Here is a 144,179-nt window from a genome sequence, read left to right as displayed (position 1 = left end):
TGTAGTTGTGCCCATTAACTACAACTTTCTTTCCTGGGAACTGGAAGTAAACTGGCAGCCCATCACTACAAAGATATAAGGTAATATAGAACACCTCAAAAGGTGTCAAAATGTTACAAAAACACAAAACATAAATGTTGGAAATGTGATACACATGTGAGGACCTTTTTACCACATGTGGTGGTCTTGTAAAACTGCAAAACATTTTTGGAGAAATATACAAGAAAATATGCAGAAAATCCTGGAGATAAGAATCCAAATAAAACCTGAATACTTCCTTCCAGGCATGACAGATATGGAATTAGACAAAAAAAAAAACCCCCACACAAATTGTTTAACTATTTTGTTATGGCTGCCGGAGTAAATTATGTGAGAAACTGGAAATGCAAAGAAACTCCAACAATAGATGAATGGCTACTGAGAATAGCTGATTTAATGAATATGGACATTTTGACACAATTATTAACTAATCAACAAGGCAGAGCTAAAAAAACAACAACAGACTGGTCACTTTTTAAAGAATTTTTGAAATGAGAAAAAAGGAAAATGACAATATAAATTAAAAGAAAAAGATATGGAAAGACTGTTCGTACTTGGATGTAAGAATAAATGAGAGAAGAAATACTCAAAGTAACAAAATTTCATGAAACACATTATTGGAAGTCAACAAAACCCCATTCCCTTCCTTCCTCCTCCATTCCACCCTAAACTTCCCTAAATGGTAGTTCCTATCACTAGTTCCCATCATTAACTCTTTCCCTTCCACTTATCCCCCCTAACCATATTACCCCTATTTTATATTATTGTAGAAATTTTTATTTCAATAAAATTATTTTTTTTAAAAAGATATAAGGTAATGGATCAGTGGTTCTCAACATGTGGGTCTCCAGATGTTCTGGCCTTCACCTCCCAAAAATCCTAACAGCTGGTAAACTGGCTGGGATTTCTGGGAGTTGTAGGCCAAAACACCTGGAGACCCACAGGTTGAAAACCACTGTAATAGATGCTTCCAAACAGACTTTATTTTAATTGTTCAGCTGTGCTGATGTTTCTAGCAGCAATATATCAGCAACAAGCAGCAGCAGCATGATATTTGTAAGGAGGAATGGCCCATGAAAATCATGATTACAACCCAAGATTCCCCCAATGTATTGAAAATATCCACATTGTGCCATCACACAGAATGGCAATGTTGCACAACAATGGACAACTGAGATATGTGATGTGCAATCAAAATGCTTAACGCACAATTATAATGCACAACATCGATCCAAGTCCAATTGTGCTTCCACAGCTATCAGCAGAATACATTCCTTGTGAATAATTCAACCTACATACATAGAGTAACTTTTAATGCATATTTCCAAAACAGGACACTAGCCACAGATGATAAAGCCTAGCATAACAAAGCCATGATGTCAAGTATCAACACACTCGGCAGACTACAGCAAATGAATTTCAAGTGTATATTCTTCAGTTGTGCCTTCTTGAGAAAATAAAGAAATGCACAAAGGTTAGTCCTTGGAAACATGGTCTCTTTTGCCAGTCTTAATCTGTTATATGTTTAATGTATGATGTCTCTTGTATAGAATACTTAGAAGCATTAGTCACACAGAGGATACTTTGAAATAAATATAAAATATTGAATCCTAAATATTGGACTTACCTAGTTTGTGGGTCAGCCTATTAGAAGGTAACCTCATTTTCTATTTTCTCCTTATTAAATTGCTCATTCATACAGTCCATCCACTGTTATTTATGTATAATAAATAACTGCAAAAAAACAAGAAAAGAAACACCAACTGTCTCTCATTCCCTCCAGAAGTCAGCAATATGTTAATTGGACAGCTATTCACTTACTAAATTGTAGACCTGGCACAACACTCACACATGTAGATTTATACTTTGCAAACTTAGGCTGCATTTTTGTTTACTTCTTTATGTGCAAACAGCAAAAACTGGGAATATGCAAAAGTAGATGCCAGATTCCTGGGGGAAGAGGGAGAAATGTTATGGTCAATAAGCTCCAAAAAGAAATTGAGTTTAAGGTGCAACCTTTCTGTTGTTACAGCTCAAGAATGGAGAAACGTCAACAGGGATTTAAAATAGCTCGAAAATATCCTTTTATCTAGCTATGCCAAGGTGGACAGCAATGCTGGCTCTGGTGTTGATGGGTTTTTTTAAAAAAAGAGGAAAAACTCTTCAGTTAAAAGGTTTATGGCTTGACCTTTCCCTAAATAAAAATCCTTTTATTCTTGCGAAATGTCTTGGACTGAAGTCAAGAGCTGGAGTAAGGTGCTTGTTATATTTGGCCTATTGTCCAAATTGAATAAAGCACTAAAAACTTCAGATGCTTTGAAAAATAGATCTTGTCACTCAATGAATGGAGTTGGGATGTCATAGAGATTTCAGTGAACTAATGGCCTGGGAATCTAAAGAACTGTTTTGGAGAAAACTGTCCACATTCTTTCTTTTTACATAATTTATTTACTTATTAATAGCCACAACCTTAATAATAGCCAGAAACAGAATAGAGTTCTTTCTCCTACCCGATATATAAACCCTACTTGCCTAGTTTCCAGCAGACCTCACAACCTCTGAGGATGCCTGCCATAGATGTGGGCAAAACATCAGGAGAGAATGCTTCTGAAACATGGCCATACAGCCCGAAAAACTCACAGCAACCCAGCCTGAACCTTGTTGGTGTTTTACACATTTGTAAGTACCACAATAGATATGGTAGAACATCTTGATCCAATGAATCATACCTGCAGGTTAAGACTTACCACAACCACCACCACCACCACCGAGAGAGACCTCTGAAATCTGTGTAAATTTAATTATGCTCTATCATGGTTGGTTGTAACTCTTCCCCCCTCCGGCTATATTTTAATTCTGTTTATTTTAGTCACTGTCTTTGTATCCTTTTGGGTTTGCAATTGCTTTTACATATTTATTGTGTAGCTGTTCTGTTGCATCTTTACATCTTTCCTTGTTATTTTGTAGTAGTAGCATTGTTCTCTTTTTAAAGTGTGACACCTAAAGAATGCATTATATAAATGTCTTATAACAAATAAGTAAACAAATGTTTACATGAGAGTTTAAGCTTAAGACAATGTATGTGTGAGAGGGGACTCTGAATAACAGCAAACTCTGGTCTTTCTTGGTTTTTGGTTATTTTTATGCTTTAGACTTCCACTCCCAGAATCCCTTCCCATTGAGCAAACTGAAAACTTCTGGAAGCTGATGTCAAAACTCGTGAAAGTTGAGACCCACTACTCAATACAACTGATAATTATTCCAGTGAGGATGATTGTAGTGATGCTGATGCTGGGGACTACTATTTAGTTATTTGTCATGTGCCACATGTTACCTTGCATTAATATTAAACAGTATACATACTTGAACTGTACCTTTTCAATCTGTAGGTATGAGGCCACTTAGAACAGTGTTCCATAGCAGGGTTTCCCAAATTTTGGCCTGCAAGATGTTTTGGACTTCAGCTCCCAGAATTATTGACTCTACGGTTTCTGGGAGTTGAAGTCCAAAACATCTGGCGAACCAAAGTATAAGAAACACTGTTCTATAGAGTCAATCTCAGTCTAGAATAATACATACAACTTCATTGTTGACTTCTGAACATCACCCTATTCGGGAGGTGGGGGGAATCAACAATACAAAACTGCAATCCAGGAAGAAGCTACAACAAGACGGATCAAAAACCAACATGACAGAAGTAGCTGCCAGTTATAGCCAGCAGTTGAGGCAACTCAGATTTATTTATAACTTATTTACAGTATTTATATTCCGCCCTTCTCACACCAAAGGGGACTCAGGGCAGATCACAATGTACATATACATGGCAAACATTCAATGCCATGTACGACACACAGAGACAGAGACACAGAGGCTATTTAACATTCCAGTTTATGGCTTCCTAAGGGTATGCTCGATCCTGGCCACGGGGGGAGCTGCTGATACATCATCCACTGTGACACTGAGTCATTGATGGAGTACTTCCTCATCTTCTGCACACTGCTGGAGATTTTAATATCGTAAATTAGTTAAATTAGCCTCCCCGCATAAACGGTACCTAAATTCCTACTTGACAGATTCAACTGTCTTTCGGCTACATAGGTCAACGGAAAACTGGACTATTAATGGTCAGAAGATTACCCTGACCCAGGCTGGCTTTGAACTCATGACCTCTCGGTCAGTGGTGATTTATTGCACCTGGCTACTAACCAGCTGTGCCACAGCTCAGTCCAGATCCATCATCAATAAGCTACAAGTAGTTCTGGAGAATATAACCTTTTACTGGCTCTAGATGGCAAGTTCTCACTCCCAGCTTAAACAAGTACTCATCTATGATGGGATACATACTGTCGCAACCCTGCACAGCATCTCTCAGTATAAACAGCCACTCACTATTCTCATCGTCAGTCAGTCCAGGATCCAAGCCAATGTAGATTCAAACAACAATTATACCTCCATATCTGCATTACAGATAGTAAATAATAATGTTACACAAAATGACACTGAAGTATCTATCTTTTTATCTTTCAATATGGTATATGTTTTTCTATGTCAGAAATGGCTTCTTTTACTCGGTATTAAATAGGACAGTCTCGACTCTAGAGTATAAACAGACACAAACATGACATTAGAAATGGCTGTACCCCCCAAAAAGTGTTTCAATCTTCTTGAACATGTAATATTTAACTTATAAGTGAAGGTTTGTTTAACAAAACAAAACAAAAATGAAGTAAAATTTCAAATTAGGATATATTCTCAGAAGCCAGTCTGTAGTGGAGGTATAAACTGAGAAAATGATTCATATATTAGCAGACAAACCCACACAATTGTGCATATAAAAAAAGAAATTTCTGCAAATAGGGATTTTTCTTAAACAAATTTGTTGCTTTCAGATGTCAATACCAACAGACCTTTTAAAACACTACAACCAACTACCTGAAAGACCTGCATTATCACACATAACTCTTTAAAGATTTGTGGTCAAGATCACAATTTGGATCTTTCTGAACCCCATGACACTTTATTTGGCTCCCACACTTGTGTAATTAACTATGCTTTCAAAACTTTGGCTTTAATATCACTCTGTCAAGATATCTAAAGAAGTGAATTGATATTCTTGAAAGCTGATGCTAAAATAGATTATTTAATCTTAGAAGTGTTTCTAGGTCCTTCTCCCCCCCCCCCCCAATTGTTAAATTGTGACAGTCTTATAGCTATTTCTTTGAAGATTAGTTTTGGCTTTAAATTAAGCTGAGCTTGGAAAGCTCTTTTTGTACTATATTTTTAAAGGGTTTTAAAGATGAAGGATTTTAAAAATCAGTTTAGGGGGTGCTGTGGTTTTTAACTTTGATTTTGTTTTAATGGTTTTTAACTGGGAATTTTTAAATACTGTTTATATTTAAACCTGTTTTAATGTTTGCATATGTATATATTTTAAATTGTTATGCTGCTGCTTTTATATTAAGCCTCCTTGAGTCCTCTTCAGGAGAGAAAAGGTGGGGTACAAATATAATAATAATAATAATAATAATAATAATAATAATAATAATAATAATAATAATAATAATAAACTGGTGGGATCACAAACCTGCAAAGGTAATGGAAAATGAGCACACAAAAATACTGTGGGACTTTCGTATCCAGATTGACAAAGTTTTGGAACACAACACACTAGATCTCACGGTTGTGGAAAAGAAAAATGTTTGGATTATTGATGTCGCCATACCAGGTGACAGTCGCATTGATGAAAAACAACAGGAAAAACTCAGGACCTCAAAATCAAACTGCAAAGGCTCTGGCATAAACCAGTACAGGTGGTCCCGGTGGTAATTGGTGCACTGGGTGCCATGCCAAAAGATCTCAGCCGGTATTTGGAAACAATAAACATTGACAAAATTACGATCTGTCAAATGCAAAAGGCCACCTTACTGGGATATGTGCTCATCATATGAAAATACATCATACAGTCCTAAACACTTAGAAAGTGTTCGACTTGTGATTCTGTGATACAAAATCCAGCATATATATCCAGCATATATATATATTCCAGAATTCTCATAAGTGGCTATACTATCTGGAGTATTTTAGGAGCTGTAGTTCCCAAAAGTAACTGTTTGATCTGAGCCTAAAGGCGGGAAGAAACCATGAGAAAAGTATTGCCCTCTGGGATCTGTCCAGGGTACTGAAGAGTCCATATCTCTTTTCTTTTCTTCCCACTTTCCAGGTTTTAAAAATCTAGGCATGGATACATTTACTAATTGCATAAGACCTGCTTTTATTCTCAACTCTAGACCTGTCACCAGATTTACTGTTTCACGCCTTTATAATAGACTTCTTCTTGCTAACACTATTGTTTTTCTCTGGAAAGAGTCTAGCTTCTCCTTTTCAATTCCTTAGGTATGTATTTCCTTTGAGCATACCACATCTCAAACCTTGAGGAGACGGGTAAGAAATAAAATATTAAAGAGCTGCCAAGCAACCCACAAAACTATTTTTAAACATCCTCCATGTCCCTAAGGAGATATTTTTCTAACTTATAGCAACTCTACAGTGGACCTTTCACAGTGTTTTCAGGAGCTGTGACTGTGTGACCTATGATGTACACACACAGAGACTATATATAGGGGCATAGGCTGTATAATCCTCTACTCTCCATGTTTTAAATTTGAGAAAATCATTTTTTTTCACAATGGAAATCAAACAGAAGTTGACTTCATGGTTTGAATGCCTCTACTGGGATTAAAGGAACCCTGGTGGCGAAGTGTGTTAAAGCACTGAGCTGCTGAACTTGCAGCCTGAATGGTCCCAGGTTCAAATCCTGGGAACAGAGTGAGTGCCCGCTGTTGGCTCCAGCTTCTGCCAACCTAGCAGTTCGAAAACATGCCAATGTGAGTAGATCAATAGGTACCACTCCAGCGGGAAGGTAACGGCGTTCCATGCAGTCATGCCGGCCACATGACCTTGGAGGTGTCTATGGACAATGCCGGCTCTTCGGTTTAGAAATGGAGATGAGCACCAACCCCCAGAGTCAGACATGACTGGACTTAACATCAGGGGAAACCTTTACCTTTACTGGGATTAAAACAGCCCAGGGAGGGTCTGAAATGTTGCAAAACAGCCCCCAATGATAAAAATGGGGGAAGATAAAAAGGCAAATATCATCCTATGGCATTTGTGTGTTTCAGTAGGACTGTGGCCCTCCAAAGTTTCATGACAAGATGATGGCAGTTGCTTATCCCTGCCTTAGGAAGTCATTCCCAACCTTGCCTCAAGACATCTAGTCAAGGAAAGTTGGATCCACATGATTTGTTGTATGACATGTCTCCCAGGAAAATACCATAACAAAGAAGCAAAAAGCCATCAAAGAGAAAACCCTCACTGTTTTGAAGTGTGACCTTGCTGGCTGGTTGGATCCCTCTGGGAGCTGTGATCCAAACAAGGAACTTTCCCAAACTCTGAGAATGGTCTCTCCCAAGGAGTGACTCCCAAGACTAGAATGCATGTTGAGTAGAAAGTAAAGTTCCTTTGGTACTTCTTTGCACCTTATGTTTTTTACAGTATCCAAGATCTGCAAACTGAAAGAGAGAACCCATGATTTCCTCCCACCTTATTCAACACTTTAGCTTCTCCTTCCATAACTCCCCAGGCCTTTATATAGCTGTCTCTGTCTCACCTATGTCACTTGCTTCTTCTCAGCCTCCCAAATGGTGAGGAGAAAATATGATTCAGATTATAAATACAAAATCATGCTATTCCTATGAACAGGGAAAATAGAAACATAAGCAATGGAGTAACATGATACATTTTCTCTGATGTGGGAGATGTGATGGCACATTCAATAAACAGAATGACTAATATATTTCTTTTTCTTCCAGAGGGGAAAGGGATTCAGCCCTTATGGTAAATGCCTTTCAAAGTTGTGGGGTGGGCTCTCCCAGAAGAGAATGGAAAAGGGTGGATGATTATTTTGGCAATACATCATCCCATTCACACTAACCCACAAACCCCCATAGATGTCTAAACTTTTGTCAGAGTACAAGGCACTTGCTCCTTGCTTTGTCATTTAGGAACTGAATTCAATGGGTGTATATCCTTGAAATAACAACATGATTCAGGGTTTAGGCAACAATCACATACATGTTTAAGTTATCTTAGTTAACTGAATTAAACTTACTTTCAAGAACAGATTAATTGATTTCTCTAACTCTTTATCAATCTATCAGGGGGTGGGATACAATCAACAAGAATAGTTTAAAAACAGTTCAATAAAACAAACATTCAGAATAAAAACCCAGAATCCAATTTCTTGAGATAAGTCCCAGCTGTTTACATAGTTTTTATTGATTTAGATTTTAAATTGTCAAACTTGTTTTGTTTTAAACCACCAGAGATTTTCTGATAAGGACCACATATATTGACATTATAAATGCTTAAATAAATAATGTCTAGACATACTTCTTATTCTTAATGAATATCAGAAGCAAATGCCTTTTTTAGAAGTATGGTAACTTTCAAGTTTTGGACATATCATTAAAAGACGGGAATCCAGTTTGCTTGCTGGTTTGTTTGATATCCCAGCTGTCTCCCAATATGGGACCCAAGGCATCTCACAATATGGGTTAAAACAAATTTCATTTAAAACAATGGATAATACAACTATAGATAAAGGTAAAGGTTTTCCCCTGACATTAAAGCTAGTGGTGTCCTACTCTGGAGGTTGATGCTCATCTCCACTTCTAAGCTGAAGAACCAGTGTTGTCCTTAGACACCTCCAAGGTGATGTGTCCAGCATGACTGCATGGAGCTCAGTTACCTTCCCACCAGAGCAGTACCTATTGATCTACTCACATTTGCATGTATTTGAACTGCTAGGTTGGCAAAAGCTGGGGCTAACAGCAGGAGCTCACCCCACTCCCCACATTCGAACTGCCAACCTTTCAGTCAACAAGTTGAGCAGCTCAATGGTTTAATCCACTGCACCATTGGGGGCTCCAATACAACTATAGAAATAACAATATCATAGAATGCTAACATTGTAGATCTAATTCTATGTGGATTCTGCAACAAGACATGGGGATACCACCATCTTGGGAAAACATGACTGTTGTAGTCCCTGAAGCTGAAAGTTAATGGTCAATGAGATTTGCCTACATGTACTCAACAAATGTCTCAATGAATCAATGAATCTCGTTTAGCTGGGACTAACCAGTAGGATGGCAGTCAATGGATGGAGTCATGAAACCACATTTTCTCAGCAATTTGGGGATGATAAATAAGGCTACTGTTATAGAAATCTCCAAAACAGGATACTTAACTGAGCAGTTAGCTCACAGCAAGCAGAAGATGTAGTGTTGTGGCTGTAAAAGAATTCTTGAGCTTAGGAAGCAAAGATGCAGAGTTCAATCCTTAAAGTTTCAAAAGGTTTATTTAAAAATATATAAAAACTACATTTCTTGATAGAAAAGATTGGGTCTAAGCTTCTCTCTAACTTCATTACTCCTAAGGTTCAAACAAAACCGCATGTGTAGTCATCTCAAGTGTTTGCATGCTTCAGATGCTGATATATATTCTGCTTCAGTCAAAGATGCTGCAACGATCTTTTGCTTTTGAATTGTCCAAACTATCAATCCATTTCCATAGAAAAATAAATAACTACTAGTTGATTTTCGGTCAGTAATGTCATTAGCCCAATCAGCATCCACATATCCTTTCAGTATGGGATTACTGGTTGCTTGCAATCTAAGTTTGAGGTTCATTGTTCTGTTCAAGTATCTTGCCAGTCTTTTGATTGCAATTAAGTCATATTTGGTTGGTTCATTAGTCTTACTGCATAATATTCCAACTGCTGCTGAAATGTCTGGGCTGCTAATTCAACTTATGTACAAAAGCTTTCCAATAGCTTCTCTGTACTGCTTTATGTGGGAAGGCTAATTTATCTAATCTACAACACCGTAAAACCTTCCAACAGCATGCGGAAGAATGAGGAAGTACTCCATCAAGGACTTGGTGTCACAAGTGGACGGTGAAGTGGCAGCTCCCCCTGTGGTTGGAATCAAACAACCCTCATGAAGCCAAAAGCTGGAAAATGTTAAATTGCCTCTGCGTCTCTCTATATATGTCATATGTCTAATGGCATTGAATGTTTGCCATGTATATGTGCCTTGTGATCCACCCTGAGTCCCCTTTGGGGTGAAAAGGGCGGAATATAAAAACTGCAAATAAATACACAAATAAATCTTGTGGTTTTGAAAGTCACTACTAAAAGAAATCAGTCTTAAAGGTACTTCTAAATTCCTCCTCCTCCCTGTGATAGACTATCATAGCTGTCTCTTCGAAATCAATATACAGGTTGAATTCAGTATTAGGATGAATAATTCATCCTTCAGAAAGCCCTTCATTGTTAACATCTTTCACCCACATGAAGTTTTCAGTTCATGATCACTAGTCTCACACCTGTACATGAAATAATACATTTGAATAGGTGTGAGAAATAATATCTAGGGGTGATTTATTTAGATCCAGACTATGACTCCATATGTGGAGGATACCAGTGGTCTCTGCCAAATTCTGACAAAGTCCATCACCAAAGATTCTGCAGCAAACTGAATAGACATGCAGTAAATGGAGAAGTCTGTTAACTTATTAAAGAACAGAGAATGGAAATAGATAACTATCACAATGTGGAGAAATAAATGATGGCATCTTCCAAAGTTTGTACTGGAAGCAATACTCATACAACAATTTAGAATTTGATTTCACCTATTTCCACTTAGCCTTTTATTATGATTATCCAGTAATTTTAGTCAAAAGAGAATGAGTAGTCCTGCCCTAGTTAAGCAATAGGATCATTATGTTTTTGTGCTAACATTTCTCTTTCTCTCACTTGATCTCTGTTAAATCTGTGCCATGGAAAATATATCTGTGCTTATTTGCAAAGGCCATCTTTATTCTGTCCAAGACAGTAGAAATGCACAGACGAGTGCACATATATTTTATTTCAGAAATCTGAATCCAATGAAATAGATCAAGGCCGTAAAAGGCTATATAAAACTTTTCTTCCAGTTTGCCCCAAAGGTGTAGCTGGGTTCCTTTAACTTCTTTTTAAAGTTAAATAAAGCATTTCTCCACATAGAGTGGAGTTAAACTATTTAGTAGGGAGCTTAAAGAGCTGGATATGTTTAGTCTGCAGATGAAAAAGTTAGAGGAGACCTGATAGCCATGTATAAATATGTGAAAGGATGTCATAAGGAAAAGGGAGTAGGCTTGTTTTCTGCTGCCCTGGAGACAATGGATCTCATTATACTGATGTATACCCCCCCTCACTTTTGTCCCGTTTTGCCAGCAATCACAGGCAAAACGAAAGGTGCTCTTGGCGAGCTGCCCGTCCTCCTTCCTTCCCCTATCACATGTGGGCCTCGGGGTAAGATCCATCGATGCTCTGCCCCTTCTCCTATCAGACAGAAGATAGTGTGGCAAGGCGCGTTGCCGCACTGCCCTTTTACCCATCAGATGGGGAGAAAAGCCCAAAAACCAATGGAGTAACCAAAAAAAAATGGATCACAAACCATGGTTGGCAAGGAAATCTTTTGCAACGTTTCCTCATCATCGATGGGGCAAGGCCATGGTCTGCATCATATGATGACATTCGTAAGGATCTGTGTCCAAAGAGGAGTCAGGGGCCACACATACACGCCCCGGTATGATGAGGTGGGTTCAGATTACAGGAAAAGAGATTCCACTTGAACATGAGAAATAACTTCCTGACCATAAGAGCTGTTCAACAGTAGAACTCACTGTCTCGGATAATATTATTATAATATTATAACTGTTGCTATTTATACTTCTGGGGCCCCGGTGGCACAGTGTGTTAAAGCGCTGAGCTGCTGAACTTGCAGACCAAAAGGTCCCAAGTTCAAATCCCGGGAGCTGAATGAGCGCCCGCTGTTAGCTCCAGCTCCTGCCAACCTAGCAGTTCGAAAACATGCAAATGTAAGTAGATCAATAGGTACCACTCCAGTGGGAAGGTAACGGCACTCCATGCAGTCATGCCGGCCACATGACCTTGGAGGTGTCTATGGACAACGCCGGCTCTTCGGCTTAGAAATGGAGATGAGCACCAACCCCCAGAGTTGGTCACGACTGGACTTAACGTCAGGGGAAACCTTTACCTTTATTTATACTTATAATTAGCTATTAATAGTAAGAGGGATCTTGCTTCCCGCCCAGAACTTGGATTCAAGGTAGCTTACAAAAATTAGAGGGGGAACTAATGATGGTGATGATGATGAGGATGACAACTGTTACTATTCGTCTTACATCTTCATCATCATCACCACCACAAACATTTTCCCCAGAAATAGACAAAAATTAAAACGGATATCATCTTCTTCCTCCTCATCACAATCCTCCTCATCTTCCCTTTTCCTTAGCAGTGGAATTCAAAGTGGTTCACTAAATTTTAAATAGGTACGGATAAAAGCACTCATAGCTTGTATTTATACTGTAGAATTAATGCAGTTTGACACCACTGCAATGGTCATGGCCCAATGCTATGAAACGATGGGAGTTGGAGTTCAAAAATATCTTTAGCCTTGGTGTCCAAAGAGTGCTGGTTCTTTACAAAACTATAAATCCCAGTATTCTATATGATTTAGTCATAGCAATTTAAGTGGTATGAAATGGCATTATTTCTACAGGGTAGATGCACCCATAGTTACAGGAAACAGCTAAAATACAGAAATGTATTGAGAGTCATTGCAATAAGGAATCAACGCAGACACTATTTTCCCCCCAGAAAAGTCAAATTTTCTGTCTCCTTCACATGTGTTCACACAGATACACACACAATGTCATTTCTTACTCTTCAACATTTAGAATGTTGATGTGATTTTGTCTCCTGCCACTCCTTGGAGGAAGGAGGCCATTTACATTGGCATCTTTGCTAACAAGGAGTTCAAAGTAGAGAATCTGCAGTGAGAAATTCTACAGCTCCAATACCTAAAAATCTATACTATAGCTAGATTATCCTAAAGTGCATGATTATTTTAGAACAGTCAGTAGAGCTAGTATAGTCCCTAAGGCAGCTAGGTTTCAATCCATTAAGAACCATGTGGACTGGGATGGTGCCAGGATTATTTTTAGGTATCAGTATCTACATCCCAGATGGCTGTTTCAAGGCTGAACTCATTGCTAAAAGCTACTTTTACCCAGACCATTTAATCAGCAAAAATGGGTCCAAGAGGATGGCTTGATAATCTGTACTTGGAGGATGATAGACATTGGTGTCAGGAGGTTTTTGTTAAGGACGTAGAACAGAGAAAGTGAGTGTGGAATAATGGTTTGAGTATGGGATAACAACTCTGGAGACCATGGTTAGAATTCCTTCTGGTTCATGAAAACCCACTGGGTAAGTTTGGGCAAGTCATGCTTTCTCAGAAAGAGACAAAGACAACCCCCTTCTGAACAAATGTTGCCAAGAAACCCCTGTGATAAACTTGCCTGAAGGTCACCATAAGTTGGAAATGACTCAAAGCCAAATAATAACAATGTAGGCCATGTGCAAAATATAGGGCAGAAAATGCCTGGATGCTCAGGGCTATTTTTGTGCCCCACAGGGATAAAAAGTATTTGAAGAAAAAATACTAAAGTATATCCAATTGCCTTTGGGGGGCATTACTGTGCTTTTCTTTTTTTTTTTAAAGAGGTCCAAATTGGCCTGTAGAAAGAAAATATGAACATGGCAAAATGTTCCTGCAAACACCCCCTGGAAGGTGTCTGGGGCTTGCGATACCTTTATACACTCATTCATAAGTCTACAAATTTTAGCCAGAAAATCAACCCTCCAAAATCTAGGTCTATTTATCTATATGTCAGTGTGAGTATATACCTTAACATAGTGGTTCTCAACCTTCCTAATACTATAACCCCTTAATTCAGTTCCTCATGTTGTGGTGCTACCATTATGAATCGTAATGTAAATATCTGATACACAGGATGTATTTTCATTCACTGGATGGAGATTCTAACCCAACATGATGGTAATGAGAGTTCCTGCATCCAGAGAATCCTGTGACCCCCACTGATGATAGCTCTGAGCCAAACTGGTCACACAGACCCAACATGGCCAAATGTGAACACAGGCAGGGTTTGGGGTGATTGAACAAGGCATATGAGAGTTGTGGTTCACTCGCATCCAAAGAACACTGAACCCAGCTGATGTCAGATCTGAACCAAACTTGGCAGACAGACCCAACATGGCTACCTTTGAATACTGGCAGGGTTTATGGAGGATTGGCCCTTGATTTTAGGAATTGTAGTTCACCCACATCCTTTTCCATTTTCTAATGGGAGCATTAATTTTAAAAAAAAACCCCAAAAGACTGACTTTTTTCTAATAAATAGCATTACAAATTACCTAAGCTGCTTCCATTCCCTTCTCTGAGTAAAGTAACAAAAGACAGGGGCTAAGGTCCTAATCACTTGGAGGTCCTTAAGCCAGGGGACAATGAGGGAATCCATCTGGCAGCGGGGCAAATCCACCGGACAGTGGGAGAAACCTTCCTCAAGCACCCTGCATCACCGCCTTCCCCATCACACAGCAGAAATTGTGACTACCCGGCTTTCCCCAATACTGTTCCTGGCTTAAGTAATGAGAACATGACAATGTTCTCAGAGCTCCATCTTATGATGCTTCCAGGATGGAGCCCCACCAGAAGTAGCCCTGCATCATGTGGTGGGCTCCAGCAGGCTCCATCTTGGAAGTATCATAGGATGGAACAAAATCTCCATGTCATAAAACCATCCTGAGAGAACCTAAAGAAGCACTGACCCTTCCATGCTCTCCCTCATAGCAGTTTAATGAATTGTACCCTTCAAGTTTGGCTGTTAGTTGAGAGATCTTCAGTGCAACCCAGTAATCACATCTGTATTCCTGGCACACAGAAAACATTTCAGTACAAAAGACATAGGCAAGCCCCCTTTTTAAGCAGCCAAGAAACAGCTCACTGCCATTATTAAACAAGAAGAAAACACTGAAAGATTTCAGCCTATGGAGCATCCCCAAAATATGACTGCTCTTGGGTTCATGTCTTCATTGTCATGTATTCACCCTTCTCCGCCTCAGCCAGACCCAGCATTTTCAAAAGGCCTTTAAAAAATGTGTGGGCTTGATTCCATGTCTTCCATTTCAAGACAGATCAGTGGTGCATAACATTTCTGCTTCCTTCTGTCTTTGAGTGAAAGGTCTAAGTGTCCCAGCTGCCAAGAAAGACTTCACAGTAGGAGGGCAGAATATCCAAAAGATTGTGCTTAATACTGGCAATTTTCTCCCTGCATCCTCATTCTCAACTCTGCTTCTGATTAAGCTTTGGCATATATATTCATTTCATGTATTTGTATGTGAACATGTATAATTTGAAAGGATCAAGTATTAAAATCAAGACAGAAACACTGAGTAGGCAATGAGAGGATCACACAAGATTTTTGGAGAATATTTCATATTTGAGTCTTCTATCATTCTAAATGCAGAAATGCATGCCTTACTTATGTGAACCCATATTCTAGAGCAGCGTTTCTCAACCTGGGGGTCGGGACCCCTGGGGGGGGGGTCACAAGGGGAGTAGAGGGGTCGCCAAAGACCATCAGAAAACACTATTGTTTGGGTTTACAGTGCTCTCCAGATGTGGGTGAACTACATCTCCCCTAAATTACTGTCAATTCCTCCCAAATCCCTCCAGTATTTTCTGTTGGGTTTGGATGGGAACATTTTAATAAATGTGGGAAGTTTGGGCCAATTCTGTCGTTGATGTGGTTCAGAATGCTCTTTGATTGTAGGTGAACTATAAATCCCAGCAACTACAATTCCCAAATGTCAAGGTCTATTTTCCCCAAACTCCACCAGTGTTAAAATTTGGGCATATTGAGTACAGTAGAGTCTCACTTATCAAAGCTAAACGGGCCGGCAGAAGCTTGGATAAGCGAATATCTTGGATAATAAGGAGGGTTTAAGGAAAAGCCTATTAAACATCAAATTAGGTTATGATTTTACAAATTAAGCACCAAAACATCGTGTTATACAACAAATTTGACAGAAAAAGTAGTTCAATATGCAGTAATGTTATGTTGTAATTACTGTATTTATGAATTTAGCACCAAAATATCACGATATATTGAAAATATTGACTACGAAAATGGCTTGAATAATCCAGAAACTTGGATAAGTGAGGTTTGGATAAGTGAGACTCTACCGTACTTGTGCCAAGTTTGGTCCAGATCCATCATTGTTTGAGTCCACAGTGCTCTCTGGATGTAGGTGAACTACAACTCCAAAACTCAAGGTCAATGCTCATCAAACACTTCCAGTATTTTCTGTTAGTCATGGGAGTTCTGTGTCCCATGTTTGGTTCAATTCCATCATTGGTGGAGTTCATAATGTTCTTTGATTGTAGCTGAACTATAAATCCCAGCAACTACAATTCCCAAACAACAAAATCAATACCCCCAACCCCACCAGTATTCAAATTTGGGCACATCAGGTATTTGTGCCAAATTTGATTCAGTGAATGAAAATACATCCTGCATATCAAGTATTTACATTTCGATTCATAACAATAGCAAAATTACAGTCATGAGGTAGCAACAAAAATAATTTTATGGTTGGGGGTCACCACAACAAGAGGAACTGTATTAAGGGTTGTGGAATTTGAAAGGTTGAGAACCACTGTTCTAGAGGGTATCTCAAAACCTGGCAGACCTGAGGTCAGTTTAAAGGGGAGTTTGCATCCATCTTAGTATCATTCTACAGTGAATGAGGTGGAGGTATAATTTTATAAATAAATACAACAATATAAAAGCATGAATATGGCAAAACAATTGTTCTATTATTCTCCCAATATTTCTGGTTGTCATTTACCATGACATGGGTTGACTCCATTTTAAACACTTATCAAGTGGCCCTAGGTTAAAAATGGAAACCAAGGGGATATTTTCTGCCCCTAGACCTAGCAAACGTTGAAAGGCTGAGGAGTCTACCATACAGCTATCTGCCTGATGGTGAGTTCTCCCATACAGATGATCTTTCACCTTTTCCACATCCCCAATAATTCCACTAATGTTCATTCAAACCATTGAATTTAGAAATCATTTATGGAAACCCTTCTACAAACATTTCCCATAACTTGCCAAGAAGTTGGGGAACGGGACAGTGGGTGATCACACCTCAACACACTGAAATAGAGTAATATTTCTTCCCTCTTCCTGGCTGTTAATATTACCAGCAATAGATTTAACTGTAGTCTTGGCTTAGCCATAACTCTATAAGCTATTTTAACAACCTCTGCGTATTCTGCAGCAAATTTAAATTGACAAGGAAAGCTGGCTATTATTGGGCAAAGATTCTCCCAAATAGATACAAGCCTAATCTCTTTTCTCTAAAATGGCCCTCTTGTAATCAGTCCAAAGAGCTTCCCAGCCAATTACTGTTAATGCAACTTGTGATTTCCAACCACTTCCTTCCTCAGGCACAAAATTCTTCATTCTTCTTCTTTAAACACTGGCACAAAATGTTTGATGTCTGTTGCCCTTATGTCTCTGATTCAGGCTGGATTTTTTTGTGCAGAAGAAGTTAATGCTGGAGGACATGTCTGATCTAGCTAATCTCTTGGTAACAAAGCCATTGAAGTTAGAAGAAATAGAAAGCTTACTGTGGCAAATATACACCCTACATCGTATCCCTAAGGGTGCTTCTAGGCACCCCCAAAATCCATGCCAAAGGAAGTTAAAAATTGCCACTTTGGCACAGATTCCCATCTCCAATCCCCGAAAAAATCCTGGGCTTTCCGGTGTGTGTGTGGCTACATTACAATCGGGATGACATGCAGCCACCCCAAAGGCCCCCCCCCCCCAAATTTACTCATAAAAATAAAATAACTCCCCCCAGGCTCCTGGTGCTTAATTTCCTCTCCAGAAGACTGGGGGGGAGTTATGATGCCACCACCACCAAATGTGCACCTTTGCATGACTGTATATCCCTGCAATTCTTCAAAACATGTGCTTTCCTTCTCTTCCCTTTGTGTGGATTGCTCCAGCGCATGTGCACTTTTTAAAAGCTCAAAACAGTTGATCAGCTGATCAGGCTGCCAAAATATGGAGCCACAGACACCCAGGTGGTTCAAGGGAAACACAATGGGAAAGCAATTAGAAGTCACTGCAAGCATTCATTTATTTAGATCTTTATGATAAACAGAGCTTCAATTAACATTGAAGAGATAAGAAATCTGCTTGTGTGTATATTAATATATTGCATGTGTGCATATGAGATCCAGCTCATTGCGGAGAGAATTTTTAAAAACTTCAATCAGATATCCCTTGTCCGCTCTCCATCTTGATCCACTACAAAGGAAGGCTGAGAGGATAGTGAGGGATCAGTTTTCAGAATTTACAGATCTATGTGTGAACCTGCTATCAGGTCCTGGGATTATTTTGCCTCACTTTTAAAACATTTTGGCAGTGTCTGGAAGTGCCTTGGGTTCATTATTTGTTGTTTACTTAGAGTATATATATCTCTCTTCATCCACAAAGGCTCTCAAGGTGGCTTACAAATAGTTAATTTGAGAGTTTTCTGCCTTCAGAAGTATAATCTGAATGATTTACAATACGCAAGGAAAAATGAATGGCAGTAAGGAAGGGAATTAAGTCCACCAGATACTGCTAGTTCTTCTGTCCCTCCAAGACCAAGGCAGTGGAAGGTGGAATTGTTTGGAGGGCTTTTCATTGGGTCCCAGGCATAGTAGAGCTGTGCCTTTTTCTTCTATTCTCTTCTCTCTCCAAGGCCAGGGCAGTGACATTTGTAATGGATGAAGGATCTTTCATCAGCTGGTAGTGCTGTGTCTCCATTTTCTTCTTTCCATATGTGGCCAGGGCAATGACAGTAGAGTTAAACAACAACAACATCAAAAGGGAGGGCCTTTCATCTACATCCAGTCCTGGGCATGATGGAACTGTGCCTGCATCTTCAAAATGTCTAGTTTGACTCACCAATGTAGAAAACCCAACTTTAGCTGCTGCTATATCCAGTGAATGGCTACCTTAAGTGCAGAAGTGCAACAGGAGCAGCATCTCAGTTCCACTACAAATTCTGAAAAGTGCAACGTTACACGCATTAATGGAAGATTAAGGTCCCACTGAACTGTATAGACTTCCTTCTGAGCTTCAGCATGTAGGAATGCCCAGAAAGCTGTTTTCCAAACTAATTGTTGGGTCCTCAGACTGCTTGCTGTCTGCTATGAAAGATGTAACAAGGGTCACTTTAACTTTCAAGGCTTGTCTACCCTGTAAAATTAATATAATTTGACATCATTTTAACTGCCATGGCTCAATGCCATGGAATCATGTGAATTATAGTTTTACAAGGTCTTTAGTCTTTTCTGCCCAAGAGTGCTAGTGCATCACTAAATTACAAATCCCATAATTTCATAGCATAGAGTGATGGTAGTTAAATTCAATTGTATTAATTCTACAGAGTGGATGCTGTTTCCGATCCAGTAAAAAAGAGAGCCAAGGTCTCTGCTTTCTTTTGAAAATCCATACATTAAATTTGTGTTAATTCTTAATTTAAACGCATCTTTATATATTTTTAACTCACAAATTGCTTAAACTGTGTGCCAGTCAGAAACTCAAGTGTTGTGTACATTAGGTATCATAATAGAGTCAGAACACCTGCTGTGGAGTGTGAAGATCATTTGACAGGCTATTACTAAATTTATTTCGCCCTGACACAAAATGTCAGATTTGCTTGGCTGCATTTTCCATCATTTTTCCTTTAAAAAAAACCCACTCTAAAAGTTTCAGATAAGTTATGATTGAGATATAAATATATATATCTGTTGCTGAAGTTCATCAGAAGCTGTAGTTTTCCATTGTGAAGAAAAGTATAAAATGTTTGGATTTAGTTTGTTTCTGGAATACAGAGGTTTTATTATGAAACTGACATAATTCTACACCAGAACTGCAGTGTTGTTGAATAATAATTCCTAGCACTCCTCATCATTATATATTTGGTGGTTTACTTTAAAAACCTTAATTTTCTATGAGAGTGGGATTGCTATTGTTAGAGTCTCCCAAGTTAGACCGGTTTATACTGAGGAGTCAATCTAATTTTGTGAAACTGCTTCTGGGGAACAACAGTAGTGTTTTTGAGGGGGGTGACCATGATGGAGGATCTCTCAAAGACCATGGTATTGGCTCTTTAGCTAACTATTGTTAGTTTGGTGCAGATGGAGACCATTGATAAACTACTACTGAATGTATTTTACTATGAAAACCTTATCATGAAATAAACTGTGATGGACCAAGAAGTAGTGCCAGAAGATGAGACTCGAGAGTTGAAGGACTCTCATCTATTTATTTGGAAACAGCAGAGGACAATTAGGAATGACACTGTGTGCAATGATGTAATTGAACTAAAACCAAAAGGACATTCACCTGCTGATATAGTTCAAGGTGAAAGTAAACTCCGAAGCTGAACCAGTCACAGAGTTGGAAGAGGGCACAGTCCCTACCTCTGCCGTGTATAAGAATACTCTTGTGAAGCACCCTTGGCAGATGGCCATCCAGTCTCTGTTCAAAAATCTCTAGAAGAGAGTCCTTCCTCTAGAGCAGAGCTTTCCAAACTGTGTGTTGTGACATGTTAATGTGTTAAGTGCAGTGTGTAGGTGTGTAGCACAAATGTAATGAAAAACCATTGGGTCTGTGTAAGGTAAGCAGTACCACTGAAGCATGGATCTTTTTTCCTGTTCTTAATTGAGATTTCAGTATTTTCCTCTGAATGCATAGGATATCCTTCACGTATTTCTCAATCTTGTGGGTGCTTTTCACCAACTGTTCCAGTATTTTTGTGTGATCCCGGATCCATTCATTTTTCACTTCTGCAGCAGCTGGTGTCTTGGTCATGGCCTGACTGGAATGGGAAAAAGACAAACAAGATCATTGTATTAACTTAAGGAAAAAATAAATAAATAGAGGTTTATCAAAATGGCCATTTTGTTTTACTCTCCCTGTCTTTGTCTCTCTTAACAGAAGCTTGATGTGTCAAGCATAGAAAGTCAGCATAGAAAGCACAGACTAAAGTGACATTTTCTCAAAGTGTCAGTCTGTTGTTAAATACAGGGAGGAGACCTGTAAAAAGTGCTGTAACCTTTTTGTAAGGTTCTTCTTGCAGGAGTAGAGAACAATGCAAATACGTTTTCATTAGAAATATGCAAATAAAATAAAATATGTGAGACACTCAAATGGATGGACCATACCATTCATGTATAATGCATACATATAAATCTTACCTTAATGTTTTTCATGTGTTTCTGTAAAATGTAGAGTCTAGATATGCCAATCACTGTGACGAGTAGCACCGCACCACAAATAAACATCTCTAGGGTCCTTTCTGTAATGTCTAAGCCAAAAATACTAGTACAGACATTAGATGAATCTTCCTTCCATAGTTGCTCTCGTTCCTCTGATGACAAATCCAAGCCAGTTGTTGCCCAGGCTGGTTTTTCATGACCGAGAATGTTCTCCAGGAAGACTACAGTCCCCAAGAGAAGCACATAAGAGCAGCCTCCAAGAAACATCCTGACGATATGGTAGTTAACCAGAAGTATTTCTGTTAGAGAAGCTTCAATACGAGAACATCAGGCATGGAGAAATTCTATGAGGTCATAAAGGTCTCCTGATCTTTATAAGAAGTCTATGATGTCACGAATACATCAAGGGAGCAGCCCAAGAGAGAGAGAGAGAGATGAAATTCTTGCACATATTTACATATTGCTACTCATAAATGACAGACAGTTTGGGAAAGTATGTTGATATCTTACAAGTCATGTTTTTTTTAAGCTTTCATGAGATATCATATTTTGTGCTTCTATAGTAAAGGTAAAGGTAAAGGTTTTCCCCTGACATTAAGTCTAGTTGTGTGTGATTCTGGGGGTTGGTGCTCATCTCCATTTCTAAGCCGAAGAGCCGGCGTTGTCCGTAGACATATCCAAGGTCATGTGACTGCATGGAGCACCATTGCTTTCCCGCCGGAGCGGTACCTATTGATTTACTCACATTTACATGTTTTTGAACTGCTAGGTTGGCAGAAGCTGGGGCTAACAGCGGGAGCTCACCCCACTCCCCAGATTCATACTGCCATAAGGGATTGATTAATCACCAATTGGCTAATCACACTGAGCTACTGTGTTATGAAATGTTGCATGTCTAAATGATGCATGAAATATTTGGAAATATCTGATTTAGAAGATATGAATAATAATAATAACCACAATCATAATAATAATAACAACTCTATTTTTATATCTCGCCTCTATCTCCCCGAAGGGACTCAGGGCAGCTTACATGGGGCCAAGCAAGTGTTACAGACATAGGAATAAAACGCATCAGTATAAAAACAGGTCAACAAACATAATAAAATCATATTAAAATAAAATATGGTTTGATTAAAAAAAACCTGAGAAAATTCATAAAAATGAACTGGGCCGGAGAAAGTGCATACAGTGAGGAATGTAAACTAGAGAAACTAGTAAACTAGTAAGTAACCCAGGACTGTTATTATTGGTAAGGGGCTTGGGATGAGGTAAACATAGGACCTATTTCCAAGTGAAGGAGTAGAATAAAGTGCAACAGATATGTTATTGATCACCAGGACGAACTAGCATGAGGGCAAGGATCACTCACCAAAGGCCTGTTAGAAGAACCAAATTTCAGCCAGCTTTTCAAACTGCTCCTGGTGATCTCTCCTTGCCCAACTCCCCCTACTCCAAAATTAGCAGCCCCTTCCTTCTAAGAAAACCCAGTAAATCCTTATTTAGGGCCCTTCCACATAGCTATATCACCCAGAATATCAAGGCAGATGATCCACAATATCTGCTTTGAACTGGATTATCTGAGCCGACACTGCCATATAATCCAGTTCAATGTGGATTTTATACAGCTGTGTGGAAAGGGCCTTAGAGAATGAAAACTGTATACTTGGGGACAGGCCATGAGATCTGGCAACGCTAGTTTTCACCTTCAGCATGCAGCAGGCTGTCTGATTTGGTAGCTTTAGGGTGGTATGGAGTTTTAGGCCCTACACTGCCCTATATCTCAAGATCTGCTATGAACTGGATTATATGAGTCTCCACTGCCAAATAATCTGGGCTAAAGAGATAATCTGGGATCGGATCCTGGGATATAGGACCAGTGTAGAAGGGGCCTCAGTCTTGTCATTCCTATGACCTCTTTTGTACCATTTTATAAACTTTCCTTTCTTAGTTTTCCCATATACCTCACAACCTCTGAGGATGCCTGCCATAGATGTGGGCGAAACGTCAGGAGAGAAAACTTCTGGAACATGGCCATACAGCCCGGAAAACATACAACAACACCACTTTCAAGATAACTTCATCACCTTCAAGAATTGGCATATTTTGTCTGGTTCTGCCCCTTGAGTTTTAGGAATAGCCCGAAGTACAGAAATGTAATTGTTAAAGTTACAGCTGTCAAGCCTGGTGTCCCCCATTCTGTATCTTTGCATTTCATTTTTTCTGCCTAAGTGGAGTATCTTGCATTTGTCCCTGATGAACTTCATTTTGTTAGTTTGTTAGATAATCCCAAATTATCTTCTTATCCCAGATTATCTGGCAGTGTAGACTCATATAATTCAACCCAAAGCAAATAATCTGGGATCAGATCATGAGATAAAGGGCAGTGTAGATCCAGCTTTTGTCTGCAGCCCTTTAAGATGAGCTGCACTCTGCATAGCTCCTTTAGATTGGTCAGGTTTTTAGCACCTTTCTTTTTCCTTTAAGAAACAGCTGATATTGAACACAGATATTTCTTTTGGAGTTCTACTGCTATCTTTTTCTGTCTTAATAAAGAAAAAAATGTATTTATTCCTTGATTTGCTATTCATTTTTGGAGCTACTCTTGTTATTTGTCGATTTTTAAAACCTTTAGCCTGAAAGATTCTGCAGAGAGTTAGTGCCTGGAGAAATCTTTTCCCCAAACCAGTAAATCCTGAACTTGAGGTCAAAAAACTGCTAGTGAAGATGCTTAGTGGATCTATCATGGAAATGAGTCTCCATTCCACACACTGGAGAGCCACAACTGAGAAAGGTCTGCTAGCCACATGCCATATCATCTTAGCATGGTAACTACAAAAAACTTTCTGAGGATAACCTTAATAATTGTACAGACAGGGAAACAAATTACTCCTTCTGATAAACCAGTCCCAAGCAATTAGTTGTTTCATAATATCAGTTCTCCATGTGTCATAAAAATGTAAAATCAATTAAAGTATAGAATCTAAAAAACTGGAAGGGACCACAAGGACCATCTAATACAATCCCCTGCTGTGTAGGAATGCAACTAAAATAATTGATAGCAACAGTATGAATCAGATTTCTACATTTAAAAGCCAGCATCATCACTGGGGCCCCTGGTGGCACAGTGCGTTAAAGCACTGAGCTGCTGAACTTGTGGACCAAAAGGTGCCAGGTTCAAATCCCGGGAACGGAATGAGCACCCGCTGTTAGCTCCAGCTCCTGCCAACCTAGCAGTTCGAAAACATGCAAATGTGAGTAGATCAATAGGTACCGCTTACCTTAGAGATATCTACGGACAACGCTGGCTCTTCAGCTCAGAAATGGAGATGAGCACCAACCCCCAGAGTCGGTCACAACTGGACATAACATCAGGGGAAAACCTTTACCTTTACCTTATCATAACACAAAAAGTGAGGGCAAAGAAATAGTTGTCTTGCTAAACAACTTTATGAATTACCATCTTTCCCTACATCAGTGTAAACACCCAAATATCATTAACTCTCTTGTGGATCTGCCACAAGTCATTGTTTTTGGCTGGGCACAAATGCCAGGAAATATTAGGATAGACTCTAATACAAGGGTAAAAATCAAGTGCCCCTCTGGATATTGTTATGCTGCAACTTTCATCAGTCCTAGTCAGTCAGTGGTAAAGAAAGCTGGAAGTTGCATTCTAACGCAATCACACCACCATTGGACTATAACTGCTGCTGCTACCTCAGGCACTGCGGCTTAAGAGGAGAGAAGATTTAGATAACACAACTCTTACATCTGTACATCAGTGGAGATGGCAGGGAAAGTTTAATTAGGTCAGAGAATGCCAAGGGAATGAAATTCTTGCACAAATTAATGTCTTTCTGGATGGTATCTTGTAAATGGCAAGGCATTTATGAAGGGCACTGCACTGAGACAAATGGCTTTATTTTGCATTGTACCCAGTAGCTGGCACTGCTGGAAATGCCACCATATGGCTAAGGAGAGTTGATGTTGAAAAAAGGCTACAGGTATATTAAGGTTATGTAACTTTATACATACTTAGCATGTCTCTAGCTCCTCTCTCTTGGAATAAAATTATGATCCAACTAAATGGTAGTTCCACACAATCAATAATGTGATGGGTTTCAAATTATAGGCCAAGCATGGAGGTCAGAAAAGGTACTTTGGAAGACTATGTCTTCCAGAAACCCAGTAGTCAAGATGGTTCTAAGGGTTTCTATGGGATGTCAAAAGATCTTCTTGCAGGCTTCTGCTTTGCAAACTCACTTGTAGTATTCACAGTTGAATAGTGCTAAGGGACGTTGTCGCACATATGGAGCTAACACCTGGAGGACAACTCTCTTTCCTCTCAAGTCTTGACCAGATTGCATGAGTAACCCCTAATTCCCTCAGAACAATCATGGGACTCCTTCAAAGTAAGGTAAGGGCAGATGCTGGGAATCATCTGGATAAACAATTTTTGGACTATGCAGTAAATTAAGAATACAGTCTCATTAGAAATAATACCGTCAACCCTTACTTAAATTGAATAATGTGTTTTTTGGTTGATTTTAAGATAAAATGAGAGCATTGACCCTAAATAAGGCAATACAATACAATAGCATGCCTAGGATAGGGGTTAGATGTGGTGAACCTGAGTTCTGGAACTCCCTCTTTTGATAAGGCCATTTGTCCCCTTCTTAAACTGAACATACAGTTAGGTTTGGTAGAAATAACAAAGAGTGATGTAGAAATATATCTGCTAAGAGTAGACTCTGAAGGAGACTAAAAGCAGTCACCATCTCCTTTCCTCATAGAGCAATGTTTTTGAGTAGGAGCTCCATAAGGTTTAGGACTGTGTCATCACCTCCAGACTGTGGAGATAAGTCTGAGAGACTCTGAAATGCACATCTATATACAATTCCATTATTTGATTCTATCCACCCCTATTCTGTTGTTTAGAGACTTGTCTGAAATCAGGATGGAAATCATATGGACTTCCAGATATTATTAGACTACAACTTCTGGTATTCCTGGCCATTAAATAGGCTAGTGAAGGATGCTGGGAACTGGAGTTCAACAATATCTAAAGAGCTGCATAGAGTTGTACCTGAGCGGGTGACTTCTGCCTTTAAAAAAAGCCTTTTGCATCCTCCCTATGTCCTATTAGGACCTAATTGACCATCTGAAAGTACCACCAATTGTTGGAGGCTCCTGCTATTAGTCTTCCTGAATCATCCTGACATCATTTGAACTTAGCTCTACATTCCTTTTTGTGAAGCAGTTTCTGATACAAAAACTGGGGTTGTCTTGCAAACACTTTGCTTTTGGTATTTATGGATTCAGTTTGGAAATTGAGTATCCTGAATGTGTGCTTTACTACAGAGTTGCTGCTCTGTCCCTAAAATAGACAGAAAGAGACAGATGGTTTCAGTGTCCTAAAATAATAACTCCTGCAAACCTTTTTTTTACCCAACTCTACTTAAGTTTTAGCAAAATATTAATTCTTGAAGGCAATTCTTTGGCTGCTCCTATTACACAGAGACACCAGAGACTGAACTTGGGATTTCTTTATTTGCAAACCATGCATTCTACTACTGCGCTATAATCTTAAATCTTGTGCACCGGTTCTTACTCTATGTGGGCAACTTTTACAAATGCAGTAGTTGTGTATTCTTGAATGGGAGATGGTTGAACTAAATGAACCCTTGTAGTCCCCTTCAAGTTTTAAGGCTGAATGATTCAATGAAATTATCCTTATAACATATACTGTATATACTCAAAGATAAGCCAAGTTTTTCATCCCTTTTTAAAGCTGAAACAACCTCCCTCAGCTTATAATGGGGTCAAGATCAAGCCAGGCAGCAGAGCTTGGCAGCCATTGCTTGCAATATATGATATATTTATCTCACCTCTTACCCTCCGTTATCATTGTTTTCTTTTCCAAAGCCTCCCTCACTCTTAACCAAGGGAATATTTTGAAAAGGGAGAGAAGCCCTTGTAAGTCAGGAAGATGAAAATATATATTTCCATTAATCATATAAAATCCCCTGAAATATTTGATAATCTCTCCTACAGGTATATAGGTATTTCCTCCTGCAAACCTTTGTAATCCCTATGTACAGGGAGATTTCCCTGTACCTGTATATCTGTATCTATATGGATACATTATTTTTATATATTAATTTTCTCCTCATGTTTGCAAGTCTCTACAAATCCTATATAGATATAACTATATACAGAGTGATGTCTAGATAGATATGAATATAGATATATAGGGTTTGCAGATATTGCAGGGGAAATGCACACACATACATAGAGAGAGATGTCTAGATTGATATAAATATAGATATATAGGGCTTGCAAATATTGCAGGAGGGAAATGCACATATATAGAGAGAAGGTGTGCAAACATTTAAAGGGGAAATGCATATGTGAAATTAGCATATAGTTATAGATCTATGTCTAGTTCTGCATTGTTTATATAGGCATTGAATGTTTGCCTGTTAGTACGTTGGAAGCTAGCCTGAGTCCCCATGGGGAGATAGGGCGGGATATAAATGAAGTGTAATTATTGTTATTATTATTATTATGTTATTGTTGATACCATATTGTTTTTGTTGACCCTACAGAGCTAGTTTACTGTTTTTCTTTGAAATACAGTAAATATTCAAAAACATTTAACCTACATGTACCTCAATTAATGTAATTTTATTGGTATCTATTTTTATTTTGAAATGTACCAGTAGCTGCTGCATTTCCCACCCTAGGCTTATACTTGAGTCTATAAGTTTTCCCAGTTTTTGTGTTAAAATTAGTTGCCTCAGCTTATATTTAGGTTGGCTTATACTCAAGTATATAAGGTAAGTAAATAAAACCATTATGAACAACTGCATCTCTACATCTTTCTTTTTTGCAAATTAAGTAGCTCCAAAAATGAAAGAAGAGTAAGAATGGTCCATCCCTACCACCCCAAAAAACAATCGCGGAATTAAGCTATAAGAACACAGTCATTAAGAATAACAGTCTGTTTGGCTAAAATGTGCCAGAGCAAGTATAGCAGAGATGCAATAATTCCTAAGCAAGATGCCTGTCAACGGATAAGTCCTGCAGCTGCTATTCCTGGCAACCTTATGCTCTTTCAATTATAACAGCTTGAATTGGATTCTTGTATTCTAGAAATGTGATATGATGAGACAACCTGACAAGCTGTGCACTAGATCATACCACATTTTCTTGGCAATACACAATGATCAAAGCACACATGAAATTTTAATTTGAACTGAACATGATACTTTAAAGAATATGGCTCAAGTGGTGTGTGTACGAAAGAACAGATAAAAGGACAACAAATAGCCAGAGTCCTTCAAATGTGTATTTTGGGATGTGTGAAAGGGAAGGCAAAATGTGTGGCAAAAGTCTGCCATGTAAAAACATGTTGTGAAGAAACTAGAACAAATAGTGATGTCTTTTTTCTACATTGGCTGTGCTTTGGAGGCCTTGTAGTCATGGTTAAGCATGCCAAATGTTGGTCATGTTGATCTTCAGATCAAGAACACTGATCTGGGTTAGACCAAACAATGAACATTCAATCACGATGACACAAGCATCCTGCCAACTACTGTTTTATGACTTACCACTGTTGGTACTATAACAGTCACCGTTTAGATCTTCTTAATTTCCATATTTCTGATCCAATTGTTAGCAAATCCATTCCCTTCCAATCAAATCATAGATACATTAATACATACCTGCTTTTAAAAGGGTATCTCAAGGTTCTATTGCTGTGACATGAAATATGTGATCTCAGAAAATTAGGCATCCCATTCTGAAAGTCATCACTGTTCCACTCATGCCATTCACTGTTCAGATTGCATCAGGCACTGGAAAACTGAAAATCTCAGCATTCCATAGGATGGAACCATAGCAGTTAAAGTGGAATCGTTGCATTATAATTGTGTAGTGTAAGAAGGCTTTTGAACTATTCTGATTGGTTCAAGCTCTCTAGAAAGTTAATAGTTGCAGGTATCAGGGATTGAAGTGGAAACATTCTGCATGTAAAAAAGCATTATTGTGAGAAAGGCAGAATGAATGAATCAATACCAGTGAACTTCTATAGCGCTTTTCCCACAAATGTTTCTCACTAGCCTGGTGATATTATTTTTTTATCTTACTGATGTTTTATTAATCACCCAAAAGCTGCAATCCTGTTTGAAACTGACAAGAGTGTCAAGTATTGATGCCTTGGTCATGGAGGAATGGAAGGAGGATGGAGATAGCCAACGAGTCAGTGGCACAACAGAGCTTTCCTCATAGACAGCTGAGGCTATACAGTGACTGCTGTAATTGAAGAAACAGAGCTGTGTCAAGCTACCATTTGGCAACCAAAAACGGAATGTTGGTGGACAAGAAAAGATATTTAAAGATGTGCTTAAAGCCAATCTTAAAAACTGTGGCATAGACACTGAGAACTGGGATGCCCTTGCCCTTGAGTGCTCTAGCTTGAGGTCAGCTGTGACCAGCAGTGCTGTGGATTTTAAAGAGGCTCGACTGGAGGGCAAAAGGGGAAAATGTGCCAAGAGGAAGGCGTGTCAAGCTGGGATCGGGACTGCATTCCATCTGGAAACTGATGTCTTCACTGTGGAAAAACATGCGGGGCAAGAATAGTCACCTACGTATCCAGCGTCAAGACACTGCACTTGGAAGGCCATCATACTCAAACAACCAGGGATCACTTAAGTAAGTTGAGGATCATGTATTTGCCTCTTTCTCAAAAAAATGATTTCCCATTTAGTGTTTGTATGGGACAAGCATTCTGGCCCTTAAATGTGGGAAGATTTTTACACTATAGGGCATGAAGCAACCCTTCCCAGAATATACCAAAGGTGAGAAATGCTGGTAATGGGCTTCCCTATTTCCATTCCAGTTGAAATGCTTCATCTTCAAGAAGAAGTTTTATAACTACATAACCAATTCTGGAGCTTGGAGGCTTATCTAATAGATTTATAAGAATGACATGAGGAATGAATACTTCACGTGGCCCTTCCACCCAATATTCTTTCTTTTTCTGGTTTTGAAGACTGCTCCTCAGAAGCTTAAGCACGAAGTGTCATGTCAGCACTTCAGAAACCTTACTACAAAGCTACAGTGGGGTTTTTTTTTCAAAGTGGGTTTAAAAAGAGATTAAATTAATGCACAGCTTAAATATCTATCAAAGGAAATTGAGGCATAACAGACAGGGCTGCAATGTTTAACCAATTAATTGGCTTAAATATTTTACACTTCAATACTCTGCATATCTTTACACAGAGTCAGAATATGTCTTATTGAGTTCAGTTGCACTGACCTCGAGACAAGTAGTGTAAGATTCATCTTTAATGTGGAAATTCCCACAGATTAACTGAATGGCAAATGAATTTGTAATATTAACATTTTAATGCATGTTAGTTGCCCTACGGAAAGAGAAGGTGCAGCTGGTTCAGCCTTGTGAAGCTACACAATGTACCAGGGAGAATGAAGATTTTTTGGGAGGATTCTACTTGAAGGAACATAGGGCAAGATTTTATCGGGTGGGGTGGGGTGGGTAATAATTCTCAAAACACAAGAGGCAGACACCAGGAAGAATGTGACATACAGAAGCAGACCTATCAAGAACCATGTTGTGACTGTGCAACTATACAATGAATTCTAAACTATTCTTACTCAGCAACAATGAGGAACAACAGCCACAGTATTTCAACAAGAGAAAGAACAAGAAAATGGTAGGGTCATAAAGTGGAGAAGGTGGTTAAATGTTAGCAGAAAGATCTGCTCGGCACCTTCTTCTTTCAAAGTGTAGACTATTCTTCTTTAGTCAGACTTCACTTGCAATGCTGTGTCCAGTTCTGGGTAACACCGTTCAAGAAATACATTGTGAAGCTGGAACCTATATAAAGGCAGATAACATAAAGGTCTAGAAACCGATCACTGTGAAAAAAGGCTGAGGGAGCTGGTTATGTTTAGAAAGGACTGAGAAGTAACATGATAGCTTTAAATGCCTGAAGAAATGACATATAGAAGATGGAGTGAGTTTGCTTTCTGCTGTTCCAGAAACCAGAACGTGAATCAATAGAATCAAGAAACAAAGAGATTCCACTGAAACATTAAGATATTTACATTAAGCACTGTTTGACATTGCCTCAAAGTGTGATTGACTCTCCATCTTTGGAGGTCTTTAGATAGCCCATGTGGCCTCTTTCCACTCGATTATTCTATAGTTCTATGTAAACATGGATGGCTATATTTTTCTAGAAGGTTTTAGAGGTGTGTTCCTGCATCACAATGCGTTGGATTTGCTGGACCTTTCAGTCTCTTCCAGCACTATGAATGGTAATTTACTTTCTCCCTCTGATGTGGGGAAATAATTCACTTAAAGATAAGGAAGTGCGATTTTATCTTCAGGCATGCTGTTCATCCATATGCAAATCTATCTAGAGCCGGGATTAATAAAAAAGTTCTTAATGGACTATTGTCTTAAGAATGATATTTGTTTCATAACATTTCTATTAACTGGAAAAATGTATGTGAGAAAGCTAGATTTAATGGGGTCATGGAAGAGTCACAGCCTGAGGGTCCATGCATATATATTTTTGCTGATGCAAGTCAGACATTCTCCATAAAGATTAATATCTGCAAGCTGGTAGTGGTTTCCACACACACCCAATTTGCACTTGATAAAATCAGGCAGCAATGTGGTTTTACTATCAAAGGAGACAAGTGGTGAGCCCAACAGAGCTCCTTTAAAGTTTGGACTTTAACCAGGAGAAGATTCATTATTCAAACCTGTTTTATGCTGCTCTGGTGGAGCAGTGGTTTTAAACTGCAAAAAAAAAAAAATCCACCGAAACATTAGGGAAAACATCTTGATGATAGAGCTTTTTGGTCATGGGATATGCTGCCTGCGAATGTGATGGAGTCTCCCGCTCTAGAGTGGGAAACACACTAAGAAAAATCTTGAGAGAAGATGGTTTGTTTACATCTGACTTGTGAATTCTGGGAGCTATAGTTTTAAAAAAGTAACTTTATCAAGTTCTGAAACTGCTCTTGAGCAAGAGGCATGAAATGTGAACCAAAGCACAACTGGATGAAATGCACTTCCATCAGTCTCACATTAAGCTTTTTTGTCTTGATTTTTACATGTTTCTAATCATCCAATCTAGCTTGAATAATCACCCAGAAGGTAATGTGAAATGGGCTTTTTATGCGACAACGGCAGTTATCAATTGATTGCTAGAACATCTGAAATTGCTGCCAGCAAATTAGGTAATGGGCTGACTCTCAAGTGACTCCACCAACATAAAATTGTCCTCATTCAATTCGTGGAACTACAGAGTTTTCTGCCCACTACTATTGTCTAAATCCATTAATGCCTACAGCAATAAAGTGATACTTACACCCTTTATTGTTTTCTCTCTGGCAAGCCACAAAACATCTATTTGATATTGTTCCTTCATGCATTAAGGAACAACCATATTTTCTCTCTTTTTTACGATATACTGGTTTGTAGCTGGAATGCTTTTGCAGTGCTCGTAACTTTGCATGAAAAACTTCGCAGTACTAGAGAGTCATTGAATCTGTATTGCTATTTTTTGGTCTTTCTTTGAATTTAAATGACCCAGAGAAGGCAAAAAATTGGTGAATTGGCCCCTACAGACATGGAGGATCATTTTGAAGGGTTGCAGCAAGGGGTTAGCCCTTCCAAGATTTCCAGGGAAGCAAGATGGTACTCTAATATTCAATGGTTGCCCAATGGTTGCCCATATAAAGTTACTGGGTGTGTGTGTGTGTGCTTAAATGAGTGTCTTACTGACATAAGCAATGTAACTTTGAAACACTAAAGGCTGCAATCCCCAATACAGCTATGTAGAAATAAGTCCCTTTGGAATCAACGCACAGTTGCCTTGAAATTTATCAAAAGTCATCGCTTCTCACCTCAAAGGTAAAGAGCACCTGGTACTATATTTTGAATGATAATCACTGTCTTCTCAGCCATTGTACAATCCCAAGCATGTAATGATTCTAAGAAACAGATAATCTATTGAAGGGAAATTCTCACCGGACGGCCATATTTTCATGGATTTATAGCTTCCCAGCCTTTTGGCTAAGATTAAGTGTGCAGTTTCATAAACCAACACCATTCTGTTCTCTGATACCAGCAGCCTAAACATCCCCAAATATTGTCTACTCTGCTGTAGCATTCTTTGCCATTCAGGATAGCTTGCTCACTAGCTGTTTGGAGACATCCAAGCTTTGGATTTGGAAAAGGAAAGGTACAGACATGTGAAAATGCCTAACCAAGAAAGACAACAAGAGACTTCATATGCCACTGTTTTAATTCCAATTTCAGATGGTATAAGAACTATACAACATGTAAATGGCACAGAGATTGTCATATGGGGATCCTACCTTACTTTTACTGTTGTCACTAGACAGTTGTGCGAATTAATTCATTGTTAACCATGGGAAGACAGAATCCACATGCTTGATGCATCTCTGCATTTGTATTTGCAATTATTAAAAGTTCGTTGTTTTTTTTAAAAAAAGCAGTCATCCATTTTTATCATGACAACAACTTTCATCACAACAGAACCACCACAATGTGAAAGGTGATCAGACTCACCATCTCTTTCCTATGGAAATAAGTGCTAGGCAGATCCAGGATTTAAATAAGCAAACTTAAATGGTAAGGTAATGCACAAAGAATGTCTGGATTCTATGGACTAAGGTATGCATCATAAACAAATAGGCACCTATTTACTTCACATGTTTTACTCAAGTAAGAACAATTTATTTATATGCTGAATCTTAGTAAGTGCTCAGATTTTATGGAGTCATATAGGAGGCATGAGGAGGCAGAGGCCCCATCCTCTTTCCAGTGAAAATCTCAAAAGCAAACTTTTTGACTTCAAAAAATTTACCAGGCCTATTTGTAGAGACTTTCCACTTTCTTTGCAGCTTAGAGTAGCGGTTCCCAACCTTTGGTCCTCCAGGTGTTTTGGACTTCAGCTCCCACAATACCTAACAGCTGGTAAGCTGGCTGGGATTTCTGGGAGTTGAAGTCCAAAGCAATTGACAGGCCAAAAGTTGGGAACCATTGGCTTAGAGGACAGAAACATGAAAATCTGAAAATGGTAACTTTTGATCAGATCTGGCCTATAATGCAAACTTTCTTTCTAATTGATTAAAATACCCATATGGTCAAAAGTTCCTTTTACCCATATACTTTCAATCAGCCAGTTGGGTCTGTACCTTTTTATTTTTTCTGTGTGCGCACGCGGTTGCAACCATGTATAGGCACTTTCAAGTTAACATGGTGTATCAATGTGGCCTCCGCACAATGTTACAGTATTCAGATTAGACCTGGAAGCCAACATTTGCATTTAGAGAGATAAAATTTGACTGAGGATCCTGGATTTTTCTGAAGTTGATAACCACAGTTTCCCAGTTCAAAAATAAATAAATGGGAAACTGGGTTACTTAAAAACTTCAGCACGGCTCATGCAACAAGGTTGCATGTATCAGGAAAAGGCATCTGCATATCTCAGTTTAAGGTATGGAGTGCACATGTATATCTCAGTTTAATAAAACAGAGATATGATCACCCAAACTGCAGTACTGCCTCTTGCCATTCTTTATTAATAGCCAAATTTGCCCTGTGATCATTATAAATATCTAGGTACCAAATAGGGTTTAATTTTGGGAAGCTGTTGTGCGCAAATAAACATTTACTGAGTTAATAGTCAGGCTGATGCTAACTAACCAAAGAACTACTTACAAAGATCTCTTTTAAAATGTATCATTGCTAAACAGATATTTGATTCCCCTTTAATGGAAGCATAGAAGATAGGCCCAATCTTCTTCTCAGGTTGAAATCTGCTTCATTGGTGCCAGGTTTGGTGAAACCTAGTGGGAAAAAAAAAGCAGAAAAGTAAAAAGAACTGGTCAATTGTGTATAAATAATATCCAGCAGACTTGCAGTCATATGAATAAGTAGGGATACAATAAAGTACTAGATAGCTCTGGATGAAGACTCAAGGAGGAAGAAAATGCTTCCATAGAATTATATATTCATTTCTTCATTGTTATCCTGCATCCCTTTCAGGGTGTGCATGGTTGGCTTCTGCAATTTATTCTGACAAAAACCCTGTGAAGTTTTTTTTTTTTTTTTTGGTGTCGGGAGTGACTTGAAAAATTGCAAGTTGCTTTTGATGTGAGAGAATTGGCCGTCTGCAAGGACACTGCCCAGGGGATGCCCGGATGTTTTACCATCCTGTGGGAGGCTTCTCTCATGTTCCCGCGTGAGAAGCTGCAGCTGACAGACAGGGGCTCACCCCTCTTCCTGGATTCACATTGCTGACAGTTTGGTCAGCAGTCCTGCCGGCACAAGGGTTTAACCCACTGTGTCACCAGGGGCTCCAGGTTGAGAGAACGTGTGACTAGAATCAATTAGCTTAATGGGTTTGTGGCTCACTGAGGGAAATGAATCATGATTGAAACACTAATTACAAAACGATCATGGCTGTTAAAGAGAGATATTTTGAATTCTGAGTAAATGAATATAAGACGACTGTATCAGGCAGTCTTCAAAACACCACCTGAGATTGGCTGACTTACCCACAGCTTTGCTGGTTTTGACAACATATTTATTTATTAGCACATTTTATATTTATTTATTTATTTATTTATTTATTTACAGTATTTATATTCCGCCCTTCTCACCCCGAAGGGGACTCAGGGCGGATCACATTACACATATAAGGCAAACATTCAATGCCTTAACATAGAACAAAGACAAGACAAACACAGGGCTCCGAGCTGGCCTCGAACTCATGACCTCTTGGTCAGAGTGATTTGTTGCAGCTGGTTGCTCAACAGCCTGCACCACAGCCCGGCCCCTGTCTTTTGTCCACTAAACTTACAATAGTTTAGTGCTGAGCTTTTCAAATTGTGTCGCAACATTAGTGTGTCAGCTGCAGTATATAGCTGCAGTATATAGGTGTGTCATGCAAACGTAACAAGAAACCTCTTTTTATAGATATAGATATATAGACAGATACAGATGGCTTCTTTCACATTATCTATGTGAAAGCAGCAATAAATCATGTATCTTTAAGAATATAAATGAAATAATTTCATGAGATACATTGTGTCCCCATACATTTCTGTATTACAATTTATGTATGTGTCCATATCTCTCATAAAAGGTTGGTTTAACCTCCATTTTGCTAGTAAAACTTAATTACTGTGCTGCGAAACAATGCAGGTCCAAAAAGTGTGTCACCAACATGAAATGTTTGGAAAGCTCTGGTTTAGGTGGTTTATCTTCCTCAACTGATTCTCAGCAAACCTGTCAGGTTAGCCAAGGTGAGAAAGAGTAAGGAGCCCAACAGCATCCACAGAGTTTCACCCCTCAGTGAAAAATGGATCTACAAATCTCACACCAACATCCTTAATCACTAACTAAAATAAACCAATAAACAACCACTAACAAAACAAACAAATAACAGGAATCAAAACAAAACAAACAAACAAATACAAAAAGATCTATCAGTGCGGGATGCAGCACTTCCCCCTTCATTTGTTATGTTCCAAATACTTTTTAGAACTATACTTAGTTCAATGCTGGTTTGACTATATAGTTTAATTAACTAGACTTTTTAACAAAACCTCTTCCTTTAATATTATGACTGAGGCTCAGATGCATTGTGTTTTAGCCTACTTTGTTATCTGTCTTGGGTCCCACACGGGATAAAAATGAAATGTAAACAAAATGAAATTAAAATATACCACACTCATTTTCAGTCTGGGAATTGGGGAGATGGTGAGAGGAGATGGTCATGTCATTGTACGGGAGGACAGTCTGAGTTAGGGCTACCATACAGCCTCCTTTTCCTGAATATGTCCTCTTTTTTCAGAAGTAAAACTTGGATGGATTTTTAAAATGTTTGGGGATTTTAAAAAAAATGTTTGCAGCTTCTTTATGCCCTTTTCACCAATGCCACATCCTCGTTATCAGTTCATCAGCTCCATTAAGAACTCTGGTAGGAGAAGGAATAGAGGCCAGCCCAGCAGAGCGCTCAGAGGGAGGAAGGGAGTGAAAGAGAGAGCAAGAAAGAGAAAGAAAGAGGGATGGATGGATTGGGAGTGGGGAGATCAATCCCAAAGGAGTAAGTGAACTAGCCAAGTAAGGTGTCTGAGGGCCTCTGGCCACGTGGGGGCAATGGCACAATGCAGCTTGGTCAAGTAAGTGAGGGAGCTGTTGGAAGAAGCAGTCGTGGAAAGGGAAGGTGAAACTGTAGATACAGAGGTCAGGAATACCGTATCAGCAATCAACATATTATACAAAGTGGTGATATTTAAAAGTCCTCAGCGTGATTTGAAGTAATCAGCAAATGTATCCTCTTCTTTGCTTTTCAAAGTATGGTAATCCTAGTCTGATCAGATATTGAGGCACCATGTCTTCTTCAAGATAGCAGTACTCTGTGAACTTTTGTGACAGCCCCTAGGGCTTAGAAGTCTCATTCTTGAATGCCATGTCAGTGTGTTGAAAAGTATCTATGATCCCTAGATTTTTATCTGGGATGAATGTGTCAACATGGTATGTATCAAAAAGACGGGATGGCACTTTTTAATGTTGCACTTTTTAACTATCTCAAGGACTGTCACAACTGCACTCTGTAAGGGCTGTCAACAGAGAGAAGGGTGCAGGCTTGTTCTCTGCTACCCAAAGGGCAGAACCAGATTTAATTGTTTTGAAGTTAGTGGAGGGTAGATTTCATATGAACATTAGAAATACGTCCTTCTCTGGACAGATTCTAAAAGAAGTTGGACAGTTATTTTCTAGGGACACTTTAGCTCAGGCATGGGTGCAAACCTTGGCCCTCCAGGTGTTTTGGACTTCAACTCCCACAATTCCTAACAGCCTACCGACTGAAAGCATGAAAGCAGCTATGATATATTCATGGCTTAATAATGTTTGAGTATTTAAGCTGCCACAGGAATCTTTGTGGTATCACTTAAGAATTGTGTCACTCTATCCTCTTGAAAGCAGTTTACTTCATTGCTGCATTGGAAGTTCATCTTTATAGTTCAGTCCTATATTCATCTTATCAGAAACAAATCGCACTGAATTCAGTGTAGCTTGCTCCTAGGCGTATGGGCACAGGATTGCAGGCTTAGTATATTTTTGTGTCCTTCCACAAATAATGAAGTTTCTCAGGAAGACACTAAACCTTGGCATATAACAACTTGAACAATTATTATTTTTAGTATCTAATAAATTTACTCAACACTGGCTTTCCATTCTCTTCTACTCCCCATCATACTGTTATAATTCTGATTATAAATTTGGCCTCCATAAATCGAAACAGATTGCTCAGGCAGGATGATCTACAAGCTGAACAATAAATCTGATTTAGGGTGACTGAAAAGCCAAAGTCCAGGAAAATTCAGAACATATTTCTTATTGCTAGTATAATGCCAGCTTAGCATTAAAGACCGGTAGCTCTAAATCATTTCTCTAGTTATAAAGTTGTTGTGCGCTATGAAAAATGCCCCTTGCTTAAACCTATAAAAATAATAAAATACAGCCACATCTTTCATCAAAATATACATTTTTTTCTGAATTGCTGTATTTTAAAGAGAGAAAGAACAGGGATAAATCACTGAAATTGAAGTCACAGCAACACAGACTTTGAGAGAATGTGGTTAATTTTCTAAAAGTAGGCCTGCCACCCACTAACTTTTAAATTACCAATCCTGCTTTACTACAAAGATCTTCAGAAACACAACTTAATTTTCCCACCAGTCTGTGTGCAGGGTGGGGAGGATGAGTGTCCAGGCTCTTTGAAGGGACATAGTTTCTCATATGAGCTGCCACAAGCTGCTTTCACTATTTCCATCTTTGCAATGCTAATCAGAAATACTATGAGGCTTTTGTTTGGTAGGGTTTTTTTGTCCTCAAATAAAGAGAGAAGTATCCCACCGTGTTCGACGGCATGTTTGATGGGAACATGAGTGAGAACTTTTTCCATGGCTGCTCCCAGGACTTGAACGTCTCTTCCTAGAGATGCTAAGATCGCTCCTTATTTGTTGTCTTTTCAGTGGCAGGTGAAGACATTTCTATTCCAGCAAGCCTTCTGGGCTTGTACTGTTTTTTGTTGCTAGTGTAATAACAGATCTCTGCTTTTGTATATTTCAATGATGTGCATTTTATTGTAATCTTTTGTCAGCTGCCTTGAGTCCCAGTGTGGGGAGAAGGCAAGGTGCAAATAAAGGGGTGGATGAGGTGTCAGAGGAATCTGACACCATAGTCTATTTTTGTTCATTTCCACTGTAGATGTACAGGAGTCTATTCAAACATAGGGCTTGCTGATAATGATCCTAAGACGCTGGCAATTGAATTAGCAAAGAAAAGCCAATTCAGTGGAAGGCAATTATAATGCTAAAAAGTTTCTGGGCTTGGTTCCATGCCAAAACCATCATTTTAAAATTATGCTTCATATATTTTAGTCTAGAAGTTAGTGTGTGGGCACTGTTATTTCTCAGGAAGCCCAGGAATGCTTTCTGGCTAAGGAGCAGCGACAAAATGCTTTTAAACATGCAAAGAACCAAATGCAGAATAAAGCAAGGTCTGGGAGAAATGCCATCAGAACTAATTATTTCTTAAACATGTATATCCACTCAGCTAACCTACTGCACCTCTGAATCATCTCCTGTTTGTAATGATCTGCTGACCAAATCCATATTCCCAAATGACAGTCCATGCTGCTTTTAATTCTTCACTCACAATGCATATTTCAAGCACTCTCCTTCACATTCCCCTCTAAAACACACACACAGTCTGCTACAAAATCCATTCTGTGTTAATATGCTTATTATGCCCAACACAAAACCATGAATGTGCCACCTATCATAATCTCCAAATGCCTTATCTAGAGAAACTGTTACCTTAGTGCAGTGGTTCTCAATCTGTGGGTCCCCAGGTGTTTTGGCCTACAACTCCCAGAAATCCCAGCCAGTTGACCAGCTGTTAGGATTTCTGGGAGTTAAAGGCCAAAACATCTGGGAACCCACAGGTTGAGAAACACTGCCTTAGTGTCTAGGGAAAGGGCATAACTTATTCTTAATCAATGCTGCCCATGTTGAATTAAGATGTCATGTTAGAGAAGGCATTATAGACCTTGACATTGGGCTTGTCAGGTTTTAGGTTCCACACTGAGTCATGGCATCTGCTCATCACATAAATGAAGACAAGGAAAGTATGAGTGTGCGAGATAGAAATGGTGGGGAGGCGGAAGGAAAGAAGAAATTGTTTTGTCCCTCTCATCGTTTTCTGCTGCAAATTTCCTTCAAATATGATTTTGCAGTAGACATTATGGACAAAGCAAGTGCAGAAACCTGGGCTGAGGCACGGCTCATTTGTTGACCATGCTAGAAAAAGACTACAGTTAAACAGGGAGTGACTCACAGTGAATTCAGCACCAGTGGTTTTCTTGATGTCATCCACTGACAGTCCTTCCCAGATTTCAATCAGAGTGAGTCCCTTCTTCTTATCAACGTCAAAGACAGCCTGCAGGATAAGAATTAATTATAAGTAGTTTTAATCTAAAAAAAGAAAACAAGGCAATACTTGATGAGTCTACCCAATATCTCAAGATGAGAAGGACCAATCCCTTATCTTCTCAAGTTCCAGATGCAGGATGTCTCTCTTGCTCTCTTCTGTCTGCTTAATTATAGCCTTATTTCAATTAATATTGGCAGCATCAGCTATAACAGGTGGGTAACATTCGACTCCACAAACATTTCAAAACAACATGACAGAACAGTTTCCAGAGCTTGGAATAATAATAATAATAATAATAATAATAATAATAATAATAATAATAATTATTATTATTATTATTATTATTATTGTTGTTGTTCTTAGAATACTGTAACCAACATACAAATGGCTGAGTTGATTGGAGATGTGTGGTGCTGTAATCAAGGGATGTAGTGGTTTCAATGTTGGACTATGACTTTGGAGACCAGGATGCAATTCCCTGCTCGCTCATGGAAACCCACTGGGTGGCCTTGGGCACAATACATGCTCTCAGCCTCAGAAAACAGTGATAGGTTTGCATTTGAATTGCCATAAGTCAGAAATGCACACAATAACAAGGTGCAAAAAGGGAACTTTTCCAAATGACTGCATTCACTGTGTGCCCATTTGCTACCATCTAAGAAAGAAATTACGGAGCAGGAAAGCTGAGGATGTGACCATGGTCTCTATTCCATCACATAGCATTCTAAGTTCATCTAGAACAGTGGTTCCCAGCCTGGGGCCCCCATATGTTTTTGGCCTTCAACTCCCAGAAATCCTAACAGCTGGTAAGCTAGTTGGAATTTCTGGGAGTTGTAGGCCAAGAATATCTGGGGACCCCAGAATGAGAACCACTGATCTAGGACATCTGTGCCAAATGCAAAGTCTGCAGGCTGAAATTGGCCCACTATATCATTTTATGTGGCCATCCAGATGCTGGACTACAACTCCTATATTCCTCATCATTTGACATAATGACTAGAGCTGATGGGAACTGTGATACAGTAAGATCTGGAAAGCTGCCGTTTCTTCTGTTTAGTCAGGATAGTGTTTGACTTTAGATACAAGGCTTGTGGAAATGATGTCTGGCATTAAAATGCCCTTTAACCTTTCCCCAACCTCAGAGCTACAAGTAATTCCCATTATCCTTAGCCTCCATGGTAGATAATCAAAGGTGATGGGAGTTGTTGTTCAATAACATCTAGGAATCCAAATTGGATAAAAACTAAAGAACACTGACAACTGTGCAAAAAATATATAGCTATTCCTTTCTATCCACGGATTCTCCATCAATTGATTCAACGCCACTTTCAAGAAAATCATACGGCTGATGTGGCCCTCAATGAAAATGAGTTCGACACCCTGATCTAGGTGGTCAGGGTGGGATTTGTTCTACTCTGCGCCATCCATGGAAGAAGTACTGCTACTACAGGCTGACATGGGTATATCCCTGATATTATCCGTTACGTCTGTCCTTGTCCTCTGGGAATCCATCAGAGGAAACCAAGGAGTGAGCTGATTCCAGAGAGAACACATGCATCTATCTCAGAATATTGCCACATATCACTAGCCATCCAGGAATAGTTATGCTGATACAAGGCAGTGTCCTTGGGGGGTGGGAGCAGTATCAGTATTGACGTAATGTATATAGGAATCCCACAGATTACACTGGTTGAAGAGTTTCTGATACTAATATTCTGTGCATTTCTAACTCAGACTAACGTATCTGTACTCGTAGGATATATTTTGACTGCAATGCGCAAGACTGCTACCTCTGAAGCAGTCAGACTGGAAACAAATTCTGGCATTTAGAGTACATGCTGCAATGCCTGCAGAGTCAGAAAACCAGAAGTACATTTGTATATATGCTTGAGGGATGCAATTGTTCTAAATTCAAGAGAACATAACATTTCTGCTTCTTCTTCCTCAGCTAAGCTGAATCAAATTGGCTATTAGACCCCCGACCCATTAACACACACATTAACATCCCACAATGTACTCTAGGGAATTTGCTACCAAATTTAATTTATAAGTCTATTCTGAATATAAGACAATTGGATTTTTTTTAAATGTACCTTTTCTGTTATGATGCGATTCACACACTGCTTCCCAGTCAGTGGCAAAGTGCAGCTTTCCAGAATTTTGTGGGCATTGCCCTGTAATGAGAGGGAGAGAAAACGGGAAAATGAGCAATTGCTTTTCAAAATGAAACCGCTTCCTGAAAATTCATAAGTTCTCAGAGTACGTTACTTTTCAGAACAACAGACATTTACACTACTTCCAACTGTAGTGCTTCTGCTAGGGTTGAGCTTTTGATGTAAGATTCTGAATCCACTGCTTAAATTTTGTAGACTCATTTGTGTCAGAGAAAGTACAGCTATTGCAACTGGAAGTTAGCCTAAAATATTATCAGTTGATAATAACTGAACATGATATGATACTGAAGCAAGGAAAGCAAAAGCGATTTTTAGACTGCACAAATTAGTTTCCAAATCAAGGAAAGTAACAGTCTCACTATATTATTTACTAGTCAGGCCTCATTAGAGGCACTGTATTAATATATAGAAGGGGGGAGACTGACAGAGACAATATAGACAACTTGAAAAGGGTTCAGAGAAGAACAACAAGGGTGATACCACTGTTGGAGAGAACAAAGCATATGAGGAAAAATAGAACAAAGCATATGAGGAAAAATGGAAGGAGCTGGGCATGTTCAGCTTGGTGAAGGGAGGACTGAGGGGATGACATAACTGATCTCTTTAATCACCCCAAAAGCTAACACAGAGAGGAGAGCACAGTCACCCCAGAGAATTGGGTCGAATGGTTTTAAGTTGCAAGAGGGTAGATTGCAATGTAACATAAAAGGACGTTCTTGACAGTAAGCCCAGTTTGACAATGAAACCAATTGCCCAAAGTGGTGGTGGTGTCCCCTTCTATGGACTTCTTCAGAAACAGGTTAGCCAGCTACCTAGTGGGGATATTCTAGCTAGAGGACTTGCACTAAGCAGGTCCTCTGGCTTTATGGTCCTGATCTATGGTTATATGATTCTTACACTTCAGCCTTCCTATGGAAGTAAACTCAACGTACATTTCTTTGCACTTCACTAGGGAAAAATGTCTATACAAAAATACATTTTTTTCTACAGAGAGTAAACATTTTGATGCAGAAAACGTGTATTTTTTGCAATATTCAGATTTCTGAGTGATTTGTTTTAAATTTAGAAGATGAAATACATAGATTGATGCTTTTTAGCAAGTTGAGGGTAGCTGGTGAGGCAGGCTTTATCAGTTCCCCTTCTTTCCCTCCATTTCAAAATTCACGTATGTGTACTCAATATGGGATTCTGGAGGCTGAAGTTGTTTACCTTGCCTATTTTATGCAGACATATATGTCTATAATAGAGGTCAGGCAGAGTAAAATCCTCCTCTTCCCCTGATGAAACTTTATTGTATTGTTTTACTGAAGACTGCTGCTACTCGAACACCAAAAGTCTGTGTTTTTCCTCTTTTATCATCCTCCAGATGCTGATGTTATTTATTTATTTATTTATTTATTTACAGCATTTATATTCCGCCTTTCTCACCCTGAAGGGGACTCAGGGCGGATCACATTACACATACAGGCAAACATTCAATGCCTTTTAACAAAGAACAAAGACAAGACAAACATAGGCTCCGAGCGGGCCTCGAACTCATGACCTCCTGGTCAGAGTGATGCATTGCAGTTAATTGCAGCTGGCTTGCTCTCCCCCCTGCACCACAGCCCGGGCCTCCAGCTTTAAAAAGTACTCGATTGAAGCACAGTCCTGATTAGCCTCAATATCAAGGTATGCCTTTATCTTGTTATAACCATATCCTCTTGTAATAAGTAACTCTTCAATGACAGAAGAATTTAATTGTATTTCCCCCTTTTATCTCATTTTTGTTATATGCTAATTGGCAAAGGCAAACAAAGAAACCAATACTGTTGCTTATAATGTTTCTCTCAAATGCTAGACTACTCTCGGTCTCCAAAGGGGCTTCCCTTGCTGCCAAAAGGTGAAAGAAAAAGCAAACACATTTTGTGAATAAACAAATAATTTCCTGCAAATCTTCAAACCAGCAAACCATGAAACAAATTGTAAACATAAGCAAATTGATGTCTGAAAGTATGTTCACATTTGCATGGTTCATATGGATGTTGAAACTATATTTGTTTTAAAATCTGCAAAGATTATAATCTCTGGATCTATGTGCATGGAGCAAAAAGTCAATGCAGAACAGAAAGGCATTTTTAAAATGGCCAGAAACCTGCTTTTAGCTATCTCGACAGTCTTGCTTTAGTAACATTTTCCCCTTTACATTTTTCATTAACATTTATATATTTCAAGAGGCAACCTTGAAAGTGCTGCTTTCTAACATCAATCAATGGTGCATTTTCTAAATTTTATAGAGGTTGAACCTGCATTTCACTGGTGGAAAACCATGTACCTTCTCTTTAAAAATAAGAACCTGAGTAGCTTGTATCATCAAAGTATTCTCTCCCCCTTTCCTTTGTTGTAGGGAACCATTGCTTTTCCCCAATTTATACTAGTTCATATCAACATCTCTTTTCAAGACAGTTTCCTCCATTAGCGACTGGCTAAAGGTAAAGGTAAAGGTTTCCCCTGACGTTAAGTCCAGTCGTGACCGACTCTGGGAGTTGGTGCTCATCTCCATTTCTAAGCCAAAGAGCCGGCGATGTCCATAGACACCTCCAAGGTTATGTGGCCAGCATGACTGCCTGGAGTGCTGTTACCTTCCCGCCGGAGCAGTACCTATTGCTCTACTCACATTGGCATGTTTTCGAACTGCTAGGTTGGCAGGAGCTGGAGCTAACAGTGGCCACTCACGCCACGCCCAGGGTTTGAACCTGGGACCTTTTAGTCTCCAGCTCAGTGCTTTAACACACTTTGCCACCTGGGCTCCCAGCGACTGGCTATCATTAAGTAAAAAATCACTGAAGGACCTGTGACAATGCTGAATTCAAGGACCTTCCAAATTCTGTTCCTGGCACTTATCTATGCTATTTTTAAAACAGAGTTCCCACCAGTCCATCAGGTATACTTTTAAGGTCATATAACACATCTTCTTCACATCCTATAGAGATTGAAATACCCAGAATTGTGGAAAGAGAAGGTTTTCAGCACAGCCACCATGACATCAGCAATGCAGAACACTGCTTCTTAAAGATTATCCTAATGTCACCCCGTTATTATTACAGCCTATTTTCAGAAAGTCATGGGACTGGAAGAATGAAAAAGCCAGCCAACCGAAGCATTGCAAACTGCCTACAAAGAATAAAGAGATCAGCCAAATGAATCTTGCAATGGATATAAACCTTATGGACGGAAGGCACAGTGTTCCTTGAAATCCTATCCAGTCCCTAAAAGATGCATCCTGATTTTGCTGGGTCCAAGAGATGAAATGTTTTATTTCAATACATCAAAAGAATGTATACTACAGGCCTCTCAAAACCTCACCATTTATTTGACTCCAATGCACTTCAACTTTGAAAGTTGACATAGCTATTAATTATTGTTGAGGAACTGTCCATAGGTCACAGGAAAAGGGCTTTCAAGGCATGGCATCACAGCTAACAAACTTCCTTCCCCATGAACTATGGGGATGAGGCATATATTGCTTATAAAAAGTCCTAGTAGTTAATGAATAGTAAATGAAGCAGGAGTTAAAATGCAGCTTAGTAGCCCTGGATCTGCAACAGATGTCCCTCAAAATATGCAGTTAATATTGAAGTTTGTTTGTATTCAGGCCTACTTTGAATACGTCAATTCTGGGCTATGAAGTTAGGAGTTACCATTTTTCTAGACTGCTATCATGACATGATGCATGAATCCGTTATTTTAAGCATAGAGGAAAATATCTGACTTTTTAACAGTCAAGTTAAATAGATTGACTGCCATCAGAACAACAAAGTTTTACAGATGTATTTTAGCATCATATCTCATGGATTAAAGCCATGGACTCCTCATACCCAAAGGTTTCAGTATATATCACAGCATACGTGATTATGGCTGGAATCAGATTGAAACTGGATGCAGAAAATAACAATTTATCGACTGTTTACAGTCAGTGTTAAAAAAAATACAATTCTCATTTTCTGCATTGAATTTCACTTTGATCTGCCCACAACAATGTGCTTGAAGCTTGATTATTAAATTCCCAAAGCTGTGTATGTGGATGAGGACTAATCCACCAATGCTCAAGAAAATAAACGTGTTAATCTGAAAGGTACCACAAGACTCTTTGTAAAACAGACTGAAATGGCTTTCCTTTCTGAAGAACTATCCAACAGTGGTCTTTACTTCTGAGGATCAGAGAACATTCAATAGCAGATCATAGGCTACAGAAAAGCTGAGATGAAAACGAGATTTTGAAATGCCACAGGGACTGGTTTGCTGAACAGAGACAAGGGATATTGATCCCAGATAGGAAGCAGCATGGCAAAATATACAGACATAAACGTGAAGGCAAGCCCAAAGAAACTGACAACAGGCAAACATATATTGAGTCACCTCCACCAGAATGGAGCCAGATCTTACCCCTCTTCGCAGGGAATAAATATGAGAGGGAACAAGGATGTGGAGAGTAAGCAATAACACTATGTAATAAAATTTGAAAATGTTCTGTTCCTGGTTTGAAAGCGTTATTTCCTGTTTAATTGTGCAGGACCTTCTTTGAAAGTAGTCATTATACTCCAGAAACTTCATTTTTGTGGCTGCCGCAAACTATGTTGAATTGGTTGTGACTCTAGGAGATAGTCACTGAAAAACTATAGCAAAATGTGAAGCAGTTTAATAAACCTTTTCTGTGTTTTTATGATAGAACCTATTAAGAGATAACATTTATAACCCAGGAACAAAAATCATGTCACATAGTGTAATTCATTCCTTTGTCATATTATATCCAGTCCACAAAAAAGCTGAGAAGATAATAAATCTGTATATTTACCTTGGCTGCGTGTTCCATGGTGACAACCACTTTAGTTCTTGAACTGGACACCAGATCCATGGCGCCACCCATTCCTTTTACCATCTTACCCTGGGAACAGAAATTTGAAAAGCAAGCATGGCTTAAACAGAAATGCTGAAGCTCTCACCTTTGCTTTCTGAATTCTGTAAAACAGATCAACACCAAACCTGCACGAAGACAAAATTAAACAAGCAAACACTATATGGCTATTTGTTTTGCTGATGTTTCACCCTGTCTCTATATTTTCAAGTGCTTTACACCTTTCCCTGAATGATTCTCACAATCGATGCAATTAACTTAGAGGGAAAACAAGGTGGATAGGCCAAAAACAGGCCACATCTAAGATGTCATTCTACAACTTCAAGTGGGTGATGGTCTACATTCTTAGAAAGGATCTGTATAGCCAGTTGTTTGGGGAACAAACTAATTTACATCTGAAAGTTAGAATCTGAATCAATCTACTTTGTGATTCAAGGCTAGTGATATCAGAGCAAGGTTTAGATGTTCTCAACAAAACAGATGATAGTCCTAAACACTTAGCCATTTATTGCTGAATCTGCTCTATTTTATATGTCATTTCTAGGTTGTATTTTTATTTATTATGGTTTGAATATTCTACACATATCAGAACATAGAAGATACTAAAATAAAATAAATAAATAGAAAACATGTTCCCATATATATAGTTAATAATAAAAAATATTTATTTTATTGGAGAATGGACTCATAGCTCACATTGTCAAAATACTACACTGCTTTAGACTTCTGCTGCAATCTGTCACATGGTTTACTTGATATAAATTGAAAATCCAGAATTCCAAAATCTGAAATATTCCCAAATCCAAAATGTTCCACAAGGGGGGCTGAGATAATGACTAGAGGTATGCAATTTTTTTCTGTTAGTCATAGTAAGTCATATCAAATTTGTCAAATTTGTATTTACGATGTGATATCCGACAAGTGGACTTGGCCCATGCCAAAAACTTAAGAATCGAAACTTATCCTATATTTTTTATTTGCATTTTGTAAATTTCAGATATATGACTAATACTCTACTTTCCATTACATCTTTAAGCACTTTGTAGTTAACTTATGGTTTTTTGCCTTGTCATGCAAATTTGGCCTCGCTGTTTAAAAATGTAATGGTGATTAAACAGAGCAGGCTTTATAACGTACAAAAAATAACCCCAAAATGTAAAGTGAGAGTTTATTCACAAGCTGCCTTTGTTGAAAGAACTCTGAAAAACTTAAAAACCAACACAAAAAGTGTACAACATTGTTATTTCTGAAGTTTTATAAATCATTACAGTTTTCAATTACTAACTGTACAGAGACCCTGACCCATTTATCTTGTTCCCTCAGTGGATATATTTCACACAGAACATTTTGAGTACCATTTTTCTTAAATAACTTTAATATCAACAGCTATAGCTTGTGCTAGATCGAAAAATAAGAGGTGAAAATTCTCATACTATTCCAGGAGTTTGTTTTCCATTCCTTCAGTTGTAAAAATCTATGACTGGATAGAACCAAGGACAAATTGCACTGAAATTGTTTTTCTGTCATTTTTTCTCCTATTTACTACGGGAAGCAAAATGGGAAAATTATAAAATTACTGTCAGTGTACTCCCATCTCTGAAGAATAGATGAGATAAGGAGGAAGGGAGACGGAAATACAGAAAAGGGAAAAGAGTTCCCTTTAAGGAATGTTATTCAAGAATTCAACAAATTATTATAATGATACTTTTTCCTGAAGTAGAAAGAATAAACAGCTGGATAAAAATTATTGAAACACAATGGACAGACACACAATGTATGCCACTTTGAAGATAATCATAGTCAAAATGTCAATTACAACTGAAAGCTAGCTCTCTGCAACTTTATTCTCATATCTCCACCCTTCTTTCCAAAATCTTTTGCTTTTGAAGTTTTAAATCTGCCATTATTTGCAGACACAAACACATAATGCCACATAAACACAGGTATCAGAAGCCACAGAATTTGTAAACACGAATGTGCCATTCTTGGTTTGACATTTCTACCACCTGTGTATTTGTTTGGGAAAGGGATGTTTAAAAACAAAGATACGAGTCTAAATGTTTACTTTCCAATTTGTAAGTCTGAAGAGTACAGTTTTAACTACATCTGTTAAAAGTAGTATCTGCTGCAGTTATAGTGAAACTTCAAATGAGCCACATGATGCTCACTTCTGCCCATATGTAATGCAATGTGGGCAGATGCTGGGTAGATGCCAAAAAACTAGGAAAGAATACAGGAGGGACCACCTCTGTGTACTAATAATTCCTTCTTGTTGATCTTTTCGTAGCCTATATTACAAGATAGCCCTCACACTAAGAAGCAGTGTTCAAAGAAATAATAATGTTAGTCCCATTTACATAAAAAAGACATCAAAGAATCCAGTGGAACCTTTGAAGCTATCTGTGAAAAAGATCTTTCTAGTGTAGGCCTTTGTGGACTATTATCAACTTCATCGCATCCCCGGAGAAAGACGAGGCATGCATCCAATAAACAAACAAGTTTGTAGCCCCCTAGGATCATCTTTAGTTGGCTATACTTATAGATAGATTATTATTTGGAGGATTCTGCCAAATTTGGGAGCCTTCTGGTTATTTTAGATCTAGGAAAGGTCTTTCTAGAAATCACAAAGTATACAGAATTGAAAACAACATATGTCCCATTGTTTTAAAAAGGCAACTACAGAGCCTAAAAGGACCCAGGAGGGATAAAGGCAGGCAACAAAATCCCACACCTGCAAGAGAGCATTTGGAGGGCATCTCCAGGTAAAACATTTAGGAGGGCTAGTGGTGAACGTGCAACCCTTCAAAGTCACTTGAGGGGCTAGTGCAGCCCCCTAGCCTCCCATCATATCGCAAACCTGCTTCGTGACTTTGCAAAACAGCTTTGGACAGAAGCACCAAAGCATGAGCCATACATGAATAAATAAATAATAGGACTGTCCTTCCACTACCGTTATATGCTTTCTTCCTCTCAGGATGAGAGATTGTGAATTATCCAAAGTCACCCACGGGGAACCCATGCCTAAGAGAGGATGTGCTACTTCAACTCCAGACACAAAGTAGTTTAGTGGTTCAGAAACCATGCATTCCAGCGCTTTGGAAAGAAATCAAGATTGGCCACTGAGGCAGCACTGGTTATTTCCCTATTTTGCAGAGTGATCCTCAACTTATCCACAAGTCATATCAAGATGTACCATTTTGGCCCCAAAACCTGTCCTCGATATATACATAAAATTACAGGATTATATATTATACTTCCTCTTTGCAGTACTCCGGTATTTGCAAGGTGGACTGGGAGAAAGGATCAATTTCCTTAGGTTTCCTTGGCAAATATACCGTATCTTGCAGGGCTTCATTTGAGAACCAATTCATAAGACACATTATTTCCCCCTTGGCACACAGAGGGATTCACATATGAGCTCTCAAGTTCTCTTACTTACAGAGATTTCTACTTACTCTGTAATAATAGAATATACCATTTCTTAAGTGAAAGAACCATAAGAAGGCAACTTTCCCCTGCACAATATTCACTACCTCATGAGCTGCTATGATGGTAAATGAGATTAGGAAGTTTGAATGCCTTTTTTAAAAAGAGCACTTTAAAGATTAATACAGCTGAGGCTAGAAAGCTCAGTCCTTGGAGAGCTCCTGTCAAGAACAAACAAGCTGATGGTCCAACTCTATATAAGACGGCTTCAGTAATAAGATTTTGCTCAGGATAAACAAGCACAACCATTTCATCAGAACCATTTCTGAATACAAGAGAGAGCAGATAAAAAAAGTTTTCAGCCAGTTTCTATATATTCATATGCTAACTCTGGAAGTTTCTCCAGATCTATACTTCAGGCTTTATCAACTGTTTGCTTTTGGGCATTTGTCCACAGTTCAGTGGTTTATTTGCTGTTGTATCGTATCATTCACACCAGTATTTATGGTATTAATATTCATAAATCCCTAGGAGACTTCATCCATCACTTTTAATCTCTCTTCTGCCTCCTACCCCTCTGCTCTGGAAGTATGATCCTCAGTGGCTTGGGGCTATTTCACTCATATAAAAGTATCATTAATCAAAGAAACTGCAAAATCAATTTCAGTGCTTTGTCTCCCCACCACCCAGCACCGTTTTATTTATTTTTTCCCAGAAAGGTGACATAACTCATTGTGATTTCCATGCAGCAATTCTAGGAAAAGTAGACATATTGCAAGATACTTGGTGCACTGCTTTTCTAAACAAGATATTTGGACAATACAGGAGTGAGAAAATGTAGGAAGCTCAAGGGCCAAATTAGTCCCAGAAAGAGTTGGAGGGATACTAAGCAAATAAATAAAAATTTAAAAAATAAATGTTCCCAAATGGTCCCCAAGATCTTCAAGGGAGTACGGAGAAGCATTTTCATCATGTTTTTAGGCCCAGAAAAGATCTTTTTGAAAAAAATATGTGATTGAAAGTCCCTTTTTGTTTAGAAGTTTTTTTAAAAGTCTACTATGAGATCTTAAATATCCTGAGAAGCTGAAATGTGTGTGTGTGTGAGGGGGGAGGGGGAAATTACCCTTAGAAGGCACTTTAAGCCCCCAATTTGTTTTGGTCCGTAATTTAAATCCAGTATTTATTAATAAAATATATGTCTCAAATACCACCATGTAGAAGTTACCTGTGAAGGTCACATCAAGGTGGGTGGTCCTCATTTTAAAGCTTGAATGACTATGGGATTCAGCACTAGTGTTACTATTTATGTTTTAACTGTTTTATAATTTGAGGTTTTTATTTATTATTTGTATGTATAATGCGGAATTAGTTTTGCCGTAATCTGTAAGCCGCTCTGAGTCCCTTTCGGGGTGAGAAGAGCAGGGTATAAATATAGTAAATAAATAAAATGTGAAACATATCACTTAAAAACATTTCATTAGATTATATATACTGATATTCTACATCAACTACTTAGGTAAATATGTATAACTAAGAAAAATATCTGGGTTTGATCCTCACCAATGTACCTTAAAAGCCAGCAACCCATTGGATGAAGGAGAGCTGTTCAACTACTGATTGGGATGCAAGGAAAATGACTTTTTCCTATTCTCTTCCTCCAGCAAATGATGCTGCAATAAGGAATTTCAATAAGAGTTCATGTTTGATTGTAATAGCTTTGTTCACTGGTGGGAAGAGGCTGTAATGTCATTCTTCTTCTGTCCTGGTCAGCAACTGAGCAAATCTTTGTGTTCCTTATAACTGATAGCTAGAGGTCTGCTGGCTAGGAGTATTAATGAATTCAGTGGAGTTACAGGCCCGTAACTCCAGGTTACAAATCCCTAACTGCAATACAGAATGCCAAGCAAGACTTCTTTCCTGTTTAAGAATAAAAAGGCCATTATAAGCCTGGAAATTTTCCACTTGCATTCCCATATGCCTCATTCGCTCATCCATTCATTCACTCATTTTCTCCAGTTATCAGAGGCAGAGTTTGGAAAAGTTAACTGTTTCAAGCTTTGAAACCAAGTCTACATCTTGCAGTGTTGCCAGAATCAGATGTGGTGACTGCCCCAGTGTAGACTGCCCCTTTTCCTTCCCTCTTATATTGTCAAGGTAAGGGGGCACAGGAGCAACAAAAAATCCAGTCAAGACAGCAAATTTGGCTGTTGGTACCCACCATTTTATTTCCCTCTAGGGCCCTGACATTGTTAAATTGAAGCCACAAAGGCTTTGTGTAGACCGTAAAATGGTGGGTTGCAATGCTGGACAAAAGAGTGCCAATGACTCACTGAGCCCATTTGGCTGGAGCTGGGCTCAGTGGGGGGGCCTTTTTAAGGTCTCATAGGAGCTGTGCCAACCTCTAATGCCAGGTTTTGCTCTGCAGCCACAATCTAGAGAATTCATTAAGATGCACAAACTGTTTTGAGAACATGAAGCGGATCTCTTCCAAATCATGTGTATTAAAATGGTTAGCCTTTTTCTTTCTGTTTGAAAGAACTAAAAAAGCAATCCCACTGTGCACAAGGAAGTCAGTCCAGGAGGATTGTTATTACAAGGCAAGAATCCTGTAGAGCTCTGGAATTATTGGACTGCTACTCCAATTGCTCCTCATCATTGCCTATGTTGTGTAAAGCAGCTGGGTGCTGCTGTTCAACAACATATAGAGAACACTGTGTTATGACCTTGTAATGTAATTTTATACCTGCTGAGAAGCAAGCAATGCAGTGTTGAGTAGGATTTACTCCCAGACACTTTGTACATTGGATTGCATCCTAAAGCACATGCCACAAATGGCTGAAGCAACCATACAATGGCTGCAATGCATACACAGAGACCCACAAAATCTGGAAACAGAACCAAAGATTTTCTGTCATCTCTGATTTTTTTTAAAAAGTATAGCAAAAAAATAACATGGTGTTACTCAATACTGTTCTGTTTCATCTGAAGAATATGGGGGATCATTTATTGGTCAATTTGATGATAATCACCAAATTGTGAACATATAGGGATCCCTATTGCCAGGGAGTTCCAGCATCTTGGAGCTCCATCTCTTGTACTTCTCTAAAACATGTAATATGTTGCCTTTCAAATAGCGTCTACATTCCCTGAACACTTACTACAGGTTATATCAACTGTAATCCAAACTACAGGGAAGGCACCAAGTTCCTTTCCCTGATTGAACAGGACAAAGCTGGGCTTCAATTGCTGATCTTAAAGTTTGGGCACGTTTGTATAGACATAAATTGAAACAAAGAGATTTTTAGTCTAACAAAGAAAATTCTTGGATAACAAGAAAAATAAAGAGGGCTCAGATAATCAATTTACTTTATTTTTCCTTCAACAAACCTTACGAATACAGTAGACCATTTTTCCCTGATCGCTGAATTGCTGTTAGATAAGGATGCATGAAAAGGCTTAACTGCTGACACTGAAATATAACAGGTTACAGGTTCACAGTGGGAAGTGAATTGACTTTGAACTGCATTCTCACACAGTAATAATAAGAGGAAATTCTTGCAAGAAGAAAACTGTTAGATGGATTTGGAAAGTCTTCCCTCCTCCCTTTCCTTTTTCTTTCCCGCTACAAATGTATTTATCTTTGAAAACTGATTACATTTCTTCTCTCAGTTATATTTGAGGTTTTTGCCAATATAGATGTTAACAGCTGGATTATTGAAGCAAAGACACACTTCAGTTGGTGGATGAATGGCTTTAGATGATAACTGTATTTAAATGAAAACGAGTGAGAACTGTCTCAGAAAGCATCCCCAACTGTGTGTCTGTGTGCTGGAATGGAATAATTCTTTATATAGATTAAAGGTCACCATGTTCAATCGTTAGCAAGTATTTTCTTTTTACTTTTGGGGTAAGCAGCAAGGGAAGAAAACCCAGGGCCCTCCAGATATTGGTGGAATACAGCTCCCCTATACCTCAACACTAGACAAGTTGGCTGGGGCTGGAGGATATCTGGAATCCAAGAATATCTGGAATCACCAGTTTTCCCCCAAACCAGTTTTAAAGCAGGGATGAGTAGAATGAGCTATTGCTGAACCACAAGTACTATGATTCGTAGTCATCATAGGCACTGATAAAGAATGATGGGAATTGCATCATCTGGAGAGCTGCACACTATCCATTCTCGGTTTGAAAGGCTTCCTTCCAAATTCCCATTTTATCGGAAGATATTATTTTGATTACACAAGGCAAATGTTTTGTTGGAATGAGTCACTAGGAACCTGGCTCTAGAAATAGTTCTAGAACTCAAGCTAGTTATATAAAAGCAGCTCCTCAGTCACAATATAAAAAGACAATACGGTGACCACTACCAAACTGTGACAAACGATGGCTTTAAAACTGAAATGTACACACATCCAAAAGTAACTATCTTTCCCTGCAAACTGTAGCTATTTAGTTTTGGTTTTCTTTTCTATTTGCTGGGCAATTTTTCCAAAGAAATTTACAATCTGTTCAAATTATTAAATGGAGTGATAAAAATGGAAAATATTAAACCCTTTCAGTGTACTTACAGGAATCATCCAGTTGGCTAGATCACCATATTTAGACACCTGCATAGCTCCAAGCATAGTCAGGTCAACGTGTCCCCTGTTAAAATAACACACCAGGCATTCACCAAATTTGAAAGAACGGCCACAATAAGGATTCAAGCATATTATTCAGTTTTATATTATATGCCTCTGAATAGTCAACTACAGCAGCTATTGAGTCTCACTGTAGCAGCAGAAAGGACAACTAACGTTACTTCTGTTGGTTTCCGTTATGTGCCTTCAAGCTGACTTTGATTTATGGTGACCCTGTCATAGGGTTTTCTTGGCAAGATTTATTCAGAGAAGGGTTTGCCATTTCCTCCCTCTAAGAGGGACAAAGCATGACTTGCCCAAGGTCACCCAGTGGATTTCCATGACTGAGAAGGAATTCAAACTTAGGGTGGATCCACCCTGTAGAATTAATGCAGTTGGATACCACTTTTACTGTTATGGCTCAATGCTATGGACTCTTGGGATTTATTGTTCAGTGAGGCATCAGCACTATTTGGTAAAGAAGGCTAAAGTCTCTATAAAACTACAAATCACATAAGACCCGTGAGCCATGTAATGCCCATCCCTGAAAAAATGTGAAACATTCCTACCAGCAGAAGCCAGACACAACTCTTAAATCCAGTTGACTATATCCAGTTGCTAAATCTTCTGGGACCCAATAGCCAGCAGATCTTAATTGCATAACTGTTTTGTAGGAGACTGACAGGGAGTCACTTTGAGACAGATTACTAATAAGTTTAGCCATCGGCTGGGTGTGACATTTAGCAAATGAGGCCTCTCATTATTTACCCTCGAATCATTGCAAAAGATTCATCGCTTGAGAAGTAGGCAGCTCCTGGAAGCACAGTGACTGTTTCTTTGCCTGCAGAAGAAACTCAGAGTTAAGTCTGCAAAAGCCAAGGTGGGCAAAAAACACAGAGGGGTTGGGTAAAAAACAGTATTTCTGAAGTGCACAGTTTTGAAAAGTGTCTATTTTATTTGATGAGGAAAAGGACCTGAAAAGGATTCAAGTGAAGCAAGAAAACAGATATCCTTAGAGAAAATGTCAGTTGTGTGGTTTACCTGCATTGATGAGGTCAGGATCAACGTCTTTTTCAGTTGGGTAAGGTCCCTAGTTTGATAAAAACACACAGAATAAACCTTCCAATGAAACATTTTACAGGATCTTCCCTTTCCACATTTGCCCCTTCATCTTAGAGAGGTTTGTGCTATAACGTCTATAGTCCATTCTTACCAGGCCAAGGACTCCATTTTCACTCTGCAGGTGAACTGTTATGTCTGGACTAATGAAGTTGCTGGCAAGCAGTGGAATGCCAATGCCAAGGTTAGCTTAAGTCAATTAGTCAAGGTAGAATAAATCCTTTTCAACATTTTTAAAAAGTCATTCTCTTGTACCTTCAATGATGAAGAAACAAAAAAAAAAACATCGGGCAGAGGCAAAGGATACCATACATGCCATCCTCAAATTCAAGAGCTGCTCGCCTGATGATTCTCTCTCTGACGTTATCACCACCTTTCTTCTGCTTGCTTTGTGCATCTTCAGCTTTTCTGAGAGATAATCGCTATTAAAAAACAAAACAAGCAGAACCAAAGCTGCCATGTTAATACCACTCTTGCATGGAGGATTTAGGATTTACACACATCATAGCTCCTAGTTTGATATGTCTTTACAACCAAGGTAGGTCTTAGACACCATGAACAGAGAAAAAATATGGTTAAGACAGTTTGGACTGATTTACACTAAACACTGTGCCAGTAACGTGTTGAAATAATTTCAAGAAATATTGCAATCTTACCTCAAAGGTGCACTGGGTAAAAAAGAATCGGCTACAAACTTTTTTTGCTAGAAGAACATGCATTAACAGATCTAGTGGTAGAAAAGCCCACAAGAGGATGGAGAAGAGTAGGAGCAAGGCTTTTTATGCCAAATGGACACCTCATCTAGCTCAGAAACTAAGGGCCCTTCCACACAGCCATATAACCCAGAATATCAAAACAGAAAATCCCACAATATCTGCTTTGAACTGGGATATCTGAGTCCACACTGCCATATAGTCCAGTTCAAAGCAGATAATGCGGGATTTTATTCAGCTCTGTGGAAGGAGCCATAGACACAATGCCTGGAAAAGTTTGGTAGTTATTAGGAATTTTCAATGTTCTGGGAGGAGTTTAAGTTCAACACACTAATTAGGATGGCAGTTTTAGAGATCTTACAAGTCTCCCCTCTTTGGAAGGCAACATGGGTGACTATACTTCACAATAGGGCAAGGTTGTCATGTTGAGTTTGGGAGGCCATTCCACTAAGTTGGGCTCTAGATATCTACATCTATGTCCTCCTATGACAGCACCATCACATTGGATGGAGGCCCATCTAAGAAGGATCACCTACTACGTTCTGACTAGACCTGCTTAGTCAATGTGCCCCGTGCACACCTTAGTTGAACTCAGTCCAACAAAGATGATTCCCATTCAATCACCAATTTTAACAAAACATGTCCCTAATATGACACTGGCTTTATATCAAAAGATCCAAAAGGAGCATCCTTTTCCTTACCAACATGACCTTTAAAGCCCTAAACGGTTCAGGCCCAACCTATCTTACCAACCGCGTCTCCCAATATGAGCCTGCCTGATCTGCTGGAGAGGCCCTGTTCTCTGTCCTACCCCATCTCAGGTATGGCTGGTGGGAACAAGAGAGAGGGCCTTCTTGACGGTGGCTCCTTGGCTCTGGAACTCCCTTCCGAAGGACATCAGAATGGCTCTCTCCCTGCTGTCCTTCAGAAAACAAATAAAATTCTTTGACTGGACTGTGTTAAATGGCAATGGACTATGACTACAGCATAGTTGGAACTGGTTTTAAATATTGTGGATTTTTAATTCTGGTTTGTTTTGTATTTGTGTTTTTGATTTGTGCATATATGATGTTTTTGTATTTTTGAATGTTATGGAATTGTTGCTGATTGTTAGACGCTCTACGAGGAAGAGAGAGCGGGATATATAGCAAAGTAAATAAAATAAATAAAATTTTAAATATCAATAGGATGGGCATGAACAGTAGACATGTTCTCTACCTCAAACAAATCTATCTGTACTGTGTTTAGTGGAAATAATGGCACCTAAGCTGTGAAATTTCAGTTGTTTGGAAATCTTAGACATATGCTTCAGCCTTTTAAAGCTGGCCTTAATGGGACATTCCACCTTTCAGACTCCAATCTTCCACAGAAGTTGAATATATCTGCTTGTTCCTAACCAGAGCTGGTCCAAGGTAATTTTCAAGTGTAGGCGAACAGAAATTTTGCCCCCCTCCCCCCAAAAAAACCAATCACTGAAAAATAAAAGTGTTGGATAAGCAAAAATGTTGGATAATAAGGAGGGATTAAGGAAAAGCCTAAATAAACAACACTCTGAAAACGGGAAATCCAGACAGGACGCAACCAGGGCCAACTAATACCCCCCAACCAAGGATGCCCCCAGGGAGGAAGCCCCACTTGCCTTGCTTCCTAAACTTCCTACAGAGGAGGAGGAGGAGGCTGAATTGGATGACCCAGTAGTCTGAATCAGCACAACTATTTCTAACAATGTATGTCAGATTTTCTCAAACTGACATTTGCCAGAAGTGCTGGACATTCATTACTGCCATCTCTGCCTTGCACATCCATTAGAAAGTGTAGATTCTATATCTCTGCTAAACTAAATAGTTGCATACAGGTATTAAAACTTTAATCCTTGGGAAAATCTACTTATAAATGAAGGTACTAGGACTTATTTAACAATTTTCCTTTCTTATAAATGGGGCCAAAAGTGGCTCACCTATGAATTAAAACAAGCTCCATAAATTAAAAAGTAACAGTAGAAAATGAACATTCAATTAAATAAGTGTGTATGCATTAAATTAATTCACCCAAGTTAGGTAAGATAAGCAATACTTCACAGGCTTCCCAAAAACCATATTGTCTTCCTAGGGTCCTTTCTGCCGCAGGAGACAGGAGTTGCCTTGATGGCGCCCCCAACAACATGGCGCCACAGGCAAATGCCTAGTTTGCCTGGTGGTAGAACCGCCTCTGTTCCTAACCTACTCCTCATGATTTTGTAACTCTCTGTTCTAGAACCATTAACATTAAGGTAGTTGTGTATCATAGGATCTGTTCATTTAATCCCCTTAAAACAGCAACATAAATCTGGAACCAAAGCACAAGTGTAGGAGTGAGATACAGCCCTTTTGCCAAAATGTATTGCTGCATACCTAGCCTTTGAGCTAAAAGTCTTCTTCCTGATCCTTTTTCCCCTTTAGTGCCATCAGGTTCTTTCTGAGCTACAGAAGCAGTACCTCTGCCAAAGTAGCAAGAGCAGACACAAAGTCTCCGCAGAAGCTTCAGTGTCAAGAAAAATGCTGCCCCAGGCCACCATCTTGTTCTTTGACATTATATCATTTTCCATTCTCCTGCCTTGTTCGAGGGAGCACTGGTTTTAAGACATCTTATTTCAAATTGTGGATCAGAAGATTAACACACACCATATTCTTTAAAAACCAATACCCAGGATACATTTTGCTAGCACTGAGCACAAGCATAACAATGAATTGCAGCAGCAACAGAACAGATAAGAAACCTTCTAAGCTCAGTGTGAAAGTGAGCTAAAGAAATGATTCACCCATCGATAGAAAAGTCTGATAGCACCGCCATTATTAACACTTAACAATGCTATTGCATTTACAGTAGAGTCTCACTTATCCAACATAAACGGGCCGGCAGAACGTTGGATAAGCGAATATGTTGGATAATAAGGAGAGATTAAGGAGAAGCCTATTAAACACCAAATTAGGTTATGATTTTACAAATTAAGCACCAAAATATCATGTTATACAACAAATTTGATAGAAAAAGTAGTTCAATACGCAATAAGGTTATGTTGTAATTACTGTATTTACGAATTTAGCACCAAAATATCATGATATATTGAAAACACTGACTACAAAAATGCGTTGGATAATCCAGAACGTTGGATAAGCGAGTGTTGGATAAGTGAGACTCTACTGTATCTTGTTCCAGAGAGAGCGCCTCTATCGGCATACATGCAGATTAATTCACAAGGAGGCCAGTGCAAACTGACTCCAGATTTCAGTTTAAAGGGGACTTGGCTTGGAAAAATAATTGGGTTCTGAAATGGTCTGATAAGCAAAGCTACAGATATGAACTCTGGGCTACTGACAGCAGCTTTTTTTTTTTAAATCCATTTAGAGGTGATGGTTTAAAAACATATTTGGAATACCTCCTCCCACACAGAACTTCTTTCCTAATTGACCAAATCATTGTTTTATCTGGCAAACCAGGACAGAATAGGACAAAAGAAAAATAAAAATAAATTCCTTCACCTTTCTCCAAATCTATAGAAACCAAGACAGTGCTGCATAATATACTAGAAGTCAATGGAGACTAGACAACATCCATACTATGACTATTAAATATGCCCATAACGCCGTACCAAAGCATTGAGGAGGATAATTACCTTTTGGACTTCAAGAATCCCCAACTAGCCTGGTCATGTTAGGTGAAATGTTTGGGGGAAATGTTTGTCCCCCAAATTAATTTATTTCCATCCTATGCACCTGCTCTAGGAATTTAAAAGGCCCAGGGCTTTCTGGGTACAGACCTTGCTCTGAGCTGCTGATGCTGCTTCTCCCCATTTTGGAAAGTAAGAAAAGAGATTTGTAACATGGCTATTTAATTTTTTTGGAAGGAATTAGGTTTATCATTGCCCTGTTCTCTCATCCACAACCAGGCCAGATATGTGACTATAATTATCCGTCCTCGTGTGAGATAACAGCGTATCTTCTTTTTTCAGGCACTCTTCCTTAAATCTGCTTTATACTAAAATCCTCATCCAGCACTCCTGTGGAAAACTGCATTACAGCCAATGCAATTTACATTTGAAGATGCAGCCCAAAGCTTCTAAGATACATTATTTTATAGTCTCCCTCCCCACCAACTCCAGCCCATCTCCTTTCCTCTCTTTCACTCCTAGTCAGTAAATAGAGAAGCTTCAAGCTATTTGACAAGACAGATCCCTAGCAGGATTATAGAACTCAGCAGACCAAAATTAATCCCTGCTGCAACATTGGTCTAGACAATATAAAACACTTAAAATGAGACAGCAAAAAAGCGATGAGGAGGCTGGTTAGGGAGAAGAAGAAAACAAAGCTGAGAGAGAAAGGAAAAAGAAAATAAACCAAAATGTGGATAATTAATTAAAATTAACTACATTGTGGGTAGGCAATTTTAACAGGTCTGGCTTCATTTCTTCCCCAAATTTGCTACAAAAGGTGGCCAACTGGGAGAAAATGCAAATAGGAAATACCTGTTTTGATTTTTGTTGTCATTGAAAAACATGTTCTTTTGTTTGTTTTTGCTGTTTACAAACCTTCAACAGGAAATGGCCCTCCCAAATCCCTTCAAAACAAATTGTTTTCTGAATTCCCAGTTTGCTGGCAAATTGAAGCAGCAGTGTGGAACTGAATTTTGATTGCGCAGTTTGTGAAGGAGGGGATCTGGGGTCCTCAACAAGAGCTTTGGGGTCACCCCACTGAGTGCCCACCTCAAACATACAAAATCTTCATCCGTTTCTACAGTTTTTCCCAAGAGACTCAAGAATTCTCCAAAAGATACAGAGAAAATGAAATATTTATATGGGGTGAGAGGGGGGAGCTGTAGACATTTTATAATTACAATCGATGACAGGATTACTTGATTCCTCTCCCACAGGGAAAAACTATGGAAGTGGCACTTCTTTTCATTCCATTCCCTTCCTCCCTTCACCTGCTATTATTTATTGACAATGAATAATAGCAGAAGCAGTTATACCTTTCAAGCCTCCTAAAGCCTTGAAATATCTGCTTGTGGTCTCTGTTTAACACAACTGAACAAAGTAACAGATTCTTGCTGTTGTGGGCCTTCAAGTCATTTTTTACTTCTAGCAACCCTAATGTTACAGAGCTATCTTTGCAAGATTTGTTAAGTGAGGGTTTGCCACTGTCCTCCTCAGAGGATGAGAGACTTGCCCAAAGTCTCCCACAGGGTTTCAATGGCTGAGGAAGGATTTGAACTGTGGCCTCCAGGCTCCTATTCTAACACTCAAACTGCCTACACCATGTTGGCTTTCTAATGAAAGAGCCAGGGCTCGATTTTGGTTTGCAGATGTTGATACTACCAATGCATGTGTCTTATTTCAGCTCTTTCACACTATGGGATTATGTTGCAGTGTTTATTTGGGGTGGAAGGTTCAGGCAGGCTCCATCACCTGCTTGAGGTAATGGGGTGGCATAGTGATTTCTTTGCTTGTGGGGCTACCAAACCAACCATATATATGTACTATAAAACCAGGGATGATTAATTGCTGGGATTTAGGAACCCCACTGTCCCCACCATTTCAAATTCCAATCCACTTCTAGGTTTGAAAGCTGCAAAATAAAGGTCAGACATGAGTGATAATGAAGAAATAGGTATATATATCTTGTTTCGTGGGCTGCAATTTGCTTTGCATTTCATTTACAACCGCTGGGGACAAAGCAGTATATATGCTAATAATCGACCAGCGCACAGAAAAGGTTACATTGGTTACATAACCCAATTTCATGAGAACAATAAATTTTGCTATTAAAAACATGCACATTTCCAGCCCCTGTAGCTATGTAAAGCTGAGTTTGAAAATGTACGAATCTTCGACATTTTAGAAATCAGAAGAGTGTGAAAAAGCCAAACATACTGTGCTGAGGGAAAAGTTGCAGAAGGAATACCCTGCATAGCTGCTTGCTACAACTCTTAAATAACAAAAGCAAAATAAAGAAGATTGCATATGCCCCCCCAAACTCACCTCAATTCTTTTTTCATACTTTTCTCCTTTGATGAGGCGATGGACATAGATTTTAGGGACATGAATATCTTCTGCGGCAAATGACCCCACATCAACAATTTCTTCTACCTGTACAGACATGAGAAGTAGGAAAGATAAAAATCAGAGAACAAAAACAATGTGAATCATACAAGGATTAGAAGACCATTTCACACTGGGTTTCAGCTGTGTTGAAGTAGTTTCAGTACAATTGACTCAGAAGAGTATAAGCTTAAAGAAACTCTGCTTTCCAAGCTTTCGTGCCATCTCTCCAGGAACAGATAGACCTAGCTTTAAAAAACAAGCTGAAGGTTTTGCAGACTATTAACCTTAGAATGAACAGCTGAGAGCAGTCACAAGCTTAATGTCAGTGTTGATCAGTATAATGTTATGTGAGTCTTATTGGAATTAAACTCTGCAGAACACAATGCCAATATATAGATGTTGACAATATGTAGCCCTCGTGCACTGCGCCACCTACCCCTGCTGCCATTGAAATTGCTGCTGCTAGCATCCAATCCAAGTGTGCCACCAAGATTCAGCAGCATCAGAAGCAAAAGTCTTTTCCTTTTCCCATTCCCTGCCTAAAGGGAAAAAACCACTTTGCCTAGGACAGTCTGCAGATTCCTATAGATGGTACTATGGCATTCTCATGCACCATTAAAATAGCTGTATTTGCTGAATTTCAGCAGCAACTATGGAAAGGATTACAGGAGCAACTGCAGAATTTTAGTTGACAGTCTGGACCACGTTGATCATCCAATGCAGACTTCCAAACACCAAGACATTACCATCCCAGCCGTTCTGGCAGCAATCCCATGTAGTCTCTAGCATTGCCTCTTAACCAATGACTTTCCTGCCACCCATATTGTCTATAAAAATAAAGCAAGTGCACTAAAATTCTTCCTTACTAAGATTCTTCTTCACGACATCTGTCATTTTCAGTTGCAGAAGAGGATTGAAATAGCAGAGAGGCCAACACGTCGTGACTCAAATTCACATTTAAACATAATGGTAGAAGGACACAGAAACTCCTACTAGGTTTGAGAAGCACAGTTGAGGGAAAATCCAATGTGCCATTTCCAATTTAACAGAAGCAAACAGTCAAGCTTCTTTGGGTCCTGTTTGCAGAACCGCAGAAAATTAAAACCAAAGAACCAGTGTCCATATCTCCTTCCGTTCTAATCTTTTAAATCCTAGCAATCCATCCATTTCAGTACAACTCCCAAATATAACAACTTTTCAAACTTTGGAAACTAAAAAACCATGGAAACAAACTAGTGTTCGCCAAAAGTTGGAAGATCATAGAATCTTAGAATAGTAGAGTTGGAAGAGACCTCATGGGCCATCCAGTCCAACCCCCCGCTAAGAAACAGGAAATTGCATTCAAAGCACTCCCGACATATGGCCATCCAGCCTCTGCTTAAAAGCCTCCAAAGAAGGAGCCTCCACCACAGCCCGGGGTGTGGGTCAGCATGGCATTATGGTCAAATAGTTCCAAAAGCTATTACAATCTGGTGGATAAGGAGGCTATGGTTCGAATTCAAGTGCTCAAGGCAAGACAGTTTGCATGTCCTAAATTTCAGATGACCACTACTACTATTACACTCACAATCCTACTACAATAAATGTTGTAGTAATGTTGGAGAGTCGTCTCTGGTCAAGTGGTCCCTGGTCAAAAAAAAGGTTGCGAACCACTGTTCTAAGGGCTGGTTCAAGTCTAATACTAAGGCATTATAGTATTACAAAAAGACCGATTTTTCTACAGGTCTTCCCAATCTTAAGTACCCGGCCTTGGTGGAAAATAGGACATAAATGATATTATTGTTATTATTAATTATTTATCCATTCAGAAAAATGAATCTGGAATATTCTGTTCCTGCTCTAAACATAGGTTACCATCTATATATAAAAGAGTGATGGCATCACGGCGACCCACAAAACAACAAAACTACAGGCCCCCCAACCTCGAAATTTGACGACACAACCCATCATCCACGCCTCAAGGTTGATACAACAAAAAGAAAAGAAAAATAAAGTCCTAATTTTATCCAATTGCTGCCAGTTAGAAGGCTAAGCTCCGCCAACTTGGTCTCCTAGCAACCCAATAAAAAATAATAAACACTAAAAAATAATTTAAAACACCAAAAAATTAATACAATAAATACTATAATAACAGAAAATAACTAAAAATAATACAAGAAAATAATAAAATATAATAAATAAAAAGATAACTTACAATAAAATTAATTACAAAATACAAATAACATCAAATAAAAATTCCACAACAATTTTTAACCAATACCACCACCACTTTGCCACAGCAACGCGTGGCTGGGCACAGCTAGTATCATCTAAACCTTGAAACATGGCTAATCTTAACTATAGCTACTGAAATCAAACTTTACTTCACAAACTATCATTTGGAATTTGGCTCGTTTTCATCAGCTATAATTAACACGAACCAATTTGTCAGACTTTAGACAAGCAAAATTATAAAACTTTCTTGCTGCCCTGTAGGAATATGATGGTGCAAGGACACAAGCTGGATGGATGCTAAATTAATTGCCAAAGTGCTAACGCAGCCTTCTCCAAACAGGCATCTTCCATGTAGTTTGAGCCACCAATTCCATTATCCTCAAACATTGGTTATGTTGGTTTGGATTTCTGGAGGCTTCTAGAGGGAGCCAGGTTATACAGTGGTAGACTAATATGTAGTCTGGTGTAAAGTTGGGGAAATATTTGAACATTTGGGGGGGGGGGGGGAACCTTCCTTTCAGCTTCCCTCTGGCTGCCTCAGATTCTTTTAGAAAAATGAAATATGGATAATTTATTGGATTTTTAACAAGCAAGATGGAATTAAACATGGGGCAAAACCTGAGCTATAATGTTATGCATTGTGAAACTATTTATAAACGCAACTATTTCCCAGTGCCTCAGAGTTAACAATAAAAACAAATACCAAAAATGTAGGTGACTAATGGAAACTATTCATTTCTGTCCCACAGAGTAATGAGGTGCATTGTACCTATGATAGCAGAATGATAATGGACCAGGAGTACTGTTGCTAAGCAACCAGAGACACACTGAAGGATTTTTAATTACATTTGCTTAATTAGTTATGGATGAAAAAGCACCTCTGCACGCAATGTTAAGCCCCCACCCCATCCCCTTTTGTCATTTTTCCTTTTGACAACTCAGAATCACCTTATAGCTCTAGTTATTGCAGAATACGTGCTTTTTAAAAAAGTTAAGAAAAACTACACCTTCAATAGTTTAGCTTCCCCATCTTTGGCAAGGAAAAAATCCATTTATGAAGTAGCAAAGCAAGGGGAAAAATGGAGTAAGAATTGTTAAAAATCATTCATTGTTCTTGGACACCATGAAGTTGCTTTCCACCTATACCAACCCTAAGGCAAACCTATTATGGGATATTTTTTTTTTACCAAATTTGTTCAGAAGTGTTTTGCCATCATCTTCCTTTGAGGCTGAGAGAGTGTGACTTGGCGAAGATGACCCAGTGGGTTTCCATGGGATTCGAATCCTGATATTATGATAAAAATACTAAAAACACCACATGTTGGATAAATTGTGCCACTACTATTTTGAAATGGCTACATATCCCCAAACCTAACCAAGAAAAATTCTTACTTCGAAAATTATCACTGCTTCTGACTGTAATGAAGGGCAAATTTCATAAGTTCTTATCATCTTTGTTTCCAAAAACCAATTGTTCTGGGCAAGACCAAGGAAGAACACAGACCAAAAGGCAGTGGAAAAGAGGCCACCTCAGATAGTAAATATGAAGCATCATGAAGTGGCAGCAAATTATCATCTAATACTACAGGGTGACTCAAAAGTCGCCATACACGGAGCAATTGAGAAATTGTACCTAAATATAACCTTTCTTTACAAAGTATTCCCTATGTGTTGTATATTTGAAAGTATAATATTTAAATAAATTTAAATTATAAAACATATTAATATATCTAATATATAATACTTTTGGGACACCCTGTATTACTATTATTTTCCTTTTTGGAGAGGCTCAAAAGAAGGAATTTCCATAAAGTTGTGGGTGAAAACTGGAAAGGGCACCTGTACTTTTAATGATTGTGTAGAAGAAGAAATTGCTTGTTACCTGGTTGCAATAATAAGCAGCACCTGTCGAATTTTCCTGACTCTGAGGTCTCAAGTGGAAGAATAGTGATGCATCAACACTATCGAATTGATACCATGGCTTAATGCGACAGAATCCTGGGAGTTGTAGTTAGATGAATCACCAGCACTCTTTGGCAGAGACAGCTCAAGACATTGAAAAACTATGACCACCTTATTAGATAGAGCTGCCTTAATTTGTTAGTGCAGATGTAGCCTAGACTACTGGAATGGAAATCGGTTTTATATGCAGCTTATGTGGATCTCAACCTAAATAAATGGCATAGAAGTGGGGAACCCAAGGGCTATGTGTAGTCTTCTGCCTACCTTTGTGACAACACTCTTTTGGTCAGATCCCCAGGTGAAATGCAGATCCTGACAATTTTTAACTGAAATAATGGAGATCCCATCAGAAGAGCATCACTGCATGAGTGAAACAGCTCAATGCAGAGGTGAGCAGGAAGTCTTTTTCATTTATTTTTGAAAGAAGGTGCTCCTTTTTCATGTGTATGTCGATGTCACAGCAGTCGGTACTCATCCCATTCCTGCTCCAAGCGAAATCAACATCAACTCCCCACTGTCATCAGCTGCATGGTTTCAATTATATCTGTACACCATGCATTGGCTCTCTTTGAGCTCTTCACAAAGGCCCAGGGGCTTTTGCAAGAGTCTGCCAAAGGAAGGTGAAGCACAACCTGTTCTCACATGCGGACAAACATCCCATCCCAATATAATCTAGAGCACTGTTTGTGAAACAGATGGTTTTGTTCTAGAAGATAAAGAGAAGAGGCAATCCTTGAAGTGATTAGATAAAGCAGAGGCACACCATACAAGCTGGAAACTCCAAGGGGAGCAGCTCTGTTGTAAAATTATATCTCATGCTGGAATCGTGAAGCTGGAAAAAAATGTTAAATGCCTCTGTGTTTGTCTATATATGTTGTTTGTCTGTTGGCATTGAATGTTTGCCATATATGTGTTCATTGTAATCCGCCCTGAGTCCCCTTTGGGGTGAGAAGGGCGGAATATAAATACTGTAAATAAATAAATAAATAAACTGCAGTTTTAAAATTCATGCCTCATCTTTCAATCTAAACAAGATCCCATTTTATTTATTTATTTATTCATTCATTTATTCATCCATTCATTCATATCCAATTTATTCAAAGAAAATTTATTATCAACTATGAGGAAAATGGCTATGTTCTGCATTACCTCTACTACAGTGGTTCTGGCAGCTTTGCACATGGGCTGGTTAAAGTTTCTTGCAGTTTTCCTATCAGAGAAAGATAACATACATAAAAGATATAAATTGCTTGAAAATTTAAAATGTTATGAGAAAAAAACCAAGGATTGTAAAAAAAAAAAACTCCTTCAAATCCTTGAAGTGCTATCATACATAAAATAGGAAATACTTGCTCTCCTCTATCCCAGACACTAGGATTAGACAACAGATTTACAAGGTTGCATTATTTAATTGAGTGGAAGTGAAACTTCTAACTGGCAGAAGTAATTCAAGGATAAAGCAATGATATAACAAAAGTGTCCTGTTTTGCTGGACATTTTCAACTATCACTTAGGATCCTCTAGTTTTGAATATCTTGTACTGAGCAGAAGATTAAAACAGAGCCTGGGCTACTCCCTCCAATCTGAAGTTTTAGGATTTTGTGTGAACCTTTCCATATTGTAATAGTTTCTCCATTTTGCTTGGTCTGGAAAGATTTCTTTTCTAAGGACCAAAGTTCCTAAAATGCCCCAGTCAACCAGACTGGATATCACCTTGCCACTAGCATTAGTTTCCCTTTACACTGGATCATAATCCTGGGCTTTATATTGTGTGGCATAATATTAATAATGTATACATATTATTGCTTTTCCTTTTCATCTGTACTGAATTCAACTCTCAGCCTATTTTACTTTTTCTAAACAGGTTTTCCTTTCATTTTTAAACCTGTTTTAACTTATTAATGTACTCAATTTAAAAGTCTATTTTATTTATTTGTATAACTAGCTGTGCCCGGCCACGCGTTGCTGTGGCGAAGTCTGGTGGTATGGGAAATAAAGTATTGAGGAATTGGTGGTAGTTAAGGTCAAGGGTAAAGGTTTTCCCCAGACATTAAGTCCAGTTGTGTCTTACTCTGGAGGTTGGTGCTCATCTCCATTTCTAAGCCGAAGAGCCGGCGTTGTCCGTAGACTCCTCCAAGGTCATGTGGGATGACTGCATGGAGCGGCGTTACCTTCCCACCGGAGCAGTACCTATTGATGCACTCACATTTGCATGTTTTCGAACTTCTGGGTTGGCAGAAGCTGGGGCTAACCGTGGGGGCTCTCTCTGCTCCCCCAATTCAAACCTGTGGCCTTTCGGTCCAGAAGTTCAGCAGCTCAGCGCTTTAACACGCTGCGCCATCAGGGGATATTATTTCCTAAAGGTTGTGAATATACAATATTTCTGATTGGTTTTTTTTGTTTGTTGGAGGCAAGTATGAATGCTGCAATTAGGAAAAATGATTAGGATGTAATGGCCTTGCAGCTTTAAAGCCTGGCTGTTTCCTCTGAGTGATTTTTTTTGTTGGGAGGTGTTAGCTGGCCCTGATTGTTTCCTGTCTGGAATTCCCTTGTTTTCAGAGTGGTGTTGTTTGCAATATTTTATGTGCTTCTACTGTCTGTGGCCCTGAGAAAACAGGATTTTCCAGACTTTGATGATGGGAATACTTTGTTGGGAGGTGTTAGCTGGCCCTGATTGTTTCCTGTGTGGAATTCCCCTGTTTATTTACTATCCTGGTTTTAGAGATTATATTGTTCTGCATTATTCTATCCCAGTAATTATTTCATATTAAAGAAGAATCTCACTTATCCAACATTCGCTTATACAATGTTCTGGATTATCCAACGCAGTCTGCCTTTTCATAATCAATATTTTTGTAGTCAGTGTTTTAAATTCATTGTGATATTTTAGTGGTAAATTTGTAAATACAGTACAGTAGAGTCTCACTTATCCAACATAAACGGGCCGGCAGAACGTTGGATAAGCGAATATGTTGGATAATGAGGAATTAAGGATAACCCTATTAAACATCAAATTAAGTTATGATTTTACAAATTAAGCACCAAAACATCATGTTAGACAACAAATTTGTCAGAAAAAGTAGTTCAGTACACAGTAATGCTATATAGTAATTACTGTATTTATGAATTTAGCACCAAAATATCATGATATATTGAAAGCATTGACTACAAAAATGCGTTGGATAATCCAGAACGTTGGATAAGCGAGTGTTGGATAAGTGAGACTCTACTGTAAATACTACATAGCATTACTGGCCATGGAACTACTTTTTCTGTCAAATTTGTTGTATAATATGATGTTTTGGTGCTTAATTTGTATAACGATTACCTAATTTGATGTTTAATTGGCTTTTCCTGAATCCCTTCTTATTATCCAACATATTCACTTATCCTGCCGGCCTGTTTACGTTGGATAAGTGAGACTCTACTGTATATTGATAATCTTATATTATCTGCTCAGAACTGGATTATCTGAGGCCCCTTCTTCACAGCTGTATAAAATGCACACTGAAGTGGATTATATGGTAGTGTGGAGTCAAGATAATCCAGTGCAAAGCAGATAATATAAGATTATAAATGGGTTATATAGCTGTGTGGAAGGGCCTTGAGTCTACACTGCCATATAATCCTGTGCAAATCAGATAATCTGTGGAAGAAGTCTAAGTGAGGCCTAAATCTGCCTGTCCCCTAACTGAAACCTGGCTGTCCCTTGGTTGCTAGGCAACCAAGTGGGCAGAGATTAGCCCTCTAAACTGGCAGCAATTGGATAAAAAAATTATTGCTCTCCCTCTAATTAGGACTTTATTTTTCTTTTCTTTTTGTTGTATCAACCTTGAGGCGTGGATGATGGGTTGTGTTGTCAAATTTTGAGGTTGGGGGGCCTGTACTTTTGTTGTTTTGTGAATTGCCGTGACGCCATCACTCTTTTATATATATAGATTATATAGTGTTTCAACCTATTATTGCTTTTACCTGTAAGATGGATTGAGATATAGAGTAGGGCAAAAATACATGAAAAAATTGATACATATTTATTTGTATGTTTAGAAGTGTAGAACTGTAGTTACAGACACATCTCCCTACAACACTGGCATATTTATTTATGAATTGTTTGTGTGTGTGTGTGTTTCTGTGAATCCCAACCAACCTTTCTTAGTCTAAACATCAAAGCAATGTTACCATCAATTTGATGCATGGAATTCTTATAGATATGGGTTTTTCTGTCAACCTACCTCCAACAATAACATAAATTTCTAAATCTGAAACTCAAGATGTATTGGCAAAATGAGTGCTATTTAACAGATAGTTTTCTCTCTTCCCAGCATTTTCTTCAATTTAGTATACTTTGGTTTTGATATTCTACTGCCCCCTCCTGGTTATTTTTGTTTTTTACTAAGTTGTTAGCAAACTAATAAGTATATCCATGTAATTAGCACAGGCTGTGCTGACAAGAAATGGATGATCCAAATGAATTTACTACAATTCCAAAGCTGCCCTTTCACATGTGTTTGCATTATATCACTAGAGCAGACACAGGTATCTTTAGGAGTATTTGTTTTGATGCAACTCTCATGGGCAATTATATCTGGAATCTCTCCTGCAGCAATACAAGATCCAATACTGCTGGAAAGTTCAAGAAAACTTTCATGCCCCAAAATCAATAAATAACCTCATGTTTTTCCTTATCAACTGCTTTTAAAACATTTTCAAACAAAATCAGTAGCTTGATATTAACCCAGAGACAAATAGAATGATATGGCTACATCTAACAATATGTCCCATTAAGGACATTTAAAACAAACAGTTCTGTAGCTAAACTCAAAAGTTGGGAACCAGAAACTCTTGAAATGTTTGCCTGAGACTTAACCAAGCACTACGTTGTGTTCAGTAGAAGTCAGGGTCCACTTTATGAACGGAAAAGCAATATGAGATCCCAATACTGTCAGGCACTAGAAGTAGCATCTTCTATCCTCACTTGATCAAGAATCTGCCCCATAGCGCACTCCAGGTCTAATACCCAACTGCAAAAGCTCAGGAATGGAGAGCAGCAAAGTGGGATTAAGCTGAGTACAAGAAGACAATCATGTTTTAAAAATTAAGAAATTTGCCATTGAACTTCAAAGTTCAATCTCCATATCACAAGACAATGCTGGGACATATTCCTGTCTGAAACCCTGAAGGGCAGCTAGCAATCCATATAGGCAACACAATCACATATTGATTCAGTATAAGGCAGCTTCCTATTGCCAACTGAAAGGTTTGAGCCATCCATTTTTTGGTCTACCCAGGGCTCCTTAAAGCAGTGGTTCTCAACCTCTGGGTCCCCAGATGTTTTGGCCTTCAACTCCTAGAAATCCAAGCAGCTGGTAAACTATCTGAGATTTTCTGGGAGTTATAGGCCAAAAATCTGGGGACCCATAGGTTGAGAACCACTGCCTCAGAGTTTTTCTACTCGCAACACCTTTCGACCCAAGACTTCCTTGAACTGCACACCAGTTTGTATTAGTCATGAAACGGCAAATTATGTTGGTCCAACATTACTGAATTTCTCATCTAATGCTTTCCATATAAGCCTTCAAGAAACTCACAGATTTTCTGGGGAAATGTTTTTGAAGAAATTATATCTGTACCTGAAGATAATATTTCCAGCACGATCAGACTTCCATGCCTTCACTAGTGCAAAATCTCCTGTTATTGACTTTTCCATAATATAATGTCGGCCATCAAATTCCCTCACCTGTGGGAAACGGGAATAGTGGTGGAGAAAGAGTTGCAAAGTTATTTCACTCTGAAATGTTCTGAACCATACTAAGGTCTAAAATAATCCTATTCTGTATCACCCTGAAAAAGAGTCAAGGGTGAGAAAAGGGCTGAATAGACAACTGACAGTCAATAGTTAATGTGTAATGGTAGAATTATTATTATGTTTATTTATACCCCGCTACAAAAGAAGAATTACTAAGGTTTACGTCCAATTTTTAGTCACAACAAGACCAGACCTACATCAGTAGAATTTACAGAAGTGATGATTTACTATAATTCATTCAGTGAGCATTTACAAATAGATTGAAGCCAAAAGAGATCTAAAAAATGTTCAACAGTAAAAACACCATCTTCAGCTACCTGGCAAGTTTACCATAAGGTAAGCTCAATTGTTGCTGAACATTATACAATAATTACTAATACTAAAGAGCCCCCAGTGACGCAATTAGTTAAACCCTTGTGCCAGCAGGACTGACTTGAAGGTTGGGTTGCTGACCTGAAGGTTGCTGATTCAAATCCAACCGGGAAAAGCACAGATGAGCTCGTACTATCAGCTCCAGCTCTAGCTCCATGTGGGGACATGAAAGAATGAGACATGGCCAATTCTCTCACACCAGAAGCGACATGCAGTTTCTCAAGTCACTACTGACATGGAAAAAAAAACCTAATCTTGTCCAGCTCAAGATAGCACAAGACTTCCACATGCAGACCTATTTGAAGCTGAGCTGTATATCACCTACTTGAATGTATCATATAGTAACTGAAATCTCCCTGCATAGCCAGTCTGCTTTCTGGGGAACTGTTAGGATCAGAGAAGCATCTGGCCATATCCCTGGGGCCAAATGTGGAATGATGACACCAATTCCAAGACCCTTTGGGGTCTTCCAGAGGAATCTATGCTGATGGAATCATTTCTCATCTGGGCCTAAAGAGGCACAGAAAAGTCATGAGGGAAAGGGCTTTAGAGACAATGTGATAAGTCTATGAAGGGTTCTGGAACTATAAAAGGAGGAAAGGACTATAACCTCCATACCACTATACCACTGTTAATAGTCCTCACTAGTCTATTTACGTTTGCACTGATTTACCATTCATTGACTGTTTCCATGAGTCTACTCAATTTGGTACTAACCAACAGGACTGAAGCTATATTATGATAAATAAATTATGCCTTTACATTTATTTGCATTGTACCTAATGTGCACCATATGTGCATGTGTGTACTTTTCAGATTACACTCCATACATGTGAAGAAGCAGAATGTAGCCCATGAAAGTTTGTGCTACAGCATATTTGTCAATCTTAGAGATGCCACACAGGTGTGTTGCTTGGCTTAAGCTGGCTTACTTCACTTTTTTTTTTTAATTTAAAGAAAGATGTCTTAAATAAAACTGCAGGAAAAGGCTGACAGACAGATTAAGGATGGTCAAGCCCCTGCCAAAATCAAACTACAGTTCAAATCCATAAGTGTTTTACCTCTCTTGGCTCACTGGCCAGGGCAACAGTGCCATCTTTGTTGTATTTAATTGGTGCTCCCCCTTGCTGCACTAAAGTCCCATATCCAGTGCTGGTAAAAAAAGCGGGGATGCCTGCTCCTCCAGCTCGAATGCGTTCAGCAAGAGTACCCTAGGAGAAAGAGAAATCTATGATTACAAACACTGACAACAAAGAGAAAGCAAAACTATGGACTGAAAAAAAGAACCTTGCAAATCCTAAACAAGAAGAAAACAAATATAACAACAACAATTTCCTCTTTTTCTTGTTCACCAAACAACTCCAATCATATTCAAGCAGTACATACCAACTACCACTTGAATGTTATGGTTTGCAAACCCAAAGGCTTGCTTTTCGCGTGTTATTTCTTCGTAAATTGAGATTCAAATCCTAAAATTCAACTCTATTAAAGCCATTGGCCGACCCTTCCCGATGTCACAATCCTCCATATGTGTTAAGATGTTTCTATTTATACCATACCATACAGTTTGCTGGTTTGCTTATAACAAACAAGCACAAAATACTTAAAATATAAGAGAGAAGATAATACTTAGCAATATAAACAACAAAGCTGAGAAAGGCCGTAATAATTCCTGCTAATCTAGGGTCTCTGCAAAATGCAGATGACCTACAAATACAATCAAAAAAATCAAACATATTTTATGAGAGAATGGGAATACAGTCAGTCAATGATAACTGTAAAAACACCTTCATTCTATCCTCTCCACGCTTTACTGAACTGCAGTGATTATCTATTTTGTGAATTCAAAATCCACAAATTGTGCCGGCAAACCCAATTTTAGGAACTAAGCTTACTAATCTGAATAACTCTGAAAACTTTCAAAGAATGACCAAATAGAAAATACACACATTCACTTATGGATGTCAGATTTAACCACAAGATGGCACCAGATACAGTGATTCTAGAGCAGATACATGCACACAAAGCCTCCTTGTTGGACCATTCTTCTTTTCCAAATAAGCATGTGTAAAAGTATGCCTTATGGCCTAATTTCTAATGTAACATTATTGAAACTTTCCACTTGATTACTTTTTGATATCTGATTCTTATTCCAGAAAATCTACTCAAAAAAGAATTGTTCAGCCCCAATAAATTAGGGTTGCCAGAGCATTATGCTAAGTGTGTTGTCAAAGGCTTTCATGGCCCAAATCACTGGGTTGTTGTGCATTTTAGTTATACAGGCTATACAGCCCAGAAAATGCACAACAACCCATTATGCTCCTGTACCATTAATGGCTCTGTAAAAGAGGCAGTTTCAAAAGTGTTGTGTTGCTTGTGATACAACCAGATAACAAACTCCTGCTAAAACCCTTTCCTCTAAATAACCAATGAAGTTACAGAATTTTCTCTGATTTTCACTTTGACAACATTAGTTACATGAAAGCTGTTTGATGAAGGATCCCGGTCCATGACTCCCATAAATTATTTACAGTTGAGAGAAAAACATTATTTCTGGCTTTACTGCTACATGGGAAGCCAAGATGATCTTCAAGCAGAAAAACTGTTATTTCAGGGGGAATGAAACCCTATCCAAACCAAACTGAACAACTATTCCAAGATCCCCTCAAACTTACAATCCTTATATCTCATACCTGGAATAAGAGTCAGCTTATTTATTATCATGCACTCCAAAAAGAAACACCAGAAGTGAATTCTGGTGCAGCAAGCCCTGAAACTGAGAATAAAGTCCAAAGTTGGTACAAAAAGCTATCTGACTCCAAAAAAGAGCTCATCAAGTTCATACAGGAACTCAGTTTACCTGTGGTGTAAGTTCAACTTCCAGTTCTCCAGATAAATATTGCCGCTCAAATTCTGCATTCTCTCCAACATAGGAAGATATCATACGTTTAATTTGCTTGGTTTGAAGTAGGAGTCCAAGACCAAAATTGTCTACCCTGTAATGAAAAGACAATCACCATAAGTAATCAATTCACAGAATATCACAGACATTCCTGGGAAGACAGAAAGTTAAATTCGTAGTTTGCAATTTGTGAAACTCTATGACGCATTCCTTTCTCTCCTGCCCCCATGAATTTTTGGCTTCTACTTCAGGCACTGTTGCATCCACCTGTGCTTAAAAATAATGCAAGTAAATCAAATTTACATATTCTGGGCTACCTGTGTTTATAATTTCCTTCCCTCTTAGGCTTTCCTGCTGCATTATTCCAGTTACTGAGTCTCTTCCATACAAACAAAAGTAATTAATAACACTGACGTACACAGATTTTGATGCCTCGAAGACCAGAACTGTTTCTGGGTATATTTGACCTGCTGATTCCAAAAATGGCACAAGTTTCCCCTTATTAGCCCTAGTTTTTTAGATATATAACATATGCCATGTAGCAGTCGCTATCCACTCGCCATAAAAATCATGCTAACCATATCTCAGAAACTAGAGTTTATATGGTCTATCCAAGGCATGGACAAACTCCGGCCTTCCAGGTGTTTGGGACTTCAACTCCCACAATTCCTAACTGCCAGTAGGCTGTTAGGAATTGCAGGAGCTGAAGTCCAAAACACCTGGAGGGAGTTAAAGTCCAAAACACCTGGAGTTTGCCCATGCCTGGTCTATCTAATGCAATTTTCTGAACCAGCATCCCAAATAACTCCAGGAACAGACCTAAGTACTAAGACACTAAAATAACAACTGTATTTTTAACCTAACACATACAGTACTGTTTAATTGTTGTTTTTTAGGGGGTTTTTTGTATTTGCTTTGTTTTAAATTGACCAAAGTGTGTGGCTGTTTGCCACCTTGAGTCCCCACAGGGAGAAAGGCGAGGTATAAATAAATTAAATAATAATAATAATAATTCTTCAAGCAAAAGGGCACACAAATCTTCCTGTGCACAGAATATCCTGAACTTACCTCCTGTTCTTTTCAAACAATACAGTTATACCATGAAAAGCAATGCCATCTGCTTTATGACTATGTGGGTCAAAGAGCTTCAAATCCATCAAAAGGAGTATATTACACTATGTAACAAAATTTGAAAGGTTTTCTGTTCCTGGTTTGAAAGTGTCATTTCCTATTTAATTGTGTGGTACTTACTTTGAAAATAATTGTTATACTCCAGAAACTTCATTTTTGTGGCTGCCACAAACTATGTTGAACTAGTTGAGATTTGATGACATATTCATTGAAAAACAATAGCAAAATGTGCTGCAAGGTGTTCCTCAAAAGCAAAGTTCTTGATAAACTTTTTCAATGTTTTTATGATAGAACAAATTAGAAAATGACATTTATAATCCAGGAAGAAAACTTGGGTTATACAGTATTATGAATGGTGGCCAAAATAGCATTGCTAAGACAACTAGGTTTTCGAGTAGAGAGTGGACAACATGTACCCCTCCACGACTTGCTGTATCACAACACCCATCAGCCTTGGCCAAGACATTGGTAAAAAATGATAGAATTTGGAGCAGGTTCCAAGCCTGAGACTACAACACCCATCACTATAGAATCACAGAACTGAAAGTGACCATAGGACTATCTGGTCAAACTCTTTGCTTGATTGTTATAAATAATTAAAACACTTCTGAGAGATGCCCAACCAAACTCTGTTTAAAGATCTACAAAGATAGAGAGTCCACTATCCTATGAGACAGTCCATTCTGCTGTTGAACAGTTCTGACACTAAAGATATTCTTCCCAATGTTTTGGTGGGTTATCTTTTCTGGCAACTGAAATCCACTGACTTGTGTTATAGTTTATGAAACAAAATGGCCAATAGGCAGGGAAGGTGGAAACTGTAGTCTCAAAAATCTTCAAGAAACCAGCTGGGGGAAGAGCACCTTTTCTTTAATTATACATTTATAAGATTTTTATTCTCCTCATATCATAAGAGTTTTGAGTCCTTCAGATGTCACTGAAGTGACTTACAGTAAAATCAGAGGAAAAAGTTCAAATATAGGATGAAAGAACAGAATAACAAAAAGTGGAGTATAAACATTCTAAAAACATATTTAGCATCTGCATAGTTTTAAAAAAACTATTCCTAAGGAACTTCTGCCCTAAAAAATTCTGTTTCTTGTTCACTGAGACAATAGTGGGGAATAAATGCATGACAAGCACCAAAGCCACAAATTATATTGGTTGCTTTTCCTCCACATGTATTTACGTGATGCATCATGTGTCACAAGGTCACAACATTCAGAAACCTAGGAAATGAAATCTGATCGGGACTACAAGTCAAGGTTAATATTTGCAGCCACTCATGTATGACACACTGTTCTAATGCAGCAGCTGACTTCAGAGTCTGTGTTTCCATTCCTCATCTGTAGGCTAAACAGCAAACAAGCTTTTCAAACATAGTGTTGGTCTTTAGAGCCTCTGTATTATAGGAATACCAAGAGAATATGACCCTGCCAGCATAGGAGCTAAAATTAGAAGCCACCTGAAGCACAAGACTGACACAACTAATTCAAAAATCAGCACAATAATGTTCAGTAAATTATCTTTTACAAATTAATTGAAGATGAATTAGCAGATCTGAGGATTTCTTCACAAAAGTTTTCTAGCTTTATTTACTTGGCAATCTCAAAATGCTTTTTTGTTGCAAATATGTGCTGAAATACGTGTGAAAAAATTAACTGAAGTTCAAATGCTACACAGACAAAAGCTGAAAACACATACACACACCATGACATTATCATGCAAAATTTCAATTGGTTTAAATTCTCCCATAGGCAAAATAGGTCAAATTTAATCCCCAACAATGTGGATTTCATAACATTTTGGACTATTTGTAACTATTTGTAACCAAATTCAACAAATCAAGGAAAATACAGTTTTACAAATGTAGTTGTCCATCCATTTTCAAACTTTGTGGATTTGATTATTCATGGATTTGATTAAAATCTCTCTAGGAATTTCTAGATCCTCCAATCCAACCTTATGGTCAACTTCCTCTGGTCATGCTGGAGGACGCACAGATTTCTAGAGAGAACATCTTTCTAGGAATCTTTAGGACCTTCAAAGTAAGTTTATGGTCAGCTTCCAGCAGAAGTCAACCACAGAGCCATGCTAGAAGACCTAGAAATTCCAAGAAGGGTATTATCTCAGGTAAGAAATAGTAATTTCATTATTCATGATTTTCACTTTCACAGGGCTCCAATGTCTTTAACTCCAATGAATGTGGAGACATGACTGCAAAACGTATTTGCAATATTTAGTTTGGATTAGCAAACATTTTTTATTTTGTTATAATGCAGAATAACTAAACTTGAGTACCCATTTGCCACTTGCTGATATCATAACAGGTTTTCTTTTGTATACAATAATAATGTACAATTTCTGAATGAAAATGGACCTGCAGGACTTCCCAGACAATATCAAATATAATACCCATTACCTCTGCCAACTGATAGTGTTGAGTGGAAATTACAATCCAATATCTGGGTATTCAAGGTTAGGAAATACCAAGCAAATGCTCCAGGAAGCTCACAAGCAAGGTATGGAGGAATAATTCATCCAACTGTTTAGTTGTACTCTCTTTGAAACTCATTTATCATAGCTAATACACTAAGAAAAATTCATTTTAAATAGATGTTTTTATTTTTTAAAGAAGCTGTGGACTTCATAAGCTATCTTCCAATACTATCAGACAGGACATGGCAAAGATGCGTAAACCTGCTCTCTCAAATTCCAGGGCTAGATCAAATGGTCTTTAGTTACAACAGAGAAGATTCCTATTAAATATTTAGGACAGGAGTTAAGCAACCACTTTAGAGACAAGGGTCAATTCTGGCCCCTATGTACCCTTGGCAGGTGCACTAATGATTTCTGGACAACTCTGATATGATCGGAAGTCATTCTGGGATCTACTCTATGCTTTGCTAATTGTAGCCAAGGGGGGCAATTAAGACAAACCACCGTGTTTTGGTAATTTTGGTAATTCTTTGCCCCACCCTTCAAAAACTTAAGGGGATCCCAGGAACACAAAAAAGGATGATGGCTACATGCAGCCCACATGCCAGATTTCCCCCCCTTCTGATTTAGCAGAAACTTCTTCACAGTGATGTTAGTTAAATAATAGAATGAATTACCAGATGGTGGACTGTCCCTTATTAAAGGCTTCAAGAGGGTAGCATAAAATGTATTTTAAATTCTCTAGCTCTCAATATGAATGGCCAAAACAATCTAAAAGCAAATTCAGCTATAAGCATATTTGCTGCCATCACGTGTAGTGATGGCCACTAACAAAATGGACAAGTTAAAAAGGGGTGGTAAATCAACATGGCTACTAGTCATGAGGATACACATTTTCTCTAATACCAGAATATATTATACATCTGCCCATTAGTTATTGAGAGAGAAAAAATGTATTCTTGCATTTAAGTCCTGCTTTCTGTTGGCACCGGGTTTGTCACTGCATGACGAAAATATTGGTCTATATCAAGCGTTCTCAAACTTTTTAAGCCAAGGACCAGTTCATGCTTTTGGCTGTTAATAGCCATGTAAATTAGTATTGTACATTTGATCGAAACCAACATGATTCTTCTTTAGTACTTCAAGTCCAAAGGAGTCTTATTTCCTATTGGTGGTCATACACACACAAAGTTCTCTACATTTTAAAATGTCCTGTCATGTAGCCTTCCACACATGGATCCTCTTCCTAAGCCTATCCCCTTAGTCAAATGTAAACCACAGTCCTGGGTGAATTTCTCATTGAATATCTTCATGGATGCAGTGTTGGCAGACAAGCAATAAACTGAGCTTGGCACAGTACCAGCACAACAGATGATAAGGCAGTAAATATAGTTCACACAAATACTTGGCCAACGCAGTCAACATGACCCCATGTAGCCTTTCTTCCCTTCATTCACTCTCTCAGGGTCCATCTACAATCAATGCAGTTTGACAGCACTTTAATTGCCATGGCTGCATGCTATGGAATCATGGGAGCTGTAGTTTGGTAAAACACCAACACTATTTGACAGACAAGGCTAAAAACCTTGTGAACCTACAGTTCTCAGGATTCCATAGCATGGATCCAAAAAAAAGAAAAATCATACATCTGACACACAACAAGGAGACTAAGTTCAAAAATACAAGCAATTATCAATGCATGTACAACATCACCTATCATATAATAGTTATCCAAGCATTTGTCCTAATGCAGCTAAAATAAGAGTATTCCGTGCCAAAGAGAAAGATATCATCAGGTTTGGTGGAAGTACAGTTTTTGGCAAAGTACAAAAAAGGTCTTCAGAAATGAAAACTTAAACCAAAACAGATCAACAAATATTAAGCAATATTTCCCAATTATCACAAAAGTTAAGCGCGTGGGTATGAGAGAACAGATATACCAATGCTGTTATTTTATAAGAAAACCTGTCTAACTGGCTGGCTACCATTTTGCATAGAAGTGCTTGTTGTAGCTCAGCAAGCAGATGAGGATTTTTCTGATTTCCCTGAGGATAAAGCTGTCAATATCAGGAAAGAATTAGAGCCAGAAGAGGCCCCAAAAGGGGCTGATGTTTTGGATTCCATAGGGGAAAGTGAAAATCCCAGATCCCTTGGGAAGGCCTTCAGTTGATGGAGAGTTTCCACGAGAAGCTAGATTAGGTTTAAGAATGGAGGAAGTGAAAAATAGGCTAATGAGGCGCTTTGAGAGACTCCGTGAAAAGATCTTGAAGTCCAGATGCGTTCGACATAATCTCATGGCTACTTGGTTGGGCTTAAATTAAGGAGTGCTGTCTTCCTGCCTTTCAGAGGAGACAACGTTGCCAAAGGAATGGCTCTCCTGTCTTGCTCTCAAGTTCATGATTCAAGTACTTTCAAGTTATCTGGTTCATGCCTTTGTTTCCTTGAAGGATTTACGTATCTTGGAAAAGTTCTTTTTTCTGGTTTATGTATTTATGGTTAAAGTACTGCTGTGGATTTTGATTCTCTTGAATTTGCATTTTTGGATTTCTACTATTTTATAAGGGCCTTCTGGTGGCACAGCAGGTTAAACCGCTGAGCTGCTGAATTTGCAGACCAAAAGGTCGGCAGTTCGAATCTAGGGAGGGGAGTGAGCTCCTGCTGTTAGGCCCAGCTTCTGCCAACCTAGCAGTTCGAAAACATGCAAATGTGAGTAGATCAATAGGTACTGCTCCAGCTGGAAGGTAACGGCGCTCCATGCAGTCATGCCAGCCACGTAACCTTGGAGGTTTCTATGGACAATGCCAGCTCTTCGGCTTAGAAATGGAGATGAGCACCAACCCCCAGAGTCAGACATGATTAGATGTAATATCAGGGAAAACCTTTACCTTACTTAGTATTTTACATTTCCTATTCTGATTATTCCTTTTTAAATGCCCCTTTTCCCTTTTTACCTGCTTTCTTCAATAAACATTTTTAGATAGAATTACTGGACTCTGGTGTGGTGCTGGGTGAACAGGTGTTTTCAGTGCTAGAGTGCAACAGTGCTACAGAAACCTCTGGCATGATGCAAGTGCCACTTAATGTGTCTCAAGGAGCATCAAGATCAATATGAACATTGATATCAAGTCATTTTAGGCCAGCTAGGAAAAATCCAGGAAGCAACAACTATGCTACAGCTAAATTAATCTGTTTCTCATCAGTGGATAGAAGGCTGGTTAAGAAAGGTATGTATGCCACTTTGAATTCTAGGAAAGCATAAGCAATAAGCATATCCCTTTCAAGAGGTCACTCACACAAATAATGTTACAATGTACATACAAAATGAGTCCCTAATTTCCCCACACAGTTCACAAGGTAAGGGAACATTCTGGTGACTTCGGAGGCAATATAGTAAGACACCATAATCACACAATCAATATCCATAGCTTTGCTTACTTGAGCTTGGGGAAAAATAGTTTCTCTTTTGCTGGATCCTGCAGTATTTGCTGGATCCTGCAGTACAATTCTATAGCATACTTCCTCCCAGAGCCACACTAGAGGGCCCAGTAAATGCCTTGAGATAATAAATCTAGGTGAAAACTCTAAGGTATGCTGGAGCCAGAAGGAATTTAATGGCACTCCAGATTATCTATTGTTTGTGATAACCACAGTTTATCCAGGAATGTATCCCAGCAGATACAGGGGTCTTAATGTACACCAAGAACTTAGGTCATAGCAACAGCTCAGCTCCTCAGTTTCCTTCTCTTTCCCCCTCAACCAGCTCCAAATGATTTCACTGTCAAGCCACATGAGAACATAGTGCTATTATGAATCTAAAAGGAGGACAAAGCTTCCTGCTATCAATCAGAAACCTGAAGTAACGGCTACCAACCAAAAGAAAGGTGTTCTCCCACATGGATCAGAAAGCATTCTCTGTCATCTCCAACGACTCCCCTCCAAATAATTCTTTAAGTAAAAAAGCTTTCTAGGAAATATGCTCAGATGACTGTCCATAAATGGCGATTTAACCAAAACCCTATGATTCATACTGAAGTAGTATGTTAAGTCCAGTTCTAAAAAAGAAATATTAATTTATGTCCAAATATTAGAATTCCAACCCCACTGTTATCTAAAGCAGGTCAAGTGTGCATAAGTGCATTATCTTTGATGGGCTTTAAAACAAATGCAAACTTTGAAGTGTAAAGAGGACTCAATCAGGCCATCCTATCAACAGATGTAAACAAGATTAGAACAGAGGGACTTGTAAAAATCTGCACTTGCTGTGATGCTACTATTTTGGTTTGTACTAGGGAAAGAAGCTAAAGTGCAAATAAAAGTCTATAGATCCAGGTTTGTCCAAAGGCAGAGAACCATAAATCCACCAGATAGGTCAGACTAAAACTCTCACAAAGCTTTGTTGTTGATGATGTTGTTAAGTTTACTTATATCCTGCTTTTTCGCTCCATACGGAGACTCAAAGCGGGTGACAACTAAAAGCACTTTAATACAAACTTAAAATATACAAATATTTAAACAGTATTAAGACAGTGGGTTTTTTTCATCGTTATTCATGCTGGCTTGAAATCCAAATCATGATAAGAAGCAAATTTTCTTCATTCCTAGTGTAGATTGTGCATATGTGGTAGAACAGAGGTTTTATACTGGAAGTGGTCTGTAATCATTCCAAGTATGAAAGAAATGCTACTGTCCAGGACTGGTTGCTACCAGAAAAGAAAGTGACAGAACATCACTTCTTGTTATCAGTCATTCCAAATACAGATACTGCTCCAATCAAGATGTAAAGCAATAACATTCTTTCTTTCACAGATCCGACCTCTAAAAGATTATGACATTCAGGGATTCATGGGGAGAACTTATTTTCCATGACAAGCTGCTGCTGACATTGGTAACATTTCTACAAAGCCTCTAAAGAATTGCTTCAGCATAAAAAAAAAAGTAAATTAGCATATTCTATCTGGGACTCAATTTCTTTTCCAAAACACAAGCATAACACAACCAATAAATAAGTACACAGTGACTGATGTTATAGCTCTGACTGATATTTTTGAATGGAACTCACTTTCCTAATTTTGTATGCAAAAAGGGGCCCAAATAAGCCATTGTAATGCTAAATGTTTCTATATGAGAGAGCCAGTGTGGTGTAGCTGTTTGCAGGGTGCAAATCCACATTTGGTCATAAAAGCCTATTGAGTAACCCTAAACAAGTCACACTCTCAGCCCCAGAGAAAGGCAATGGCAAGCCTCATCTGAACAAATCTTGCCAAGAAAACCCTGTTTTACCTTAGATTTGCCATAAGTTGGAAATGACCTGAAGGCACAAAACAACTACATTTTGTGCTCCCACAGGCAGTCAAAACGGTATTACTTCAAAAGCCCTTTGATGTTTTAAACCATTTTCAAAATTATTTATTTATTGGATTTACATCCTGCCTTTTTCCCAGAATGGAATTTTAATTAGCTTTTTTTAAAAAATTAGCTCTTTAAAATAGGGTTTAATCTGATTTTAAAGAATGTTTTCCTTCCTTTTATGGTAAGTCACTTTGGGAGATGCAGTGGGCCGAAACATATGTCGATTAAATAAGAGTAATACACACACTCTAATGTATAAAACATACATTACTTACTGCTAAATCAGGCATTTCATGCTCTTTTAGTCCCCAGGATTTTCTCTTATCACACACACACACACATGTTTAGAGTCATACACGGCCTCCAAGGCCCACTTTTGTGGTTTCCAGAAACCCTCCAAACCTTCCCAATTATGTTGTCAAAGGCTTTATCTATACTATGCTATTTTTTAAATTATGTTTTTATAAAATTATTCTTATTACCATTCTTATTACTACTACTATTACCCTGCATCTTTCCCTTGCTCGAGACCCAAAACAGCTATAATTGTTTTTGATTATTTCCCATCCACTTTCCTGAGGTCCCCAATGTGAAAAACACCCTCAAAGGGAAAAAAAACCCACCATGAGCAACACAAAATGAAAAAGCATGCAAAGTGGAAAATTTGACATGTCACTTCTGGAGCTAAAAATGTTCCCTGCTTCCCCTTCCCATGTCATTTCCCCTCTTGTTATATACGGGACATCTGCCAACTGAACTGTGGAGATGCCATGCTAGTAGCACCATTGAAAGTGAAAGCTCTCCTGGCAGACGACAGCATACAACAGATTAGGGAAGCATTATTATCATCAAAAGGAAAGTGTTACTGAAAACAGAGAAGTAGAGTATACCAAGTTGCCCAATTCTTCAGTAGTTCCTAAATATTTATCAACTTAACAGAATTAAAGTAATTACCAAATTCTAATGTTTCTTAAGCAACATGGTAAAACCTGTTCACAGTTAAATATATAACTTTATATACTTTCAACACACCATCTCTAGTTCCCAGCAAATGAGAACTAAATGGGGTAATGAAAGGAGACCAGGAGTGTCTTAATGATGGACAAATTGGTATTATCTTATCATTTGGCTACAATGTCAATAGTAGTATAGATAAACGAGAGAAGGAAATTTTGTTAACATTTAACTTGTGAAGCATAAACATTAAAGGAAAGTGCTTCAGACCCTGACCATCCACAGTATCAAGAAAGCATTCAGTTTCTGTATTTGAACTGAGACACTTGTTAACAACCAATAATATGGGGCAATGTTAATTTAAATGTAATTGCTGCTTTTCTTGTCACATAAAGACCTAAGGGAGAACATGTACTACCAGGACAATAATTTTTCAAAGTCATGTTAGGATCACCTGTCCTAGCATGCCAGTGTTCATTGACTAAACGGCAATTTTTTTTTTTACCATATTAGAACCAGGATAAAATGTGAAGGACATTCAAAACACTTTGAACATTTAATCAGGTAGAATGTGAATTTGGTTCTAGAGAAGGAGATACATTAATTGAAGACAGAGGAGCTGCTACTCAAAATGAAGCAGAATCTTCAAGAGAAGGAGTTGAAGAAACAGGGAATTGAGAACAAGTAGATCTCTGATGTGATTTTGGAAACTGGCCCTATCTAATGCTAGCATGTGGCCACCAATCCAAAAAAAAAATACTTTTTTCTGCATTTACTATTTTAAGTCCAATGATTCCCAAAACTCCAGTCCTCCTGGAGTTCTGGACTTGAACTCCTATCAGTCTCTGTTGCCTTAGGATTCTGGGGGGTGAAGTCCAAAAAATGTAAAGGACCAAAGTTTAAGAAACACCGATTCATCCCATACACACCAAAGGGAATTGCCAATTATTTCCACGAATAATTAGAACAGAAATTGCCTTAGAGTGCATCCACACTGTAGAATGAATGCAGTTTGGCACCACTTCAGCTGCCATGGCTGGAATCATGGGAGTTGTAGTTTGGTGAGACACCAACTTTCTTTGGCCTCCCTTCTCTGGCTAAAACCTTGTAAAACTACAATTCCCAAGGTTTGTAACACTGAGCCATGACAGTTAAAGTGATGCAAAACTGCATTCATCCTGCCTTGCAGATGCACCCTTGAAGGGCAGGTAGTTCTGACTGTAGGGAGCAAGACTTTGGTCTGGCAGTAGCTATGTCACCCAATGAACTATCAGCCATTGGCACAGCATCAAGCTTCTGAAAATGACCTGTGCTCTGATTCAGAACGCTGGCCACTTGGCAACAATCCAGCACAGCATTAAACATACTTAAGCCCATGAAGGCTTTTAAGTACGATTAGCTCTGTGTCAGTTCCTCAGCCTTCTATATACTTTAAACATAGCTTGCTGTAGTGATTGACATGAGATGTTCAGAAAATAATTTTACCCAGGACTCCTTCACATCTGGACCTGGGATAGATAAGGATCAGTGGTTTTGCAATGGCAAATTCAATTCTGTATCTATGCAGGGTTTTTAATCTATTTAAATTGATGCTGTTTTCTTTCTTCTCAGGCAATTTGTAAACTTCAGTTAAAAGGCAAGCTTCCATAAGACAAAAATATGTCACTTTTTCATATTAGTCTACAATGTTTGCAATACTCAGGTTGTACTCTCAAATTGACCCTTATTTGTTGTTACTGCTAACTAAATATAGCACTATAGCATAGAGTGCACAAAATAAATAATCTGGCTATGTTACATCAGTGGAAATGCACTCTTTGAGCCATGCACTATAATTGTAACAGTTCTGCCAATACCAAGAGAAAAAAAATAGAAGGAAAGTAACAATGAAACATAGTAAAAGATTTCAAACTTTAATGAGGTTATATTGCTATTGCAAGATGTGATGGTCTTCAAGACAGAAAAAATAAAAAACATCTTTTGGGGTATTTTTTTTTCAAAACCTTTTCTAAAGGAAAGACTTGGGGAAAAAAAGACTATGAAGTATTTTGATTTAAATAATCAATAAAATGTTTAAGGCAAGGTGTTCCCATATTAGCTGACCCAAAATAATTTCTAAGAACTATGTATGATTACGTACAGTATCAGATCGCTAAAATTCTTGATCTCAGTCTCCTTGTATCAGTTCACTGTACAAAAATGAGAACATTATGCTTGCTTAATTGAGTTTTTGACCTGCTCCTCAGCCAGGCATAACCAAAGAAGTTCCTTGAACTATAGCTGCCTCTTACAGTTCAGGACCTTGTAACTCCATATGCAGGAGGAAAGAATAAAAAGTATCCCAATGAATGATTACATTCTGAAAAAAATACTTTTTAATATACCAAACATGTCAAAGTGGTATATGGTTAAATTTGTGTTCCTAATGTAACAAATTAACTTTCAATCTGTAAGAACAGGATAATAGTATATCCTTTTTTGCTGCCCCTTCCCCCCCCCAAAAATTTTTCCTGAAAAAATAAGGGAAAATACACATGTACGCACACATCGGCTTCCAAAATTTCCAGAACTGGTGCATCTCTAGGCAGTTTACCTATTCTGTGTGCAGAAAGCCCCAGGTTCAGTATCCAACATCTTCAGTGGAAACAGCCCAAATCCCAGAGAGCTATTGTTAATCAATGTCACTGTGAATAATACTAAACTGAACATATAAGAAAATCTTCTTGAAATCGTGATTCCCAAATATCGTCTATTACAGGGAAAAGGGGGTATTTTTCCCACACTAATGCAATATGGCTCATATATTCCCACTTAAAAAAGGAGACTCCAATTAGAAATTTATCTTTGGTATTTCAGGAAAAATAAGCATACCTACCCTGCATTGTTACTGACAGCCGTTATCCCTTTCACACCAGTCTTCAACAGAGCGCCTATGAGGTTCTCGGGAATTCCACAAAGGCCAAAACCTGGGCAATACAATGTATTTAAAAGTGAACAAATATATTGTTTAATGCATCCACTGGTATCCATATAGATGTGTCAAGGTGCTCTGCTCAATACAGAACAAGGAAAACTCGGGCCCTTTCTACACTGCCATATAATCCAAATTATCAAACAGATAGTCCACATTATTTATTTTGAACTAGATGATATGAGTCTACACTGCTATATAATCCAGTTCAAAGAAGATAATCTGGATTTTATATGGCAATGTAGAAGGAGCCTGAGAAGGGGTTCTATCATATCATGGAATAGATAAAGACCACCAACACCCAAATAAAGGAACAGGAGTCCTGTAAAAATTGGATACAAGAGGGAGCAGCTTGCTGTTCAATTCTCTCTTGCACAAACTAGTACAGAGGAAGAAACCTACCCTCGTTTTCATGTATGCACAATACATTCTTCTGTCGTGAATGTTAACAAGCACAGAATAATTGGAGATGGATAGGACCAATGAAGGCTGGAGGTTATTGTTGGCTTGTAAGTCAATCCAAAATTTGCTAACCCCTTCTTGTTGCTGTTGTTAACTGCTGCCGAGTTGACTTTGACTTATGGTGTCCCTATCAATGTGAGACCTGAAAATCACCTTAAAATCTATAGACCTGCTCAGGTCTTGCAGGGCTATGGATTGAATTCAACCAACATTAATGTGTTCTTCCACTTTTCCTACTATCTTCTATCTTATCAAACATTAGTGTCTTTTCTAGTGAGTCATGTCTTCTCAAGATATGTCCAAAGTACGACAGCCTGAGTTAATCATTTTGGCATCTAGGGAAGAGTTCAATCTTGATTTGCTCCTAGCCTCATTTGACCAATTCTAATGAACATTTTAACAAAACCATCTAATTATGTAGATTGTGAAAGGCAGGGGAGAAACCCAACAATCTGCAATCATCGTGGATGGAAACTAAAAGTGTTTGAAGAAGGATATTTAGAAATTCAGTGAAGATGAAAGGACTTGTCTTACAACTTCTCTTTCTTTTATTGCATAAATGCAAGTTGCCGTTTTCCCACTCAACACTGTTCATGGTTTATTTATTTAGTAAACGATGTACTGGTTTCAACCTTCTGAAAGTAATGGCTGGCAACATCCTTTTCCACAGCAATCAAATCATCTACACAATGTTTCCAATACTTATCTTTCTAGGTTGTTCATCTTACAAAGCAATTCTCTTGGTGATGAAGTCAAGACAATTTACAATGCTAACAGCTTTAAAGGATTTTACACCCTATCGTAAGAACATCACCAAACTTTTCCTATGAGCAGTGCCTGTAAAATATTATTTTATGCTTCCTTTTACCCTGAATTGCACATATAAGTGACATAAAACTTTCAAGGGCAAAATGAGTTTTGTTGCCATCTATAAAGATAGTTAAAATAGAGACCAGAGCATCTAGACTACTACTAGAATCTCCCAAGCCAACATGGTCAGTACAGGCAGTCCCCAAGCTACAATGTTACGAACAAGATAGATTCTGTAGGTTTGTTCTTAAGTTGAATTTGTTTGTAAGTTGTAATAGGTACATTTTAAAGTGTAACTCCAACTTTAGATAGCATAGGGAAGGGTTAACACCCTTGTAGTACTTGTTTTGCTGTCTATGCCCCTGTTCAGAAGATGTCACTTCACTTTCCGTCCCTATGGGAATTGGATTTTGAAAAATGTGGCTTGTTGTGGAAACACGAATTGTTGATTAAGCTTCAGTTGAGTTACCTTTTCCCCATGATAACTCTTTCAGGAGTGAATTTCCCTTCCGAGGAGTAGATATCTCTCACTCCCTGATGTATTACCCCTGTTCCTAACTATGAGTTATTTGTAAGTCAGATGTTAGTAACTTGGGGACTGCCTGTAGTTGGATATTTCTGGGAGAAGCAGTAAGTAAGTAAAAATGAGTTTTCCAAGTTCTGATCAGTGCCTTTAATAGGTCCATTCAGTCACTGCTGCTTTTGCAACTTTAGAATCATAGCATGGCCAAGAATTTGAATCTTTATGACTTGTGAAAAAGATCCGAGATGACAGTTCTACTAACAGAAATGTTTTCATTAACAGAACAAAAAGGTTTTCCTCTCCTTTGCTCCCCACTGCGCCCTCAAAGTCACTCTGGAAGTTTTAGAAAATAACTAGAGCCTGTTTGGGGGCAGTTTTGGGGGCCAAAGTTGTGGATAATTTGAGGGACATTCCCAGAGAGAGAAAAGCACCAAAGTTGTTCCAGGGGAGCAGACATCTCTGGTCAGTATCACTATTCCAACATCCAAGCATTCAAAAAGGCCAGAAACAGTGCCACAGTTGAGAAAGTAAAGAGATTCTGTGCTTTTGTTAGGTTCTCCTGGGATATACCAAATCTTGCTTTTGGCTATTCTACTCAGAAAAAGGGATGATTCCTCTTTTTTCTTGTGATAAGAGTGAAGGTGCATTACTCACACTGACTTATTGATATGTTGGCCCATTTTTTTTTGGGGGGGGGGTATTTTTTAACAAAAGATTCTAGACTTATGTATGAGCACATGTGGTACTTTCTGAATATCCCAGCATTTCTGTTATCACCTGCACCTTATGATTTACTGAATAGCTTGAATAAAATTTCACAGGATTGGTCTGTTGGTCTCACTGACATTACAGAGCTAAAAATAGATACACACAGGGGAGTTTTGTGGACATTATTCTGCACTATAGCTACAATGCATTACATTACAATGACAGAGCTAAATTGCTGAAATAACACACATCCATGTTATTGAATTGTGATGGGGTACATAGGGACACCGTGGAAGATGCCGGCGCCAGCTTCTCGAGAATACAAATGATGCACAGTGGCACAATTCAACTTTACATGACTCAGTTTATGGTTATATTAACTCTCCAATAGGATGACAGCCTTTATTATTAATTGTATTTCTATGTCAACACTCTAAGAATACTTCATATGTATACAAGGGGAGGTCTGTATTTGGATCCAGGCCCTCCAACCACCTTAAACCAGCCGGGAGAAGAGCAATAACTCCCTGTACTTACCACCAACAAGAAGAGTGGCCCCATTGGGTATGTCTTTCACAGCTTCCAGTGGATCTGTATAAAATTTGGTGTTGTGACAGCTGCTAGTAGAAAAATAGCAGCCACAATTCTAGAAAAAGAAAAATAAGGGGGAAAATGTCAGCTACAGTATTTATGCATTTAACTACAATACAAAATCTGCCATTGGTGGTTACAACTAGTACAGTGAATATAATGCCATTATTCCACAAGGGCTTGGAGAGGGACACAGGATTTGATACAGAATTCCTTAATCTTTATAATTTTTATAAGGCATGTTTTTAACCCCTGAGGCTGCAAATTATAGTAATTATATATGAAAAAATGGTGCAAATGTGTTCCCTTTTTCAGTGAGGATAAAATATCCGCATTTGATTATATGTAAGTGGACACTAGGCAAAAAGAATCAATTATCGTAAAAAGTCAAGCATACGAAGAAAAGACCCATGAAGAAACTGAATCAGGGGGACTTGAGTGCTATCTAATCTATCTAGAATGAAAGCCCTATTTAGCAGGAAAATAGCAAAATATCAAAGAGGACACCAATTGCTTTTAAAGATATAGACCGTAATAGGAGTTGATAAGCAGTTCTGGAAGCAACAGCCTTTCAAAGAATTGGCTGCCTTGCCAAAATTAAGTTTGTTAATTAATTCAATGATTGGCCAAGAAGGTAGATAATTCACTCAGCATGCTAATTATGAAAGGGATTAAAACTCTGCAGTGTGTAGGTGTTTACTAGGTGCAGGTGTTCTTAGGGGCACAATTCCCATTTTGTTCACGATGATAGTAAACAAAAAAAGTATGAACTAATGGTGAATGTCGAAATGCACCAAATAGAAAAACTGAAAGTTCTATTACTATTTTTGCAGTATACTGAAAACCAGGATACTAAATGACTACAACCAGGAAGAATTACACATATCAATACTCTTAGGCAACTAAAATGTTGTAAAGTTAGTTTTTTTTTCAGGAGCAAAAGCCACAATTGTGACATCTGGGATCAGTAAATCAGGTCACATTTTTTCAGAAAAGAGAACAATATCTTAACAGACATCTTGAGCAACTTCTGGGAAATGTCTCTTTTGCAGACATTCAAGAGCAAGGGTGAGAGGATTTCAAGTTTCAATACAATGTCCAAGATTCACAAACTATTTGAATATATTATGTGCCTATTTATTTTTATAGTCCACCCTTCCTGACCAGAAGACCAACTTCAAGACTTACAAAAAGAATCCCTAGTACTTCAATCCTAAAAAAGCCTACTTCAAAGTAACTTCCACTAATTGAGAAATTGTTTATTTGCAGTACAGGTTGCAATCCTTTGTACACAATGGATTTCTACTGAATTGCTATGAAATATCAGGAGGAAGGTGCCTTTACATTCATGTGCTGTTTATGGGTTTACCTTTAGACATTTGACTGGGCAGAAAATATTGAACAAGAGGGTCTTTTGGTTTGAAACAGAAAAGTTTCACTTTTGTTTACATGTCATAAAGTCATATTCTAACGCAGAACTCTGTCTGCAACTGTCAATAGGACTGCACCTACAAAGAGGCCATGAAGATCAAGACAAAAAAATCTATAGCATGGGTTAGAAAAAGCCTGAGATTTACAAATGCACGAAACATTTTTAAAATATAGGTGAGCAAATGCCTCCAAAATGATCTAAAGAGATCCAAGTGTGGTTAGTAGCTATATCAGGAAAAGTAATGACTAGAAATGAAGCACAAAAAGTTAAATGGCAAGTAAAATTCCCAGTTAATGATTTTTAACTGGACATTTTTAAATACTATTTTTATATAATCCTATTTTAATGTTTGTATATTTGTATATTTCAAATGGCTATGCTGATGCTTTAATGTTAAGCTGCTTTGAGTCCCCTTTGGAGGAGTTAAGGCAGGGTATAAATATAAATATAATAAATCTTGAACCTGAATTGCAAATCAAATATATTTACACAGATAATAGCAAACATGATGGAATCTTCATGAATAAATGCCATACTAAGAGGTTTCTGGCAGTATTAACATGAGATATTTTAAACAGAAAGACTGAACTAACCGTTTGCTCTCCATGGCACACGTGCTATTTTATGAACATTGGCAAAACAACTTAAATACCAAGCAACCAGTTCATCACCTTTTATTTGACAAGGGCACATTTCTGAGCTAATAATGCCATACCAACTAGATGAAAGAGTTTTTACGATTTCACAGAGTTAACTAGACTGTAATTCATTCTGCAATACAACTGTTTTGTTGTATTTTACTCATGTACTGCTACTATATAAACAAATGATGGTTATTCACATGCGAATGGGTGGATCCCACTCAACACACACAAATCTAGCTTGCTAACTGCACCCTTGACACTTGTTTAACTGACAGTTGTTCTTCTCCCACCCTGGACATTCCACAAGTATATATATTCCACTTGCTTTACTACCTTCAGATCCCCTGAAGATGCCAGCCACAGATGCAGGCAAAACATCAGGAGAAAATGCTGTTAGAACAGCCATACAGACTGGAAACCACACAATATCTCAGTGATTCTGGCCATGAAAGCCTAAGACAATATATTAAACAAATGATCATTAGGATGATTATTTAAGTTTCTCCAAGTAAGAACTTTCACAAACTAACTGCTATTAACAAACTGTGTCCTAATAAGTCAGTGGTTTTCAACCTGTGGGTCCTCAGGTATTTTGGCCTACAACTCCCAGCTGTTAGGATTTCTGAAAAAAACATCTGGGGACCCACAGGTTGAGATCCACAGCAAATAAGTGGATGAAATCAAGTGCAATCAAAATGATATGACAGCTTATACTGCAAGGATGGGCATTGTATGGCCATTCATATGTTGATGAACTGTATCTCCTAGTATTCCTTATCATTTGCCTTGCTGGCTAGGTCTACTGAAATGTTAAGAGGGCAGCACAATTCCCATTTCTCTTATAAGGCATGTATGAAAGACCTCTGATACAAGTTTTCTCTGTGATGCAAGAAAATAAGAGGCTTCAGCATGCCTGGGAAATAACAGAGGGTTCACTACGGCAAAGGGCAGAGTCAGGACCTTCTTTGGAAGTGTTTAAACAAAAAAATATGACAGAAGTACTTTTATTATGCATTCCCTTTTATCAAGGGATTGTGATCTCCATCAACTCTATGATTCTATAATTTTATGACTTTTCTACAGATATCTTTGGGTACAAGTCCCTCACATCCTCGAAAAATTGGTCATACAGGCTGGGACCTTTGAAGGTTACATTACATTTGGAAAGCCAAAGGTTTCTTAAAGCAGCAGAAAAACCAACAATATTGTTTCTCCCTCCAGCAATGCACTTTGTCTCTTCCGAGTTTAAAAACTGCCATGACAACCTATGCCACTTTGAGGTTCTACAAACATGGGTACAAATAATTTATTTTATTTTATGTACACCACTCTTATCTCCAATATAGGCCAGAGTGTGGCTTATAACAACAATTTAAGTGAAATATGCAACTTCTCTGACAAAAAATGTGGGTCTCTCAACAAACACCCAGAATACCAGAGCACTAAGCCATAGCAGTTAAAGTACAGTAGTGCCAAACCGCATCCATTCTGCAATGTTGTCTCTCCCAGAGCCTTTCTTTCAAAGGTATCCTAAACCAGGCCCTTTCCCATTCACCTTATAGAATCACAGAATCATAGAGTTGGAAAGAGACCTTGTAGGCCATCCAGTCCAACCCACTGTCAAGAAGCAGGAAAATCACATTCAAAGCACTCCCGACAGATGGCCATCCATTCTCTGCTTAAAAGCCTCCAAAGAAGGAGTCTCCACCACACTCTGGGGCAGAGAGTTCCACAGCTGAACAGCTCTCACAGTGTGGAAGTTCTTCCTAATGTTCAGGTGGAATTTCCTTTCCTGTAGTTTGAAGCCGTTGTTCCGCATCCTACTCTCCAGGGCAGAAGAAAACAAGCTTGCTCCCTCCTTCCTATGACTTCCCCTCACATATTGAAAAATTGCCATCATGTCTCCTCTCAACCTTCTCTTCTGCAAGCTAAACATACCCAGCTCTTTAAGCCGCTCCTCATAGGGCTTGTTCTCCTAAACCAGGCCCTTGATCATTTTAGTCGCCCTCCTCTGGACACATTCAGGCTTGTCAACATCTCCCTTCAATTGCGGTGCCCAGAATTGGACGCAGTGTGCTTCCAGGTGTGGTCTGACCAGGTGTGGTCAGGACGCATCTACACTGTAGAATGAGTGCAGTATTGACACCCCTTTAACTGCCAGGGCTCAATGCTATGGAATCATGGAAACTGATGTTTGGTGAGACACCAGCACTGTTTGGCAGAGAAAGGAAAAGACTTTGTAAAGTTGCAATCCTCCTGATTTCCTAGCATGGAATTGAGTTGGATGAATGTGCACTCAATTCTACAGTGTAGTACAGGGGTCCCCAAACTAAGGCCCGGGGGCCGGATGCGGCCCTCCAAGGTCATTTACCTGGCCCCCACCCTCAGTTTTAGACTTCGCCTCGCCCAAAGTCTAAAATGACTTGAAGGCATACAATACCAACAATCCTACTTAACTTGACTATCTCATTGGCCAGAAGCAGGACCACACTTCCCATTGAAATCCTGATAGGTTTATGTTGATTAAAATTGTTTTTATTTTTAAATATTGTATTGTTCTTTCATTTACTAATATTGTGCTATGGTAATAATTGAATATATTGTGTATACATATAATATTGATACTAATATAATGTAATGCAATATAATACTAATAATTATACAATATAATAATATTAATTATACATTATATATTAAATGTAATATTACTAATATTATGGTAGCGGTATAGGACAATATAGTAATATATAATGCTAATATTGTGCTATGCCAATAATATAATATATTGTATGTACATACAACTTGTAAGCCGCTCTGAGTCCCCTTCGGGGTGAAAGAGGGTGGGGTATAAATGTAGTAAATAAATAAATCCCAAATAAGGAGGAATGGCTGATTAAAGTCATGGACGTGATGAACATGGATAGGCTTACTTACTGGTTATCTCCAAGTCAAGGTCTGCCTAAGAAAGAAACTAACTGGGACCTGGTAAAGGACTACTTAAAACAAATGAAATTTAATCCTATCTGTTGAATAAATACAATCTTAGAATCTGATGAGGACGAAGGGGATACGGATTTGACTGACTTTCAGAATTTTTAACAGAACCAGTCAAAGGAAGATGGAAGTCAACATTTTTTTTAAATTACTATTTTTATTTTTATCTTTTACTTTATTTTTTATTTTTACATTTTTATTCTTCTTATTTTTTCTTCTTTTTTCTCTCCTCTTCACTCTTTTTTCCTACTTTCTAATAAAAACAAATGTTCCCCCACTTTCGATGTAAAAATATTACTTTCTTACTAAGATATATATATATGTTTTTTTCTTTATTTTCAATATATAAAACCTTGAATAAAGATATATATAAAAAAAATAGTTGTTGTTGGGTTTTGTTTTGTTTTTTGCACTACAAATAAGACATGTGCAGTGTGCATAAGAATTTGTTTGTATTTTTTTTTCAAATGATAATTCGGCCCCTCAACAGCCTGAGGGACCATGAACCGGCCCTCCACTTTAAAAGTTTGAGGACCCCTGATGTAGTAGATGCATCCTAGGACACCCCAAACCGGCTCAATCTGCCCAAAAAGCCCTGGAAGTCCGGCAGCCTTCCTCTTCAAGGTCAGTGCAGCCCAGAGTCGCGCATTGCTTGCCCTTTGCAAAGGACGGCACAGGGAGAGAACAGGCACCGTCTGTTTCTGCAATTCCAGCCAGCGACCGATGGGGTCTGTCTGGGATCCTTTTTGCTTTTGAGATCTATAAAGCGCCTGGCATTGAGAGAGAAGCAGGGGGAGGGCTAGGCAGGGGATTTGATCTTGTTCTCTGCAAGAGAAAGTAGGCCATGCGCGCTCACGGATGGAGAGGAGGAAGAGGGTAAGGAAATGTCAGTGGGACACGACTGTATTCCAAGCCGAAGAAGGGCAAGAGGTAGACTAGGCTTCTCCTGTGTCTTGAAAGAGACGCCTGGGTTCAAAAGTAGGTGAAACTTGGTCTAAAGTGGAAGCTTAAGGGTGCATCTACACCTGGCATGGGCAAATTTCGGCCCTCCAGGTGTTTTGGACTTCAACTCCCACCATTCCTGGCCTCAGGCCCTTTCCTTTTCCCCCTCAGCCGCTTAAGCGGCTGAGGGGGGAAGGAAAGGGCCTGAGGCCAGGAATGGTGGGAGTTGAAGTCCAAAACACTTGGAGGGCCGAAGTTTGCCCATGCCTGATCTACACTGTAGGAATAAATGCAGCTTGTTGGCACCACTTGGACTGCCATGCTTTGGAATCAGTGCAGTTTTGCAAAGTTTTTGGACTTCTCTGCCGCAAATTGCTAGCAACCCTTTGCCAAAGAAGGCTATAAAGACCTTGCAGAACTACAGCTCCCATGGCTCTATAGCCCAGAGCCATGGCAGTCAAATTGCATTCATTCTACAGTGCAGATGCACCCAAAGATGACCACCTGCTTGGGTTTCCCTGTGGCTTCCAAATCTTGAAAACCCCCATCACACTGTTTTCTCAGCTCAGGCTTGCTATTGGTTGCAAAAGCGTGACCCCCACTGCCTCTTAAAGGGCCAGTTTCCAGAAACAGGCGCCAAAAAATAACCCTATGGTGCCCAAACACAAATCAAGGAACATGAAAGCACTACAGACTAACGAATCGAGGGACATGACTATTCCAACCAGAGAAGTCAGTCACAGCTGAGCACTTGATGAGCCAACCTGTGCACAGCATATTATTTGAGAACACAGAAATGCTGGACCACTTTAACAACTACGTATCATGTCAGACTACACATTTATTTATTATTTATTTACAGCATTTATATTCCACCCTTCGCACCCCGAAGGGGAATCGGGGCGAATCACATTGCACACATAAAGGCAAACATTCAATGCCATAACATAGAACAGAGACAAGACGCAAGCACAGGCTGGCCTCGAACTCATGACCTCTTGGTCAGAGTGATTTGTTGCAGCTGGCTTTCTATCCAGCCTGCGCCACAGCCCGGCCACATGGAAGCCATTGAAATCCACGAGCATGTGGACAATTTCAACAGAAAGGAGGAAACCATGAAAATTAACAAAATATGACTACCTGTATTAAACAAAACTCTAAAATCAGGACAGTAAATAAAGAACAACAGTCTGAAAACAGAAATTCCAGACATAAATCAATCAGGACCAGCTAACCCTCCCAACAAAGGATTCTCTCAAGAAGGAAACAGCCAGGTTTTGAAGTTGCAAGGCCATTCAAGGTGGACAACTGCAACATTGACGCTTGCCTTCAACAGACAAGAGTTCTTTCTCCCACCCTGGTCATTCCACAGATATATAAACCCCACGTGCCTAGTTTCCAACATACCTCACAACCTCTGAGGATGCCTGCTACAGATGTGGGCGAAACGTCAGGAGAGAATGCTTCTGGAACACGGACAGACAGCAACCCAACCCCCTAAAACAGGCATGGGCAAACTTGGGCTCTCCCTCCAGGTGTTTTGGACTTCAACTCCCACAATTCCTAACAGCCTACCGGCTGTTAGGAATTGTGGGAGTTGAAGTCCAAAACACCTGGAGGGAGAGCCCAAGTTTGCTCATGCCTGCTCTAAAATATAGCAGGGGGTTGAATCGGTTGGCCCTTGGGGTCTGTTCTAACTCAATGCAGTTTGACCTCTCTAGCAACCCTGGGATCTGTAGTTTGATACTCTTTGGCAGGGGAGGCCGAAGATCGTGTAAAACCACACCTCCCAAGGTGGCAAAGCATTGAGCCAAGTGCTTTCATTCATTCTACAATGAAGGTGAAAATGAGGAAAGGGGTGTGTAGCCCGGATGCATTTTGGCACCCTTTGTAGCCGCCATATGGGCTCCTGGGAGCTGTAGTTTCACAAGGCCTTTCGCCTTCTCTGCCGGTGGAAATGGTGCCAAGGAGATGGCGAGATGCGCCCCGGGCCTGACTGGGCTTTACCTTGGCCTGCGCCTGGAAGAGGAGCCGCAGACTCCCTCGGTGGCTCAGTCCGGCCAGGAGGCTCCGAGCAGCCGCCATCTTCGTGCTGAGAGGAGGAGGAAAAAGCCCCGAGGAAGGGCAGGAGAAGCAGGTTTGGAAGAAGGCGAAGGAGGAGGAGGCGCGGCGTGGCCAACCCACTCGGCGCGATGCTGCACAAAGCGAGAGGCGCGGCGCCGGCCTTGGCGAAGAAGGAAGAGGCGCTGCGAAGCGCAGGCGGGGCCGGAGGGGGGCTCGGCTCTGACGCCGCCTTTAACCCCTTCCCAACCCGCCTGGAAACGCTCCCATTCGGTTGCTCTCTCATCCACTTCGGCAGCCATGCCTCCTCAACGCGATGGGATCCTGGGAGATGCAGTTTCGGCAGGCAGCAAAGTTTGGCAAAAGTAGGCCTTTTAAAGATGTACAAGCTGGGTTTGGAAAAGGCAGAGAAAGGAGAGACCAAATTGCCAATATCTGCTGGATAATGGAGGAAGCTAGGGAGTTTCAGAAAAAACATCTATTTCTGTTTTATTGACTATTCTAAAGCCTTCGACTGTGTGGATCATAATAAATTGTGGCAAGTTCTTGGTGGATACTCTGAACTTAGACTCCATTTTAGAACACAGAAATGCTTTAGTTTTGTTTTTTTTTCGTGTCAGGAGCAACCGGAGTTGCTTCTGGAGTGAGAGAATTGGCCGTCTGCAAGGACGTTACCCAGGGGACGCCTTGATGTTTTGATGTTTTTACCATCCTTGTGGGAGGCTTCTCTCATGTCCCCGCATGGGGCTGGAGCTGATAGAGGGAGCTCATCCACACTCTCCCCAGGTGGGATTCGAACCTGGCAGCTTTCAGGTCAGCAACCCAACCTTCAAGTCACTTAGTCCACTACGCCATCTGGGGGCTCCTAATGCTTTAGTCATGAGATGCTTTAGATCTGAGACTGCTTAGAGCAGAGACTCCCTCAGACGCCATGTAGACTTTGGGCTGTTAAGAGCAAACTCATGTTGCTGTTGATTATAAGAAAGACGCCCTGTGTTATCTGCACAGAGAAACTACTTCAAAACTACGTATTTATATTCCGCCCTTCTCACCCCGAAGGGGACTCAGGGCAGATCACATTACACACACATAGGGCAAACATTCAATGCCCATAAACACATCAAACAGAGACCGAGACAGACAGACGCAGAGGCAATTTAACCTTCTCCTGAGGGGTTGTTCGATTTTGGCCACAAGGGGGAGCAGCTGCTTCATCATCCACTCTGACGGCACTTCCTCATTCCAGGTCGTAAATTAGTTAAACTTGCCTCCCCACTTTTTTTATAAGTGGTACCTTATTTCCCCTACTTGATAGATGCAACTATCTTTCGGGTTGCCAGGTCAGCAACGAGCAGGGGCTATTTTTTATTTTTTATTGACGGTGCTCACCCCGCCACGGGCTGGCCTCGAACTCATGACCTCATGGTCAGAGTGATTTATTGCAGCTGCTCAACAGCCTGCGCCACAGCCCGACGCAGTAACTAGCTGTGTAGTCACTAGCTGTGCCCGGCCACCCGTTGCTGTGGCGAAATATGGTGGTATGAGAAATAAAGTATTGAGGAATTGGTGGTAGTTAAGGTAAAGGGTAAAGGTTTTCTCCTGACATTAAGTCCAGTTGTGTCCGACTGCACACTGAAGTGAATTATATGGCAGTGTGGAGTCAAGATAATCCAGTTCAAAGCAGATAATATAAGATTATAAATGGGTTATATAGCTGTGTGGAATGGCCTTGAGTCTACACTGCCATATAATCTAGTTCAAATCTGATAATCTGTATTTTATAGGCAGTGGGGAAGAGGCCTAAGTGAGGCCTAACGCTGCCTGTCCCCTGGGTTGAGTGGGTTGCTAGGAGACCAAGTGGGCGGAGCTTAGCCTTTTAACTGGCAGCAATTGGATAAAAAAATTATTCATCTCCCTCTAATTAGGACTTTATTTTTGTTTTCTTTTTGTTGTATGAACGTAGAGGCATGGATGAAGGGTTGTGCTGCCAAGTTTAGTGTTTCTGGGATGTGTAGTTTTGTTGTTTTGTCCTAGGCTGAAATTTCATTACCCTTTTATATATATAGATTGTTTTTGTAATAAATGTTGCAATGTTTTGGTGTTAAATTCGTAAATACAGTAATTACTACATAACATCGCTGTGTATTGAACTGCTTTTTCTGTCAATTTCTTGTAAAACATGATGTTTTGGTGCTTAATTTGTAAAATCATAACGTATTTTTATGTTTAATAGGCTTTTTTCTTAATCCCTCCTTATTATCCAAGATTTTCGCTTATCCAAGGTTCTGCCAGGCCAGTTTATCTTGGATAAATGGGACTCTACTGTATTTCTGCTTTATATTAGAGTCTCGCTTATCCAACCTCCACTTACCCAACGTTGTGGATTATCCAACGCAGTCTGCCTTTTAGTAGTCAATGTTTTTGTAGTCAATGTTTTCAATACATTGCAATGTTTTGGTGCTAAATTCGTAAATACAGTAATTACTACATAATATTACTGTGTTTGGAACTGCTTTTTTGTGCCGATTTGTTGCAAAACATGATGTTTTGGTGCTTAATTTGTAAAATTATAATGCAATTTGACATTTAATAGGCTTTTCCATAATCCCTCCTTATCATCCAACATTTTCGTTTATACAACGTTCTGCCGGCCCGTTTATGTTGGATAAGTGAAACTCTACTGTATTGACTATCCTAAAGCCTTCGACTGTGTGGATCATAATAAATTGTGGCAAATTCTTGGTGGTATGGGATACTCTGAACTTAGACTCCATTTTAGAACACAGAAATGCTTTAACCATGAGATGCTTTAGATCTGAGACTGCTTAGAGCACAGACTCCCTCAGACGCCATGTAGACTTTGGGCTGTTAAGAGCAAAGTCATGTTGCTATTGAGTATAAGAAAGATGCCCTGTGTTATCTGCACAAAGAAACTACTTCAAAACTATCTGTAACTGGATTGACAAGATATATACCTGTATGCTGAGTACATGAAGGTTGTGAGTAAACCAAATATGTTACTTTTAACAAAGTCTACCTTATTTTCGTCTCTTGAGAGCATGATATAGAAACAAGATGTTTTATGGGAGAGTGGATGTTTTTGGGCACTGAAAAGCAACACTTCTGAAGAACTGCTATATTTTGTGCATTGGCACAATCTCTGTTCATAACAGATCAGAGATGACCAGGCTATCAGTCTAACAACTGAAAAGCCAAACGGCCTTGCATAAGTACATGTGGATATAGACAACTGAAGAGATTTTACTCAAACGAGCTCTTCTCTGGAAGATCATACTTCTACAAAAGGTTATGATTTTCAAATGGTTATGAATTCAATTTTTCTCCAAAAGGTTGTGGAAATTCTGGCTTTCCATAAGGTTACAATCACTAAAAAGGTCATGCCTTTCCAAAAGCCTGCTATAGTGGTACAGCAGAATCAAGAGTTTTTACAAAGTATAAACTGCATTAATTTTGCATTTTAGATGCACCCCAAATGGAGAGGTTCTGCATTCCAGCCAAGGGACCTGACCAAAAGAGTGTTGTCACAAAAGTAAGCTGAAAACCACACATAGTCCTTGGGTAACAAATTCCCCACTTCTATGCCATTTATTTAGGTTGAGATCCACATAAGCTCCATATAAAACCAATTTCCATTCCAGTAGCAAAGTTACATCTCCACTAACAAATTAAGGCAGTTTAACACCACTGGTTAGTTTGTTTGTTTCTCACAAATTGGCAACCTTATTTTGTTTTGGTTATGTGGACCTAATACATCTAAACATATCACGACAAGTTCTGTTTGTTCCTGTAGACTGCATTTTTTAAAGCAGCCCTTTCCATTTTCTATTTATTATGCAAAGGGGCAATGTTAAGTCATTTCCAACATCTAGCAACATTGTCATGGGTTTTTCCTAACTACACTACAAACCCAATAGTCCATATGATGCAGCTATGGCAGTTAAAGTGGATCATACTAATATAACTGCACAATGCAAAAGGGCCCAAGATTTAAATTATAGGAAATACCATGCAGAATTGAAAGGAACACATTTCTATCCCATCCTCTGACAGAGCACAATATGAATATAATGGGGTTCCTGAGCTCAGTGTATGTATTTTCTAATATTATATCCTGAAAGTTCTCAGGGTAACTTTCCATCCAGCCAACATTTCTAGCCAATATTGTCTTTCAGGCCTTCTACAGACTCCTTCTATGTAAACAATCCAGTCTTTGTTCCTTGCTATCAGAAAGTACCTAATGCTTTGGGGAATTGGGGGAGAGGGGAAGGAGACTAGATATTTTATGGACCCCATCTACACTGCCATATAATGCAGTCTAGAGTCATATACAAACACATATGTTTAACTGCATTATGTTGTTCTACACTGTCCATCTCGTGCAGTTTCAAACTGCATTAGATGGTAGTGTAGATGAAGTCTCTGTGTAACCTTTCTTGTACCAGCCAAAAGTCCTGGAAGTGAAAGTACAGAATTCTATAGAGACCCAAGGAGTTTGCTAAGTTTGCCCAAGTGGAACCAACCATATTATTCTTATCTTTAAGTACCGGTGCAATAAAAACATATTTAGATCTGATAATGTGCTGCACCATTATTTATACAACAATTCACTCAGCAACACTGAATGCTGGCGTGGCGTATCTCAACAAAATAAGTCACAGTGCAGGCAATCTTTAAACTGCATGGGATGATGACAGACATGGCCAGACATTTCTTCTAAAACGAATCTCTAATGACATAAAATGTGGGTGTTCCTAGTTCAGAGATGAATTTCTACTTGGTAGCCCAGTGTTACCATTTGAAACCAACATCTCATGCTCCGTCATGTGTCAAACAGTATCATTTTTCATTGAAGTGGCACAAAAGTAATTTTTAGGGTAAGCAGGAGTCAAAAGCAGGTTAGAAGTTGCCCTGGTGCTCAAGTTTTTTTTAATGGCAAAGTAACAATCAAATAGCTGTATAATATATGTAGAACTTGGAAGTATTACCTTCATCATTATATATTTATTTATATAGCTCCATCCGTACACATGGCACTTTACGTGCGTAGTTTACAATTGTCCGTTTGAAAGTTCCAGCCCTCATCTTACATTGCTTATAGAGTTTTTTCTTGTCAATTGTATTCCACATAGTCATTATATTATACTATGACTGCAACTTTAAAAGCAACAATTCCACTTATTTTGTGGGTAACTAATTTTAATGACTTTTTACATTTATAGGGATGTGATTTCATTAAATGGAATAACAAGAAAATTCCGTGGCTTGTGCTATGTATCAGAGATCAGGGTTATATTGCAGATTGTAGCTTCATATTTTTAAAATATGTTTTAAAAGTAACTCTTTTGTTACTTTTGAGAAATTGAAAAAATAAAAGGCAAGCTCCTTGGTCATGCATTCATACCATGCAGTTGTTGTGTTGAATGGCAATTGAATGCGGTACAACCTTAAACTGTAACTGAAACTGCTTGCTTTTTAAAAGTCATGTTGTGAGCATAGGGCCTCTTTTATTGCACCTGTTTATACGGAAGTAACCATAAACAGAAGTGAAATATAAATATAAAACTACCTGTCTCCATATGTTGACACAGTTGTTTCCTGAGCATTGTATTTGTAATTCTTTTCTCATTTCTTTGTTTTTGTGGTGGGGGTTTTCTTTTCTTTTCTTTTTTTTGAGACCTAAGCTTGACCATATAATCCAGTTTCTGAGTCCATATTATCTGCTTTGAACTGGATTATTTGAGTGTACACTACCACGGTGGTCCACACTCTTGTTACATCTCGTTTGAACTATTGCAGCACACTCTACATGGGGTTGCCTTTGAAGACTGTCCGGAAGCTGGAACTAGTCCAACATTCTGCAGCCAGGTTACTAACCGGAGCGCCATTCAGGGAGCATACAACTCCTATGTTGAAGCAGCTCCACTGGCTGCCTGTTAGCTTCCGGGCACAATTCAAAGTGCTAGCTTTGGCCTACAAAACCTTAAATGGCTCTGGTCCAACTTACCTCTCCAAACATATCTCCCCCTATGGGCCGTCCCTCAGATTAAGATCTTTGAATGAGGCCATGCTCTCAGTCCCGTCACCGTCACAGGTGTGGTTGGCGGGGACGAGAGACAGAGCTTTTTCAGTGTTGGCTCCACGGCTGCGGAACTCCTTGCCAAGGGAGATTAGGGAAGCTCCCTCACTCAACTCTTTTAGGAAGCAGCTGAAGACCTGGATGTGGGACCAAGTTTTTGGCTCATTCTAAGATATGAGTTGATATGACCTGATGGATTCTGTGAATTAATATTAAGTCGAACACGGACTGGCTCTGACTTTGGCTCGAAACTGCCCCTGTTGTAACGGTCACATGGTTTTAATTGTTCTAATTTGATTTGGATACCGGCTTTTAATTGTGTTTTATGTTTGGTTTAACTACATGTTGTATTATATGTGGCATTTAATTCTGCCATTGTGTAAGACTGCTCTAGATCCCCCTGGGGGAGAAGAGTGGTATATAAGTTTAATAGAATCATAGAATCATAGAATAGTAGAGTTGGAAGAGACCCCATGGACCATCCAGTCCAACCCCCTGCCAAGAAGCAGGAAATCACTTTCAAAGCACTCCCGACAGATGGCCATCCAGCCTCTGCTTAAAAGCCTCCAAAGAAGGAGCCTCCACCACACTCCAGGGCAGAGAGTTCCACTGCTGAACAGCTCTCACAGTGAGGAAGTTCTTCCTGATGTTCAGGTAGAATCTCCTTTCCTGTAGGTTGAAGCCATTGTTCCGCATCCTAGTTTCCAGGGCAGCAGAAAACAAGCTTGCTCCCTCCTCCCCCTCACATATTTGTACATGGCTATCATGTCTCCTCTCAGCCTTCTCTTCTGCAGGCTAAACATGCCCAGCTGTTTAAGACCCTTGATCATTTTAGTTGCCCTCCTCTGGGCACATTCCAGCTTGTCAACATCTCCCTTCAACTGCTGTGCCCAGAATTGGACACAATATTCCAATTGGACATAGTATTCCAAAATAAATAAATAAATGCATAAATAAATAAAATACACCGCCATATAAACCAGTTCAAATCTGGATTATGCGGCAGTGTAGATAGGGCCTAAAATATGTGCTGCAAAGTGCAAGTTGTAGCCAAAAGATTACAGCTCAAGAGAGTTCATGATTCAAATCCTGATTCAACCATGCCTATATATAATGATTCAATCATACCCTTATACACTGCCATATAATTTAGGTTATCAAATCAGACAATCCAGATTATCTTCTTTGAACAGGATTATATGAATCTACACTGCCATACAATCCAGTTCAAAGCAAATAATCTGGATTTTACATGGCAGTGTAGAAGGGGCCTTTGGCTGGATATTTCTAGGAGATGATATTTCAGGTCAGTAAAGCAATCTTAGACCCCTTCTGTACTGCCATATAATCCAGACTATGAAAGCAAATAATCCAGATCATCTGCTTTAAACCTGATTATATAAATTGATTATAATCCAGTTCAAAGCAGATATTATGAATTTTATATAGCAGTAAAAGGGGCTATGCTTTTTTACTGCTCTTTGCTGCTGTGGAATCTTGGGAATTGTAGTTTGGCGAGGCACTAGCCCTCTTTCACAAAGAAGGCAAAAGACCTTGAACAATTCCAACTCCCAGGATCCCATAGCAGAGGAGGTCAAAAGGCAAGCTCCCGTTGATCAACTCTTCCCAAGAAAACACCAAGATAGTAGCTAGAGTTCAGAAAACCCTCTGATTTTCATATTTCCTTCCTCCCAAGTAGACATGCAGAAAATAACTTTCGCTGCAATGTACCAAAATGCAGGGAATAAAGATGTGTCTTGCCATCTTTCATACAGTCTCTTCTCCAAATATACAGTGTGCATGACAACTGCCTCCTCATGCTGTGCATTTCATTGGGAAACAAGGAACAAGACCTACGCTGTACAAAATTTGGAAGAAACAGTAGCTGGAGTTTTGAACTGACAGCCCTGAATGGGCATCATTTCACACGGTTAATGTTAGAAAGGGAGCTGTGTTAAATCTACTGGAAGTTAATCATTGCACACTCTGGTCCAAGCACTGGAATTCCCAAGGTGATGCTTCTGAGCTGAAACATTTTTGCAAATTATCCAAGTAAAGCAAGCTGTTAGAATTATGAATATTCATAGAAACGGTTCTCTTGCAGTGCATATATTAGAATAGACATTGAAATTTATTATATTTTTTCCTCTACAATTAAAAAATGATGAATTAATTTTATCTTTACACTAGTTAGTTGAAATTGGGTAGGCAGGGAGATAGTAATTTGGTTTCAAGGTCACCCAAAAATAATCTTAGCTGATCAAGGATTTCAAGCAGGAAGTCTAATCATGCAACTGATTATACAAAACAGTTGATAAACGTAAAATCAATGGAGTTATAGCTGAATAGTAGATTATGGTTTCTAGTTACAGTCTGTGGTTAAATGAATCAGATTATAGCCTAAAATCCTGGATTACTCTGCCAAAGGGCAGTCCTCCATTTGAAGGGCTAGCAGAAGGCAGTTTACTGTTTGAATGTGCCAATTAAAATGGTCCATCCTAGATTTATCAATTCAGATTGATGCCTTTTGCCAGGGAAGTGAAGATTTGGAGCAGGTCTGACCGAACATGGACAATAGCTCACCAGAGAAATATTTCTTCAATACCACTATTGTAACTGCACAGTTCCAGCAGAGCTGTCTCAAATGGTCAGGAGCTTTTACCCTGTGGCCTACAAGGCTGGCACATAGACTAATCAGCTTCCATCTATTCAGAATTTACACAATATTTTGAAAATCAGATTATTTGGATCTGCTCTGACTTGGATGCCTTAGTTGATACAGAGCTAGTGACAGCCTGGATCCTAGATCTCCTTCATTGCTGGATATCTTTCAGTTTGTGCAACCTGAACTTGTAGACAGGATCCTTGGGGATGTGACATCCACTACAGTGTTCCCTCACTTATCGCGGGGGTTACGTTCCAAGACCACCCGCAATAAGTGAAAATCCATGAAGTAGGATTTTTAAAAAATATTTATACATTATTTTAGTAGTTATACACTATTTTAAGTCTTTATCAACCAATCGTGTGTTGATAAATCGCCTCCTTCTCCTCCTGTTGCCTCTTGGGCTCCTTTTCTCTCCTTTTGGCTTCTCCTTCCTCCCTTCCTTAGGCTATAAATTGTAATTTTTTATGATTTATAATAGCCTTTTAGAGTTTATTGAATCCATGAAAAGCAAACTGCTAAGTAGTGAGGAAACATGTACTTGCATATTGGACCTATCTCATCTCGTTTGAAGGCCTCTATCATTGTTCTGGTACCAAAGAAGTTCCCTACTGAGAATTTTCAGGACTATAGACCAGTGACACTCACTTCCATCATCATGAAGTACCTTGAAAAACTGGTCTGCAGGCATATCATGTCTAGCCTTCCACATACACTGGATAAACATCAGTCCTAGAGGAAAACTGCACACCTGAAACTAGTGTGTCATCTGCAGTGTTTCTGGGGATGTCGGATCTGGTCACGGTGATACATACTATGATTACATCCCATTTGGTTATTAATCTGCAAAAACGTTTTTTAAGATATCCTGTAGCACATTTTGCTATAGTTTTTCAATGAATATTTCATAAAGTCTCAACCTATTCAATATAGTTTATGGCAGCCACAAAAGCGAAGTTCCTGCGGTAAAACAACTACTGTACTTTTAAAGTAAGTACCACACAATTAAACAGGAATAATACTTTTAAATCAGGAACAGAAAAATTTTCCAATTTTTTTTTTTACATAGTGTTATCTCATAATTACATTTCTATAGTCTGTAAGCGTTTATGTTTGGCGAGAAAGATTACTATACAAACACAGTGAAACAAAGATATTCAAATTAAGACTGCAGTGCTGTTATAAGCAGATTTATTTGGGTGCTTGACAAGCCAAACACATCCATTCATGTATGTCGAAACACTGAAGAACAGGATTGGCTTGATTCAAATGATATCTGAAGCACTTTTGAGTATTTTTACTCATTAAAGCAGCATTGTGCAAATGTGTTACATCAAATGTAAGATAATTTGTTTGGGAAATTAGAGAAATTGTATGTGTTTTCAGAATAAAAATAGGGACAGCAGGTGAAATATCACAATCACGATTTCAGTTTCAAGCAAGACAAATATGTTGTGAGGTCGTGGTGCTTGTTGTAGTTCTTGGGGTTTTGATAAAATATCTGAATTTAATATCTGCTGTCTCAAAATTCAGCTAGACTAACAGCCGGAATTGTGGGAGTTAAAGTCCAAAACACCTGGAAGGCCAAAGTTTGCCCATACCAGATCTACACTGTAAAATTAATCCAGTTTGACACCACTTGAAGTGTCATGGCTTCAGTACTGTGGAATACTGGGATTTGTAGCTTGGAAGTCTTTGGCAGAGACCTTGCAAAACTACAACTCCATTGCACTAAGCTGCATTGTGTTGTCGAAGGCTTTTGTGGCCGGAATAACTGGGTTGCTGTGAGTTTTCCAGGCTGCATGGCCATGTTCCAGAAGCATTCTATCCTGACATTTCACCCACATCTATGACATGCATCCTCAGAGGTGTGAGGTCTGTTGGAAACTAGGCAAGTGGGGTTTATATATCTGTGGAATGCTCAGGGTGGGCAAAAGAACTCTAGTCTGTTGGAGGCAAGTGTGAATGTTGCCATTGGCCACCTTGATTAGCACTGAATAGCCTTGCAGCTTCAAAGCCTGGCTGCTTCCTGCCTGGGGGAATCCTTTGTTGGGAGGTGTTAGCTGGACCTGATTGTTTCCCCCTGTTTTCTGAGTATTGCGTTCATGCTAGCTAAATGCACCCTTGCTTTTCCTATTATAGCTTCCCCATTGCGGAAAATGACCCGGAAATCCGGGCGAACGCATCATTCTAAAAAATTCTTATCTCTTTGTCCCAGCTGCAGATAAGTCACTTCGACGTCATCCCGAGAAACCCCGCCCCTGCAGAAGACCAGGTGGCGTTAGGGGCGTGGCTAAGAAGAGTCACGTGAGAGGACCCCCAGGCTTGGGTCACGTGAGGGTCTCCTTATGGCGGAAGTGGCCTTCTCCGCCGATCTGCAGGAGCGGCTCTCGGGGCTGAAAGCGAGGCTGCAGCGCTGGAGCAGAGGAGGCCGCACCGACGGTAAGCTCCATTGCTGCCTGACAGTGAGCTCCTCCCAATTCTTCCTTTCGGTCTTCGCTCAAGCACGTATTTTGGACTTCAACTCCCAGAATTCCTCTCAATTGCCCAAGCTAGCAGGGGCTTCTGGGAGTTGACGTCCCCAAAGACACCTGGAAGACAAAAGACTAGGAACCACTTCTTTAGGCATCTACAGCAGGCAACGGCTGTTAGGAATTGCGGGAGTAGAAGTCCACAACACCTGGAGGGCCGAAGTTTGGCCATGCCTGTAGAATGAATGCAGTTTGACCCCACTTTATTGTGTCTCAATGCTATGGGAATGCTGAAAGTTGTAGTTTTGCAAGGTCTTTTGCCATATTCTGCCAAATAGTGCCAAACTACGACTCCAGCATTCCGTAGCACTAAGCCATGGCAGCAGAAGTGGTGTAAAACTGCAATAATTCTTAAAGTATATATGCCCCCCTAGCACAAGTGTGTATCCTACTTGTGTTTTAAGGGCCATAACAAGCCACACATTATGGAGCCCCCGGTGACACAGCGGGTTAAACTGCTGAGCTTGCTGACCAAAAGGTTGGCAGTTGGAATCCGGCGAGCGGAGTGAGCTCCCGCTGTTAGCCCCAGCTTCTGCCAACCTAACAGTTTGAAAGCATGCAAATGTGAGTAGATCAATAGGTACTGCTCTGGCAGGAAGGTAACAGCTCTCAGTGCAGTCATGCCGGCCACATGACATTGGAGGTGTCTACAGACAATGCCGGCTCTTCGGCTTAGAAGTGGAGATGAGCACCAACCCCCAGAGTTGGACACAACTAGATTTAACATCAGGGGAAAACCTTTACCTTATATAAAATTATAGATATCTAGTCCCCACTCCTAATCTTGTAATTGTACTTAAATGTCTTAAATTGTCTATATGGTTTTAAATGTGGACCACCTTGACATCTCGTGATACAGATGAGAAATATTTTAAGAAATATTTTTTAAAATTATTATATTCTCATTTGGTCGTGAAAGTGTCATTTTTAACCTTCTTCCTATATCATTTTAACAAGAAAATAATCCACAGCGAGTACAATTTAATGGAGTTGCAGATATTGCTTTGTAATACCTATAATTTGTGAAGAGAATATTATTATCTATGAATTCCACAATTAGTTTTGTTCTCTTTCAACATCATTTTTGTCTCCCACCATCAACAGATTCCTTCTTAATGCAGGCTTCTGCTACACTGGAACGCTTGACAGCTCTGTCTGAAGAACGCAGAGGAAACTGCACACTTCCCAAGTTTTTGCAACTTTATACACAGGTATTGTGTTGTAATGAATCATTGGGTTTTAAGAATCATCAATATTTTAGATCCAAGCACATTTGGAAACATGTTTCACTGAAGTATGTTTCAAGACACCCTAAGAATGCATTGTATTGGGGAATAAGGGAATTATAATTAAAAAATAAGCTAGTATGAAAAGAATGCTTTGCAGTTGACCAGAATTGCGACACCAACGGTGTCATATCTGCATCAACCTTAATATACCAGGAACGAAAAGTTAAGTTTTTGCATATGAATTGTACAATGACCAATCTATGAATGGATTTATTGTGGGCCTCTGATATTTTAAAGCCAGAATTTTAGACTTTCACCATTGGCCATGTGATTTAGGGCTACTGAGGGTTACAGCCCAAAATACAGTAGAGTCTCACTTATCCAACACTCGCTTATCCAATGTTCTGGATTATCCAACGCATTTTTGTAGTCAATGTTTTCAATATATCATGATATTTTGGTGTGAAATTCATAAATACAGTAATTACTACGTAGCATTACTGTGTATTGAACTACTTTTTTGCCAGATTTGTTGTATAACATGATGTTTTGGTGCTTAATTTGTAAAATCATAATCTAATTTGATGTTTAATAGGCTTCTCCTTAATCTCTCCTTATTATCCAACATATTCGCTTATCCAACATTCTGCCGGCCCTTTTATGTTGGATAAGTGAGACTCTACTGTACCAGAAAGCATGGGATGACTGTCATAGTCTGAAATGCAGTTCTTAGACTTAGGAACAAAATGTAAGAATGTAATGATTTGGGATAGAACACGCAATCTATGTATTTTCTCTCCTGATCATTTTGTAATTAACTATTGTTGATTCTTGGCATTCTAAAAATATTATATTAAGTGGCCCTTCGCTTAATGTTAGATTTTCATTCCCAACATCTTTGCTGGGATTATAATTGGGATTATATATATAATTGGGATTAGAGCAAATTATTGCAGTGTTGAATGTAAAAGTTGTCAAGCCATATTGTGACTACATGGCCCTTCAGAAACTGGAGTGCAACTCCCATCATCTCTCACCATTGTCTATGTATGGCTGCTGAGACATGGCAACATGGCGGGCCACATGTTCTCCAGACCTGATATAGTTGAAGATGCAGTCCTGATCTTGGAAAACGAAATCCAGCATGCTATGCAGTAAACTGACATCCAAATAGAGTTCAGCCTGCTGCTGAACTTGATAAACTCAACTTTTGCATGATATCCTTTTAAACTTTTGGAATCTTTGATTGGAAATTGTGCAACAAAATGATGGAGGAGGAGTTGTAGAGAATGATACACTAAATATCAGTCTAAACACTCTCTTTTCTCGGGATCTCTGAGAGCTTATCTTCACAAAGGTTGTCTGTCAGCCAGAGAAGACTGTCACAGAACTCATATTTTCTTCCTTTCTAAAGGCTGTATTGGATATCACATACTTTGAGGAAAATCAGCTTGTGGATGAAGAATTTCCAGAGGAGTCTTCTTTGCAGAAAGTTGAAGAATTAATTAATGTACTTTCAGAGCCAGAAATCTTGGTCAAAGCAAACAGCACATCTCAGGAAGTGAGTACTAAGCCTGAACTGCAAGTTCTATTTTTTTTTAATCGGTATGAACTCCCCAAACAAAGCCCTTCCATCTTCACAGCATTATATTGTTGTTAGTTTGTTTTGATTTTTTTTTTTTTGTTATTCCCAGCTTATAGGGAACCTATAATGGGGTTTTTGTGGCAAGATTTATTCAAATAAGTTTACCCTTGCCTCCAACTGAGGTTGAAATTATGACTTGTCCAAGGTCACTCATGGGTTTCCATGACCAAGTAGAAATTTGAACCTTGGACTCTTAGATTCATGGTCCAACCTTCAAACACCACACAGGCTCTTTTTAAATATTTATTTTTTAAAACTTGCTCAATGAGTAGGTTACAACTATACTGCATTTTATCACACTTTACTGAAGGACCAAAGTAATGTGATTGATAAAAGGCATCGCTTCCCCATTCTCTCCTTTTTAGCCACTTTCAGTGCTTGGAACAGAATTGCTGGAATGTCTTTACTGGAGGAGAGGGGCTTTACTTTACATGTTTTGCCACACTGTTAAAGGCAGGAAAGAATGGTTGACGGAGAAGACTGATCTGCTAAAAAAGGTACACCTTCTTCTGTTTTTTTTTTTTTTTTTGTTAGTAACCATGGTAAAATTGGTTACTTCTGTAAGGGTACCCTGGAGTTGCTTCTAGAAAAGTAACTTTCTTGTAAGGTGTAACTGTCAACATGCTAGATGTACATTATATTGAGTTCAGCAGGGAAGTACTCCGAGTCCAGGTTAAAATGTGTAATAATAATTCCCGTGGAATTCAAGAGAAATTCTATAAAGATAACAATTATATTCATTTTTGAGGCATCCCTCTTGCTTTCCCCATTTGTGGAAAGATAACATTTTTCATGCCTGATTCGAAACATAAAATAGTTGACAAAAATTGATTTGTCTTGATATATTGATCTAGAACAGTGGTTCTTAAGCTGTGGTCTGTGGATCTCCCAGCAGGTGGCAATGTCCTCAGAAGAGATCTGTGAAGTCTTAAAGAAAATCTTTCAAACTTTTACAGTTGAAATAGAAAGGAAGAAAGACACATAAGACTCATGGCTTGATCTTAAAGAGCAGTGTTTTGCCAGTGATAGACATCACTTGTACAGTTTCATTACAGTAACCCTTCTAATACTCAGTACTTGCTGCTTCTTCACACAGTGAGAACATGGAAGCACATGAGGGAAAGCCTATGACATTTCTCTAGGGTTTGCTTGTAATCAGATTTTCTGGAATTATCAAAGCCTTTCATAATGACACTTGTGGGGAAAACCATTCTGCTTTTGTTTGTTTTTTTATTTAACAAAGCATAGAAATGTAGAGTTAGAACTCAGAATACAAGCTTCAGCTATTCAGCCTGATATAATAATAATAATAATCTTTAATTTATATCCCGCCACCATCTAACCATTTAACAAGGCTTGTAAGTATAATGCAGCACAAGCCTTCTCATTAATTAGTTGATATTAAGAAGTTATATTGGGTTATTGTTTAGTGTGGAGATGATAGTGGTATTGTTATTGAGTTTGTATGGAATAATTGTGAAAATATAATAGGATCATGTGCATTTCACTTCTCTCTAATTTTGAAGACTCTTCAAGAACTACTTTCAATAAATATCTGATATACAAAAGGGGTTCAAATCTTAACTCTTGGTGGTCTTCGGCAACAAAAAGAGAATTTTTAAACCTGCATCTTATATTTAATCTGTTTTGTGTATTTTAATATTTATCTTGTGGAAATATGTTTATTTTAAAGAATGTTTTTAGGTGAATGTATGTTTTACAGTGTGGTCACCCACCTTGAGCCATGAGGAGAGGCACGCAAGAAATAATAATTATTATTATTTAAAGAGTGTCCCTGGTTTAAAAAAAGGGCAAGAGCTGATGATTCTAGAGGGTGTATTTTTTTCTCCTTCAGTTTCTTAGTGAAGGAATCCATTATTTGGTGACGATGCTTGGATTTAGATGTTCTGATAACGCAGATGAAGAGGTCTCATTTGGGGATGCAGACACAGCAAGATTGATCCATGAAGGTATGTGTCCTTGTTTTGTGCTTCCAAGTTGTTTTCGACCTGGCAGCTCTATGATGGAGTTTTTTCAGCAAGATTTGTGCAAAGGGAATTTGCCTGTCTTCCTATGAGGCTCAGAGAGTGTGACTTAACTGGTCACCCAGTGGGTTTCCATGGTTTCAAACCCTGGTCTCCAGAGTCTTAGACTACTGCTCAAACCATTGCCCCACATTGAGACTTTATATGTTCTGTATGGTGCTAAATCTCACCTTCATTTTTGCAACTTATTTTAAAAGACCTCAAGCAGAAAATATGCTTTCTCAATTGCGTTTAGAAACTGGAATAGCAAAGAATAATGGTTATGTGCCACCATTAGACAGGTTCATTTTGCAGCTGAACAAACCAAAGAGAAAGGCAAATGGAGTTGTTACAGCAAAAAATGATTATTTTACCACAATGTAAATCCATACTCAATAGCTTGTATTTTATCCCAAGCGATCCCATGAAGTAGTTATATCTGCCTAAGGTGGTGCCTCTATAAGAGTTTGAGACTTACATTGTTTTTCCTTTTCTCCCTTCACCCATCTTTGACATTTAAAGTTGTTCTTTCTCCACAGATTTCTGAGCTTAAAATTCCACTCACAACTACAATGGTATAAGTGCAGAGGTTCATTTCCAAAGAAAAATTTTCTTGGCCAACTGGGGTTTTGAAACGGGGTCTGCACATTCAACATGGAGCAGCATGGCTGGTTTTGTGCCTGAATTGTGCCCAGAGGTTTCACTGTTTCAATTAAGAACATTTAATTATAAGCTGTTTTTCACCCAATGTTTGTTCACCAAGCATCTTAAAATAATTTTTTAAAAAACACATATTTGTCAGTACAGATACACATGGATATCTCTCACTTGTGGTCACTGACAGTTGAGCAAGTCACTATGGCTGCAAAACAGTGATGGAGATGGGATCCATTCTGCCCCACCCCGTAGGCTGTGGCCAGTATGGTACAGAGGTCTCAGTGTAGGACTCTGAAAGACTAGGGTTTGAATCCACACTAGGCCCTGGAAACTTATTGGAAGACCTTAGGCAAGTCATATTCTCTCAGCCTCAGAGGAAAGCAATAGCCAGATTCATTTGAACAAATCTTGCCGAGAAAGCTCTTGTGATAGAGTCACTTTTTGGTTACTGTAAATTGGAAATAACTTGGAAGGTAAACAAGAGGCAAAGTGGCTTGCCAAGACTGCACTAATGTGATCTGGGCAGAAAATATTGCATGTCACTTTCAGTTTCAATTTTAGCCGATTTCCTTGTGCAGTGTGTGCTTGTGTAAACAAAATCTTTGTGCTTTGGAGTGATTTTGGCAATGGGGATGTCAACTACAAACACTGAAATCTTTGAGGCTCGTATAGGGGCAGGGAAGATGAAATGTAGTTGGCCAGTGTGTACAAATCATGGGGTATCCTTTCTCCTCCCATCCCATGTTCTACAGCAGTAGTTCCTAAACTTTGGTCTTCCAGATGTTTAAGACTTCGGCTCCCAGATTTCCTGAATGTTGGCCAAGCAGCTGGGGCTTCTGGGAGCTGAAGTCCAAAACACCTGAAGGACCAGTGGTTGGGAACCACTGCCTTAAGAGAAAAAAACCATCAGGAGGCACCGTGGGGAGGTGGTTAATCGTAAAGTTTGGGTAAAAGAAATCCTGGCACCTCTATGAATTTGTCCATTTAACTTGGTTATTTCCACTTCTTTGGCAGGCATATATAGCGATACCCATCTACTGGCTATGATGTACTGTGGAGAAATGTGTTACTGGGGACTGAAGTACTGTGGAGAAGGAAAGGATCCAGTTCAAAGTACAGATCCCAGATCAAGCAGCAGAGGACCCACCACGGCTCTGGACTTTCGAGAGACGGGAGCAAAAATGTTGCAGAAGTACAACACTGTCTGTGAAGGACCTTTGAGACTGCATGACTGGGACACCAAAAACGCAAAGCGCATACTGAACTATTTCCAGCACTTACCAGCTTAGCTGTCTTCAATAGATTATACATTCCAAAACCTGAAACAGTTAATAAGTTTGGGGGAGGGTGGGAAGTATATGTCAACAGTCAAAATACACAACATTTCATTGTATATTCTGATTTAAATTGTTCAGAACTCAATAGAACTTCCAGATAATTTTTGCCTACAGTTCCCATCAGCTCCAATCATGGTGAGGAATTATGGGAGTTGATGTCCAAAACTTATCTGGAGGGCTGAAAGAGAAAAATTGATATAGAAATGGTTGGCCATCTTTATCTTATTTTGAAAAATTAAAAGCACACAAGAGGAGGGACCATTATTATGAACTGGGATAATACAAAGTCAATTAATCAATAGCATGCCCAGATAGCCTTGGACTATACAGGAATATTCTGGTTTTATTGTTGGGAATCATGAATGCCGAAATAAAAATAATGCACGGACGATGAGTCAGACTGTGTATAGATTGGCAAGAATCCCTGGGGTGATTCCCACAATGGTAAAAACTCATCGTTTTTGTAAAAGACAAGCGTAGGATGTCTATATTAAGGATGCCATCCAGGACATATTCCATTCCCCATCTCATGATGCATTTCTCCCACTTCACACATTTAGGCATTCGACTGCTTGTAGGAATAGTAAGGTTTTATAAACAAATTATTCCTAGAACTGAATATATATATATATAATCTGTGGCAGAATGTTGTTGTGTGTCTTTCGGGCTGTGTGGCCATGTTCCAGAAGCATTCTCTCCTGACGTTTCGCCCACATCTATGGCAGGCATCCTCAGAGGTTGTGAGGTATGGAGAAAACTAAGCAAAGAGGTAAATATATATCTGTGGAAAGTCTAGGGTGAGAGAGGTCAGTGTGAATGTGTGTAGTTAATCAAGTGATTAACTACACACATTCACACTGACCTCTCTCACCCTAGACTTTCCACAGATATATATTTACCTCTTTGCTTAGTTTTCTCCATACCTCACAATCTCTGAGGATGCCTGCCATAGATGTGGGCGAAACGTCAGGAGAGAATGCTTCTGGAACATGGCCACACAGCCCGAAAGACACACAACAACCCTGTGATCCTGGCCATGAAAGCCTTCGACAACACATTGTGGCAGAATGCCTAGTAATCTATTGCAAAACTCTAGGGTTCAAGGGAATCTGGGTAAAAGAAACCCAGTTTGTTTATCTAGGGCGATGCGTCTCAACCTGTGGCTGGGGTTTCTGGGAGTAGTAGGCCAAAACACCTGGGGACCCACAGGTTGAGACCCCTAGGACCCCTTCCGCACAGCTGAATAAAAACCCACATTTTCTGCTTTGAACTGGAATACATGGCAGTGTGGACTCGGATAGCTCAGTTCAAAGCAGATACTGTGGGATTTTCTGCCTTGCTATTCTGGATTATGTGGCTATGTGGAAGGGCCCTAAGTTCCCTTCAACCCAAGTTTAGCAAAAGTGTTTGCAAATACCAGATTTTGTTCATTTTCATGGTTTCCTCCTTTCTGTGGAAATTGTCCACATGCTTGTGGATTTCAATGGCTTCTCTGTTGTCTGACATGGTGGTTGTCAGGATGGTCCGGATTTCTACGTTCTCAAATAATATAACAACACATAAATGCTGGATCACTCTAACAACCACGTCAGGCTACACAGGGAAGCCATTGAAATCCATAAGCATGTGGACAATTTCAACAGAAAGGAGGAAACCATGAAAATGAACAAAATCTGGTCACCAGTACAGTAGTCTCTCACTTATCCAAGCCATTTTTGTAGCCAATGTTTTCAATATACAGTAGAGTCTCACTTATCCAACACTCTCTTATCCAACGTTCTGGATTATCCAATGCATTTTTGTAGTCAATGTTTTCAATATATCATGATATTTTGGTGCTAAATTCGTAAATACAGTAATTACTACATAGCATTACTGTGTATTAAACTACTTTTTCTGTCAAATTTGTTGTATAACATGATGTTTGGGTGCTTAATTTGTAAAATCATAACCTAATTTAATGTTTAATAGGCTTTCCCTTAATCTCTCCTTATTATCCAACATATTCGCTTATCCAACATTCTGTCGGCCCGTTTACGTTGGATAAGCGAGACTCTACTGTATCGTGATATTTTGGTGCTAAATTCGTAAATATAGTAATTACTACATAACATTACTGCGTATTAAACTACTTTTTCTGTCAAATTTGTTGTATAACATGATGTTTTGGTGCTTAATTTGTAAAATCATAACCTAATTTGATGTTTAATAGGCTTTTCCTTAATCCCTCCTTATTATCCAAGATATTCGCTTATCCAAGCTTCTGCCGGCCCGTTTATGTTGGATAAGTGAGACTCTACTGTACCAGATTTTGTTCATTTTCATGGTTTCCTCCTTTCTGTTGAAATTGTCCACATGCTTGTGTATTTGAATGGCTTCTCTGTGGAATCTGACATAGTGGTTGTTAAGAAAACTCCAGCAATTCTGTGTTCTCAAACAATATAATAAAACTCAGAAATGCTGGACCACTCTGACAGAGAAACCATTGAAATCCACAAGCATGTGAACAGTTTCAACAGAAAAAAGGAAACCATGAAAATGAACAAAATCTGGTCACCAGTGTTTAAAAAACCCTCTAAAATCTGGACAGTAAATAAAGAACTGCATTCAAAAACGGGAGAATTCCTGACAGGAAAAAAAATCGGCCAGCTAACACCTCCCAACAAAGGATTCCCCTAACCAGGAAGCAGCCAGGCTTTGAAGCTGCAAGGCTATTCGATGCTAATCAAGGTGATCAATGGCAACATTCACACATGCCTCAAACAGACAAGTTCTTTCTCCCACCCTGGACATTCCACAGATATATAAACCCCTCTTGCCTAGTTTCCAACCGACTTCAACACCTCTGAGGTTACCTGTCACAGATGCAGGCGAAACGTCAGGAAAAAATGTTTATGGAACATGGCCATACATCCCGGAACACTCACAGCAATCCAACTCCTAGCCTTCCTAACTGCCTTGAGCCATGGCAGTTAAAGCGGTGTCCAGCTAAGTTAACTTGACAATGTAGACGCACCTTTGGACTTAACGGGAAAAGGCGGGCCTTGGGCGTGTGCGGCCACTACGCAGCAGCATCGGAGCGGAAGAGGAACCGAAAGCACTCCCTGCCCAGCAGCAGAGCGGTTTTGGTATCGCTGTCCCTTTAAGGAACGCGCTTCATCCATTCTCACCCATGGCCAGCGACTGGAGGCGCATCGAGACCGCTTTGCGCGGCAGCCTCCGCCTCTTCTTTCGGGACAAATGGGCCCAGCGCGGAAACCGAAAGGAGGCCTCGGAAGCAGACCAGGAGGAGGGAGGGCAGGAAGCGCAGCAGCCCAGCGCCCTGGAGGCCTTGCCGGTAAGCTTGTCTACACTGTACACTTAACGCAGTTCTATCACGCTTTATATGCGATGGAATCTTGGGAGTTGCAAATTGTACAGCTCTGCTGAAGAGTGTTTAGGGCCTCACTGAACTTCAGCTCCCAAGACATTGGGCCAGGGCAGTTAAAGTAGTTCCAAACTGCATTAATTGTACAGCGTGCAGATACACCTTCTTCCAACCAATCAGTTCCAACGGGGCAGGAAAGCGTTGGAGGGAGGGGGAGAGGGAACCATGTGATGCTGCCTGGCCCCGCCCCCTCAGCTCCCCATTGGCCCCAACAATTCTGGGACCGCCCCCCCTCCCACACTAGACTCCACCCCCTTCAGTCTCCAAATGTCCAGAATTGTGATCATTTAAAGAGGCAGGGGCTTATTTAGAAGGGCCAAGGAAAGCGGCCAGCAGAGTTCCTTAAACACAGAATGCAGCTACATCAGGAATGGGCAAACTTCGGCCCTCCAGGAGTTTTGGACTTCAACTCCCACAATTCCTAACAGCCGGCAGGCTGTTAGGAATTGTGGGAGTTGAAGTCCAAAACACCTGGAGGGCCGAAGTTTGCCCATTCCTGAGCTACATGATAGAATTAACACGGTTTGACACCACTTTAGCAATTTTGGCTCAATGCTATGGAATTGTAGAACTAACTCCCATTATTTTATAACTTGGAGTGAACACAGTTTAAAGTAATATCAAACCTACCTAAGTCTCAAGATAGATCTCTCAGGTAAGTCTGTCAGACTATCTCAGTATGTGTCTACATTGTAGACACTTTGATACTACTTTAATTCTTGGCTAAATGCTAGGGGAGTTGTAGCCTTCTCTGCCAAGAGTTCTGGCTGGATGCTGCCTGGGGGAATTCTTTGTTGGGAGGTGTCAGTCAGGCTTAGAAGCTGCAAGGCTGTTCAATACTAATCACAGTGGCCAGTTGCAACATTCACACCTGCCTCAAGCAGACAAGAGTTCTTTCTCCCACCCTGAACATTCCACAGATATATAAAACCCACTTGACTAGTTTCCAACAGACCTCACAACCTCTGAGGATGCCTGCCATAGAGGTGGGCAAAACAACAGGAGAGAATGCTTCTGGAACATGACCATACAGCTCGGAAAACTGACAGCAACCTAAGGTTGTTTTATTTTGTCATTTTCAAATTCTCAGTCCCAAACATTGAGATAAAAATTTAACTGTCTGATTCTCATGCTCTTAAATTTCAATTTATCTTATTTTCAGATAGATGTACAGCTATACATTATGTCTTTTCTGACACCCAAAGATTTGAGTTATTTGGGAAGTACCAGTTGCTACTGGAGGCTTGCGGTCCAAGATCCTTTACTGTGGCGACACTTTCTGATTCGGGATGTCCCTTCTTGGCCTGCCATGGACTGGAAGTCACTCCCAGAGGCAAAGATATTTGACAGATCCCTCCCTGCCTTCCATAATGATGCCTCATATGACTACATGGCAGCGTAAGTATCCCATACAATCTCATGTAGAAGTATAACAACCATGTTCAGTTGAAAGCAATCTCATTTATGCAAGCCCCATCTACAATCTATATATATAAAAGAGTGATGGCATCAGGGCAGCGGACAAAACAACAAAACTACAGGCCCCCCAACCTCGAAATTTGACAACACAACCCATCATCCACGCCTCTAGGTTGATACAAAAAAAAGAAAAGAAAAATAAAGTCCTAATTAGAGGGAGAGCAATAATTGTTTTTATCCAATTGCTGCCAGTTTAGAGGGCTAATCTCTGCCCACTTCGTTGCCTAGCAACCAAGGGACAGCCAGGTTTCAGTTAGGGGACAGGCAGATTTAGGCCTCACTTAGACTTCTTCCACAGATTATCTAATTTGCACTGGATTATATGGCAGTGTAGACTCAAGGCCCTTCCACACAGCTATATAACCCATTTATAATCTTATATTATCTGCTTTGCACTGGATTATCTTGACTCCACACTGCCATATAATCCACTTCAGTGTGCATTTTATACAACTGTGAAGAAAGGGCCTCATATAATCCAGTTCTGAGCAGATAATATAAGATTAGAAATATACAGTAGACTCTCACTTATCCAACATAAACAGGCCAGCAGGATAAGTAAATATATTGGATAATAAGAAGGGATTCAGGAAAAGCTGATTAAACATCAAATTAGGTAATCGTTATACAAATTAAGCACCAAAACATCATATTATACAACAAATTTGACAGAAAAGGTAGTTCCATGCGCAGTAATGCTATGTAGTAATTACAGTAGAGTCTCACTTATCCAACACTCGCTTATCCAACGTTCTGGATTATCCAACGCATTTTTGTAGTCAATGTTTTCAATATATCGTGATATTTTGGTGCTAAATTCATAAATACAGTAATTACTACATAGCATTACTGCGTATTGAACTACTTTTTCTGCCAAATTTGTTGTCTAACATGATGTTTTGGTGTTTCATTTGTAAAATCATAACCTAATTTGATATTTAATAGGCTTTTCCTTAACGCCTCCTTATTATCCAACATATTCGGTTATCCAACATTTTGCCAGCCCACTTATGTTGGATAAGTGAGACTCTACTGTACTGTATTTACAAATTTACCAGTAAAATATCACAATGAATTTGAAACACTGACTACAAAAACATTGATTATGAAAAGGCAGATTGTGTTGGATAATCCAGAACATTGTATAAGCGAATGTTGGATAAGTGAGATTCTACTTTGATATGAAATAATTTCTAGGATAGAATAATGCAGAACAATATAATCTCTAAAACCAGGACAGTAATAAAGAAATAAAGAAAGTAAATAAAGCAAGGAAATTGGAAATTCCACAAAGGAAACAATCAGGGCCAGCTAACACCTCCCAAGAAAGGATTCTTCCAGAAAGGAAGCTGAGAAGGCAGTGAAGCACTATGTATTACCAAAGTCCTTATAATTACTATCCTTACTATTATTATTATTATTATTATTGTGTTGCGGTCAACCGTGAAAATGAATACAATCTGGCTCCAAGTATTCAAAAACACTAAAATCAGAATATAAAAAAATTAATGTGGTATAATAAAACAGAACAATACAATCTCTAAAATCAGAACACTAAATAAAGAACAACACTCTGAAAATAGGGGAATTCCACACAGAAAACAATCAGGGCCAGCTAACACCTCCCAACAAAGGATTCCCATCATCAAAGTCTGGCCAATCCTCTGTTTTCTCAGGGCCACAGACAGTAGAAGCATATAAAATATTGCAAACAACACCACTCTGAAAACAAGGTAATTCCAGACAGGAAACAATCAGGGCCAGCTAACACCTCCCAACAAACAAATCACTCAGGGAGGAAACAGTTAGGCTTTAAATCTGCAAGGCCATTACATCCTAATCATTTTTCCTAATTGCAGCATTCATACTTGCCTCCAACAGACAAAAAAAAAACAATCAGAAATATTGCATATTCACAACCTTTAGGAAATAATGACCCCTGATGGCACAGCATGTTAAAGCGCTGAGCTGCTGAACTTCTGGACTGAAAGGCTGCAGGTTTGAATTGGGGGAACTGACAGAGCCCCCACTGTTAGCCCCAGCTTCTGCAAACCCAGAAGTTCAAAAACATGTAAATGTGAGTGCATCAATAGGTACTGCTCCGGTGGGAAGGTAACGCCGCTCCATGCAGTCATCCCACATGACCTTGGAGGAGTCTACGGACAACGACGGCTCTTCGGCTTAGAAATGGAGATGAGCACCAACCCCCAGAATCATACATGACTGGGCTTAATGTCCGAGGAAAACGTTTACCCTTTACCTTAACTACCACCAATTCCTCAATACTTTATTTCCCATACCACCATTCTTCGCCACAGCAACGCGTGGCCGGGCACAGCTAGTATATATATAAAAGAGTGATGGCATCACGGCAATTCACAAAACAACAAAAGTACAGGCCCCCCAACCTCAAAATTTGACAACACAACCCATCATCCACGCCTCAAGGTTGATACAACAAAAAGAAAAGAAAAATAAAGTCCTAATTAGAGGGAGAGCAATAATTTTTTTTATCCAATTGCTGTCAGTTTAGAGGGCTAATCTCTGTCCACTTCGTCTCCTAGCAACCAAGGGACAGCCAGGGTTCAGTTAGGGGACAGGCAGATTTAGGCCTCACTGAGTCTTCTTCCACAGATTATCTAATTTGCACTGGATTATATGGCAGTGTAGACTCAAGGCCCTTCCACACAGCTATATAACCCATTTATAATCTTATATTATCTGCTTTGCACTGGATTATCTTGACTCCACACTGCCATATAATCCACTTCAGTGTGCATTTTATACAGCTGTGAAGAAGGGGCCTCATATCATCCAGTTCTAAACAGATAATTTAAGATTATCAATATACAGTAGAGTCTCACTTATCCAACGTAAACAGGCCGGCAGGATAAGTGAATATGTTGGATAATAAGAAGGGATTCAGGAAAAGCCAATTAAACATCAAATTAGGTAATAGTTATACAAATTAAGCACCAAAATATCATATTATACAACAAATTTGACAGAAAAAGTAGTTCCATGCGCAGTAATGCTATGTAGTATTTACAGTAGAGTCTCGCTTATCCAACGTTCTGGATTATCCAACGCATTTTTGTAGTCAATGCTTTCAATATATCATGATATTTTGGTGCTAAATTCATAAATACAGTAATTACTATATAGCATTACTGTGTACTGAACTACTTTTTCTGATAAATTTGTTGTCTAACATGATGTTTTGGTGCTTAATTTGTAAAATCATAACTTAATTTGATGTTTAATAGGGTTATCCTTCATTCCTCATTATCCAACATATTCACTTATCCAACGTTCTGCCGGCCCGTTTATGTTGGATAAGTGAGACTCTACTGTACTGTATTTACAAATTTACCACTAAAATATCACAATGAATTTTAAACACTGACTACAAAAACATTGATTATGAAAAGGCAGACTGCGTTGGATAATCCAGAACATTGTATAAGCGAATGTTGGATAAGTGAGATTCTTCTTTAATATGAAATAATTACTGGGATAGAATAATGCAGAACAATATAATCTCTAAAACCAGGACAGTAAATAAACAGGGGAATTCCACACAGGAAACAATCGGGGCCAGCTAACACCTCCCAACAAAGTATTCCCATCATCAAAGTCTGGAAAATCCTGTTTTCTCAGGGCCACAGACAGTAGAAGCACATAAAATATCGCAAACAACACCACTCTGAAAACAAGGGAATTCCAGACAGGAAACCATCAGGGCCAGCTAACACCTCCCAACAAAAAATTAACTCAGGGAGGAAACAGTTAGGCTTTAAATCTGCAAGGCCATTACATCCTAATCATTTTTCCTAATTGCAGCATTCATACTTGCCTCCAACAGACAAAAAAAAAACAATCAGAAATATTGCATATTCACAACCTTTAGGAAATAATGACCCCTGATGGCACAGCATGTTAAAGTGCTGAGCTGCTGAACTTCTGGACCGAAAGGCCACAGGTTTGAATTGGGGGAGCGGAGAGAGCCTCCACTGTTAGCCCCAGCTTCTGCCAACCCAGAAGTTCGAAAACATGCAAATGTGAGTGCATCAATAGGTACTGCTCCGGCGGGAAGGTTACGCCGCTCCATGTAGTCATCCCACATGACCTTGGAGGAGTCTACGGACAACGCCGGCTCTTCGGCTTAGAAATGGAGATGAGCACCAACTTCCAGAGTCAGACACGACTGGACTTAATGTCAGGGGAAAAGCTTGACCCTTGACCTTAACTACCACCAATTCCTCAATACTTTATTTCCCAGACCACCAGACTTCGCCACAGCAACGCGTGGCCGGGCACAGCTAGTGCCATATAAAATGCAGCTTATCTGCTTTGAACTGGATAATATGGCACTGTAAGGCAAATGTAAAGGTTTCCCCTGAAATTAAGTCCAGTTGTGTCCAACTCTGGGGGTTGGGGCTCATCTCCATTTCTAAGCCGAAGAGCCGGCCTTGTCCATAGATACCTCCAAGGTCATGTGGCTGGCATGACTTCATGGAACGCCATTACCTTCCCGCCGGAGCGGTACCTATAGATCTACTTACATTTGCATGTTTTTGAACTGCTAGGTTGGCAGAAGCTGGAGCTAACAGCGGGTGCTCACTCCCCTCCCCCGATTTGAACCTGGGACCTTTCGGTCTGCAAGTTCAGCAGCTCAGCGCTTTAACACATTGGGCCAACGGGGGCTCCTATATAATCCAGTTTAAAGTAGATAATCTGGATTATCTGCTTTGATAATCTGAATTATATGGCTGTGTAGATACAGCCTCTGTTCCATCGGGACTTATTCCTGACATGTATAGGATTGTGCTATAGGCCTCTTACAGTTTTGTGCAAAACATTGGTTTCAAAATCTTCCCTAGCATATGATACATCGATAGATGTATGAAAACCTAGGAACAATGAAAAAATCAAGGAACTTGACTCACTTCAGGATGGCTGGTGAACTAGTGTAGAGCTTGGTTATTCCCAGTTTCATAATTTGTAGGCAACCCACAAGGAACTTTATTTGGGAAAGTTGTTGGTTAGGAGTGAAATGACAGACCTGTTGTGTCCTCCCAACTGGGACATGAGGTTGAGAAGAGCCCTGAAACTGAGCAGGAAATGAAACAAACAACAAAACATAACTTTGGCCAAAGGATCCACCAAGGAACCAGTATATGCCTTCAGTCCCTGACTTACTCACAGCACTGGCTGAGATAAATAAAATTTATTGTGATCATTAGCATTATATAGGACTTCAGAGCTACATGAAAAAGACACAGTGTGCATGAATAACTTCTAATGCACATGTGGTAATTCTTATCTGATGTCTATGTGACCAGCATAGAATGTAAACAGGGATAGATTGTTGTTTACCAGGATGCTCTCAGGGACTGCCGCTGTAGCCATATCATTACATGGAGTGGCCCTGGGCAGTGGGCACATAATTTTACAGTTAACAGGATTTGTAGCATGGTGCAAATGACAGTGTTCGGCAAAACACTACAAGCTATGGGTGAGATGTAAGCCATTGTCAAAATGGCATTAACTAGGGACAACCACAACAGGCCAGCTGAATGTGTTAATTCATATTTTATGCCAACACTGTTTGATTCTGGCAGAATTTAAAGCTCAGCTTGCTTGTGCTAAAGTTCTAGGAGGTCAAAAGCTGAGTACTGGTGCATCTACACTGCAGAATTATTGTAGTTTGACACCACATTTCCTGCCATTGTTCAATGCCATGTCTGATAATATAATATTAATGACAACCAGCATAATTTAGTTTTTCGACATTATAGTTGGATTCCGAAAATCAAAGTTCGGATCCCCGCTCAGCCATGGAAACCATTGGCTGATTTTAGATAAGCTTCTGAAGAAGGTAAAAGCAAACTCATTGAACAAATCTTGCCAAGAAAACCCCTTGATAGGTTTCAATTACTTGGAATTGACTTGAAGGCATGCAACAAGTGCACCCATCTTCACAGCTTCCTTGTAGAACATTCTCTAATATACCTAACAATTTCATTCTGTTCCATGCTCTTGCCTTGGTAGTCATGTGTTTTGTTTTACATGTTTCTGTCCTACTTTAAACAGACATAATCATGACAATACCGTTGATATATTGAAACAGTAAAAATAACATTAATATCTGTTTTAGCATAGAAAGGAATATGAGTGTTTAAGTCAATTCAAATCTGAACATTTTCTGTACTAGGAAAGGAGAGTATGTCATCCACCAGATATTGGACTGCATTTCCCATTATCCTATGTTGATTAGAATTTATTACAATGGGAGTCTCAACACTACATGCTCACATTTGCTGCCATTCATGACAAAACAAAACAAAAGACACCCCCCCTTGTAAGATAAACCACCGTACGCACTGTGCAGTTTCTAATGGGAAAAGCGTGTCGGCTTTCTAAGACTTGTCTCTTAAGGACACACACACAGACCCTGTGTATAGTATATTTATATCTCACATTTTCTCTCATATCCCAGGGCAGCTTGTATTTGAATTGCCACTGTTCTCTAATCCTGACTGATACTCCATGCTTGCTCAGCTTAAGCTTTATACTTTTCCTTGCTGTTATGAAGCCCTTTAGTGTAATAGACATTGTTAGAAAATGCACAACATACCTATATTATTTTGCAGTCCACCTTGTTGTTCTTGTTGTTTTACACAGGTATAAAAAGTGCTATTCTTGTTGCAAACAGTCTCTGAGATCCAGGCAGCCCACATATGGAGCCATGGCTTCCTTTTTTCAGTCATTGATTACACAGGCGGAGCCTCGCTTTGCTATGTTTGGCCCTGGTTTGGAAGACCTGAGTGAATCTTTGATGCACAAAATGATGGGGACGCCAGAAATTTTGCCACTGGCTGGTATTCCTTCAAGACAAATACATGGTAATAAATTATTCTGTTGCAGTATATGGGGGGTTGCTTTTTAATGGACAGAGATGTGATGTTTGCACCAGACCCATTCCTTAAAAGGGGCATCAATTTTGGATTGTCCTGGACTTGCTGTGAGTTATCTACCCCATGTTTTCTATTGTGTGTCCTGGAAGGTTAGAACATAGGCAAGGAACTATAGTACAGTAGGTCCTCTACTTTCACAAGGGTTAGGGGCACAGAACCCCTGCAAAGGTAAGGGGAAAACACAATTTTTAAAAAATACACTGTTTTTTTTAACCTGAGAGAACATCTCTATAACAGTGGTTCTCAACCTTCCTAATGCCGTGACCCCCTTATGCAGTTCCTCATGTTGTGGTGACCCCCAACCATCAAATTATCTTCGTTGGTAATTCATAACTGTAATTTTGCTACTGTTATGAATCACAATGTAAATATCTGATAGGCAGGATGTATTTTCATTCTCTGGATCAAATTTGGCACAAATACCTGATATGCCCAAATTTGAATACTGGTGGGGTTGGGGGGGGGTTGATTTTGTCATTTGGGAGTTGTAGTTGCTAGGATTTATAGTTCACCTACAATCAAAGAGCACTCTGAACCCAGCCCACAATGGATCTGCACCAAACTTGGCATGCTGCCAACAAGGCCAACATTGAATACTGATCGAATTGGTGAGGGATGTTACTGAATTCTTGGAGTTGTAGTTCATTAACACTCAGAGAACACCCTGTACCATACTGGTAATGGAACTAGTAAACTTGCCACATGTACCCAACATGCCTAACTTTGAATACTGGTGGGGTTTCGAGGGGACTGACCTCAAAGGTTGGGAGTTATAGTTCACCCACATTAACAGAGAAATGTGTACCCAACTGATGGATCTGAACCAAACTTGTTATGGAAATATGTGTTTTCTGATGGTCTTTGACGACCCCTCTGACAACCTCTTGCAAGCCCCCCCCCCCCGGGGTCCCGACCCCTAGGTTGAGAAGCACTGCTCTGTAGAAATCTCTAGGTACTCCAGGATGACTCTATGCTCAACTTCTTCCAAATACTGACCATAAGATCACCCTGGAGTACCTAGAGATTCCTAGAGAGAATATATTAATCAAATCCATGAATAATCATATCTGCAAAAGTTTAACCTACAAATGTCAATAAAACCCTTGTTTTTGAAGTATGTGATCCTAGAGTCCTGTATCTGAGAACTCGGGCTTCCAAACAAAACTATGCCTTCAGTTATTAAGAGGTGTTACTAATTAGGCACTACATGCATTCCATTAATGAGCTCCATAGATGTTTCAAAACCATCATCAAAAGTCTTCTTTTCCTTTCTTTTCCACTGGTCTCAAACAGGGATAGGCTCAGGAGTCACATTTCATCTGAACAACCAGAAATTCAACATTCTGACCTTGTATTCAAGAATCAGGTACATTTTGTAATGATTTAATCTACTAACAACAACTCCACTAACTCTACCATCCCTTTTCTTCATTTTTACCCGACTCTTCTATTTCCCCCTTTTGTGTGAAAAGTTTGAAATGTTCAATATTTTTTATTGTTGTCTTTTGCAAGGGAAAGTAAACACTACTTTATTTTATCTGTAATAACATCTTTCAGGTAAGTCTCGGACCACAATCCAAATTACTACATGACTCATTTCATATATTTAGCAGAGATTGGGGATTGTAGCACAATTCAAAATTGCTTCTCTGTTTTTGCCTGCCTTGCATAGTATCTGAAGAAATTGTTTTTTCATTTTACCAGCAAGGAAAGACGCAGACCGAAAGAAGAGGACAGCACTCCCATCAACAAAATATTTCATGCGGAGAACAACCCTGATGGCACAACACAGTACACTCTGATTGATCACGTTAAAAATATGTGTGGACTCATTGATGGATTCATCTATGTTGCAGATGCTGAGGTGCATAAAAGTAAGGACTCTTGAATAATGCTGACATTTTCTAGGGGGTGTTTTAGGAGGTCACTCAAAAATATGAACCAAATGACTTTTCAATTCATAGTGTTGGAAGAGACCACAAGGGTCATCCAGTCCAACCTCCTGCCATGCAGAAACACACAATCAAAGCAGTCCTGGCAGATGGTCAACCAGTCTGTTTAAAAACCTCCAGAGAAGGAGGCTTCACCACAGTCTGAGGCAGCACTTCCAACTGTTGAACAGCTCTAATCATCAGGAAGTTTTTCTTGTGTTTAGATGGAATCATTTCCCCTGCAATTTGAATCCATTGCTTCGTGTCCAAGTCTCCAGGACAGCAGAAAACAAGCTTACTCCCTCCTCAACATAGCATTCTTTCAAATATTTAAGCATGGATATCATGCCTCCCAATCCTCTCCAAGCTCTTCATGGAGCTTCGCTTCTAGACCTTTAATCACTTTGGTCTCTTTTCTGAATATTGGTGGACTGCGCATTCCACCAGCCCTGGCCAGTACAGCCAATGAGGAGGAATGCTGTGCACTGCAATATAACAAGATGTAGAGGGTCATGTGATTCTCACCATCACTTTAGCTAGTGGATAATGTTGAAACAAAGCTTTCTGTTTTTGCAGAACACAATCGTCCAACTGAATTTGCTCAAATTATGGCAATGCTTGATCCAGCCCTTGGACCTTCCAACAGACCTCTCTTGGTTTTGTCCTGCATTTCTGATGCTGAGATGAAAAGGATCCCATGTGTTTATGTAGCACATCAGCTTCAACTAAACCTGCTTGGTCAACCTTGGCTGGTACTTTTTGTTTAATCTCATTATCTCTATTCCAAAGTATCTTCTTTGATCTGTCTACATCATGAAACTGAATGGCTGTAGTAAGTTCAGGAAGTATTTCTCTGCATTAACTTCCCAGACCTTTGTGCTGAGAGCGTGGAGCCTTTTCCCTGTTGGGATCTGTGTTCCATCAGTGAAGATGGGCCAAAGGTAAACATAGGTAGGGGCAGGGCCATCAGTGGAGATGACTCTTCACTTTGTTCACCACAATGAGGAGGAAAATTGGCATAAAGCTGGAAGGAAATATTGAAATAAAAAATTCAGTACTAGATGCTGGAGATACATAGGAAGGTAAAAAAGGCCCACATCCACACTGTGAGGCAGATTACTTTGGAAATCTCCGGGAACTGTGATTCCACTTAATAAGGTTTATGGTATCTACATGTTGTACCTTTTCTATCTTGAAGTAAACAATTGATTTTAAAAAGCTCTAAAATCAGGACAATAAACCAGAACAACACTAAAAAAACAACAACAGAAATTCCAGACAGGAAACAGTCAGGGCCAGGTAACTCCTCCCAACAAAGGATTCCTCCAGGCAGGAAGCAGCCAGGCTTTGAAGCTGCAAGGCTCTTCAATGCACATCAAATTGGCCAATTGCAACATTCACATTTGCCTGAAACAGATAAGTGTTCTTTCTATTACCCTAGACACCCCACAGATATATAAACCCCACTTGCCTAGTTTCCAACAGACCTCACAACCTCTGAGGATGCCTGCCATAGATGTGGGCAAAATGTCAGGAGAAAATGCTTCTGTCATTTTTTCCATTATGGCCCTTGTCACTCTGTTTTCCCACCACCATTCAGATATATTTCCACTTTTTTGTTGTGTTCTTTAAACTTGTTTCCAACATATGACAACCTTAAAGTGAACCTATCACAGGGCTTTCTGGGGTGAATTTATGTGATTCGCCTAAGATCACCAAGTGAGTTTCCATAGACGAGTGTGGAATCAAATCCTGGTCTCCAGAGTTGTGTCTAACACTCAGACCACTACACCACACTGGCTGTCATATTTCCACTACCATCCTGTAAAAGATATGCACATATATGTCAGTCTTGCAATGTCTTATACAGCTTTGCTTTCTTTTGGAAGAAAGACCTTTTGGTTTTGTGTAAGAAGTTCAACATCTGCTTCTCTCTTGGGTTTTACAGATTCAGGACACTGAAGCTGCCTCCTTAGCTGGACTGTTGGATGGAATTCATTGGCTCCTGAAACAAACTGAACATAGAAATACTCAATAATCAGACCTTTTTAAGAGTGCCAATAGACTTTTGTAAACTACTCAATTTGTAAGCAAATATGTTAACATAATTTCTGACCATTTCTTTCTTAGAAGAGACTTGATATTAAGAAAGACTGAGGCTGTCATAATGCCAGTGGGCAATTGAAGAGCTCCCAATGACAAGGTGAATTATAAGGCTTGTTGTTTTGTATGGCTGAAGGAATGGATATTGCTTAGAGGCATGAGACTTGTGGAAATAATTTAAGATTTAGGTGCCATAGATATCTTTGATATAAAATTAAGTTACATACTGAATTCAAAAATTATTGTTCTTCTACAAGCGTGAAATAAGTGTAAACAGAGACATTTTCTTTATGGTTATATTAGCCACCTTAGTAGCAGCCAATAATGAAAGGACCAAGGCAGTGACATCTCCGGCCTATCCCCTGTTCGGATATCAGCCAACACACCAACACCTTAAATCAAGAAATAGTTTTCTAATATCTACAGATATACTCGAAGGAACACCTCAGCAAGCGAGAGTCCAAAAATGGCAGGCTAAAACCTGGAACCTCATGCCATGGCTGATACCGAATAAGAGACCCCCTCCTGGGCACACAGAAGACTGGGTGACTTGGAAGGCGTGAACAGACTGCGTTCTGGCACCATGAGATTCAGATGCAACCTTAAGAAATGGGGCCACAAAGTGGAGTCCACGACATGCGAGTGTGGAGAAGAGCAAACCACAGGCCACTTACTACAATGCAGCCTGAGCCCTGCCATATGCACAATAGAGAACCTTCACTAGAGGCACTTTAAGTGGCCAGCTACTGGTTGAAGGATATTTAGTATAATGCCAAGTTTTTAAACTTTGTGTTTTTAAATACATTACAACGGCACCCTCGGTTCGCTTCTGACATGATAAATAAATAAATCACAAGAAGCCTTTTTAAAGGAAAAAATTGGTTAAAATAAGAGGTTTTAGCACGTTATCTGGTCTTTAGTGTATGTATCTGCATGGAATTAAAACTGATTCCTGGCATCTGCCTGCAAATATCATGCAGGCAAAACAGTTTTGAGTCCAAGTATCATTATCCTCTTATTGATACTTCCCATGTAGGAAAGTGAAGTCATCTTCTTTATCATATGTGGTCATATGGCAGCAAACCACTTCCCTTATATGTCTATTGGCATGTACTCCATAATACGTTACACCTTGACAAGTGTTTGTCTGTATTCCCCCATGCTTTATTTCAGGGATCAGCCATATTTATTTAGACCTGTTAAGACACACATGTTAGGTTTTACTGCTTATCCATGATGCTTATGGGATACTTGGAGAGTGTGGTGAAATCAGGATAGGCTGTGCAGGTAGCATGACAAGCATTCAGCATGCAGGTCAAGTTGTTTCCAGGAAAATCCTTTTTCAGGAATGCCAAACAGCTAATGTTGCCTGGGGGTGATAGCAGCTGGATGTCATCAACATCTGGATGACCAAGTTTTCTCTTTGTATGTGCCACAGATGTGCCATTGTCCATTGACTTAAATTATAATCTGTAAAGTGAGATTGGGATAGTAGCCAGCAAACCGATAGTAGAATACAGAGAAGCAAATGTTGCTTTAAACTTCCTGACAGTAAGATCTGTTCAGCAATGGAAAATGCTTCCTTAGAGTATAGTGAACTCTCTAGAAGTTTTAGAACAGGACCTGGACGACTTTCTCTTAGAAGTGCTTTTACTTTGTATTCCTTTAGAGTTGGTGGGTTGAACTAGATGACCCCTATAGTCTCTTCCAGCTCTATGATTCTATAAATCATCATCATACTTATCAGCACAAATTGCATAGGCGGTAGAGGAAACTCAAGGATAAGTCATTTAATTGCACTATAAATTACGACAGAATGGCTATCTTAGTGCAGCACAAAGAAATATGCTTATAATAGGTTTTTTAAAAATCTCATTAAAAAGAATTAGGAGCAAGGAATCTGACTGACATCAAGGGAGAAGTTCATGGAGACTTCCTAGATCTAGTGTAATATAGTGTAGACCAGCCTGGGCCAACTTGGGCCCTGCAGGTGTTTTGGACTTCAACTCCCACCATTCCTAACAGCCTCAGGCTGTTTCTTGCAGAATTCACGCAGAAGTTGGCTTACAATACTGTCGCCTGAAGAATTGTAAAAAAAATTCCCAGACCCACATGGCATGTACATAGTTTGTTTGGTTTTTTAAAAAAAATAATAATAACATAAACCACTGGAGAAGAATGCTTTCTGGAGCAAACCTTAGAGAAGGTAGATGCAGTCCAACGGTTCCTGGAGACCTACTTTACCCATCCAGGTTAGATAATATTAAGGGCATGGCTATCTTCATCTGTATACTTCTCTGGACTCCGAAGTCTTCAAGTGAAGCCTTTCTTTGAATTTTCTTACCAAGTGAAGTATGCTAACTAAGTTTACAGTCAAAGGAGCTTTTTCTAAAAGCAACATTTTCTTTTTTAAAAAATATTGGTTTTCTTCTTAAATGCTGCATTTTATTTTGCTGCAACTTTGCACTACTGCTGTGTCTTAATGTGTTTTTAGTTGTTGTGACTGCGCCTTCGGGGATTATGGTTGATGGGGATGGAATTCGAAGAGGAAGAAAAAACCCTAGTGATGAGGGTTCACTGGAGGAGTTGCGCAGGAAGCGACTTAGAGAGCTATATGGGGGATCTTCTGAGGAAGATTCAGATGGGGAGATGGATGCTGAGGAACAGGTGGTGGCTGGGTAAGCGGGCACTGAATGGGCACAGCCACCGGAGATGTCTGGGGATTTGGGGTCTATGGATACTTCTGAACCTGGGGTTTCTGCAGGAGCTGATCCCAATTGGGATGCTTGGAGAAGGGAGGATGGTTCTTTAAGTGTTCATGGGGCTAAGTGTGGGCAGGATGATTGGGACTCCGACGAATTGCTAGGTACTCCAGATCCACGAGCTCTAGCTGTGTGGAGCTCAGACTCTGAGTAGATTTGGGACACCTGGTGTTTGGGTGTGAGTGTTTGGTCACCCAGGAGGAAGGGGAATAAAATGGGAATGTTTGGCCACTGCACCTTGCGTGTGGCAAGGTGTTGCTGAGGCGCCATTGGGATCTCTGTGTTTCCATGAAGACTGGACTTGGACTATGATTTGAATCTGCTGTTATCACCTAGCTTGGCTCTCGCTGTGTCTTATCGTGGACCTGTTTTGGATGACTGCACCCTCTTCAGACCTTGGATCGGAATTTGACCTTGCTACTGCCTTCGCCCTGTGATTGATGACTACTATCGGCTTTTGACTCCTGGCTTGCTCTTTGGACACCGCTGTTATCTCCTGACCTGACCTTGGAATCCCGGACGACGTCTTTTCACCATCCTTTTGGAGCCTTCGGCTTTATCCACATTGTGGAAGCAGTCTACTGCATTCTTAGTTTGTTTGTTTGTTTCCTGACCAATTTGGTGTTTTCTTTTGGGAACTGTTCCTTTGAAAACTACAGAGCCGGCTGGCAGGGCTTGGACTCAGAAAGTGGAGTTTGCACTAAGTTTGTTTAGCTTTGTTTTTACCTGCTTGTGTTGCTGAATTATATTTTTGTTTGAACTGCTCTTGAAGCACTGATAGTGAAGTGTTTCAAGGTTTTTTTCTGTGTTAACATTACTTTTTGGCTTATCTGCTGAATAAACTCTATTTTTGTTCGCTAATTGGCGTCTGACTCTTGACATTAGTAGTCTATGAACCACCCATAGAACTTTTAATTATGTGGTGGCTTTCAAATAAAGGAAATGAATAAAGTGGCCCACCCACCAAACCAGATGCTTTTGATGCGTGACAATGGTATGTAAGTGGTAAACGCCTTTGAACTTTATGGTTTAAATGCAAATGGTTTAAACTGAAGATTGAGAATGTGTGGGTCTTCAGCCTCCTTAACATTGGCTATGCTAGACAACACTGATAGGAGTTGTAGTCAGATGTACGTAGTTACAGTAGTGTCTCACTTATCCAAGCTAAACGGGCCGGCAGAAGCTTGGATAAGCGAATATCTTGGATAATAAGGAGGGATTAAGGAAAAGCCTATTAAACATCAAGTTAGGTTATGAGTTTACAAATTAAGCACCAAAACATCATGTTATAAAACAAATTTGACAGAAAAAGTAGTTCAATACGCAGTAATGTTATGTTGTAATTACTGTATTTACGAATTTAGCACCAAAGTATCACGATATATTGAAAACATTGACTACAAAAACGGCTTGGATTATCCAGAGGCTTGGATAAGTGAGACTCTACTGTATATGCTATTTTGGACTTTAATAAATCAAGAAGGTTGAGCTACAATTCTTTCATTTTCTGCTCTTGTACTGGAAATGTTCAGAAGTATGTTTAGGCACCAACCTTTTACTTATTTACCTGGGAGTAACACTCACCAAATTGACGGAAGCTTAATTTTCAGTAGCTATGTATAGAACTGCCCAGCTAGAATACATATGATATCTTGATACATGTTTATTCCAGAGATGCATCTACATTTTAGGATCAATGCAGATAAACACCACTGGAATCATTGAAGTTGTAGTTTGCTGAGGTACCAGCACTCTGGCTGAGAAGGTTAAAAATCTTGTAAAACTATATCTTCCATGGTTCCATACTATTGATCCATGGCAGTTAAAGTGCTGCCAAACTTTATTAACTCTACAGTGTAAATGCATCCCAGGTTTTGCCTGTAAAGATTCAACGTTCCCCTCATCAGCCGCCAGAGGTCACTTTTGTTCTATAGAGTGAAGAACCACAATCCCATAAAGGGTTTTAAAATGTGGTGCCTTCTCATTTAAACCTATCTGCACTTTCTGCAGAGAGAAATCCTGCAAACTAGAACATGGTATTATTATTTATATATTATTTATTTCCAACATTTATATCCTGCCCTTCTCATCCGAAGGGACTCAGGGCGGTTTACAACAATTGGCAAAAATTCAGTGCTTACACATAGTTATAAATCACAAACAGTACATACAATCAATTAAAAACTATTAAAATACAATATAAAATCTAAAACATGATTAGATCAATTCGTCCAAGAAACGTATACAGATAAACAGTATACAGATATTTCTAGTATTTTCCCATGACTGTTAAACCTTTGAGTGCTTCCATTACTTCTTGCAAGTATTTAGTAGGAGAATAGAGTACTACCTGCTATAATAACAACAACAACAATAATTTCATTTCTTACCTGTCTCCTCCCATGACAACTTAGTGGTGTCTTGAATGTGAGGTATATGTATGTAGACCTATAGGCTATACCTACATACATGCATACATACATACATGAATATGAATATGTAAGTAACACTGGGTGTGTGGTTGCTGGGAGTTTTCTGGGCTGTATGGCGATGTTCCAGAATCATTCTCTCCTGACATTTTGCCACATCTATGGCAGGCATCCTCAGAGGTTGTGAGGTCTGTTGCAAACTAGGCAAGTGGGGTTTATGTATCTGTGGAATGTTCAGGGTGGGAGAAAGAACTCTTGTCTGCCTGAGGCAAGTATGAATTTTGCAATTGGCCAGATTGATTAGCATTGAATAGCCTGACAGCTTCAAAGACTGGCTGTTTCCTGCCTAGGGGGATCCTTTGTTGGGAGGTGTTAACTGGCCCTGATTGTTTCTTGTCTGGAATTCCCGTTTTTGAGTGCTGATATTTATTTACTGTCCTAGTTTTAAATACTAGTATCCAGATTTTGTTAATTTTCATGATTTTCTCCTTTCTGTTGAAACAAAGAAATTGTTTTATTTATTTAGGGAGGTTTTTGATTCACAGGGCTGCCAAATTGAGGCTCATAAAAACTTTATGGGCATTTGGCATCCTAAATCCCAAAATGACTTCAGATTTGTTCCCTCACATGCAATTGCTTTGACAGTTCTGTGTTACAAGATGTGACTGAATTAAATTAGTATAGAAATTTGTAATGGAATTTGTGGAAGAACTGTGTGTGGTTCGACATTTTAAATTGTATTTTACAAATCCGGCACCCCAAAATATTCAAAACAGCTGCAGTTCTGATCGGGATTTTGACAGGATTTTACTATGTTTTCATTGTGTGATATAAAACTAATATTTAATTGTTTAAAACTTTTACATGAATACGTTTTTGGATCCTGCATAAGAGAAAAGGCAAGATGTAAATTAAATCAAATCTATAAATGTCCTGAGCAGTTACAAAATGCTTAAAACAGCCATGCCTCTAATTCTGTAGCTTTAATATTTGAGGAAGGACAAACACAACACACATCTGTTGTTGAAGACTTTCATGGCCAGAATCACTGGGTTGCTGTGAGATTTCCGTTCTGTATGGCCATGTTCCAGAAGCATTCTCTCCTGATGTTTAGCCTACATCTATGGCAGGCATCCTCAGAGATTGTGAGATCAGACCTCACAACCTCGGAGGATGCCTGCCATAGATGTCAGCGGAACGTCAGGAGATAACGCTTCTGGAACATGGCCATACAGCCCGGAAAACTCACAGCAACCCAAAAACACACATGTATTTTGTACTTACAATTGTTTACAAAACAAAAATAGCAACAAATTGCTGAAAAAGGTTTTTTTAAAAAAACAAACAATATTCACCAACTTATTGAGGAACATGAAACAATGAAGTTGTACTTGAAACAAAATATACATGTTACAGAAGGGGAAATCAAACCATTACCATTACCATTGCTTCAGGATTGTATGATTCCATTTTCCTATTGAATTTCTCCAAGTCTGGACTTCTCTGAAAGGAATAATACCTATTCACTTCGTTCTGGATATTGCTTGCCATTGTTAGCAGGAGATATAGCTTGCCAGTGTAGCTGCATAGCAAGCAATTTATATCTACCCATAGAGCTGATATCAATCTTGTATCCGGTATGTCGTAAGTTGCCCCCATAATGTTCTTGCTGTGACAGAAACATTTTTTTTCCTAGCAATTTCATCCACCTTCTGAAGGGGAGTAATTGAAGCCAGTGAAATCCACCAAGCTCAGTATCAATATGAGAGGCAAATAGTTACAGTTGTAGTAAGGTAAAGGTAAAGTTTCCCTGACGTTAAGTCCAGTCATGTCTGACTCTAGGGGTTGGTGCTCATCTCCATTTCTAAGCCGAAGAGTCGGCGTTGTCCGTAGACACCTCCAAGGTCATGTGGCCGGCATGACTGCATGGAGCGCCGTTACCTTCCCACCGGAAGGTATTGATCTCCTCACATTGATCTACTCACATTGGCATGTTTTCGAACTGCTAGGTTGGCAGAAGCTGGAGCTAACAGCGGCCACTCACTCCGCTCCCGGGATTTGAACTTGGGACCTTTCGGTCTGCAAGTTCAGCAGCTCAGTGCTTTAACACACTTCACCACCGGGGCTCCTTTTAGTTGTAGTAGTGAATGGAAATAAAAGCCAAAATCCTCTTGACAGAGCCAATTAGAATAGACCCATTGGATCTATGGCATTTACATGAGCATTGACTCAGCCTTCAGCAGTTGGTTCAATGGGTCTACTCAACTATCAAGAAGATTTAGGCTGATGTCACCAGGTCAGACAAGATGGAAGCCAGAAGGAGGAGCAGGAAATGTTGCCAAAGACATGGAAAGTGACAAACACCCCCCCCCCCCCCAATACATCTGGTTAATTTTCTATTATCCCACCCACTAAAATATCTAATTTTCTCTCTCTTTTCCCCATTTCCCTGCTTTGTCCTGGCTTACTACAACTGTTAGAAACTAAATTCAAAATGGAGAAGTAGTCTCCACTAAATTAACGAGGAGAGGAGAGGGCAGTGTCTTGCTGCAGCCACATCTAGCCCGTGTTTTTCCTTACTGATACCTTTGCCATCTTGACCACACCCGTATGTTGCTTGGCCACCATACATTCCCATTTTCATCTGTGCATCACTGGAGGATAGAAGGAGAGGTGGAAAAAGAGAAGTAATTCCTGGAGTAATTTCAGGAATGCTGGTTGATCAAAGCTGAGATTGTCTTCTGCTTCTGGTTGAATGGTATGTTGCCTGTACAGCAACTTCAAACAAGGAAAAAGAATATTTTAAACAAACACCTATTCCCCCAGAAAGCTGCTGCGTTCATGGAAGTTGTTACCCAGGTGAATAATGGCAGTAAGAAGAGCAACATAATGTACTTGACATGCACCAGCCTGTAAATGGGTTAGAGCAAATGGCAAATGGCACTGAAACAAATTATTCAGTTTCCGCAATTAGCTCTGATGGCTGGTTTGACTCTCTTGTCATTTCAGTTAAGTGTTAATTTCCAGGGAATGTGAATGAATACACCCAGACAAACACATAATAGAGGAGGACTTGGGTGAAGTAAACAGGCCGGCATTATTCTGCAAGGTCAGTTCTGCCATTAGACAAAATGTGACAAACGCTTCAGGCAGCAGATGTTGGGGGTAGAAGTAGCTCCTCCTGGAAGACTAAGCTGTGTGCATTATGTGTCCTCTGGTGTATGCCTGAACCAGGTTTTCTGAGGTTCAGAATCTCTAGAACAACTTAGAGTCAGTTCTCCACATTCACTGGGGTTAGGGGCACGTGAGCTTCATGAGAGTGAAAAACAGCAAATAAAAATGCAACTTTCTTTCTCTGAGAACATCTCTTTGGAACCTTTTGTGCCCTCCGGGATGATTCTTGTGGCCAATCGTCACTGGAAGCTGAACCCAGAATGACTGCCTTCTGTCAGGGGCCACAAAAGTGCAGTGGATCCATGCAGTCCATTGGCCACATTTTGCTTACTTGTGGACCACGGTATCTTCTCCAGACCTCAAAAGGAGGATGAGGAGGAATCTCAGGTTGAGAGTGGCTGCTTTAAAAGCATCCCCACATACACACACACATATACATCCTTCTCATTTGTT

General features: G+C 39.3%; 3 protein-coding genes across 5 annotated transcripts; 2 read left to right on the top strand and 1 right to left on the bottom strand.

The window, feature by feature from the left end:
• Window positions 1-33,718: 33,718 nt before the first annotated feature.
• Window positions 33,719-101,419, bottom strand: oxct1 (3-oxoacid CoA-transferase 1). Its single transcript, XM_003216229.4, has 17 exons — window positions 101,203-101,419; window positions 93,130-93,238; window positions 89,994-90,084; window positions 77,204-77,339; window positions 75,405-75,554; window positions 73,796-73,902; window positions 69,315-69,375; window positions 63,927-64,034; window positions 57,508-57,622; window positions 57,295-57,389; window positions 57,123-57,171; window positions 56,850-56,922; window positions 56,031-56,106; window positions 47,977-48,066; window positions 43,062-43,142; window positions 40,873-40,974; window positions 33,719-35,306 (listed from the first exon to the last, which is right to left on the bottom strand). Exons 1-17 carry the CDS (start codon window positions 101,278-101,280, stop codon window positions 35,265-35,267), a joined length of 1,563 nt encoding a protein of 520 aa, XP_003216277.1. The 5' UTR covers window positions 101,281-101,419; the 3' UTR covers window positions 33,719-35,264.
• Window positions 101,420-101,500: 81 nt separating this feature from the next.
• On the top strand, window positions 101,501-119,829 carry rimoc1 (RAB7A interacting MON1-CCZ1 complex subunit 1). The gene is made up of 7 exons (XM_008102840.3): window positions 101,501-101,621; window positions 112,237-112,460; window positions 113,654-113,760; window positions 115,193-115,339; window positions 115,789-115,920; window positions 117,279-117,393; window positions 119,119-119,829. Exons 2-7 carry the CDS (start codon window positions 112,367-112,369, stop codon window positions 119,391-119,393), a joined length of 870 nt encoding a protein of 289 aa, XP_008101047.1. The 5' UTR covers window positions 101,501-101,621; window positions 112,237-112,366; the 3' UTR covers window positions 119,394-119,829.
• A 556-nt stretch (window positions 119,830-120,385) lies between these two features.
• fbxo4 (F-box protein 4) lies at window positions 120,386-138,984 on the top strand. 3 transcript variants are annotated; one of them, XM_008102839.3, is made up of 7 exons: window positions 120,386-122,778; window positions 124,035-124,266; window positions 131,035-131,255; window positions 132,621-132,693; window positions 133,032-133,201; window positions 133,835-134,010; window positions 135,207-138,984. In XM_008102839.3, exons 1-7 carry the CDS (start codon window positions 122,682-122,684, stop codon window positions 135,294-135,296), a joined length of 1,059 nt encoding a protein of 352 aa, XP_008101046.1. In that variant the 5' UTR covers window positions 120,386-122,681; the 3' UTR covers window positions 135,297-138,984. The 3 variants fall into 3 exon arrangements, with proteins under 3 accessions (XP_008101046.1, XP_003216275.1, XP_062828518.1); XM_003216227.4 differs by having other exon boundaries at window positions 120,387-122,778; window positions 124,031-124,266; XM_062972448.1 differs by lacking the exon at window positions 120,386-122,778 and adding an exon at window positions 123,391-123,523 and having other exon boundaries at window positions 124,031-124,266.
• The last annotated feature ends 5,195 nt before the right edge of the window (window positions 138,985-144,179 follow it).

This window comes from Anolis carolinensis, chromosome 2, assembly GCF_035594765.1.
Source record: "Anolis carolinensis isolate JA03-04 chromosome 2, rAnoCar3.1.pri, whole genome shotgun sequence".
NCBI classification, from domain to species: domain Eukaryota; kingdom Metazoa; phylum Chordata; class Lepidosauria; order Squamata; family Dactyloidae; genus Anolis; species Anolis carolinensis.
Note: the sequence above shows the minus strand (reverse complement) of the source record. Positions and strands in the feature narration are given on the sequence as shown.

What these genes read in the sequence shown, in the direction of transcription:
- oxct1 (XM_003216229.4), bottom strand. Translation starts at nt 101,280, where the DNA reads ATGGCGGCTGCTCGGAGCCTCCTGGCCGGACTGAGCCACCGAGGGAGT. An exon ending in CCAGAACCACTGTAGTAGAG is followed by an intron (nt 64,035 to 69,314) that starts GTAATGCAGAAC and finishes ATGTCTGTACAG; the next exon opens with GTAGAAGAAATTGTTGATGT. An exon ending in TCTTTTGCAATGATTCGAGG is followed by an intron (nt 56,107 to 56,849) that starts GTAAATAATGAG and finishes TTATTTTAACAG; the next exon opens with GGGACACGTTGACCTGACTA.
- fbxo4 (XM_003216227.4), top strand. Translation starts at nt 122,614, where the DNA reads ATGGCCAGCGACTGGAGGCGCATCGAGACCGCTTTGCGCGGCAGCCTC. An exon ending in AGATGCTGAGGTGCATAAAA is followed by an intron (nt 133,202 to 133,834) that starts GTAAGGACTCTT and finishes CTGTTTTTGCAG; the next exon opens with AACACAATCGTCCAACTGAA. An exon ending in TGCTTGGTCAACCTTGGCTG is followed by an intron (nt 134,011 to 135,206) that starts GTACTTTTTGTT and finishes TGGGTTTTACAG; the next exon opens with ATTCAGGACACTGAAGCTGC.
- rimoc1 (XM_008102840.3), top strand. Translation starts at nt 112,367, where the DNA reads ATGGCGGAAGTGGCCTTCTCCGCCGATCTGCAGGAGCGGCTCTCGGGG. An exon ending in AGACTGATCTGCTAAAAAAG is followed by an intron (nt 115,921 to 117,278) that starts GTACACCTTCTT and finishes TTTCTCCTTCAG; the next exon opens with TTTCTTAGTGAAGGAATCCA. An exon ending in AGCAAGATTGATCCATGAAG is followed by an intron (nt 117,394 to 119,118) that starts GTATGTGTCCTT and finishes CTTCTTTGGCAG; the next exon opens with GCATATATAGCGATACCCAT.